Source organism: Natrix helvetica (genome assembly GCF_964273705.1).
Source record: "Natrix helvetica genome assembly, chromosome: 3".
NCBI classification, from domain to species: domain Eukaryota; kingdom Metazoa; phylum Chordata; class Lepidosauria; order Squamata; family Natricidae; genus Natrix; species Natrix helvetica.
In genome coordinates, this window is record NC_138549.1 from 88,853,339 (window position 1) to 88,989,185 (window position 135,847).

General features: G+C 40.7%; 1 protein-coding gene across 5 annotated transcripts; it reads left to right on the top strand.

Annotated features, from left to right (window-relative positions):
• The first annotated feature begins 10,092 nt into the window (after positions 1-10,092).
• ZNF644 (zinc finger protein 644) lies at positions 10,093-83,737 on the top strand. Of its 5 annotated transcripts, none has more exons than XR_014174985.1 (9): positions 10,093-10,181; positions 38,117-38,172; positions 55,951-57,990; positions 58,420-58,966; positions 59,151-59,756; positions 68,169-68,242; positions 79,300-79,413; positions 81,332-81,434; positions 83,137-83,169. XR_014174985.1 is itself a non-coding variant. In XM_081948266.1 (9 exons), exons 3-9 carry the CDS (start codon positions 55,987-55,989, stop codon positions 83,327-83,329), a joined length of 3,621 nt encoding a protein of 1,206 aa, XP_081804392.1. In that variant the 5' UTR covers positions 10,093-10,181; positions 38,117-38,172; positions 55,951-55,986; the 3' UTR covers positions 83,330-83,737. The 5 variants fall into 5 exon arrangements, 4 of the variants coding, with proteins under 4 accessions (XP_081804392.1, XP_081804393.1, XP_081804394.1 ...); XM_081948266.1 differs by lacking the exon at positions 68,169-68,242 and adding an exon at positions 80,549-80,602 and having other exon boundaries at positions 83,137-83,737; XM_081948267.1 differs by lacking the exons at positions 68,169-68,242; positions 79,300-79,413 and adding an exon at positions 62,241-62,363 and having other exon boundaries at positions 83,137-83,737.
• The last annotated feature ends 52,110 nt before the right edge of the window (positions 83,738-135,847 follow it).

The following is a 135,847-nucleotide window of genomic DNA, read 5'->3' on the forward strand; positions in this document are numbered from 1 at the left end:
GATATATTGTCAAGTGTTGGTTTACTCTGAAGCAGGGAATCAGAGAGGAAAGGCTCAGCAGAATAGAGACCAGAGACCAGGGCTTAGCTAGTTCAGAACTCCGCAATCGCATATTTCTTCAGTGTCAACCAGAGCGTAATCCAAGAACATCTGAAATAATAATATAAAATAAAGTATATTTACCTTGCCACTGAGGATCATTATGGAGTTATGTCAGTTGGGAAAAGATGGAGCTTATGCTTAAGTCTATAATTCTATTCCATCACACACACATTGACATCCCCTAGTGTTTTTTCTTCTTCAGGATTTAAGTCTGGCTTTCTTGAAACGGGCTTGAACAGTAGGAAAAAGACCTGACAATTTGTCAATCAAAACAAAACTCCTTACAGCTTGAAGAAAGTAAGGATCTCAAGAGTGATGTTGTAGCTAAAGGATCTACAATATCTTTAGATCGTAGAAATCCTGCTGATCTCAAACTGAAATTCCACGAGGCCTCTGAATAATAGTGATCACAAAATCACCCTAGATTCAGCTGAATAGTAATGAGAAGATCCCCTCTGTCTTGTCAGAAAGTGAACGAGTCCATTCAAAAAATGCTTTCATTGACAAATGCTGTACAATCTTCTAACTTCCTTTTTCACATTTTAAAATTAAAGATACATAAATAAATGGGAACCTGGAAACCAAACTGCCCAGTCTCCTGCGCTATCTATTTCTAAAAATTGCATTTTGTGAGATTGCCCACAACATGCTTTTAAAATGCCAGATGCATTCACCAACCTAAACCACTGCCGTAAATGGCTATTAGTCTCTGTCTTGAAGAATTCTTCACTTTAAGGAATACCTACAGCTGCTTTTTAGGTTGATGAATGCATTTACCATTTTGGAAGCATAATGTAATATGGGTAATATCACAAACTGCAGTTCTTAGAAATATTACAGTCTCTTGGTTTTATTAATGTACAATAAAAGTGGGGAATGGACAGATTTGGTACAACGTAAAAGATATAAAACAGATCAGGAAAATAACAGATAAGGGGCATGCACTTATAAGCAGTGAATGCCATCTGCCACAGGGAGACTCACTATGCAATTAATACTTAGAGCCAGCATGATTTTCCCAAAGAAACAGAATCTCTTGACCTTTTGCACAGTATTAGTATTTTGCCCTGAGACTTATAGATTTAATGTCCTTTTTGGACTAGAGACAAAAAACAAAAACAAAAAACCCATCACTGTATCAGAAAAAAAGATATTTTTCCAAGGTCTGGGCAAATGGTGTTTTAAATGACAGTGATTATTTATTTATTTATTATTTATTAAGAAAATTTATATGGCTGCCAAACTCACACTGATTCCAGGCAGCTTATAGAAATAAAACCCCAATACAAAACATAATAAATCCCCATGATATTATTGTGTAGTGTGTGGGTGATTGATCACTGTACTTTTGTATGGTTTTTATTATAATTTATTTCATGACTAGAAATCACACAAAGTTAATGAAAGGGTAGTGTGTAATACTGAATTGTTTATTTCCAATGTTTCTAGCCCACCCAATTCCCAAAGGACTTGGAGCAGTAGGCAGGATAATAATAATACAGTATTCTCAGAGGATGAGCAGCGTTTGAAACAATTAATAGGAAAAGGCCTAAATTCTAGGTATTTGTCAAAATGAAACTTCATGAATGACTAATACCTAATCAATTTGGCAGCATATGTAAAGCAGCTTCTGAATCTTATTCTGCTGGCTGATTCGTCCAGGAAGATGTGAGACGATTAGTCTATGAGGATCATCTCCCTCCCTTTCTGAAAATTAATGTTCCTGTTGGAAAGCAGTTCATTAAAGCATAGAAAATTTGAATTTAAGTGTGAAGGACAGTACAGAAATATTCTCCACACATCCTATGCTTGAGCCTTTCAGATTAGAAAATTAAAATAGGGGAAGATGTCAGTTGTGTGGTAACACGGATTCTGTGTTTTATCTTATTTTTAAAGTCAGACCTGTCAGGAATTATTTAGACTAATGCAGACAAGGGAGGATTCAGTTTATATGTGTCAGGAACTTGTGAGGGAATACAGTAAAAATAAAAGACTATTAATATATTAGTTTCTGGTGGGGATAATGTTAATGCCATTGGAGCATGTACCTCTTTGGGACATATAGTTATGGACAAATCAAAGCTGGTCTTATTCTTTTTTAATTAGTGCAACAGCTGCTTCTAATTGATAAAATTTCATTCTAAAAGACTTTAAAGAACTATAGGTAACGTAAGTACTTACTTCATAAGCTAGTCAAACAACTATCAAATAAACCAAACTCAGGATACCAGTTCAGGGGCTTATAGGAAAATTATAATGCTGGAGATTTAGTCCAGAACTTGAGGAACAGAGATATTAATAAAGAAATGTTGGACATCAGAATATCCAGATTGGAAGGAGGAGCCAATGTCGCGACAATACGGATGTGCGGTCTCAATGCTCTGAGACTGCAGCCGATACTTTTGCCACTGGGTGGTCCAATCGGACCTAAACCATCCCGCAGAGACGGTGAACAGGAAGAATATGTCTTGCTGATCTCAGGGACATGGCAAAGTCCCTGATCGATCCAAGAGAAGTTCTTCAAGCCAGCGACAAAAAGTCCAGCCACCAGGCTGATGAAGTCGTGGTGGCTCCAAAATGGAAGGATACGGAAAAAGAAAGTGTTTCCAGCTGGTGAGGAATTTTTACCGTTTTAAAAGAGACTGCCTATAAAAAACTTAAAGTTAATTTAATTTTGAGAACAGAAGAAATTAGTGGTGGAATTAAGCTTTGAATGGTTTTGGACAGTGGGTTATCTTACTTTTTAAATGTTATTTTCATTGATGGAATTTATGCAAGCTTTTTAAATCGAATGGATTCAGTTTTCGTCTTCTTTTTTATTATTATTTTTTGCAACCTATGGACTAAAATTCTCCTTCTGCATTACTGCATGTGTTTTCCCCTTTTTCTTCTTTATTTCATTCAAGAATTTGACTTTTTTTTAAACTTGGAATAAAAAAAGATACAAAAAGCAACAAAGAGGGTTGTAACAACAGAGGGGAAGACGACACTGCTACACGAGGGCTGGAGGTTTGTGTATTGGAAACAAAACACTTTTACTTTCCTCACTGATTATTCTGGTTTGGCACTTCAAGGTCTTACTGTTTGTTTATAGAAAGTGATAAGAAGAAAAGCATACAGATGTCTCTTTGAAGTTTATCTTTAACCAGAGAAAGGTGAAAATAAGACCTTATTGTGAATTTATGCTTAATCTTGTAAAAACCTTCCAAGCCAGAGCAGCAGTGTTTGTCAGCTGGAGATAATGGCACAATCTCAACAGCAGAAAGAAACTTTAAATTTGCAAAAGATATTGTTAGAAATTCAGAAATTATCAAACACATTTGAGAGGATGGAGAAGAAGTTGGAAAATCTAGAGCATCTAACAGTAAAATATGATGAAGAAGTTGGAGATGTTTATCAAGAGGAAAAAGTGGAGGTTAGAGTCCTAAAAACCGAAGAGAAAAATAACTACAAAGAAATTAAATTTGCTGATATCTATGGTGATTGGTTTGTGTCTGGAAATGGAAAGAGTGGAATACAGAAAGAGGAATTAAATGGAGGGGAACTCTACCCCAGATGGCAAGATACAGAAGAAGAAAAAATAAAATAATTTATGGATTTAAACAGAGAATTTTTGTTAGCAACATCGTTGAAAACACCACTGACAATTAAAGATAAACTGATTAAGAAAACAGAAGAAGGGCATAGAAATTACATGAGAGACTTAATAAGCAATGAGTTGCAAAGAGGAGTCCATACAAATTTGATTAAAGAGATGATTAGAGGACTGATACCACAAATAGCAGAAGACATGCGATTGTTTTGCTTCTGGAAAGATACAGGTTGATAGATGAAAGGGTATAATCTAAAACTAGTTAAACAGTGAAATTTAGTGACAGATATAGTTAAATAAATAATTGATAATGATAATAATGTATATATATGTATTGCTATGATAAGTAATAATTGGATATGAATATTGAATGGTACCTTTGAAAGGAAGATTATAAATGTTTATGGTTATATATAAAGGTTAATAAAAAAGAACTAAGTTAAATTTAGTTTAGTTTTGTTTACTAGGGGGAAAATGTTATGATAAAGAACAGAGTCAAATAAAGGAGGGATAATGATAACAACGTATATATATGCATGGGTACAACATAAGGAAAGTGGATGTAAATTGTAAACAGTGATTTGGAAAGGAGGATTAGAAATTTTTGTTACTAAATATTATGGTTGTTTAGCCAGAACAGGTCATAAGGATTCAGTGTTATTGGAGGATATTAGAAATAGCAAATGAAATGCCAGTATGTAGTTATGTTTTAAATCTTGATATATTTTATGATGAAGGACGTTTAAACAATTATAGTCAAATGAAAATGGAGGTATGATGATGGTAATATGTATAAACATATCTGAGTTAAAATACTTGAGTTAATATGAATTATGGTTGATGACTGTGGAAGAGATGCACGAAAGTCTTTTGTAACCAACTGATACACTTTCTGCAGTATGTAAAGAAGGAGGATTTTTGTGTTGTGTCTGTTTTGAAAATTAAAAATAATTCCCCCCCCCCCCAAAAATAAAAGAATATCCAGATTGAAACACTATTGTATCTAGGTTAAGACTTCCCAACTTTGGCATGTTGGCTGGGGAATTCTGGGAGTTGTAGTGCCAGAGCTGAAAAACCTTGATTTAGGTGCTTCAAGGCATAAGGTGTTCACCAGTATATTACTTAAACACTCTTGCAGCCTTGACTTTAAGAACTACTTTAAGAACTGTCCAGTGTTACAGAATTGTGGGATGGCAGAATCCAGAGCTATGTCCTGGGCCCTCACGATTAGTTTCATTAAATTAATCTTCCAGCTCCTGCTTTTGCTCTGAAGCAGACTTATCTCACTTGAAATGTTCACAATTGTAGTTTCCTTCACATGAATAGGTGATCTTTCTTTCAGGCAATTTGATATGGAATATGCAGAACTCCCAACAGTCGTTCATCCAGGCATGGTCCAAACCCATACGCGCTTAATGTCAGGAAGTGAAGGAAAAGTTAGAAAGAATAGAATAAAACTGGTGAATCCTGAAGTCCATCTTCAGCCCTGGAAACTCACTAACTCCAGGCCAATCATAATCTCTCAGGCTCACACAAGGAGGAAAGGTGGGATATAAATCTAATAAATACATAAATAAATTTGAAATGGTTGCTGCTCATTTAATTAAATTAAACTGTTTCAACGGAAGTGTGTTTATATTAATAGAACATTAGAATATCCTACAATATTCCCTACGTTAATGTGTTTGGGGGCAACTTTAAAATTAAGGTCATAAAGATGACCAATCAATTCTATATTTTTATATCTAATACTTCTTATTTCAAGAAAATATGAATACATTTTGATGTATAGAAAAATGCAGCAGCATGGAGGTGATCTATGGAAATTAACAGTGCATTTCTTTGAATGCTTCAAAGCTCCCATAAGAAAGTTCCCATACTTTTATAAAGTCATGGGGACTAGAGCCTTTAGTATTCATAATAACAAGCAGCAACACTTGCAAGATGTTGATACTGTTATGAGGAAGGCTCTACTTTATGCTATAATTTCACCAGAAGTCTTATTTTCTACCTTTTTCCATTGAATCAACATGATCCAAATGTGGAAGTGGTAAAGTGGTTTGTCATTTCAAAGAAATTGAATCACTAAATGGGAACATGGAACATTTAAACTGACCACTTCTACATTTAGTTTGGGCTAAAAAAGCAATAGTGGATGGAACATAATTCCAAATGGAATACGTACAAAGACTGAAAATTGTACATGCTTATGGTTAGGGGTATTTAAATGTTATCATCTACTTTGAGTATGAAATGTTTTAAAAAAGTATTATCTACATAAAAATGTAGGAACAGAATTTTTAGGGAAACCATGCACATAGGAAACATGGCTGGATTATACCACCATTTACAACAGGGGTATCAAACTTGATTTCATTGAGGGCTGTATCAGTTGTGTTTGACCTCAGGGGGTCAGGGTGGGAGTGGCTGGGTAGGCACAGCTGGGGTGGGCGTGGCTAGCTCAACATCACTCGTGTCGGGGGCACCTGTGGTGGCCAAGTGCTAAGGTAGGATTTCCTTCAGACCCTCCCTCACTCTCATTATAATCTTCCTTCCTTCCCTCCCTCCCTCCCCTTCTTTTTCCTTCCCTCTTCATTCTTTCTTCCCCTCTTTCCTTAATTTTCCTTCCTTGCTCTCTTCCCATCTTCCCTTCTTTTTCTTTGTCTTTCCTCTTTCCCTTTCTCCTTTCCTGTCCCTTCTTGCATGTTCAAATGCAAAAGGAGAAACATTCTCCTTTTGTTTTGCTTTTAGTTTGTTTTTATTAGCTCTGCCAATAAAAACAGAACTCAGGGGGGAGCAGGTGCAGCCCACCCCCCCAGTCTCATTTTTGGCCACAACAGCCTCCTGTTCTCCCCGCACCTCGCGAGCTGTTTCTGCGGGCTGGTCCTTTGCTGTTTCCAGGGCACCCTGTGGGCCAGATCTGGCCTTCCGGACCTTGAGTTTGACACCCACATTACAACATATTTTCATTTCTATTTATTCAGTTGATTATGCATCCTTTTTTGGGAGTCCACTTTGTTTGAAGAAAGAAATTTCAGAACGAATTCTTTGCAAGTTTTGTTGAGAATTTTAGTTTTACATATCAATTATTGTACATAATGTATTGTGAGATTACAAAATGTTTTAATGAAACATGTTCACATTTACCACACGAGAAAGGTTTAATTTATGCTGGTTGTTGCATGATATAATGTACACGAAATGGGATATATATCTGTCGCTTAAACTTTTACTGAATATAATATTTATTTATATGAAGAACCAAATACTAACTTAAATAGACATCAGTAGAAGTCTAATATGTTCGATTTGTAGATAATACATTTTTTTGTGTTAGCTCTTTTGACGTTATGGGATGTGATACCATGTTATCTGAAAATTAAATAAGATGTGGATACTTTTACAATAACCAAATGCCATCTTGCATATCTATAAACTACTGTAGAATGAAACAGTATTAGATATCAGTGGCTGGAAAATGTAATGTCCTACTTCCTCATCTGAGAATAAAATTACAAGTAATACATCTTTGATTCTGTGAATATTATTGCCATGAACTGGCAATTGGCACGCTGGAGTGGGGATGTTTTCTATTGACATCATAGCAAGTGAGTATTCAAAAGACATAGGACTAATTATTGCAACTATATGACTGCAACAGCTTCTGACCTGAGTCTGAATCCAACCAATGATGTTAAATATTACCTTTAGTCTCTAAATGCCTTAGAATCTAACACTTAAACATTGCTTTCTCCAATACAAATTGTCTTTAACTTATAATCGGTCATGTTAGATTGGGTAATGGATAGGCACACACAGGCTTAACGATAACAACAGCTCTTTATTATTACACAGCAAGTAAGAACAATCCAGCAAAGGTTGAGTCTGACAGCAGCCCTTTTATAGGGAGCTGTCAGACCCTTCGACCAATAGAATTAAACCTCTGTTCCCGTTGGAACAGAGGACCTTGGTGGAAACCAGTGTAGTTGGTATGAGTATCTAACACCCCTCCCCTCTTAGATGGAACAATCCTACTGGTAACGTAGTCAGGCAGGTAGGTGGGCTTTTGGGTAGCACTGCCTGACCTGTGCAGTTCAGTAGGAGGGGTTTCCTTGGACAGGTCGGATGGACCTGTTTGCTCCACAGCTCTGCTTGGTGGAAGCTCCGGGAACCTTTCACAGGCCGCGGCTGGAGCTTCTGGAGCCGGTTCGCTCGGAGCTCGCTGTGGGCCTGCAACAAAACCAGATAAGTTTCCCGGTACTCTCAGGCTTGAGCTGACTGTGGAAGGAGTGAGTGTTTGCTGTGTTTGGGTAGGACTTTGGCTAACTTGTGCAGGAGTTACCTCTGGTTGTCTAAGATTGGAGCTGGAGAGGCAGCCACGGAGTTGGTCAATATGCCTTCTCCAATTCCTACCGTCCTCGAGCTCTAGGAGGTAAGAGCGAGGGCCGGTGATGCCTATCACTGTGGCAGGAACAGAGGACCTTGGTAGAAACCACTGTAGTTGGTATGAGTATCTAACAGGTCACTTAGTGTTATTACATACCAAAAAAAAAAGGAAGTTATGACATTCCCCCCCACCCCCACCCCCCGTGCTCAGCAAATGGCCGCTTTTACAGTCATGTGAGTTATAGCCCTGCTTTAGACACAAAGCCATCTGAGTGACTTTGGGCCAGACGCTTGCTCTCAGCCCTAGAAAGGAGACAATGGAAAAGCCACTTTGGAAAAACCTTTTCAAGAAAATGTGTATGGAGATTCTCAGTCATCCAGGTCATAGTTGTCCGAAAAATGCTTTTTCAAGAGGCAATTGGACTTTCTGGTTTTTCTTTGAAGACATTTCGTTTCTCATCCAAAAAGCTTCTTCAGCTTGTTGGAAGAAATGTCCTTCTGGGTTCCATTCCAACTGGGGAAAAAGATACTGGAAACATGGAGGTTGCTTGGAAAGATGGTTTAATGGTGGACAGGATCACATGGCTTGAGTTCCTGAACAGAAAAGGGGGATCACATGCTTCAAGATGTTGGAAAGTAAAGAAGAGAGAGCGAAATGGTGAAAGTTCCTGGTTTTATGCCCTCTCTGGCCTTTGATCTTGATCTTGTATTCTGATTGGTTGTCAAACTCCCATGGGGCCATGCAGAGGCAACTCTGTAGGCTGCCTTGAGTCCAAGTAAGGTTGAGCATTACTTTTTCCCAGGTGCCCTGTAGTGAGATGGGTAAAGGGCCAATACTATCATGCCTTAATCCCATCACCCTGGAGCTGAAGGGGGGAGATCTTTGTTAGGTAGAATAGACTGGCCCAGGCTTTTTTAATGGCCCATTGACATAGGTTGGGGCTATTAAGAGTGAGTCTGCTTCCTGCCTAAAAACATGTTTCTCCATTTCTGATCCAGGGGAATATAATATTCTGCCTTTTCCATATTTCCCAGGATATTTCTTTTTTCTAGGAGGAGGAGGGGGGGCTTAACTTCCTACAAGCTCTTTCCAAGAAAACCGCAGGGACTTGTTCAGGCAGTTTCCAGGAGTCAAAATTGATTCAAAGGCACCAAAAATAAACAAACTAGTGCACAGGCACAGGGGCCAGATATTCTCAGGCATCACATCGCTTGCACAAGGAACCTAATACATTGCATTTTTTTTTATAAGAGCAAAAACTCAAGAGACATTTACCCCACATTGAAATGAAAGAAAACAAAGCATCTGGAACCACACTGTTTAATTTGTGATGTGGATGGTGTGTGTGTGTGTGTGTGTGTGTGTGTGATTTTGAAAAAAATCCACCCACCATTCTAGAGCACCATTAATATACCGCCTTCCTAAAACTTTTTAAGGGAAAACCTCATGGAAGATGGGGGCAGATGAGCCACCAGCTAGGCCAACGACCCCAAACTTAACTATCCCAGAACAGAAGAGCCAAGACACGTCATGGATCCAACTGCCTGGTTCTAGCTCAGCCAGTGGAAAGAATAAAGGCGAGCGCCTCTTTTGCGGCCGAGGTGAACAGGGAAGCCTCCCTCCAACCGTTCAGGGAAGGAACATTTTTTTGGGAGCTGAGAGGCTCCGCACATGCGTCCTGCCGGCCAAAGTAGGGCGGAGGATGTGCTTGATGAGGGGGGAATCCAAGGCGAGGCGGCGTGATGTCGTCATGACGCTTCACGCAACTCCCCCATTCCGTCTGACGCACGCCCTGTTCGAGCCCGTGAGTTTTCCGTTATGGTTATTATTATTATTGTTGTTGTTATTTTCAACGGGGGCGGGGGAGTGGGGGGAAACAGGGAGAGGGGCGGGGAGGGGGGGCAGGCGGAGGGAGGGAACCTCGCGCGGGTAGCCAGGACCGAGAAGAGGTTGGAATGGAATGCGCGCGCGAAAGGGAGGAGGCAGAGCGGGGAGAAGAGGGGGGGGGGGTCTTGACTCCATCCTGTCGCATCAGAGAACATGGCGGCTGCCGCTGGTGCGGCAAAGGGGCTCGACCAGGCCGGGCTTGGGCCGTTGGAGGTAAGTAGCGGAGAGCCGGGGGAAACGGCGCCTTGGCAGGAGTGGCTTAGGAACTAGGCCGGCCTTTTGAAGACTTCGGGGTGTGGAAAGGCGAGGGAGTCCCCGGGCCCCGGTTTGCTTTCCTCCACAAATCTGCTTGCGGGTCGGACTGGGCCGGGCACAAAGAGCTGCTGCGCTGAGGAGGGTTTTGTTCGGCGGTCACATGAAACGGCGTAGCCAGTCAAGGCGGAGTTGGGAGACGCCGCTGGCCCCCCGAAAAGGAGCCTCGGCTGGAGTTCGAGAGGGAAGCCCCGAGCAGGAATGACTTGGGCGACCCGAAGAAGGCCGCGGAGGGAATGAGGTCACCCTGGCAGCGCCTGGTTTGGGAGGGGGAGGGGGGAGAGGAATCTCGTTCATGTAAAGCAGGATACTGTAGTGGGGAAGAAGTCCCGGGCCATCGTTGGCCTCCAGCTCCTCCCCACCCCCTGGGAGATAGCCTGATCTCTTTGATATCATTTCATAATTATGGTTAACATTAAACCTGAGCCGGCGTTACCTGAGTGTTGAAGCTGAAGCATACACTTCACAGCCATGCTTTTTTTTAAAAAGAAACAAACAAACTTCATATTGGTACCAGACCTTTCGACCCTCTGTGGGTTTTCTCGGTACACAGTGGCCATTCTTGCTGCCCTATGGTGCCCACTAGCCAATTTTAAGAAGTTCAGGTGATCCTGAAATTGTCTAACTTATTGGACATAAGGTATGGATGGAATGTACTTTGTCTCCTCCTGTTCCCTTTCCTCTGGTTTCTGAACTTTCTGTTGCACCAGTGTTCTCCACGAAAGACCCAGGCAAGGCATGTGTGATTTTGCCTTGCTTTTCCAGTTTCCAAAGCAGGGTACTGTAGTACATTTATTTTAATGCATGGAAAAAGTAAATAATACCTATAATCTGATGTAGGAGTAAGTAATACAGGGGAGAACTATACTTTTCAAATCGTGGAAGAAGACAATTTACTGGGTACTAATACACACACACACACACACACACACACGCCACACACATATTGTTGCCCTTCTAAATTTCGGTATTTTATTTTAAATTTTATATATTTTCTCTTTACGGTATCATTGATGAGGTAACTTACAGTGTAGGGATTCAGGCAAACATTTAAATTTGGATGGGTACACTAATGTTTGGAATTCTTTACTGCATATTTCTCCATGATACATGAAAGATTCAAAATGTGAAAATATGGGGGCAGAAGAATTCTGCTGCTATAGCATAGGTAAGATTTCAACTGACCATACATTGCCTGATATGAAAACTATTCTCAACAGAGCAAATACTCCTAAATAAAACAATTTGATTTTTAGGACATTGTAACAATTTTTAGACCAATAGACATTATCAATGGCTCTAAAGAGGTTTTGATTTAGGAGTTAAGTTTATTCTGGATGTTTTCATGGATCTGAGAGCATTTGGGATAGCTGTCTTCAAATATTTATAAGGATAACTAGAAGGGAGCAACCAAACCTAGGGCAAAGAGATGTAATTGTGGCTCACTTGTGGATTACACTATTTTGCAAGTAGAATTTTAGAATACTATCATGATTTTCTTGTAAAAATATTTTTAAAGAAAAGAGAAGAAAATACATAGAATATAGATATTATATGGAAAAATCTGCAGAGTAGTATAAGATAAACTATTCCATTGGGGGAAAAACACATTAATTCTTATATATCACCTCAGATTGAAATCAAGATAAAGATAGTTTCACAACAGTTTAACATTTTAGCACTTTCAAAACTGTTATATTTAACTGTTATTAAAGTCAAACTTTAGATTAGCTGAGAAATTTATACAATATAAATAAAAATCACAGTTAAAACATCAAGAACTCTTATTTTTAAGACGATTGAAACCTTGGGTGTGATGGCAAGCAATGTACATATTTGTTCTACATCAACAGTTTCCAGGTTAAATTGAAATTAGTAAACTTCTCATGTATGACTATGGAGATTCTCAGTCATCCAGGTCATGGTTGTCCCAAAGGTGCTTTTTCAAGAGACAACTGGACTTTCTGGTTTTTCTTTGAAGACATTTCACTTCTCATCCAAGAAGGTCTCTGCTGAAGAAACCTCTTGGATGAGAAGTGAAATGTCTTCAAAGAAAAACCAGCAAGTCTAGTTGCCTCTTGAAAAAGCACCTTTGAGATTCTCATGTAGGAATATTTTGGACATTGACGTGTATTTCTAGAGATTAAACGGTCATTCTTCTAATCAGAGTATTGCATATCATTTCCAGGAAGATGCATACGTTATCCTGGTAGCAGTTACATTATGCCAGCTCAGTGTGTCTAATCATTTCTTTAGGATGGCTATGAAATGGTTGCCATTCCTATTTATTTTTACAACGTTCTTGTACCTGGAGTCTTAAGTTCCTGTAAGATCTGTATTCAACAGACAAAATATTTTTCAATATTGTAGTGCACAATATACATTATTATATATTTAACAGATTCATTTGAGCTTAACTGGTAAAAGTGATTTGAGTAGGCTTCATGTCTTGATGTCAACTGAAATAAATGGGAGGTGTTCATGAGCAGCATAGGTAGAGTATGTGACACTTAAGATAAAACATAGATGGACTGCAGGGTCATTACTAGAAACAGTTAACCCAATCTGTATAGCTGGAGTTGTCTCCAGTTACATTTGTTTTCATGTAGCTCTCCAAAATATAATAGGAATCTGAAATTTGACCTATCTCACTCAGTTACATAGTTTACTGAATATTCCAAGGCAATCATTCTCTCAGTTGACTCTCTCTTACAGTTATGTGAGGATAAAATGAGACCAAGCATTTATTTTGCCCTGAGCTCTTTCATGGAACAGCTATACAAATATGATGTCCAACATTCACGAACAGATTCCCCATTACTTGCATTTTCTTTGTATATACTCTGTGTCTTGTTTTAGAGAGTCCCTCAGCTTGAAAAATTTCCTGGGAGAAATACAGAGGAACAATATACCACTGTTGGCTTCAAATGATGAAGGGAGCTTCTATTAATGGCAGTATTGATGTTGTCCCTGAAATGTAACTGAAGTAGTTCAAACATTATTAATTAGCAGAGATATATCCTCCTGTGTATAATAGTGCAGTAATCCATATTATAATTTGAAGAATGAAATAGGTTTGCAGTAGAAGGAAGAATTATTTAAGATTTAGCATATTTAAAATATTTTATGTTTTAATATGCTTATATCCCTAATATTATATATTCTTTGAAATACAGACACAAGTCTCTGTTTTATTATCCTGTGTGAATCACTTCAGCAATGTTGAAGTAAATAAAGTTCTGTGGAAGATGAGTGGGTATGTATTCAGCACTTGCTGGCAACTCCGTAAACCAACTGCATCTTTTCCTTATGTAATTGTAGAGGACAGATGTGATCCTGGGAAAAGGTGTGGCTATTTTGAAAAAGTTTCTGACAGATTCTGTGTGAATGGTCCTGTTTGTTTTAATTTTTTTTAAAGCATAGCCCAAATGAAAAAAATATTTTTCCTTTACATTTAAGAAATGTGAATCAAAACCTGAACATAAATTTTGCATTCACACAGTTTCTTTAAAACAACAACTAAGTTGTAAGGTTAATTATTTAGTGCAGACCTTCAGATTATTAGAGCTGATCTTGATCATTATATATCCTGTTTTGAGAATATCTTGCACTTTGCAAATGTAATTTTCTCTATCTGCTGATTAATGTTACCTGACTAAGAGGGAGCAAGTTGGATGTGAAAAGGTACATGTTTGAGTTTGAGTTAAGGCTCAAACACCAAAGGCATAAACGTAGAATATAAAACAATGCATTTTCATATAATCTCCAGAAAGACCTCTTTACCTAGCAGAGGGTAAGAGGAAGACCTATGAACCAGATACTCAATAATGTTTCCTAACTCAGAAAAAAGGTAGTGCCTGGATAGTTGTTACATTCTGTGTTTCTGTGCCTTTACTAATAACTTTTATAATGTTGTATTTTACTTCCTGGAAAAATGAAAATGAACACCTGTACAAGTCTTCAGAATGTAGCTTTATTTAAAAAGAGGGATAGAAGGCCAGTTTGGTGTAGTAGTTAAGTCATCAGGTTATAAGCTGGGAGGCTGAGTTCTAGTCTGCCTTGGGCACCAAGCGAGTTGGGCCAATCACCTTTCAGCTCTAGGAAGGAGGCAGTGGCAAATCATTTATGATACTTGCCAAGAAAAGTGCAGGGACTTGGTGGTTGCCAGGAGTCAAGCTTGACTCAAACACACATGAAAAAAAGGATATGTTCTGAAATTTGAATTCAGAACTTTGCTGTTCCTTAAAGTGTGAGAGGCTATTTGTACAGTAATTCAGACTTCTGTCCCTGTACCAATAGTTCTTCAAACCTAGAAAGAAGAATGAGGGTTCAGTTGATTGTTACAGGAAAGTTGTCTGCAAGGTTGTGGTAAGCCGATAGTCGGAATATGTCTACCAAAAGTGCATTTGTGTCATCATAGCAGATTTAGCGGGGGGAAATGCAGCATTTGAAGTTGTTTGTATATGAATTTCATTTGGTTCAGTAGTTGCCTATATTACCCAAAAAAGCACTCTCAGAGACTCTTTTTCACATTGTTCTATGACCTGTTCTGTAAAGAAAAAATAACAATGGTATATGCGCCTGTGGAACTTGCTTAATTATAGCTAAATGGTGCTAAAGACTTTCTTATATATATAGATATATATAGATGTGTGTGTGTGTGTGTGTGTGTGTGTGTGTGTGTGTGAATAAACAGTAGAACATACCACTAGTTTAATTTTTAATTGTTTTACAGTGTTTAGCTGTTTAATGAAAAAATATGTATATTTTCAGGATCCAAGTCTGGATTGCAAACTGTTTTAAATACTTGGGATTTCTTGGTAACAAGTGCCAAATTTAATATTCTTCCTATATAGAAGAAATAAAAGCTAAGGAAGTGGAATCCAAGCTTGGTATCTATATTCCAACAAGTTTCCTATCTGGGAACCATAAGACAGTTTTCCATCCTTTTTCCATCACCAACTAAAAGATGACATACATTTACATACACATTTCTGCTTCATGTGTACATATCTTTTATTCTTATATAGTTGTGCATATTTCTTCTAGTATTGTAGTTTCTATATGTATTGTAGTTGCCTGCTGTAAACTACTGGAGTAATCAACTGTAGCAATGACTTGTAACAGCTTTCTGAAACTGTAACAGTTTTTTTAACTGTGTATCTGCACTTTAAACCACAAAGTGACTTACAAATATCTTCTCTTAGCTTTTGAATATGATAGCATTTTTAAAACAGGCTAAAATGAGAGTTGCATTCTGCTTAAAGAGGCATGTCAGCTCAGATAAAGGTATCTGCTATTGATGCTTGTAACTTTATTCCTGAATTATCATTGCTTATAATGGTTAAGGGAAGATTTTAGGTTGCCCGGTTCAGTTTTAGTAGATCGAGATATCCCCAAGGTGTTTTTTCAAAAGGCAACTGGACTTTCTTTGTTTTTCTTTGAAGACATTTTGCTTCTCATCCAAGAAGGTTCTTCAATTCTGACTGAAAGGTGGAGAATGGAAGGATTTTATTTCTTGATTTATATTCTTTGACCCCCCTCTTTCAAACCAAACAAAGCAAAGTCCACATTTTGGGCAGAGAGGACCTCTGGTTTGAAAAAAGAGTCAAAGAGGCCATCTACATTAAGATTGAACAGCCAGTTGCCTTTTGAAAAAGCACCTTTGGGACAACCATGACATGGATGACTGGGAATCTCCCTAGAACAGATAGAAATACATTTTTGCTTTAGTTTTCAAAAGATGTTTATTCAAGATATATCAACTTGGAGATGACAACAGCAGCTATTGAATTCATGTTAAATGTGTATGTGTGGCAGATCTGAGTATTTCATTTTTCCATTGGCGGGATTTGGCAGTGGGCATGTCACTAAAATTGGTGTGTTGAACCTTATGATGCTTATTATGTATATGTTTCTTTTTATTTTTCTTCCAAATAAGAAAAAATATATATCCACATCTTTGTAGTTTTCTAAGAGTGATGCGGTCTTCTATGAAATAGGTGCTGCAGTTTTTGTGACTTATAATGGGCTGCGTACCTCAGATTTAGCCCAATGTTGGTACAGGCATCAGTGGTATATGTTTGCTAGGTAAATATCCAGTTTTTGATACCATGAAGCTTTGTCTTCATGGTTTATAACTATGAAACAGAAACATTATGCAATAATAATACAATAGTAGAGTTGGAAGGGACCTTGGAGGTCTTCTAGTCCAACCCCCTGCCAAGGCAGGAAACCCTATACCGTTTCAGACAAATAGCGATCCAACATCTTCTTAAAGACTTCCAGTGTTGGGGCATTCACAACTTCTGGAGGCAAGCTGTTCCACTGATTAATTGTTCTAACTGTCAGGAAATTTCTCCTCAGTTCTAAGTTGCTTCTCTCCTTGATTGGTTTCCACCCATTGCTTCTTGTTCTACCCTCAAGAAGCAATGGGTGGAAACTAATCAAGGAGAGAAGCAACTTAGAACTGAGGAGAAATTTCCTGACAGTTAGAACAATTAATCAGTGGAACAGCTTGCCTCCAGAAGTTCTACATTAATTCTGTAGAAATAGAAAAACTCTGATGCTTGAATAATTTCACCTGGCTAGTATTATTTATACTATCTTGGACATGCAAGCATCAACTGATATAGATTGACAGGAAAACTTATGAAGTATCTTAAATGTGAAACTTTATGAAATTTCAAATGTAAAAACTGTTGTCTAGAATGGAAAATGGAAAATTTGGATCACTCTGAAAGGATTTTGTACTCAAAATGAGAAACCTTTTCAAAGTTTCACACTTGAAGGTGATTTAGAACAAAATTTTTGCACACTTGTAATTAAAAATGGCATGCAAGCATCATCTGATATAGATTGATGGGAAAACTTTTTTGTTGATGTGAACTGCGTATGGCTGATCTAACACAATAATTTAATTTGTCTCTGGGGGAAGAACAATAGATAAGAATTAGAATAGAATTAGGAAGTTGTGGCCCACATATGTTACCCAGATTCTTGTTTTATGATTCCCAGAACACCTTTAAATCATATGATTGAAATTTGTCTTTTTAAAACGTTTTTGGTGGTAAAAAAGGTGCAAAATAGTTGCATAAACTCTGTAAAGACTAATGCATCAGGTTTATCACTTCCTATCCTTTCAAAAGAAAAAAAAATCAGAATGGAAGAGTTGTCCTGTGTTTTTTGGTAATGTTTAACTCACAACCCCCCTCCAATTTTCATTGACCAGAAATCTCCTTCTGCCCTATATTATTTCTCATGGCTCAGATTGGTAGTAATTGGTATAATATATAGTAAACTAACTTAAAATGAGTTTACAGAATCTTTGTGGTTATGCTGGACTTGAAGTATTGCTAGCTCTTCAGAGTAGATGGTACTATGATGATATTGTAACATAAATTTGGACAGTCTGGATGAGACTTTAGCTTACCAAACGTATTTTAGTGGTCAAAATTTTCAGTTTTTACATTAAGGCCAATACCCTTATCAAGATATTGCAGTAAAGAGGTGAAGTCTAAAGAAGGATGAAAGTCTGGATTAGACACAAAAAAGAGGTTAGCAGAAATACTTGTGAAAATTAGAATAGGCCCAAGCATGGTGAGATGGAAAGATGGCAGGAAAGGTTGCAACAAGGTATTGCAAATAGTAACTATGAAATCCATCCTATATAGGAAGATGTGGCTAAAATGAAGATTCTGTAAAAAAAAAACTTGGCAAGGCTAGTTATTCCCGATAGGACATTTTATGATAAAACAGCCTGCATATGCAAGGATTTCATAAGTTTTTCACTTGAAATATATTGGGTAGGGTACAAAGAGAAAACTAGAAAAACATAGTGGTTTCCAATTGTTTTAAGTGCAATAGAATACAAAGAAAAAGAATTAACAATTACAACCTCAACTTTTTGCCTTATATTTCTAAACATTTCAAGCCATTTCTCTAACCACATAAAAAGGTAAAGTTTCCCCTCACACATATGTGGTAGTTGTGCCCAACTCTAGAGGGTGGTGGTCATGTCCGTTTCAAAGCCAAAGAGCCAGCGTTTTGCGAAGACATCTCCATGGTCATGTGGCTGGCATGACTAAATGCCGAAGGCACACAGAACGCTGTTACCTTCCCATCAAAGTGGTCTCTATTTTTCTACTTGCATTTTTACATGCTTTTGAACTGCTAAGTTGGCAGAAGCTGGAACACGTAACAGGAGCTCACTCCATTATCTGGCAGTAGGGATTTGAACTGCCGACCTTTCTGATTGACAAGCTCAGCATCTTAGCCACTGAGCCACTGCGTAACCACATAACCATTCTAATCAAAACCAAAAATCATTTAATTGCTTTTAGTTTTGAGCAAAAACTGAACTTCTTTCTCTTAGCTTTTTAATTTTTGTTTCTTTTTGTATTTTCATTTTACAATGAATTGTAATGAAATCTTTTTTAAAAAATGAAATGTATTTGGAGTGAGATTATTGTATCTTATCAATATTTGAAAATATAGAATAAGATGAAGCAAAATTAAGTATGTCAAGATTTGTACTGGACTACAAAAAAGGTTGAATTAGTTTTAAAATAGGAATACATTGGGGTTGTGGTTTTTTTGCAGTGATACAGTATGAGATACATACATACTGTATACTTACTGTATAATTGATACATACTGTATAATTGCAAAAAACCCAGTGTATTAATTTTTTAAAATTGATTCAGCCATTTTGTAGTCAGTACAAATATAGATGGAACTTTATTAGACAGAATTCATTTTCAAAATAGGATACAATATTGGAAAATGGAAATGAGCAGAAGTTTATCATTGCCACCTTCAGGTTTAAAGGGAGAGTGCAGTAAGAAATATAGCCTGGTCAACGTTTGATAGAATACGGAAATGACCATGCAGCATAATTACTAAACTGGTAGTAATGCTTTTAATTTTATTTATGATAGAATATGGAATTATTATATTTCTACTTTATTATTTCTAAAAGTATAATTATGTAAAATATTTTTGGAATATTTATGATGATAATATGTGTTAAATGCAAAGGCTTAATCTACAGGAATTTCTACAATTTACAACTTTTCTACAAGAAGTTGGATAGAAGAGTAATTTGTTGTGAAAAATAAGAGATGAGTCTTGTTTTATTGGACAACCCTAACACTCGAAATCTACTTGGAACTTTATTACATTTATCAATGTTTTCAAATTATTGTTAAATGGCAGTGGCAAAAATAAAGCTAATGTGAGCCAGTTTGGTCTAGTGGTTAAGGCACCAGGCTAGAAACCAGGAGACTGTGAGTTCTAGTCTTGCTTTAGACATGATAGCCAGCCAGGTGACCTTGAGCCAGTTCACACACACTCAGCCTAACTCAACTCATAGGGTAGTAGTTGTGAAAAATAGGAGGAAGGTGTGCTGGTTATTTGTAAAATAATAAAGGCAAGATTTAAATAAATATTGTAAATACATACATTTCAATATGTATGTATTTGATTATCAATTCTGTTCAAAATTTTAAAACCCAAGAGCATAAAATAATTAAACTTAGATTAATTGAAATAATTATTTATATATATATGTGTGGTACGTATGTGTATACACACACCACACACACACTACACACACACACACACACACACACACACACAGAAAAAGTGAGTCTTCCCATATCAGTTGGGGACACATCCCAGTGACCCATTTCAGCTACGGAGAAGTCTTGATCTTGAATTGCTGTGAGATAAGGCCATGGCAATTGTAAGCAACTGGATTAAATGAAGAGTGAGTATATATATAGCGTTGTAAAATTATACCAATAGACATCTTACAGAAGTGCATGCATGGGCTATTCTGTTTTCCTGTTCTAGCTGATTGCTTATTTTGGGGGGCAGGAGGAACTCAGTAGAATGAGCAATATGCAGGAAGCAGCTTTTATTCGGCTCTCAAAGAGAATGCAAAGCTACAACTAGGATAAATTGGAAGAAGATAGTCCTAGACACTGTGTATCTGCTCAGGCACAACAACCAGGCACAATCAGGCACAACAAGCTAGTTTGCTTGTTCATATAATTGCTTAGGTTTAAACGCTACTTCAATCCAAAAAAACTAAGCAGGTAACAGTTTACTTTGATTGGATTTATATACTGCTTCTATCCAGATTCTAAGCAGTCAATAATCCCTCACATTACAAGAATTAGATTTAAAATTGCAACTTCAATTTATTCCACATTTGCTGTTTAGATCTTGCCCTCAGCAAAAGTCAATTTATTATCTTTCATTTGGCACATTCCTGATAGCAACATGAATTTTGGGGACCCACTTTGTTACCTAGATATGTTGAAAAAAAAACCACACTAATAATTTCCAACCTTCAATCTGATAATCTTTCTTAGTAATGAATTGTTTCAAGAAACAAATGTCTCCTGGTGATGTGATCTGACGCCACCTTAAGAAATAGGACCATAATAATGCCTCTTTGTAAATCTCCCAGGTATTCTAGAAGGAACTCTATAATAACATAAGGTCATATACATATGACATAATAACATGATACACATATATCACTGTTCCTGTTTTGCCTGTAGAACTTTCCCTAAACAGACACCTTTCAGATGTGTTAGATATAATTGCAAGGCTCCTCACCCAATACGATCATCATGGTCATGATTGTTGTATATGCTGTAAATTGTAATATGGCACACAAATAGATTCCTATTCGGGGAAGATGATTTATAATTTCAGTCTGTTCTGAATTATGTTATCAGAAAATTTTTATTCTGGTGCAAAGATATTTGAGCTGCTTAGATTTTGACTGATTATACTTTATAGTAATAGTAAATGTGAGGGAAAAATGTTGAAAATCTACCCTTTCTCCTAGGCGCTGCTTGGAGTGTCCAAGCACGGGTTAACTTCAGCTTGCTGCCCAAGGACTGAGTTCAAATTCTTGTAGCTCCGCCTCTTGCTCCCCTCAGAGGCTCAGTTTTAAAAAACTCAGTCGCCCTACAGGACACAATTTGGGGAGATCCAGTCCTTGAGCAGCAGACTGGACCCTCTAGTTAGTGTAGTTGCTCCATTTAAGTAAAATTCCCAGTTTAGTTAGCTCCTAGATAGAAGTTTGTTGGTTTTTTGTTTTTTCTGTATTTTTTTCGGCTTTCAGAGTTTGAATTTTGCGCGCGAGCCAGGCTGCCTGGAGCACGACTCGCTTCTCGCAGCGACGAGAGCGACCGCACCGTGGGGGTGTTCGTTTGGCGGCTGCCGACGAACAGCTGGGGAGCAGGTAGGAGTCTAGGACCCCAGAGCACAGCATTAGGCTGTAGCCTTTTCCCCCGGTGCCGCTCCAGGCGCGAAGACGCGAACGGCCACCATTTTTGTTTCAAACTTTTGGCGCACTTTTTTCCCCGGGCTTTTAGCCTCATCGCGTAGCCTGCGCTCTCTGCAGATCGCCGCAGTAGGAATTGAAGAGGACTAGCGCAGGGTCTCCTGACTGGTTCTCTTCCCTCCAGACCTACAAAGAGGCCGCAGGGGTTCTTTTGGTCAACCCAGACCATTCACCCTTGCCTTTCTTCAGCGCGGATCTGCTGGCTTCCAGCCTCATCTCAGCCGGAGCCGTTATCCAGCCACCACTTGCCTACAGCTACGAGGTTCCCAGCGATGCAAGCCTCAGATTCTCCTTCAACTCAGCCATCGGGAAGAATCCCCAACGCTATGGAGAAGCAAGTGGATCAGCAGGCTGGCCCACCAGCCGCTAAACGCAGCAGGACCAACCCTGCTGCTAAAGGTGAAGGGGTGGGATGCCCAGCTAAGGGGAAGGCTCCTAAAGCAAAGCAGCCTTCTAAGGCTGAGGAGAGACTAGCTGCAAGGAGGCAGAAGGCCCTTGAAAAGCAATTCCAGAAGGCCCAGTCTGCCCAGCAGGCCCTTCCTTCAGCCCCTACACCTGGGGAGGAAGGGATTCCTGCTCCATCCACCTCCCAGCAAGGGGTATCTCCCTCCCTTCCAGGGGAAAGGGAGGAATTTGATTTTTCCCCCAACCCTTCCAGGGCCTCAATGGGTTCCCCAGGCCATTCCCTGGCAGCAGATTCCCTTGATGAGGCAGATTCCCTGGTAGAGGAGGGTTCCTTTATCTATTCAGTGACTGGGCCAGACACCCCTCAGGCCCACGAATTTCCTTTGCCCAAAAACATGCAGGATGTGGTGGCAGAGGCCATTTCTCGGGGTATCACTGATGGGATGATGCAGTTGGCATCTAAATTCCCTCTTGCCTCTGCTAATCCCAGTAAGGAAAAACCGGCTAGGGCACAGGGGCCTCCAGCTAGGGAGGCCTCACCTGCCCCCTCGGGCATCAGTGAGGTCTCTGATTCAGAGGAGGTGGAGTGTGATGCTCCAGACCTCTCTGAGGACGAAAATTCAGCACCAGAACCCCCCCCCCCCCTCTCTGGGTCATTTCAACCCTTCCATGTTTCGGGCTATCCTGACCAAGGCCCGGGCTGCAGGCCCCCAAATGGGCCTTCCAGCCCCTACGCCCAAACCCGCCTCGTATCAGGCATCCATGGAGACCATCGGTCCCCAGGACCCAGGGGCAAGGCTTTTTAACGAGGTTTCTCCTCCCCTAGACCTGGTTCCAGCTCCTCAGCTGTTCCTTGATATTATTCAATGCCAATGGGCCCAGCCTGGTTCCTTGGCAAACCCCAGTGGGAATGACAAGAAGTTATATACCATGGAGGGACCTCTGGAGGAGCTCCTAAAGCTCCCCCAGGTTGATGACCCTATTATGTCCCTTACCTCTAATTCGGCCCTTCCTGCTGATCTACTGGAGGGGCTCAAGGCAGAGGACAAAAGATCTGAGTCGTCTTCCCTCAAGACGCATATGGCCACTGCTTGGGCCATGAGAGCATCTTCCGCCTCTTCCTATTTCGGAAGGGCAGCTCTCTTCTGGCTCCGCAAACTGTTGTCCGGCCTACCGGCTGGGGACACTAAAATGAGACAGAACATGAATAAGATCATAGCGTCCATTGAATACTCTGCGGATGCCTCGCTTAGTGCCACCAAGTTTTCCTTCAGGGCACTAGCCGCCAATGTGACCTCACGCCGCCTGCTGTGGCTCCGCCACTGGCAGGCAGATGTCAAGGCAAAGTGGAAGCTGGCTTCCGCCCCCTTTAAAGGTGGGAAATTATTTGGGGAGGCTTTGGATTCCTACCTGATTGAATCCAAGGATAAACGCAAAGTACTCCCGGCCATGACCAAGAAACCTGAACGTAAGGGCCAGCCCTTTCGTAGGGGTTCCTTTCGGGGTTCTGAGCCGTCCACCTCCTCAGGTGGTCCCGGCCGTCCCTTTTCCCAGTCATAGGAACGTTCCCAGGACAGATCCTCCTACAGGGATAGGAATAGGCAACAGGGCTACCGTAAACCATTCCGAGGGGGGTACTCCAACCGCCCCTTCCGGAAATCCAAGTGACCGTCACAGGGATCCTCCCATAGGCGGCCGTCTCCAACTCTATGCCGCCCAGTGGGAGGAGACCACGACGGACGCCTGGATCATCAACACGGTCCGTCACGGCCTGACCCTGGACTTCCTTTCCCCCCCTCTGAGATCCCTGGTTCGCTGCCCCACTCCCAGGTCACCTCACAAGCTCCAACTCATGAGGGCGGAGATAGACCACCTATTAGAGATAGCAGCCATAGAAAGGGTGCCCGAGGGTCAGGAAGGCACAGGCTTCTATTCCATCCTGTTCCTAGTCCCCAAGCCATCGGGAGGGGCGCGGGCAATACTGGACCTCAAGCGACTCAACAAGCATCTAGAGTACAAATGCTTCAAGATGCAGTCCCTGCAGACCATCCTGGGTTGCATCAGACAGAGAGACCTCTTGACTTCAATAGACCTGAAGGAGGCATACCTGCACGTACCAATTCATCCGGCGCATTGCAGGTTCCTGAGGTTCCAGTTTGCCAACCAGGATTTCCAGTACAGAGCCCTTCCCTTCGGACTCTCGTCGGCCCCGCGCACCTTCACCAAGCTGCTGGCAGCCATCGCAGCTCACCTGCGCTCAATTCCAGTGAGGCTGGAGTGTTACCTGGACGACATCCTTATCCACTCGTCGTCCAGGGAGCAGGCCCAGCAGGACCTCAACACCACCATTCGAGTCTTGCAACAGCACGGCTTCTCGGTCAACCTGGCCAAGAGCCATCTCAACCCGACCCACAGGATCCAGCATCTCGGCACGACCATCGACTCGGAATCCTGCAAGGTCTTCCTCACGCAAGAGAGAGTGGACAGCATCAGATCCCTCGTGCGGAAAATCCGTTCCACCAGGTCAGCAACGATTGTTTCCCTCTCCCAACTGCTAGGGAAACTGGTGTCCTGCATTTCGGTGGTCCCGTGGGCACGCCTCCACTCGAGGGACCTCCAGTGGTTCCTGCTGCCGCTCCAGAGACGCATGGCCAGCAACTCCAAGAGGGTGATACGTCTCCCTCCCAAGGTAATTCGCTCCCTCCGGTGGTGGCAGTCGGACGCTCTCCTGAAGGGTTCCTACTTCAAGGAACCGGAGTGCCTGGTCATCACGACGGATGCCAGCCTCTTCGGGTGGGGGGCGCACCTTCAGAACCAGGTGATCCAGGGCAGAAGGTCGCCAGCGGAGCTCGCCCACAATATAAACTGGCTGGAGCTCCGGGCTGCCAGACTGGCCCTGCGGCATTTCCTCCGGCTGGTCAGGGACAAAGATGTGCTGGTCCTGACCGACAACATCGCCACGAAAGCGTACATCAATCATCAGGGCGGCACGAGATCCCTTGCTCTGATGACGGAGGCGGAGTCCCTGGGTCGGTGGGCGGAACGACACCTCAGGTCCCTGCGGGCGGACCACATCTCGGGGGAGGACAACGCGACTGCAGACTGGCTCAGCAGGTCCACCATCCAGAACACAGAGTGGCGCCTTCACCCAGAACTGTTCCGTCAGCTGTCTCTGCGATTCGGCCTTCCAGTCGTCGACCTCTTCGCGTCTCAGGCCAACGCCCAGCTGCCCAGGTACTTCACGAGGTTTCAGTGCCCCGGGGCGGAAGGCACGGACGCTCTTCGCTCTCGCTGGCCCCCGGGCCTGCTGTACGCCTTCCCGCCTCTGCCGCTAATCCCACAGGTCATCGGGAAGATTCTGGCAGAGGGAGCGGAAGTACTGCTGGTAGCTCCTCACTGGCCGAGGAGATCCTGGTTTGCCGACCTGATCAGTCTTTCAGTGTCTCGTCCCTGGCGCATCCCTCAGGACCGCATATCCCTCAGCCAAGGGGCCATCCAACACCCGGAACCCCAGTGGCTGAAACTTGCCGTGTGGCACTTGAAGGGGACATCCTGAGGCTCAGCGCATATTCGGAAAAGGTGATCCGCACCATCCAGGCATCCAGACGTCCATCAACAGTCAGAATTTATGAAGCCACCTGGTCGGCCTTCTCTCGCTGGTGCCTTCGACACCAGATCCTTGCCACATCTGCCACCGTCCCCCAAGTTCTGGACTTCTTGCAGGACGGTCTTGACAGGGGTCTGGCACCCAATACTCTCAAACGCCAGACTGCCGCCTTGGCCTCCATCCTGTCGACAGGGTCGCACCTGCCCCTCAGCAAACACCCGCAGGTGCGTAACTTCCTTAAAGGAGCCACCAATCTGTCTCCTCCTACCATCCACAGGTATCCAACCTGGGACTTGTCCGTGGTGCTGCGTTCTCTGTCCGGGCCACCATTTGAACCTCTTCGGACAGTTGGACTACGCCACCTGACCCTCAAGATGACATTCCTCATTGCCATCACTTCGGCGCGCCAGATCTCTGAACTGGCAGCCTTGTCAGTCAGAGAGGACCTTTGCGTCATCCACTCCGACAGAGTGATTTTACGACTGGACCCGGCATTCGTACCTAAAATCAACAGCGTTTTCCACCGCTCGCAGGAGGTGATCCTCCCTGACTTTTGTCCGCATCCCAAACACTCCAGGGAACGTGAGTGGCATAAGCTGGACGTTCGCCGCACCCTGCGGATCTACATGAAGAGGACAGCTCCCTTCCGCAAGTCGGAGGCCCTCTTTGTGTCCTTTCAACCTGCCACCATGGGCAAGAAGGTCACCTCCGCTACCGTAGGGCGCTGGATAAGGGCGTGTATCCAGCTGGCCTACGAGCATCAGGGCAGGCTGGCGCCTCCTCGTATCACTGCACACTCGACAAGAAGTGCTGCCACCTCGGCTGCATGGGCCACCCAAGCATCCATTGAGGACATCTGCCGGGCTGCTACGTGGTCAGGCCCGTCGCCTTTTGTCAAGCATTATAGACTGGACATCTTTGCCTCGCCTGAGGCAGCCTTTGGGAGGAGAGTTCTGCAGAGGGTTGTCGCTAGCCCCGTGCCCATGAACACTTCTTCCCTCCCTGGGGGATCATAGCTTTGGCATGTCCCGTGCTTGGACACTCCAAGCAGCGCCTAGGAGAATGACCGTTGGCTTACTTGAATGGTCTTTCTCTAGGCGCTGCGGGAGTGTCCAACCCCACCCTATTAGGGGCCGCGGGGTATGATTTCTCCATTGGACTTGGACTATCGCATTGGCAGTTCCTTTGGACCACTTTCGTTTTTTAAAACTGAGCCTCTGAGGGGAGCAAGAGGCGGAGCTACAAGAATTTGAACTCAGTCCTTGGGCAGCAAGCTGAAGTTAACCCGTGCTTGGACACTCCCGCAGCGCCTAGAGAAAGATCATTCAGGTAAGCCAACGGTCAGTTTCTTCAAAAATAAGACCTCACTGGATAATAAGCCCAATCGGGTTTTTCAGCATGTGCTAAAATAAGCCCTCCCCAAAAATATTGCAACACTCCAGCAGCCATGAGGTGACCATGCTCGCTGCCTCCTGCACCTCAAAAATAATAAGACCTCCCTGAAAATAAAGCCAAGCGCTTATTTCAGGGTTCAAAAGAAAATAAGACCCTGTCTTATTTTTGGGAAAACATGGTAGTTATAAATCAACTTGTAAATACCTTCAGAGGATATGAGACTGGTAGTTCCTTGGAATATATGAAACTGATTTATTAAAATGAATACAATAGTTAATTGAAATGATCCCCACAAAATACAATTAGACATGAAAAAATTCTCCATAGTTGGTGGAGATAGCATCGAGGAATGGGTTAACTCCGTTCAGCATCCAATGCCTCACCCCAACTCCACTGAGCCACCAATTAAGTCGGTGAGCTATGGGGGCCCATTCTCCAGGCAAGGCAGCTGCCACGTGGCAACCCGCAATGGCGACTTCCACGACAGGGGACTCAGCCTTGGCAACTGAAACCCCTCGCAGCTCTTCCCCTCAGAGCAGACCATCAGCAGGGTCCTCGGGATCAAGGCCTGCTCACAAGCAGGCGGCCCCAGAACCCGAACCTAAGGGGCGTGCTTCAAAGCCTCCAAAGCCACTAAATGGACTGAAAGTTGACTTCAAAAGGCCCTGGACAGGGAGTTTGAGAAGGCCCAGAGAGAGGCAGCCAGAGTCAGCGTCATTGGAGCAGGGCAGCCCTCATCTGTTTGTGGATGCTCAGGAATCTTACCTTAGCCCCGAGTGAGCAGATCTATCCCCTGACAGTGAGGAGGAATTTCCTTCCCCAGCCCTATCTGATCCTCCAGGAACCCGGGGTTTTCTCCAATATTCCCCCAAGTAGGGATATATTATTGGGCTTCAGAAGCCCCGCTCCAGGAGCCTCCTGCTTGTATGCAGCCACAGGTTCCAGGCCTCAGCAACGATCAGGTATCAATCCACCCCAGACACGGCAGCCATTATTTCCCAGTTGGGAATAGAGGCTGGGCTTCAGCATAGGGCCAGCCCTGGATCATCTGAGAGATACAGGCCCAGGGATCACAGAGAGCCATGGCATTCTTGGGAGACCAGACCATCCCAAGATCCCCTTCCTTCCATTTCCCCTAGTTAGCCCTCCCTCTTTGGGGAGGAGGAGGAACCCCACAGAGATTCAGACTTGTCTGAGGACAAGGGTCTAGCCCCTGACCTACTGGCCTTTATGGGTCTCTTTAAGCCATCCTTGTTCCGTTCCCTCCTTAAGGCCAGGAAAGCAGCCAATATGGGAACTTCTCAACTTAGACAGGAATCCTCGGCTAGGGAGGGAGAACAAATGGACCCTCTATTTTCCAAACTAGCTGTGGGAAAAAGAGGTGGTTCCAAGTTATTCCTATTCCTTGTCCAACGATAGTGGGCTTCCCCGAGATCTGGCCTCTTCCCTAACAATCAGGATAAACATTTTTACAACATTGGTCCTGATTTAGCCAAGGCTCTTGAGGGTCCCACCATGGATGCACCTGTTGCAGCCCTGTCATTGACAATGGTGATTACTGGCTCCTCTGAGGAAGCCCTCCGCCCTGAGGACAAGAGGTCCAAGCAGACCCTGGTCAAGTGTCACCAGGCTGCTGCCTGGGTGGTCAGATCCTCCACACCGGCATCCTTTTTTACCAGAGCTTCCTTACTCTGGTTGAAGCAACTGCAGGGTAGAATTCCCCTCACTGATACCAGAGTCTATCAAGACCTCAATAAATTAAAGGCAGCTATGGAGCTTTCGGCAGATGCATCCTTGAACGCAGCTCGGTTTGTGTCCAAGTCTATTGCCTCAGCGGTAGCGACGACGCACCTCCTTTAGCTTATACAATGGCAGGTGGACTCCAGGCACAAGTGGAGACTAGTGCCTTCCTCCTTTGTGGAGAGTCAGCTTTGCAGGAGCATTTTAGAACGTTTCCAGTCGAGTCTAAGGACAAGCGCAAGGTTCTGCCATTGCTTTATAGACAATCAGAGACTTGCACTTCTCCTTACTATCGGCACTCACCCTTTTGGGGGTTGGACGGCGGATTTAACCTCCCCCTTTCATAACATCAACTTCCCCCCAGACAGGGTCAGCAGCAGGATGGAACCAGCAGAAGTGTCCAGAGATTCCCACCCCAGAGATTTTTCAGGGGTGGGAGAGGTTGTCTCTTCCAGCAGCAAAAGTGACTGAAGAATCTTCCCATTGGGGGCCGATTGGCATTCCTTGCCAACTGATGGGAGGAGATAACCACGGAGGCCTGGGTAAAGGAGACGGTGAAATTTGGGCTCTCTCTGGAGTTTCTATCCAACCCCTAGAGGTGCTTCATCAAGTGCCCCATATCCCAGGACTGGGACAAGCGGTTTCTCATAGAACAGGCTATCCAGCATCTCCTGGAGATTCGAGCGATCCAACCTATTCCTTAGGAGCTACAAGGATAGGGGTTTTACTCCCTCTTGTTCATCGTTCCAAAGACCTCTGGGGGCTGGAGAGCAATTTTTGTCTCAAGTGCTCAAATCGCCATATTGTCTACTGGCGGTTCAAGATGCATTCACTCCAGACATTCTGGAAGGTGTCTGAGGGGATGATTTTCTCACGTCAATAGATCTGACGGAGGCCTACCTCCATGAGCTCATTCACCCCGGCCACAGACAGTTTCTCTGCTTCACGCGGGGAAACATTTCCAATACATGGCCCTCCTTTGGTCTGTCCTCGGCCCCCAGGGTGCTTACCAATCTGCTAGCAACATTGCCAGCTCACCTCAGCTCCAGATCAATCAGAGTCCAGTGCTGTCTGGATGACATCCTTCTTCAGTCCAGATCAGCAGTCCTAGCAACAAGAGACCCGAACGTTACCATCCAGATCCTGCGGAATCACGGGTTCTCAATAAACCTAGAAAAAAGCCACTTACGCCCGATGACATATCATCCGTCCTGAATTGCAGGTCCTCTGTTTCTCTCGCCAACCACACTCTGGTTCGATGATTTCTCAGGGGCGCTACTAACCTCAGGCCCCCGGTCATCCATAGGTACCCAACTTGGGACTTGACCAAGGTATTGGACGCCCCTACCAGATCACCATTTGAGCCCTTGTCTTTCTCTCAAGATAATGTTCCTGGTGGCCATAACATCGGCCAGGCGGGTGTCTGAACTTGTGGCCCGTCCGTGAGGCAGGACTTCTGTGTATTCCATTCAGACAAGGTGGTGCTAAGGCTGAACCCATCCTTCATCCCAAAGGTGAACACTAGGTTTCATAGAGCTCAAGAGCTGCTATTACCAAACTTCTGTCCCACACCAGCTCATCAGTTAGAACGTAAATGGCACATGTTAGATGTTTGCAGAGCCCTCCGTATTTACATCGGGAGGATCTCTGATCTAAGATGCTCAGAGGCCTTGTTTGTTTCCTTCCAACTAGCCACAATAGGAAACATGGCTACTTCATCTTCCCTGGGTCATTTTATCAGAGCCTGCATTGCAAAATCCGATGATGTGCAGTCGTTACCTCCACCAAGACACATCACGTCTCATTCCACCAGGAGTGTGGCCACGACCGCAGTCTGGGCTAACAAGCTTTAAGTGAGTTGTCTGTCAGACCGCCACTTGCACCTCTCTGTCTCCATTTATTCACCATTAGAAATTAGACCAATATGTATCGGTGGAGGCCACAGGTGGCACACGGAGCCATTTGTCAGGGCACGCGAGGCGCTGCCCTGTCAGCTGGCCAGTGCACATGCGCGTGCTGGCCAGCTGAGTTCACCCTTTTTTAAAGCCGTTTTTCGCCCTCCCCAGGCTCCAGAGGCTTTATGAGCTTCCCTGAAGCCTCCGGAGCGCAAGAAACTGGCCCTACGGGCAAACCGGAAGTTCGGGAACGGACTTCCCGTTTGCTCAGAGGGTCATTTTGACTGCCCCGGAGGCTTCAGGGAAGCCTCTTGAAGGTCCCTGAAGCCTTCAGAGCGCTTAAAACGACCCTCCGAAGGCTTCGGGGAAGCCTCTTGACGGTCCCTAAAGCCTTCAGAGCACTTAAAACGACCCTCCGAGCAAACCGGAAGTGACTTGTGGTTTGCTCGGAGGGTCGTTTTGAGCCCTCCAAAGGCTTCGGGGAAGCCTCCTGAAGGTCCCTGAAGCCTCTGGAGGGTTTCCGGGGCGGTGTGGAGGCTGTTTTCGCCCTCCCCATTCTCCTATAAAGCCTCTGGAGCCTGGGGAGGGTGAAAAAAGCATGCAAAAATGGGGTCGTGCCTGTAGTGCGCTCATGCGCACTGGGGGGGTCGTGCATTGCATTATGGGTGCGGCACGCCCGCACACGACCCCCCTGCGCTCCCCCCACTTATGGCACACGAGCCAAAAAAAGTTCGCCATCGCTGTGCTATCTCCACTGCTAAGAGAACGGTGGAGGTGGTATCCAGGTAAGACCAATGCCCATTCTGTATGCTGCCCAGATTTCCTACTTGTTAGACTTGTGTGCGCACATACACGCATATGCACAGAGAATTGTGTGCATATGAACTATTTACATATTTTTGTACATCTGCGTATGTACTGGCCATAAGCTGTATCCAGATAAATGCCGTAAAAATATATTAATCTTAATTAAATTAATAACTACTGATTAAAATTGCTTATAGCAAAGAATGACCCATCTGCAAAATTTATGTTCCAATCTGTTGACAAAAAGCCTGTGGAAATGTGGCTAAGCAAATATAAACTTGTACAGTATGCGTTTACTCTATAAGACCATTCCCTAGGCTTTTACTGTTATCAGGGCGAGACCTTTTCAGTCTTGGTTACAGAATGGAATAGGAATAGTATACTTTATTGGCCAAGTTTGATTGGACACTAGAAATTTGTCTCCAGTTCATAAGTTCTTAATGTACATATAAACAACAAGGTAATATAATCCAGGTGTCACCAACCTTTTGGACCCCAAGGACCACTACATTCATAATTTTAAATCCCGCAGACCACTAATATGAGTCCAGCACACTGCTCACTGAAGTGACGGGATGGGGTCCTTCAGGCACTTAGCTTGGCCGCCTGTTTCTGCAATCTTAATCAAATTGGAGCCGTTTCCCACAGAAAACAAAACACCAGGATCTTTCTCCTCTCTCTTCTCTCTTCTCTGTATCTCTCCTCTCTCTATCTCTTTTTCTTGCTCTCTCTCCTCTCTCCCCCTATCTCTTTGTCTCTCTCTCTCTCTGTCTCTCATCTCTTTCTGTATCTCATCTTTCTCTCTTTCTGTCTGTCTCTCATTTCTCTCCCTCCTTTCTCTTTGTCTGTCTCCTCATTTCTCTCCCCCTTTCTCTTCGTCTGTCTCTGTATCTCTCATCCCTCTCTGTATCTCTCTCTCATCTCTCTGTATCTCTGTATCTCTCTCATCTCCCCCCTCTCTTTGTCTTTCTCTGTCTCTCATCTTTCTCATCGCTCTTCCCCCTCTTTGTCTGTCTCTCTGTCTCATCTTTCTCATCTCTGTCTCTCTTCTCTCTCTCTCTTTCTGTGTCTCTGTTTCTCTCATCCCCCTCCTCTCTCTCTCTCATTCTGATTCTCCGATGCTCTCTGGGTCTCACGGGTGCTTCTTCAGCCTTTATTGGTGCTGGATGCACCTCAGTTGCTCGGGGAGATACACAACCTGCTCTCCACCCTGAGACACTGGCTTGACCTGGCTGTAGCCGATGCTCTGCATTGTAATGGGCTCCAGGAGGAGGAGGGGACGTTGTTTCACCCACTGTGAAGTGCGCTAAATTGAACTGTTACATAAGCAGCAGGCAGGCCATGGAGGTACCAACAGCAGCGGCAAAGAGAAATGCCTGTGTCGCGCCAGTGTCTTGGGGCTGAGAGGAAATCATGTGTCTCCCAGTGCGACTGAAGTGTGTGGAACACCAACAAGGGTTGGAAGAAACAGCCGCAAGAACCAGGCAGATATGAAGCTTTGCTTCCGCTCTGGAATATGGAGTGAATCTCCATCCCCTGCCCTTCTCTTCTCAGACCAGTTGAGGAGTGATTGGGAGGGGAAGGTGAGGGGTAGGGTCAGCTGACAGGAAGCCACAGCAGGGGGACGAAAGAACTGTGGGTTGCCAGCACTTGTTGCTTTTGCCCGCCTGCGCCACCCTCCCCACCCCCCTTGCCGTAACAGCACCATTACCTCATTCTGGTTGGCAAGGGATGCTACTCCTTGCACATTCACCACCTGCAATGTTGCAAGTTGCATATACCTCCCTCTATGATGGAGATTTCCAGCCCCACCACAAGCTGCCTGGCTGGTCCCATATTTCAGACTTCTAGTCACAGGACTGGCCCATTGGAATAGCTCCTCCACCTGAGTGCACTGTGGACCACCAATTGGTGACCTCTGATATAATCAGTATACATACATACAAGCATATAAGCAACATACCCAGGGCCTGAGGCTGTTGTTATGCAATGCGAGGTCCGTTGTCAACAAGGCCCCTCTCATCAATGATTTGATTTTGGAGGGGGAGCCGGACCTCGCAGGAATAACAGAGACCTGGTTGGGCCATGAGGGAGGTCTACCCCTCGTGGAAATGTGCCCACCAGGTTATCGAGCATTCCACCAGCCACGGACCCAGGGAAGGGGCGGTGGAGTAGCGGTGATTATCCGGGAAGACTTAGAGCCGAGAGAGTTCACTGTGCCGCAGACATCTGGGTGTGAGTCCCTTGTCGTGAGATGGGGTCCAGGGAGACAGTTGGGCCTGCTGATAGTATACCTGGCTCCTCGCTATACATCAGCGGCCCTGCCTGAACTCCTCGAGCTGATCGCATCGGTGGCGGTTGAGACCCCCAAACTTTTAGTGATGGGGGATTTCAACCTGCCGTCGATGGGAGAAGCGTCCGAGGGGGTTCGGGAGTTCATGGCTTCCATGACAGCCATGGACCTGACTCAATTAATTCAGGGCCCCACGCACGAGGGAGGCCACATGCTGGATCTTGTTTTTGTCTCTGGCCAGTGGATGAGTGATCTGGGAATAGGGGATTTAGCTATCACTCCCCTGTCATGGTCAGATCACTCACTTCTCCGACTTGACTTCCCTGGCACTACCCCCCGCTGCGGGGAGGTGGAACCGGAAAGCCCTAGATGGTTCCGCCCCAGGCGCCTGATGGAACCGGATAAGTTCCAGACGGAGCTTGGGCCACCTCCTGTAGACCTGACCTGCCCCCGGATAGAGGACCTGGTAGCCGCATGGAATAGTGCGGCTGCCGGGGCCCTAGACCGGGTGGCACCTTTGCGGCCTCTCCTGCGGCAACGAACCACCCTGGCCCCTTGGTTTACTGAGGAGCTAAGGGTGATGAAATGCCACAAGAGACGCCTAGAGAGTCGTTGGAGATCCTCCCGCTCCGAACTTGACCGAGCACAGGTACGAACCTACTTAAGGACATACCTTGTGGCGTTAAGAGCGGCCAAACGTCGACATTGTGCCGCTCTTATTGCGTCCGCAGATAACCGCCCTGCTGCCCTGTTCCGGGTGACCCGCTCCCTTCTGTCACAGAGGCCGCGGGAAGCCCCTCTACAGGGCAGGGCAGAGGAATTTGGGAAATATCTGCAGGATAAAATCGCTCAGATCCGGAGGGAATGGGTCCCTTTCAGTGGTCTAGGGAAGACGCCCGAGGCGAGTCTTGAGAGACCACTCTGGGAGGAGTTTGACTCGGTTGCCATCGAGGATTTGGACGGGTTACGTGGGCGACTGCGGCCTACCACATGTTTATTGGACCCGTGTCCCTCCTGGCTTGTACTGGCATTCTGGGAGGTTACACGTGACTGGCTCCTGGGACTAGTGAATGCTTCATTGGGCTCTTCCGGCCGCCTTGAAAGAGGCGGTTGTGAGACCCCTACTCAAGAAGCCTTCCCTGGACCCAACGGAGCTAGCCAATTATCGTCCTGTCTCCAACCTTCCCTTTTTAGCGAAGGTTGTAGAGAGTGTGGTGGCCCAACAGTTCCCACGTCACCTGGAGGAAAATGATTATCTAGACCCGCGCCAGTCCGGCTTCCGACCCGGGCACAGCACGGAGACGACCTTGGTCGCGTTGGTTGATGATCTCTGGAGGGCCAGAGATAGGGGTTGTTCCTCTATCCTGGTCCTATTAGATCTCTCAGCGGCTTTTGATACCATCGACCATGGTATCCTTTTGCACCGGCTGGAGGGGTTGGGGGTTGGGGGCACCGTTTTACGGTGGTTCGGCTCCTACCTCTCCGGCCGGACGCAACGTGTGTTGGCAGGGGAGCAGTGGTCGACCCTGAGCCCCCTCACTTGTGGGGTGCCACAGGGGTCGGTCCTCTCGCCTCTCCTATTCAACACATATATGAAGCCGCTGGGCGAGATCATTCGTGGTTTTGGGGTGGGATATCATCTGTACGCTGATGATACGCAGCTGTACATTTCCACCCCGAACCACCCCAACGAGGCCGTCGAACTGATGTCCCGGTGTTTGGAAGCCGTACGGGTCTGGATGGGTGACAACAGACTCAAACTCAACCCCTCCAAGACGGAGTGGCTGTGGCTTCCGGTCCCCCGGTTCAACCAGTTGCTTCCATCTCTGGCCATCGGGGGCGAGCAACTGGCCCCCATGGAGCGGGCGCGCAATTTGGGCGTCCTCCTGGATGCCCGGCTGTCCATGGAGGACCATGTAACAGCCGTGGCAAGGGGGGCGTTCCACCAGGTTCGCCTGGTGCGCCAATTGCGCCCCCTATTGGACCGGGATGCCTTACGCACAGTCACCCATGCGCTGGTGACGTCCCGCCTAGACTACTACAATGCTCTCTACATGGGGCTTCCCTTGAGATGCACTCGAAGACTACAGTTGGTCCAGAATGCAGCTGCGCGGGTGATTATGGGGAGTACTAGATACTCCCATATAACACCTCTCCTGCGCGAGCTGCATTGGCTTCCTGTGGTCTATCGGGTGCGTTTCAAGGTTTTGATTACCATCTTCAAAGCGCTCCATGGCACAGGACCTAGCTACTTGCGGGATCGCATCCTGCCCCATACATCCCTACGGCCAATCCGCTCTCACAGAGAGGGATTTCTCCGGGTGCCGTCCACTAAACAATGCCAGAGGGCGACACCCAGGAGTAGGGCCTTCTCTGTGATGGGCCCAGCCCTTTGGAATGACCTCCCTCTCGATATTAGGATTACCTCCGATCTCCGCTCCTTCCGTTCAAAACTCAAGACCCACCTTTTCCAATTATCTGGCCTGGCTCAAGCATAGTTTCATCTTATTCCTCCCGACAGTCTTTTTAAATCAGTAATTTTAAACTGGGGTATTTTAATTTTCTAATTTAATTACTATTATTTTATGTATTGTAATTGTTGTTACCTCCTCCGTGTAATTTATATGTGCTTTTATTTATTGTACGCCGCCCTGAGTCCCTTGTGGAGAGGGAGCAGCTAACAAATCAAATAAATAAATAAATAAATAAATATAGATACAAACAACAAGTTAACATACAAACAAGGATAAGGTGTATCAATAGGAAAAAGTAGTATAAAAGATGAGAAAGATATTAATACAGTCATACTATGTGGGTAGATATGCTTAGACGTGGTCATTAGGCGTCAGCAGAGTGATGGCCCCAGGGGAAAAATTGCATTTGTGTCTAGTTGTTTGGGCAACTAGATGATGCAATGCTCTATAGTGGTGTCTTGGGGAGATGATTTGAAACAATTTATGTCCAGGATGCAAGGGATTTTTAGATACTTTCTCAGCCCTTTTCTGATCTATGCAATATATAGGCCCTCAGTGGAAAGTAGGTTGGTTGCAGTTGTTTTTTTCTGCAGTCCTAACAATTGAAGTCTGAACCCCGTCCTGTTTGGTTGCTGTACTTATAGAAGTATAAATGACAGCCTCAATTCCTCAGTAGAACTATATCAGCAGCTCCTGGGGCAGTCTGAACTTTCTACTGTGACACAGGAAGGACATTCTTGGTTGTGCCTTTTTAATGATGGTTCTAATGTTAGGTGTCCATTTCAAATCCTGGGAGATTAGAGAGTGCAGAAACTTGAAGGTCTCTATTGTTGATACTGTGTGGTGTAATATTGAAAGAGGTGGTGGAATAGGAGGAGGACTCCTAAAATCCAGTTTCATCTCTACAGTTTTACATTGTTCAGCTCCAGATTGTTCTGGCTGCACCACTGGGCCAGTTCAAGATCCAGTCTGTATGCAGACTCATCACCGTCTTGAATGAGACCAATGACTGTTGTATCATTTAAAAACTTCAGTATTTTAACCAAGTGATCATTGGAGATGTAGTCATTGGTATAAAGTGAAAAGAGTACAGGTAGTCCTCAATTTAATAACAGTTCATTTAGTGTTCAAAATTACAATAGCAATGAAAAAAGTGACTTACGATAGTTTTTCACAGTTACAACCTTTGCAACATCCCTATAATCATGTGATCAAAATTCAAATGCTTGGCAACTGGTTGCTGTGTCCCAAGATCATGTGATCACCTTTTGCTACCTTATGAGAAACAAAATTAATGGAGAAGCCAGATTCACTTAACAACCGGGTTACTAATTTATCTACTGAGATTCACTTAACAACTGTGGCAAGAAAGGTCGTAGAATGGGACAAAACTCACCAAATGTTTTATTTAACAACAAAAATGTTAGGCTCAATTGTCATAAGTCGAGGACTACCTGTAATGAAGAGAGCACACAGCCTTGGGGGGTACCTGTGCTATTTGAATGGGTATTTGATGTGATTTTACCTATCTTCTGTAAGTCAGAATGGTGGCTAAGATAGAATGCTAACTTTATTCTCGTTCTTCATGTATACAGCATGGGCGTCTAATGTAAATAAAGTAATGGTAGCATTTCTTTTTAAAACTTAAAGAAGGAACACATCAGAAAACTTGAAAGTAAATTGAATCATTAATAGATTCAGTAAAAATTTAGGGGCAGGTATTAGCATGACATACTGAATATTTGTTATAAGAAGAAATTAGTAATTGACTACTTATATAGTTTGGCTCTCAATAATGAATATGGTATAATGGCTTTGAAAAAATATTATAGATAACATTAATTTACTATTATAGGCTTGTCTGAGTTTTGAATCCAGATTGAAGCTTAAAAACGGACAAAACAAGCATTGGTGAGTAATGAAAAGTTCACTAAATATCTAATATTTAAATATCTATTTTAATTTGAGTGTTAAGGAGTTATTGATTTTGTGGAACTCTAATGGCTCTCCTTCCAAATGAATATGGGAAATAAAAGTGTTTTATTCTCATACCAGCCTGTCTGGGTCTATTTTCCAGTAAGAAAACTTATTACAGAAAGGCCCATGGGGCATGTAATTTGGGGAGGAGGTAAAATTAAGGAAGATAGATAGGATCTGCAACACAATGCACATCTCTGTCTCTTATACATGCATTTATGTCACATTCCTCTTTTTTAGAAATGGTATTTGGCTTTGAAGTGCTATTTATTGCATGTTTATGACTGGCTTTGATTTCATTTAAATAAAAAATGTGTTCTACTTTCTACAGTGTGGCTTTATTTCTTCAAACATAACTTTATCTCCTATTATGCTTAAGGGTAAATGAAAAACATTTTTCTATCCTGCACTTTCCCTGTGCGTTATTATCACTTCAACTATGGTTTATTTAAGCCATAGATTTCTCTATGCGAGAATGAATTTGAGTATCTTAATCCTGGGGCATAGGTAATTTATTTATTAATCAAATTTATATAGTTACCCATCTCATGAAAATGACTCTGGGCAGTATACAATAATTAATAATTAAATGTAGTTTAAAAATAAAAATCAACATTAAAAATAGAGATTAATTAAAACTAAAATATATACAAATCCCAAGTAGAGATAGGATGAATACATCCACCTCAGTAGTGGAGCCATCTAAACAAGTCACTGGCATAACCAGATTTTGAGAGAGAGAATGTTTTGTAAAGGAGGGCATTGCTGCTAAAAATGGCCTTATTTCTATGTGAAATTAGATTGCTGAGTGATTCAAATGCTGAAAAAGTGTGCTGTGACTAAAGAGTAGCTCCAATTACCATATAATACAATTTTATGGGGTGGTAATTCTTTTTTCAGTGTTGACTCCTAGCAATTGCCTCAACAAGTCCCTGTGATTTTCATAGCAAGATTTTGGAAGTGGTCTGCCATTGCCTCCTTCCTAAGGTTTAGAGAGAGTGACCCAGCTGGCTTTGTGCTTAAGGTGGGACTTAATATAGTTTGTAAGTTGGTATCTTAACCACTGCACAAACTGGCTCTCACAAGGCTGTTATTTTACTATTACTGCTTACAGTAATAGTAAGCAGTACTAGTATTTTAAGACTATTTGAATCCAGAGATGAAAAGATGCTTCAAAGGGGATGTGAACATGATCATTGTATCTGTCAAGCCTCTTTAATGAAGCTTCAGTTTTACCTGGATGCACAGCAGTTGCTGTATGCAAGAAAAACACTTGTTTGTGTTAAGAAACCATCAAGATGCTGCAAACAAATTGTGCCATGTCATCACCACAAGGTCATTGTGGTAGCTTTTTAATTAAAATGTATATTTTTCTGGCATCTTTATTGTCAACCCTTAAAGCAAGCATATTCCATTCAATACAACCTACAACATTTTTTTTGCTTCAAATCCATTTTCAATGTAAATTCCTAGATCATTTATTTCAGCATTATAAATAGGGGTAAGTAAAATAATAGCCACAGTGGTTTAAATTAAAAACGTTAAAATTAATATTGAATTAAATATGATTTTTGTAATGTCTGAATCTTATCCACCTACTTTTAAGTATTTGCATTCCTAATAACATTTGCTAATACTAAATTCAGTTTATTTCATGATTGATAGTGAAACACTTTCAGTCTGCAGAAGTGAGTTTTGATTTTAGTGATATTGTCTGTTGAACACAGATTATGACTACCACTTGGTGGCACTACCTAGTTTCAAGTAAAACAAGAAGTATTTTGGTTCTGGAAACTGAACAGTAAATTATACAAGAAGAATCGCTGGAGCTGATGCAAAATAAAAATATGTGTAATTATCTGAATTAAAAGGTGAAGTTTAATTTTTCATTACACGTGCATCCATCGATTTTACATATAACTTGAGGTGCAAACTTTTAGTGTCTGCTGTTTTGGTCATTTATCTCTTCCAGGCAGCTCAGTATAACTTCTGAATTAGTTGAGGTGTCCCAGTTCCTTCTTAGGTGAAGTTGTCATGGGAATCAGTAGGTTCCTATTCCCAGAACACTTGACAATCTTACCTTGGTTTTAATAGGGGAGAGTAGAGAATAGATTCCATATCTATACAGATTTTGATTATCTGTATCTCTATACAGGTTTTTTGTTAAACTTCAGTTTCTTGGAATAAAAGAATATTTAAGTATCCCTGAGAAATCAAATTTAAAATTTCCCCAAATGCTAATCCTTTATTTTTATACTCATCTTCCTTTAAAAAAAATCTCTAGAGATTGAATTACTTATAGGTTGTTTTAACTGAAATTCTATACTTCAAATTTACTGTATATTTCTGTTTTTTGAGATAAATTATTGTACATTTGATAGACTTTTAGAAAGAAACATCAAGAATTGGAAATGGTAGGACTATTTTAAAAGGACTATTCTTTTTACTGTTTTAATGGGAGAAAATTCCTTTTATTTTGAAATCCTTCATGTTTGTCTAATAGGGAAGATAAACTTCAGATATTGTTTGATAGTTACAATATTAGATGATGATTTTAAAATGTATTTTTCAGAGTATAAGACGCACCGGAGTATAAGATGCACCAAGATTTTGAAGAGGCAAATTAAAAAAAAGTTTTTGCACTCTGCAGACCTCCCAAAAATATTTTTTTTTCAAAAAAGAGCATGAATAGCCTTTAGGAGGCTTGTAGAGTGCTGGGCGGGGGGGAAGCAAAAGTGAGCAAAAAACAGCCCATTTTTTGTCCAAAAAAAGGGACACGCATAGCTTTTAGGAGGCTTATAGAGTGGTCCTGGTGGCGGGGGGGGGGGGGCAAAATTGAGCAGAAAACGGCTCATTGTTTTGCTCATTTCTGCCCTCCCCAGTCCCCAGGAGCACTCTGAAAGCCTCCTAAAGGCTATGCATGGTCATTTTGGTGAAGGGGTGGGGTTTCAGGAGGCAAAAAATGCTGTATTCAGTGTATGATGCTCCCAATTTTTAGCCTCTCTTTTGAGGGAAAAAGGTGCGTCTTATACTCCGAAAAATACAGTATATAACATTTGTCTCCATAAGAGTTTTCATACATGGTAGCAATGCTTTTTAGTGGAAACATTGTGAGGTGGGCTAAAAGGTGTGTGTTGCTTGGAGAGTCCAAGCCTGGGTTATCTTCTGTCTATTTGGCCAGAGACTGAGAAGTGAAAATCTTTGGCCACACCTCTTCCTCTCGGCTGATCTCAGTTTTTCTTTTCAGTCTGGCTAGAGAGACAGGTTTTATTCATTATCCATACTTGGATTCTTCTAATTAGTGCTTTAAATAGCTAAGGAGAGCAACAAAATGACTAATTTGAGCGGGAAGCTTCTCCCCCCACTAAGATTCAGCATGGCGGCGTTTGAAGTTATTGCTTCACCGGGATTGAATTTGGAGGCTTCAAAGCCTCCACTTGGAGTGCTCACTACGCTTTTTAGCGCTGCGTGGGAGTGGCAGCTTAATTTAGCTGCACTTCACTCTGTTAGAGTTTTCAAGCATCCGCAGCCTGCCTCTTTAGTTGTAGGCATCTCTGTGCTAACTAGGATCGTTGTTTCAGTGTGCTGCTTAGACATGGGATCCTGCAGTCTACTGATTGCTGAGGTGATTGCAAACCGTGTTACCGGTTTCGCGCCTTTTTTCCTGTTGCTGGTATTCGCAGTGAGTTTTTTGCAGTCCCTTCGTGTTGTGAAGGTGCAGGCAAAATTAGATTCTGATTAATGGCCGGCATTGCTTTGAAGGGGGTTCTTTCCAGGCTTGGTTTTTGCCCCATTTTGAATTGCTGCTAGAGCGGAAAAAGTTTCAAGAGCACTAACAGTCGTTTTCAAAATGGCATTCCTAACCTGCAAGCAGCAGCCCAATTAAATCTTCCTCCAAGCAGCAGATGTCTTCTTCTTCAAGGGGGCCTTCAGACAATTTTCAAGCCCCATATTTCAAGAAGGGCCTCAGCAGCTTCTGAAATGGATGCCAAGAGGAGGCAAAGGGCATTGGAAAAACAATTCTCCAAGGCCCAGAGACAAGCAGAAGCAGCTAGGGCCTCCACTGAGCAGGCCTGAGATCTCCCACCCTTTGGAGACAGAACTGCCCTCCCAGATTCTGGAAGATAGTCAACTGAATTGGTCACCTAATGATCCCAATGAGATGCATCCCTTTCAGGCAGCTTCTTATGAGGAGGATTTTGCTCTTCTCTCTTGATTACCATCTGCAACTTTGGAATCCGCTTCTGCTACTAGGCCTTCTGCCCCATCAGCAACCTTTACTCCCACAGCAGCGGACCTCCGCTCTGGGGAGGATCCAGGCCCTGGTCTCTCTCAGAAATGGTGTACCATTATCGCTAAGACCATTACGCAGGGCATAGAGTCAGTACTGCTCCAAAGAGGCTTTCCAAGCCATCCTCCACCATGGCTCCCTCGCTTATCAGGCCTGCAATTACAGCCTCCAATTGGTTTGACTTATATGCATGATACCCATTCCCCTCTCCCTTCCATTTGTAATGAGGTTTCGATCATGGGGGACAAGGAGCCAGTGGAGCAGGATCTATTGGAGGATGAAGCCTCATCCCAGACAAGCCTTCGTTCACAGAGCTGTTTCGTCCCGCCCTATTTAATGGCCTTCCACAAACTGCATCTACAATGAGAACTGGACCACATTCTGTCGATGGTGCGCCAAAGGAAAGATAGTTCCATCCTTGGCATCGGTCCCGTAAATATTGGACTTCCTTCAGAAGGGTCTCGACAGGAGGCCATTGTCTTACCTGAACGGTCATTCTGTGTGTGCCGTGAGAGTCCAACCCTGCCCTGTAGCCTTCTGGTCCAGGGTACGGAGATGGTCAATTTATCTGAGACAACACACCTTCATTGAAAAACTCAGATCAGCCAAGAGCAAGAGGCGTGGCCAAAGCTTTTCACTTCTCTGTGTCTGGCTAAATAGACAGAAGATAACCCATGCTTGGACTCTCCCACAGCGCACATAGAATGAGTGTTCAGGTAAGACAATGGTCTTTCTCCTGTGCGCTGCTTGGAGAGTCCAAGCATAAGACATACCCAAGCAAAATGTCCCAAGGCAGGAGAACTTTCTCTTAGCCTTAGGAAGAAAACAAGGACAAATCATTTCTAAAAAACCTTGCCAACAAATCTGCCAGGCAGTCTCTGGGAGTCAATGCTATCTCAAAAAATACTATATATAGCCACAGTGGTATATATATAGTATTTGTGAGACAGCATTGACTCCCAGAGAGAAAATATTGATCAAGATATTTGAACAAAATACTGGATTATGTAAAGAAGGATCTCCATTAAAAAAAACTCATGTGATTGTGATTTATAAGTAACAAGTTTTATCTTCTTTCAACATAAGATTACATCAAATCCGATAAAAGGGGAGAGAGTCAATTTTAAAGTACATTGTGTGAATGGTGTATAAATCTCCTGTATTAATGTAATACCGATTAAAAATGTAGTTTCTGTTCTAGATGTTTTTCTGATTAACATAAATAATGGTTGTTAGAGCAACATCTATGGGTATGGTCTTAAATTATTGAAATTTATACTAAACGGATCTCTCAGCAATCACAAGTGAAACAAAAATTGCGTATGTAATAAGCAAAAACTTGTTAGCAGCTTTAATGAGTGTTGAATCGTAGCTAGAGGAAACTGCTAGTTATTTACCACTGAAAAAATACTCATTTTAAAGATAGTCATGTGACAAAGGTGCATGCTATGCAAATTCTTAATACACAAAACAGTAACATTTCACTATTCTAAATTGAGAAGACTATGGGATTAATTTATTTCAGGTAATTGTTTTTCCCTTTTCAGATAGGTAAGGTTTCTTAATAGAACATAATGTGTGTTATTAATGTTCAAAGAGAATAACCCACTTTGAATAGATAACAGGTTTGGGTTATTTATTGGAATGTAGATATGGCAACGTCTAATTTAGTTTAGTTAAGGTTAGGACAGTACTTGGATTGGAGACTAGTACATTTTAGAATGTATCAGATTTGGATTGTGAAAAAATCTTGGACAAAAGAAGAAAGAAGTGGCATAATACTTCTATATTGTTGCAATGTTGTGTCCATAAAGGCACCAGAAGTTAAGCTCAGTTCAAGAGGTGATACCTAAATGTAGCCAATTTTACTGATCATGAAAAATGAAGCAATAATCCTTTGCTCTGTGCAATTTAACAGATTTCCATTCCTTTCCATTCATAATACTTATGAAGACACTGCCTAAATAATAGCCGCAGCGCTTAGACTTACATACTGCTTCACAGTGCTTTACAGCCATCTCTAAGTGATTTACAGAGTCAGCATATTGCCCCCAACAATCTGGGTCCTCATTTTACCAACCTCGGAAGGAAAGAAGGCTGTGTCAACCTTGAACTGGTCAGGATCGAACTCATGTCAGTGGGCAGATTTAGATTGCAATATTGCATTCTAGTCACTGCGCCATTACAGCTCCTAAATAAGACGCACGTATAATTATTAATATGGCTGAATTGTGACTCAGTGCTGAAATTGGGAGTATTATTTAAATTATTCACACAACAGGGAAAGAAGGTAACCATCTCCATCCAAAAGATTCAGATTTATTATTGTAATAGAGAAATGGTAGTGCAATGACAGTGTATGTATATCAGATATTCTTCTGTGCTCTTGTTATTTAATCAGAAGTTTAAAATGGTTGCAAGGATCCCAGTTATTTGATGATGGATCTGTTATTCCTTAAATTCCTTTTACCTTCAGCATGCAGGCTTCTACACATGAATGGATAGAACAGCTGTTTATTTTTTTAATAGAATGAAACTGCTGGTAATCTTATTTTACTCTGTCTGCTTCCTTACATAAACATTCTTCTCCGTGAACAAAGTTTCATGAAGCTCTCCCAAGTATAATGGAAATAAGGGAGAGAGGCTTGTGAGAGAACAGTGAGATGAGTGAGCCTAGAGAATTCAGCAGTCAGACTTACTATTTTGTCTAGAGGATTTTTGCAGTTACGAGAATCAGAGAGGATATCTATCTCTCTTGATTAAATTGCTGGGGAACTCTTTCGAAAGGTGTGGTGAATGATTTCAGATAAAAAGAAGGAAATTGACCATCGTGTTTTCAAAAGATGTACCATTTCCCTATTTTTTCTTTCTTTCTTTCTTTAGAACTAAATCTTAATCTTGAATGTGATAGAGGCTACAGCAGGAGCCTGATGATTCTTGTTAATGTTTTCTTTTTTTAAAGCCAACCTTCCATCTGAAATGAGGAAAAAATGTTTCAGAAAAGGGGAGTTATATAGCCTTAGCCAAGCTCTCTTTTACATTCTTAAACTTGAGGTTACTCTGTCAATCATTAGTTTACCCATTAGAAACCCTCACATTAACTATATGTGACAACACCATCTGCCCAGTGAACATCTGCTTTTTATATGGTTCATATTGAAATTTCTTGTTGATTGAAGTTTATTGTCTAGTATTGGTTCCTCATATCATGATTTCTGCTTCCACGTGGACTTAGATCCACTTAGTCATAACCATCTTATTCTCTCCATTATCATCCCTAATGAACAACTGCTATATCTTCTTATGTATAATACATATATTAAAGTTATAAAGCATAAGGTAGGATCTTTATATCCTTTCAACGTGAAGTTAACACCCCCCCCCCCAAAAAAAAAGTATTGTATAAGAAAACAGAGAAAGCAATTATCTATTTAGGGTTCTTTTGTTTTATTTGGAAAGAAAAGAAGTAGGTATTTTGCATGACTGTGAGTATGTATATATGTATTTTCATTGCTAATCAGTTATTTTATACCACACAATGCTAGAATCTATTTTTTCTCTGCTCATGACTCTTGAAATCCAATTTATGATAATTTCTAATTGAATCTGACAATCTTTAACTTTACCTGTATTAGTGGGCATCAGCATAGCATTTAATTTGGTTATATGGTTAAATGAGCTAGCATTTGAATGAGGGCACCGTTATAGCGTGTGTAATAATAATACCTTAGAAAAGGTTGTCACTACGCAGTAAGTATTCAGTGAATATTAACCTACTTGTAATAAATACAATTAATAATGTACATAGAAGAAAAATGATATGCATTTTATTTTTAAAAATTCTTCATCAAAAGAAAGTGGGCAGCATGGATATGACAGGAAGGTTGAATCTAACCTGAATTATAGAATGACCTAGGAAGTTTGCTCAGAGGGGATTACCGAATAATTATGTTAATATGCAATTATCACCTCATTTCTTTTGTAGTAACTTCAAGATGTAGTGTAGTAAGGGTGTTATAGCAAGTGCTGATAGTTTGCAAAAATAGTGATGTTTGTGATTTCCTAGACAATAAGACTAGCCTGGGGCATTTAAGTGATAATCTGTCATCCTGAAGATGGATCTGACCTTTGTGCTTCATTTCATAAAGCTTACATGATATGGCTATAGGCAGCTCTAACTGCAGAACTCATTAATATTTTCTATAAAAATAAAATCATTTTTAAAAGAACCACTTAAAAAGTTTATTTTCAGTTTTGAAGGGAAAGGGAAAGAATATCTCAAGACGATTCTTTATAGAGCTGTCTATTTGAACTAATTTGAGCTGCAGTTCAATAGCTATCAGTAAATGAAGATTTAATATATCACTTGGGTAAAGAAGATGTCCCTTCAACCCAAATAGCTGTTAAATCTGATTTTATGTTATTTGTTCTATTATGTGGTTCTTAAAAATAAGATTATTTGCAGACAAATCTTAATGGGAAAACTCACAATTTAAACAGTTTGAATGAAATATTTGTCCGTTACATATCAAGAGTTTTATGTAAAGATATAACACTGACTGGCCTTGTCTGGACTTAAAACTTAAGGAGAGCCATATATGAATGGGAGATCACTAGGGACTACTAGACATATAAGCTAAACTGAAAAGAAGGCAATGTCAACCCATTGCAATTTCTATATTGTTGCCAAGAAAACTATATTGATTTATCAACACAGTCACCAGGAGTTGAGCTTGACTCAGTGCAACTTAATCTATAGTAGTCTTTCCCAAAAGTAGAGATATACCTTTCTAGACTAGGTGCAGAGCTCAGAGGAGGCGTGGATAAGCCTTTAATTATCTTGTTGCAATAAATCCACATTTCCCAAAGTTTTATGGTATTATTTTCATTGTTCATTTATGTTCATTTTGGTATTTGGATTTTTAGGACAGGTCTGTATATTAAAATTGTACAAAAATGTGATAGGATGGCAAAATGTTTTAAGAACTGGCCCCTTATCTGGAAGCAAGCTATATTGAAAACAATGTGACTTACTTCTAAGTAGATACCTACAAAACTAATTTCAAAAAGTAATCTTAATAAACCAGCTATATGTCAGTGTTATTGCATATTTATGTTGGAAGAAATGTCCATCTGGGTTCAGTTCCAAGTGGGAAGAAAGACACTGGAAACATGGAAGCTGCTTGAAAGATGGTTTAATGGTGGACAGGACCCCATGGTTTGAGATCCTGGGCAAAAAAAAAAAAAAGCAGATGGGTGCGCGCGCGAGAGATTTATACGTTCTCTTGGGCCCCGCCTTGGAGAAAGAAATGTATTCTGATTGGTTGTCAGTCTCCCATGGGACCACGCAAGGGTAACTTTGTAGTGTCTTGAGTCCCAAGCTTGGTTGAATCTTGCTGGGTGATGTAGCAACCCCAGGTGCCATGTGGTGAGTTCTGTTGCTAGATGGGTAGAGGGCTAATCCTATCTTTGTTGGATCTTGGGTGAATACATTTGCATATGAATAGACCTAACTCTCTCTTTATTTCTTATTGGCTGACATCTGCTGTGGGCTATTGAGGAGGGTGGGGGCTATTAAGAGTGAGTCTGCTTCCTGCCTAAAAAAACATATTTTCCATTTCTCATCCAGGGAAATATAATATTCTGCCTTTTTAATATTTCCTAGAATATTTCATTTTTTCTAGGAGAGGGATGGGTGCTAACTTCCTACATTTAGAATGTGAAGGAAGTATGATATCAGTATGCATATATGATGTCATAACTGGATTTGAATGCATAATTTATAATTCAGTGACTAAAAAAGAGACCATAATTAAATGAATTTTAATACTTGTGTCATCTTATTTTAGAAGTATATAAAGAGAAATGCATTTCAAAGTGCTTTAATGGAAGGGAAATAAATTATTTGTTTTAATGTACTTATTTGTCATGCTTTATCCATTTGTCATCAGTGTTTTGCAATTTTTTTTAAACAGGAAGGAAAAATACTTTCAATGATGGTATAGATGGATGGGTCTTTTACAGTTAATAAAACTTTAAGGAGATATTGTAGCTTGTTTTATATCTCATCTGCACAACTTGATTTTCTTAATGCTACACCTGTATAAAAGGATTATTCAAAGATTAAATTTGAAGATTCAACTCAAGGTTTCTACATTTACTTACCCATTACCCAATCACATTTGAATCAAAGCATCTGCTTAATTTTCTAAATTAGCAGTAATTCAAATTAGGGTGGAACTAATTTAAATGCTTTCACTATGTAATTAAATCTTATGGTATTTATTAAATTTCTTAAATGTAGCGCTTTTTGTATCCAGATTTTCTAAATTCTAATCTAAACTAGTATGTTGAAAACATGCTAGTTTACACATAAACTCTGTCTATGGAATTAATTGCTTTGTATTTGTTAGCATTGAACTGAAAAGTACACAAATGCATTGTAGTCTCTACTATGGTTAATCTTAGAAACTTAAATCTACATTTACTATGGAATAAACAAAGTCAGAATTTTTAATTGTGAGAATCTGCATCTCAATTTTCCAGGGTATTTCAGAGCACTATCAGAAGTGTTGAAATGTCCTGTAAAAGGGATTAAATTGCTGAAATCAACAATTTGAAATGGATGATGTTACATTATCTCTGTATAAATTAACAATTTTGTATTTTTCAATTTTGTACTCAAAACAAGTTAGTAGTGCAGCTTGGTGTCTTCATGTAGAGTTAGGAAAGTTTTTCTCGAAGTCATTCTGAAAATGATAATTGTATTTTTGAAGTAAATATAATATTCTTAGTTTATCACCCTGCTGTTCAGGGGGCACCAATAAAATTGTTTTAAATGGGAAGCGTCTGTTCTTTTTTTGAACCCCTAACACCAGAACAGATGGGTGGAACATGGAACATGAAAGGTTTTACCTCAGAGGTGGCAACAGTGAAGCCACTCATTAACACTGAATTTACCACTTCGTTAACAACGTTGCTTCCTGTTGAGAAAAGCTAATATAGTTTCTCAAATTGACTGAGCATATATTTGTCTAGGTCTGTGAATGTCATGAGCTGGAGAAAATAAAAATATTTTTACAGCATAAGTATCCTAGAAATTGAAATAATTTCTCTACTTGCATTTTGAAGAATAGAAATGTGATGCTTCAGATTTCATTTTTTATTTTACTTGCAATATTTTACTGCTGCCTGAGCTTGTTCTTATTTTTAAATTTCTATGCATATGATTTACTAATTAGAATTCTGATTTATTGTCATTTTTGTACGGATTACACAATACATACTTTGTTAGGAATAGATGTTTATTCTTTTGTAGACTTAGAAAATTGCAGGGAATTCTAAAAGTGAAAATATTAAGCAATTTTATCTAATGGAGCCGTATCCATTAATCTAATGGATATTTCATACTTGCATATGTATTGCTTTATTTTATATGGAAATTGGATAAGTTTTAGACTAGATTTAAAGCATATTTCTGACCTTGCTTATGTACTGTTAATATATTGGATTTAAAATCTATTTACAACCTCTTCTAAATTTGGGCACGCGCACTGTCGTCTCAGCCCAGCTCCATCGCGTTTCTCCATCTTGTTTCTCACCGTTGTTTGCATGGAAACAAATGTTTGTGGGACCAAAAAAAGTCCACTCAATTCCAACTTTTCATGAAAGAAAAAGATCTTGCGAAGTTTGTTTTGTTTCCCTGCACACGATGGCAAGAAATGCGACAGAGAAATTCGATGAAGCTGGAAATCAGCTAAGCAAAGAAATGATTGGGGGAAGCGAGGGTCTGGGCGGTAGTGGGTGGGGCAAGCTGCATGACGTGGCGCTGCAATGGTGAAAAAAGCAATGGAACAACCTTCTCTTCTCCCTGCTGCTCCTGCTGCTTGGGGGAAGTGAAGGCATCTGGACGGTAGTGGTGGGTGGGGAAAGGTCCATGGCATGGCGAAGACTGCAGCTAGTCCAGAACGCAGCCGCGCGGGTAGTCATGGGGAGTACTAGGTACTCCCACGTAACACCTCTCCTGCGCGAGCTGCACTGGCTACCTGTGGTCTTTCGGGTGCGTTTCAAGGTTCTGATCACCATTTTTAAAGCGCTCCATGGCATAGGGCCTAGTTACCTGCGGGATCGCATCCTCCCACATACATCCCTGCGGCCAATCCGCTCTCACAGGGAGGGCCTTCTCCTGGTGCCGTCCACGAGGCAATGCCAACGGGCGACACCGAGGAGTAGGGCCTTCTCTGTGATGGGCCCAACCCTCTGGAACGACCTCCCCCCGACATTAGAACCACTACTGACCTCTGCTCCTTCCGACAGAAACTGAAGACACACCTGTTCCGACTGGCTGGTTTGGCATAATTTATAACGTCTACCTCCTGGCATACACATTCTTACTGGTTTTTAGAGGGATAGTGTTTTAAATTTAATCTGATATTTTAAACTTTTGTATTGACTTATTTATTAGCAGTACAGTTTGGCATATTTTATCCTCCTCATATACATGTATTTCTGTAGTTATTTCTATGTTTTAATCTGTTGCATTTTAATGTGGACTGTACACCGCCCTGAGTCCCTTTCGGGAGAGGGGGCGGTATATAAACGCTAATAATAATAATAATAATAATGGCGCTGCAATGTTGAAAAGGGCAACTGAGTGGCTGCTACGAGGTAAGGAAGAGACTCCTTTCCCTCTCTTCTCCCTACTCCTCCTCCTTCCCTTGTGCTAGCCCCTCCATTTCCCGTTTCTACATTGCAGCGCAGTGCCCAGGATCCACTTTGATAGCGTGGGTGGATAATTTGCTTGGCCAAACTAACCCCGTAGTCTCCCCTACATTGGGCTCAGCTTCAATAGGCTGATGGCTCCGTTGGCAATGAACAAAGGAGTCACGCCCTGCCTCTCCTACCACCAAGTGCACTCAGCCGTGTATGGCCTTTCCTCTGCTTTTCTTTCCCTCGCGGATTGTGGTGGACAAAAAATCTCCATACCATGGATTCAAAGCATTCCTAACCTCGTCTTTTCCTGCAAGATACAGGCCATGTACCAATAGCTTTGCCCTCCCCCATTTCTTGTTTTGATTTTCCTTTCCAAAGGTAATTGGTTTTTTGTTTGTTTGTTTGTAACCAAAGGTATCTAGGCTTAGATTGTCCTGGACAAGAACATTTTATAGTGATACAGTTTTCTTCCAGATAAATAATTGATGGGTATTTAGTTATGAGGGAGGTAGTGTCTCTTTCAATAATAGAAATTAAAACTGTTTTATTTTAACAAGAAAAGAAGTAAAGAGTTGGGGTGTTGCAGTGGTTAGAATGCAGTACTCCAGGCTACTTCAGCTGACTGCTAAGTGCAGTTCAGCAGTTCAAAACTCAATGGCTCAAAGTTGACTCAGCCTTCCATCCTTCCGAGGTGGGTAAAATGTGGACCCAGATTGTTGGGGGCAATATGCTGACTCTGTAAACCAGCTGTAAAAGCACTATGAAGCTGTCTAAGTGCTATTGCTATTATTAAAAATATACAGAGAAAATTGGGATAAGAAAATGAAGAGAAAAACCAAGAAAGGATATTACAAAGGTTTTTCTTTTTTATTGTTGCAAACGTAATACCGTGTTTCCCCGAAAATAAGACAGGGTCTTATTATATTTTGACCCACGAAATATGGCCTTGGTCTTATTATCGGGGGGGCGTGTCTTATTTGCGCCAGCCGAGTGGCTGGCCGGCACTGCTCTGATGTGTCCTGTCACCGCCCTGCGTCGGGTTGGGCTTTCTTTGCGAGGGGGACAATCTGGGGAGTGAGAGAGTTAGGAAGCCTGGGTTGGTGTGAGGCAGTTTCTCCAGTGAAGTTTCTGATTCATCCCCAGGGGTGAGCGTTTTGCCTCCTCTCTGCCCCAGCTTGGAAGCTGCAGAGGAAATCGGCAAGGGGGGGAGAAGAGACGACAAGAGAAGCCACGTCTCGCTCCACACCTCTCACTTCTCCTCCATCCCACCTGCCACCCCTCTCGCTAAAGAGATGGTGGGAAAGGGAAGCAGCCTGGATTCTGTTAGCATTGGGGCGGGGTGGGAGGAATTCAGCTGCGAGACACGCGTCATACCCAAGACTTGCAGCTCTGTCGTGTTTCTCGCTGTTTTGTCCAGGAAAGCACCCTGTAAAAAAAAATCTCGTGAGTTCAACTTCCCTGGACAAAACAGCGAGGAACACGACGGAGCTGTAAGTCTCTGGTAGGACGCATGTCTTGCAGCCCAATTCCTCTCACCCCGCCCCAATGCTAACAGAATCCAGGCTGCTTCCCTTCCCTACCATCTTTTTAGCGAGACGGGTGGCAGGTGAGGTGGGGGGAGAAGCGAGAGGTGTGGAGCGAGATGTGGCTCCTCTTGCTTGTCCTCCCCGGGCACAGTAGGCTTCCTCTGCAACTTCCAAGCCAGGGCAGAGAGATGACGAAGGGTGAAACGTTCACCTCTGGGGATAAATCAGATGCTTCACTGGAGAAACAGACCCATGCCAGCCCAAATCTCTTCCTAAATCTCTTGCTCCCCAGATTGTCCGCCTTGTAAAGAAAGCCCAACCCGATGCAAACGCCATCTCCAGCCACCTCTTCATCCTGGTGAAACTATGTTTTGAAAGGATGATCTGTGGGGGGAGGGGGATTTCCTGCACATTGGCAGCGGCGTCTCCTCACAGGGCTTCTCCCGATATCCCAGGTGCGAAGCAACATCCCATAAAGGAAGGCATGGAAATCCATACAACTGGGGATGTCAGAAGAAGCCTTGTGAGAAGACGCCGCGGCCAATGTGCAGGAAATCTTCTCCCCCTCCCCCTTCAGATAGTCTTGTGGGCTGGCCAAAGAAGTCTTCAATGAACTTCGCTCTGTGTCTCTGCAGGCAGCAGTGTCGGCAGCATCTCCTCGCAGATCTCATTCTTCCTTCTCTTTGGCTGATTCTCAAATATTTTCAAGCCAAGAGAGGGAAGTATCTCTTCTCCCTTCCTTGCCAAACTTTGCGTGTAGGCATAACATTTCACAAAGCTCCTTAATCCGCGGCTGCTGGCTCCCTCGCTTTGTGTTTTTTATACACATACCGACATACCCATCCTTCCTGGGAATGCTGTTTCCCACTCCCAAGATTCCGTTTCCAAGGAAAGAAGAGCGCTGGCGCCACACTGGACATTCCCCCCTGCCCTGACTCCTGTCAGCCTCAACTTTGCTCCTGAAACCCTGCGGGCCACTTCTCTGCTTGAGTTCAGCCAAAGGGGGGGGGGGCTGAGGGCAAGGGCGAGATGAAGCTGATTGCTTCCCCTTTGCCTCCTCTCCCAAAAGCAGTCTCGGGCGCACCCACTTTTGCAGCAGGAGACTCAAGCCGGCCTTCCGAAGGGTACTGTAGCAGCAGCTATCCATATTTTTTTTACCCTTATTTTGTCCCGACCAACATGGCCCAGTGAGCCCCGTGGATCGGGACAAAATAAGGGTAAAAAAATTGTGGATAACTGCTGCTACAGTATCCTTCGAAAGGCCGGTGCAAGGCGTGTGGGGTGCATCATTTGGCCTCCTGCTGCTTTTGTGGCCGTAATCGATGGCAAAAGCAGCCGCACTTGCTGGACGCCATGGCCTGAGCAGCACCCGCAAATCAGCTGTTTTTTGAATGGCAGCTGGATCGGCTCAACTGATCCGATTAAGGAGCCGAGAAGTGCTGAGGTGACCAGGGAAGGGAAGGGATTCCTCCTGTACTTGCCACAGCACCCTTTCACTAGGGCTAATTTTCGGGGGAGGGCGTATATTTACACCCACCTCAAAAACCAGGCAAAAACTAGGCCTGGGCTTATTAGCAGGACATGTCGTATTTTCAGGGAAACACGGTATTTCAAAAGCAGAAAAAAATGAAGGGGCATAAAAGTGCATTTCTCACATTTTTCTTAGAACAATTAGCTGAACTCTGCCTTGTTTATCATTATTTTAGGTACTAAAACCTCAGTATTCAGGTTAAATTGCCGTGTTGGCACTTTGCGATAAATAAATGGGTTTTGGGTTGCAGTTTGGGCACTCTGTCTCTAAAAGGTTCACCGTCACTGGACTAGAACCTGATTTTATAAGCTTTTTGCCACAGTTGTTGAGCAAACTTGCTTTCCCATTGATTTTACTTTTCTGTATGTTCTCCAAATATAATTTTAAATTGAAATTGAGAATCCTCTAGACCAGTGGGTCTCAACCTTCCCAATGCCGTGACCCTTTAATACAGTTCCTCATGTTGTGGTGACCCCCAACCATAAAATTGATGTCTCTGTTCCTAAGACCATCGAAAATATGTGTTTTCCGATGGTCTTAGGCAACCCCTGTGAAAGGGTCGTTCGACCCCCAAAGGGGTCGCGACCCACAGGTTGAGAACCGCTGCTCTAGACATTTTTTCTCAATAACCTTATGAACATTTGTCCTTGGTACATTAATAATGGAGCAATAACTGGAAGCTTGCAGGTTTTTCACTCTGTATTAGTAATTATTTTTTTTTACATGTGTACAGTAGCCCTGAATGGGAAAATAAATCCATAATTTAGCATTGATAGAACATACAGTGTAAATCCTTTATATTCCTTTTAATTTTCTTATGTCCTGATTTTTCCAATGTGTTCATTGTGCCTACAATATTAAATTGGACAACGTTTCTTGACTTACTGCATATGCAGTAACAATTATAATTTAAGAGTCTACAACGTAGCATTTAAAATCTCAACTCTTTTTATTACATGCATTTCTCATATACTGTTGCTTGGGGAAAATTTTTGTAAGTGGTAAGCACTTTAGCTGATTTTATAGTTTTTTTAAAAAAATCTAATTTCTCATGTTACATAATGGATGTACAAATATGATTACATACATGAGTACTGGGATGAATGTATGGTAGACTGTTGACTAGAAATGATCATCTTACTTATGTAGAAGTGTTTGTCGAATTTCATGTTTATTTGTAAACTTTATTTTTACAGGTTGTTAAAAGTATTGTTTTGATGAAAATGTATGGTGCATTCATTATATAAAATGAATGAATTGCTTCTCAACTATGTATATTATAATGTGGTGTTTTATTCTGCTAAACATAAAATCTTTGATTTTAATTTGTGGAATGTTTGTAAGAAGACTGAAATCCACTTGAAGAAATACTTCCATACAAAGTGCATACGTACTACATGAAGCTTTGTTTACATCTCAATGCATTTTTCTTGAATGATTTGTGCATGTCTGCTCTATAATTCTACATTGAATTTGAATTTTGGAACTAGGTACACTTCTGAAATTATTAATCTCTTTGTTAATATGGTAGTATGTTTTTGTATGTGTGATTTTCAGTGACAAGAATATTTTTGAACTATCATGTTTAATCTTAAAACCATTGTTATGCTAATGCGCATTCTAATATGATCTTTTTAATTTTTTTACTTTAGAGTAAAAGTGCTTAATGGACAGAGAATGTCAGCAGTATGGCTGAGGCAGAAATCAACACTGAGATCATTGGTGCTAAAGGACTGCTAGATGACAGTAATTTCATCTCTGAGAAGAGTGGCATTCCCAAATTAGAAGAGAGTGAAACATCATTTCAGAATAATACATTGGCTTTGCCTGAAGATCTATCAACAGACAAGTCTGAAAACGCCTTAAGTGGGGGCCAAACATCTATATTTATACATACTGGGGCTTCTGCTGTTTCTAGTGAAAATTTTGTTCTGTCTACAGAAACTTCTGTTAATGGACCAGTTCCACACTCCAGTTTAAATAAGATTTCCATTATGAAACAAGGCAGCATTTCATTAACTAATGCACAAGCTTTGGGCCATCAAACAGATTCTTCATCATCTGTCACAGTGGTACCTGATCTTCAACTTCCTACAAAACCATCAACCCAAAATTCAAGTCCGGTTTTGTTCTTGTTACCTGAAGCAGCACATGCTAAGAACCTATCACATTCCATGAAAAATCTACCTCCCTCTGCTTCAGTTGCTTGTGACGTAGAGCCATCAATAGGAAAAAGCATAAAATCAGATAGCACTTTAGTAAGCCAAGTAGATGTGAGTGAGGATAGCAGAAATTCATTAGGAAAAGATGATGGTAGCAAATCACTAACGGGGATTTCCTCAGCTGCAGGTGACTTCAGATCAGAAAGTGATGTAAGCTGGGATCCACAGAAAGAATACATAGAATTCCTTATGACAAATGAAGAAACCGTAGAAGAGCCACCAATTCAACCTAAAGTTGGCATACAGAAAAGGAGAAAAAGAAAGATGGACGTTAGCAAAATAACTCGCTATACTGAGGACTGTTTTAACGAATCCAATTATATTCCTGACAATTCTGAATCAGTAGATATTGAGTTTTTGGAGCAGAGTGAGAATGTACAAATAATAGAATCACAAAAATATTCATTAGCAAGAGTAAAGCCTGAATCTACAGATGAGGAATTGGAAGTTGTGGATGCCATCCAGCAACTGATTTATAATCCAAGTAATAAGTGTGCAGATGATATTTCCCCTGTTCACAGTAGCACTTTTCTTTCTAATACTTTATTGAACAAATGTGAACAAGATGGCTTGGAATCACCATCTAACTTCATTTCTGATGAGCCATCTTTTTATCCCTGTACAAAGTGCAATGTGAATTTTAGGGAAAAAAAACATCTGCACAGGCACATGATGTATCACTTGGATGGCAACAGGCACTTTCGTCATTTAAATGTTTCGAGGCCTTATGCATGTAGGGAATGTGGCCGGACCTTTAGAGATCGCAATTCCCTTCTTAAACATATGATAATTCATCAGGAAAGAAGACAGAAATTGATGGAGGAAATTCGTGAATTAAAAGAACTTCAGGATGAGGGTAGGAGTGCAAGGTTACAGTGTCCACAATGTGTATTTGGTACTAATTGTCCCAAAACCTTTGTGCAGCATGCTAAAACCCATGAAAAAGATAAAAGATACTACTGTTGTGAAGAATGTAACTTTATGGCTGTGACAGAGAATGAACTTGAATGCCATCGAGGGCTTGCTCATGGGGCAGTAGTGAAATGTGCAATGATCACTACAGATATTACCCAGAGAAAAACACACAAAAAGGCATTAGTGAAAGATTCCTATATGGAATCCTCAAAAAAGACAGTTGACTATATGTGTAAAATGTGTCCTTTTACTACATCAGCCCGAAGCATTTTAAAAAAACATGTGGAATATTTGCACCCATCAGCTTGCATAGATCCCTTTGGTAGTCGTCTTAGACTAGATAAAAGAAAAAGGCTCGGTATAGAAGAAGCTTTACATTTCGGTAGCAGGACTAAACATTTAATCAAGCAAGCATCTGCCTTTCCAAAGACTTCTGTTTTAAAACAAGATCTGAAACGACCATTTGGCTCTGCATTCCAGACGAGTCATTTTGCAAAACTCCACAAGAGACCCTCCAGGATACAGAAGGCTCGGAAAAGCGTTGCACAGTCAGCTGTAAGTGTATAGTCAAAGCTCTGCAGACAGGTTTATTTTGAATAGAAATAGCACTGACCCAAATCCTAAAGATTTACATCATACAGGAAATCTAAAAACTATGCATGTATGTGTTTGTGTTTATATACATACACACACATAGGCATATCTAGGATTGTGAAATATAGTGGTCCCTTTTTTTTTACACTTAAAAGGGGATACTGCAAGATCTGTCAGGTTGTTACCTTTATTGTCTTCAAATAATTCTCTTAATAAGGTTTATTGTGGATTCTCTTAACTGTGATGAAAAAAGACCAGGAGTCTATAAAAAATAAGCATGTAACTTATTTTTTTTTTATTAAAAGACCCAAAAGGGGAGGATCTGTAGCAGGAGATGATTTGGACAGTTTTCCAGACATTCTACATAAAATGACTGTTGTTGTTTTGCAGAAACTTGCTGGGAAAAAAGACAGCTATGAAACGGACGATGAAAGTTCATGGGATAATGTTGAACTGTGTGATTACACTACACGGTCTGTGGAGGATGGCTCTTACAGTGATATTAATCAGGACCATGTAAACCTGTTCCCTTTATTTAAAGGTAAAATGGAAGAAGAAGGTGGTGGTAAATCGTCTCTTAGATATGAACAAAATGATGGATTTTATTTTGAATATTATGAAGATGGCGAAGGTAACAATTATCTGCATGATTTCCAAGATCATCATCATTTGGAAAACATAGGTACAACATTGCCAAAGCATAATTCCGTTTTTCACTGGACTGATTTATCACTTGAGAAAAAAAACTGTCCATACTGTCCAGCAACTTTTGAAACTGGTGTTGGATTATCTAATCATGTCCGTGGACATCTTCACAGAGCTGGGTTAAGTTATGAGGCACGGCATGTTGTCTCACCTGAGCAAATAGCTACAAGTGACAAAATGCAGCATTTCAAAAGAACTGTGACGGGAACTCCAGTGAAACGAGTTAGAAAAGGTAAGCTTTTTCTTCAGGTTTTCAGCATACAAGAAATATAGACTAACATGAATATTACCTCATGTTATAGTATCCTGACTAGTATTTTATTTGTTCTCTTATTTGAATGTTTTAATGTGTATGTTTTAAATAAGCTACATCCTAATGTCTGGCAAATGGATAAATCACTCATTTTTCTTTGTAGCAATTGAGAAATCTGAAAGTACTACAGAACACACATGCCAGCTCTGCGGAGGTTGGTTTGACACTAAAATTGGATTATCTAATCATGTGCGAGGACACCTAAAAAGGCTTGGTAAAACCAAATGGGATGCGCATAAATCTCCAATCTGTGTTCTAAATGAAATGATGCAAAATGAAGAAAAATATGAAAAAATCCTTAAGGCATTGAACAGTCGTCGTGTTATTCCCAGACCATTTGTTGCTCAGAAAATTTCATCAAATGATGACTTTTTGTCTCAAAATGTTTTACCTCTTGAAGCATACCGCAATGGCCTAAAGACTGAAGATATATCGGTGTCTGCATCAGAGGAAGAAAGGCTGAATTGCCTCAATGAATGTGATGAAGCAAAATCATTATTGCATGATGAAAAAAAAAACCAGTCACTTACACTGATAGAACTCTTGAAAAATAAAAGAATGGGAGAAGAAAGAAATTTTGATATCTCCCCTCAAAAGATTCATAATCAAACTGCAAGAAAGAGGTTTGTTCAAAAATGTGTTCTTCCATTAGATGAAGATGGTCCTTTGATGTATCACCCACAAAAAATGGATTTGACTATGCAGTCAGGTAAGAGATTGTTTTTGTAACTGCTGTTCTATTCGATTATAATTGGAATCGTGTTGATACATGTGTTTGTGTCTATATGTATTTCTTTATTCCAAAATCAATTCTTATTTAAACTTTTTGTTTGAAAAGTTCTTATCAGGAAAAAAAATACTTTCTTATCCTAAATTACCTATATTTTGAACGTGCAGGCCAGGTTCTGAATAGAAAACGATTTTGCTTTGTAATTGCTGAGGGGTAATTGAAATAAATATATGTGAACATCTTCTTAATTCTTTGTTTTATGTTTATTGTTATGTTTGATATAAAAAGAATACATGATAATTAATAACTAATACTTGATAAAATGTATTGATAGTCAAATAACCGAAAATAGCTGAGACATCGTTATTTCTTTATCTGTAGTAAAAAATGTCAGCATTTCCGATGTTGATATATGTCTGATTGGTTAAATGGATGATGTGTGGTTATATGTGAGCTATTGTTAGATTATATGTGTCCTAGGAAGGCATCTTTGGTAGCCATAGCTCATCAGGGTTCTGATACAGAATCTCTTTTGAATGAAGGTTCTCTAGAAATTCAGTCAGTAATTTCAGTCTTTATTTCAGGGTCCTTAGTATAGTTTTAGAATGCTCTTCTTAAATATGTCTTTCCATCATAGTTCTCAGAGATTATGCTGGAGTTCTTTCCCAAGATCTCTGCATAATGTGTATTCCAGCTACTATAATATCTTGCTCTAGTTTGAGTAATTATTTTGTAATTGCGGCGAAAATGCAGGGTGTTGTTTTATGGGTCTTTCAATAGCAGTATGATGCAACAATCAGACTGTCGCTGGAAGACATTACATGATCAGTAGAGTCATGTGATTTGCTTGTTGTACCACTACAGATTGCAGGTAGTGAAAACAAATGTTTATTAGGCCTGTGCAGATCTTTCAGTGAACAAACTGCCTCTCTGGATTTGTGGCATGAAATTACGAAAAGCTACATCGCTCAAAGGCTGAAGTCAGCAGCTTGACACTCTTGGGGTTTTACGAGCTTGTGGGTACTGTCATATTCTGGTCCAGTAGAGTATGTTGGAAGAGTGACGTGAAGAGTCCTGTTGAAGGATCTGCTTATGTCTAATGTTTATATGAATTAAATGCATCCTCATATAAAACTTGTTGCAATTAAAATGATGTGTCTTAAATGGGTAAGCATTAAAGTGTTTGATTCTCTACTTGCAGTCTGAAATTATATAGTAAGTCACCAGGTACAGTACATGAGACTGCTGATTATGCTTTTACTTTCACCTAGGTAAGATAACCTAGCTTTACAGGAAAACCTCTATCATAACTATAATGGACTGAAAAGATGAGTTAATATGAAATACATGAATAATGCAATGAATTGCTTTAAAATAGGAGGTAGGAGTTCAATTAAGCCTGTCAATTAGACAATAGTTAGCTAAAAATGAAGTATTTGATATTTTTGTTATGCTGCCTAATACTGATTAGCGCTATTTTCTAGACTTCAATCAAAAATAATAAAAGAAATTTCATAATAGCAACTTTTAATTCTAATTAATATAGGATTTGATTGTTAATTTATACTGCTACTTAGTTATTAAAACTTTTGTAATCCTGCTTTTGAGCAGTAATGTTTAAAATACATGAGAATTAGTTTTTGTGTTGTGTACATCTAAAAATAAAATCTTAACAGCATCAATTTTTTTTAACATACTGAAATGTGAATAATGTGAAAAAAAAAATTGACAGTGTTGTCCAAGACTATTTTTTTATATGTGCATGGAAATACAGTTAAGAAATCATTGGTAGTATTTTTTCTGGTATTGCTTCACTGTGTGTTTTTTTCTGTGATAACTAAGATGTTAGTTGATCATTTATTTAGCACAGATTTTAGCAAAAACTACAAATCATTAAGTTTCATTATTGATTGCGCATTCAGAGTAATGAAGATAAAATGCACCGAACAAAATGTTTTGTCTAACAGCTGTGCAATGGTGTGTTTTACCACCTTTTTCTCCAAGCCCTCATCAGCAACCTAATTTAGTATTGAGCCTTTTACAGTCTTGTGGGTAAAACACTTTAATTACCACTTTGTCAACTAGACTTTCTAATTCTCTTTATTGGGAACATTGCAAGCTTTCAAACTTCTTAACAGAACTGTGCCTATTCAAATTGCAGAATTGTATTTTGGAGTTAGGAAAGGAATCTGTGTAATGCGAAAATCAGCAGCAAAGTGATAATAGTTGTTAAATTCAGCAAAGCTTGGGGATTCAAATCATGCATTTCATTTTTCTTACCCCAAAGGATATTTTGTGCCAGATAAGAAAATAATAACCATAAGCTAGATCCTTCCTTGTGAAACAATTGCACCGATGCACTGAACATACTTAAAACAACTTTTAATTCAGGGTTTTTCAAAACGAGTTGAGAGTTTCATTTTTAAAGAGAGAACTGGATTATAGTTTTCTTTTGAATGATAGGTATGCCTATGAAGCTTAGAACGTGTGTGCATTGCAATGCGGCGTTTACAAGTGCTGTTAGCCTGTCCAACCACTTACGCGCTTATGCACGAAAGAAGAGTGCTGGACTTTTGACTGGGACAGGTATGTTTGTTACAGATGTAAATTCAAGTCTGTCTATCTACATTTTCCTCATCAGACTTGAAAGAATTCATATAATTCAGTTGACATTTAAAATTCTCTGAAGAAATTGAATTTAAAATTAATAGCAACGTATAAAAGTATGTTGCTATCCCATTTTTTCATGAATTATTTTATTTTATTTTTTTTATCAAACATTTTCATGTATATGAACAGTTCAAAAGTGAATGCTCTGTTTTCTGGCTAAATGCAAAAGGAGCTGAATTTTGAATTAAAAGAATTTGCCAAGTTTTGATCAAGAATTTTTACCAATTATCACATCTCATTCTTTAAATAAATTAATATCAGAGTAAACACAGGCATTTATGTGGTTTCTACAATTGTCAATACATCATGTTCAATCAAAACTCCATTGCTTTCTCATATATGTATATATTTAAATGTTGGACAGGCAGGTAAGAGTAACAACACAGTTATATCTGGTGTGTGGATTTGTTTACTTTATACTATGCATTGGATTTTAAATGATGTGGGATTTCCTGTGAACCCAACTATTAGACTGTTACAATAAAAGTAAACAAAATTCACAAAGTACAGATAGTCCTCAACTTACAACCACAAGTGGGACCAGAATTTTGATTGCTAAGCGATACAAACATAACACTGGATGTCATGTGATTCTATCTCTTAGTGACCAAAATCCCAGTAATTATACCAGTCATTAGCCGAGGACTCATCCCAATTCAAGCCATTATGCATTATAAACTTGGTCCATCCCAGCCCCAAGCCTCAGTAAGGTAAGGGATTGCTTCCAACTCCCCACCCACCCATCTGTCTCCACCCCATCTCTGCTCTTTTGGCTGCCCTGCCCTTCGTCTTGCAAGGTAGTAAGGAACCTCAGAAATATGGCTCCACAGTTGTTGCCACAGCCTGGAAACTGCAGCTGCCCTAGCTCAGTCCCAGACATCTTTGCCACTCTGCATTCTGAGACGCCTGCCATCTTGCGTTTTACCACCTCACCTCACTTTCACCATTTTCTTGCTCCTGATGATGATGAGGTGTACCTGTCTGGGTCTGGCTTCACGCTATGAAAAGGGGTGGGGAAAGGTTGCTTTTGGCTTTTCTTTCCTTTTTCTCAGCACAAGGCCAACCCCAAGCCCACCCAGTACCTCTTTACATGTGGCAGTTTCTTTGCCAACAACTCCTGGATGGACTGGGACTGGCCTCCCATTGTGAAAAAGAAAAGAAAAGGCTGTTTTCAGCTCCCTGCCCCCTTTTGGAGCCCTAACTTATCCAGGAGTTGTTTGCAAAGAAACGTCCCTTTCAGAGATTCCTGGGTGGGGCAGTTGCTTTTCCCTAAATAAAGAGCCCAATGCAGCCTTTTAGCCCCTTTTTCAGAGTGAAGACGGACCCAGACCTACCCTCGAACTCTTTGCAAAGGGATGCTATGGCTCAAGGACTGCTTTAGTCTCTTCCCCCTCTAGCCAGCCTCAGACTGGATACGCCTCGTTAGCAGTAGGAGCAAGAAGATAGCAAAGGTGAGCTGGGACAGCAGAGTGCAGGGCAACAGGTGGCCAAAAGAGCATAGATGTGGCAGATAAGTAGATGGCTTATCCCATTCAGTTGTAAGTGCAGATGGGCTTGCAAGTGGCTATGTTTTGACCACCTGATTACAGAGGCACTGCCACAGCTTCAAGTATAGGTCATAAGTGCCTTCATTCAGTACTGTCATAATTTCAAACAGTCTCTGAACAATTGGTTGTAAGTCAAGGACTGTCTGTATTGGAATTAGCAGATGTGCAGTATATGAACACTTTTTTCTGTAAGAAAGAGGACCAGCAGTGCCACGTAGAAATTAATAGCGTTGTTCACAGGAACTAAGTTGCTTGGCAAGGAACATAGTTTAAAAACTGCTACTAGTTCCTATCTGTATCCTTGGTCATAGGGGATTAGCTGATTGTTGGGAAGTCATGGATACTACCGTGTTTCCCCGAAAATACGACATGTCCTGCTAATAAGCCCAGGCCTGGTTTTTGCCTGGTTTTTGAGGTGGGTGTAAATATACGCCCTGCCCCGAAAATAAGCCCAAGTGAAAGGGTGCCATGGCAAGTACAGGAGGAAGCCCTTCCCTTCCCTAGTCACCTCAGCGCTTCTCGGCTCCTTAATCGGATCAGTTGAGCTGATCCGACTTCCATTCAAAAAACAGCTGATTTGCGGGTGCTGCTCAGGCCGTGGCCTCCGGCAAGTGCGGCTGCCTTTGTCATCGATTACGGCCACAAAAGCAGCAGGAGGCCAAGTGATGCACCCCATGCGCCTCGCCCCGGCCTTCTGAAGGGTACTGTAGCAGCAGCTATCCACAATTTTTTTAATCATTATTTCGTCCCGACCCACGTGGCCCAGTGAGCCACGTGGATTGGGACAAAATAAGGGTAAAAAAATTGTGGATAGCTGCTGCTACAGTACCCTTCAGAAGGCCGGCTTGAGTCTCCTGCTGCAAAAGTGGCTCCGCCTGAGACTGCTTTTGGGAGAGGAGGCAAAGGGGAAGCAATCAGCTTCATCTCGCCCTTGCCCTCAACCCCCCCTTCGGCTGAGCTCAAGCAGAGAAGTGGGCCGCAGGGTTTCAGGAGCAAAGTTGAGGCTGACAGGAGTCAGGGCAGGGGGGAAAGTCCAGTGCGGCCCCAGCGCTTTTCTTTCCTTGGAAACGGAATCTTGGGAATGGGAAACGGCATTCCCAGGAAGGGTGGGTATGTCGGTATGTGTATAAAAAACACAAAGCAAGGGAGCCAACAGCCGCGGATTAAGGAGCTTTGTGAAACGTTACGTCTACACTCAAAGTTTGGCAAGGAAGGGAGAAGAGATACTTCCCTCTCTTGGCAGTGTTTTGCTTGATATGAGAATCGGCCAAAGAGAAGGAAGAATGAGACCTGCGAGGAGATACTGCTGCCTGCAGAGGCACAGACAGAGCGAATTTCATTGAAGACTCCGGCCAGCCGACAAGACTATCTGAAGGGGGAGGGGGAGGAGATTTCCTGCACGTTGGCAGCAGCATCTTCTCACAAGGCTTCTTCTGACATCCCCAGTTGTATGGATTTCCATGCCTTCCTTTACGGGATGTTGCTTCGCCCCTGGGACATCGGGAGAAGCCCTGTGAGGAGACGTGCAGGAAATCTCCTCCCCCTCCCCCTTCAGATAGTCTTGTGGGCTGGCCGGAGTCTTCAATGAAATTCGAGTTGAACTCGCGAGATTTTTTTTTACAGGGTGCTTCCCTGGACAAAACAGCGAGAAACACGACGGAGCTGCAAGTCTTGGGTAGGACGCGTATGTCGCAGCCCAACTCCTCCCACCCCGCCCCAATGCTAACAGAATCCAGGCTGCTTCCCTTCCCCACCATCTCTTTAGCGAGAGGGGTGGCAGGTGGGGTGGAGGAGAAGTGAGAGGTGTGGAGCGAGACCTGCCTTCTCTTGTTGTCTCTTCTCCCCCCCTCGCCGGGCATGGCAGGCTTCCTCTGCAGCTTCCAAGCCGGGGCAGAGAGGAGGCAAAACGCTCACCCCTGGGGATGAATCACACGCTTCACTGGAGAAACAGCCCCACACCAGCCCCGCCTTCCTAACTCTCTCACTTCCCAGATTGTCCCCCTCACAAAGAAAGCCCAGCCCGACGCAGGGCGGTAACAGGACACATCAGAGCAGTGCCGGCCACTCGCTCGGCTGGCGCAAATAAGACCCCCACCCCACCCACCCCCGATAATAAACCCAAGGTCATATTTCGTGGGTCAAAATAAAATAAGCCCCTGTCTTATTTTCGGGGAAACACGGTACTTTGGGAGTAAGGTGAAGTTCTTGAAATTCATTCTCTCAGCCCTTTTAACTTGGAACATAGTTAACCTTAATTTCACCAATGTATTATCTTCTCTGAGAAAGTCTTAGAGTGTTTTAGATGCTTTTGATTTTGTTGATAACAGTATTCTAGATTATTTCCTAAATTGGAAATTATATCACTAATATAATTTCTGCTTGCAGCATACTGGCAGTTTTGGAATAGATACTTGTGCTTTGTTACTATTAGAGTTTAATATTTAATTGACGTTCTTGAGGGCAAATGACAATTTGAGAGAGGGAAAGATGTTTTTAATATACTGGTGATATTCAGCTCTGTAATGTCAGAGTCGGGAGAAGCAGTGCATATTCTGAACTAAAAATTAGTTGTCTAAACTAAATTATGGGGTGTAAAACTAATATATAAGTAATATTTATATATATATAATATACGTAATTTTATATTTATGTATATATTATATATGCAAATTTATAAAAATAATAAAGCTCAGCTAATAAATTGAAGAAGAACCGTAACAAGGTGGAAATACACATAGGTGATTGTGAAAACTAATAGGGATTCTTTGTTTAAAATGGGATATAACTTTAGCAGGAATATGTGCATAATTTTAGAGAGCTTGTAGAGTTAACTTTCTCAACTGAAACTCGGGATTGTATCAGTGATAAATACTGTATCTGGCTGAATAGGATTGCTTTTTTATTTTTCTTCTTTTCCCATCGTTTAATGAATATAGCTCATGTAAAGTATTTCAGTGTATTACTTGTTTATGTGAGATGACACAGAAATATATTAATGGATACATTAATAATTGGAAGATTTTGAACAATGATCGTAGTAGCATTGAAGAGTAGGGCTTAAAGACTAATGATAATGCACGTCTTGAGGAAGATTTCATTTCACTGCAATACTTGAGCAAAAAACCCTTTCTAGAGCAGGGTAAAACAGCTCTTAACTGGTTTCCCTCAAAGTTAAAATACTTTTCTCAATTCTCCATTAGTGGATCTCTTCTTTAATTATAATCTTTAGTTTTTTTCTGGTTGCCTCTAGTGTCCAACCTTCAAAGTCCTTTTGTAGCGTTTTTCTCTAATCAATTTCTTATACTTAGATCCAAAATCTTCATATATTTTTAATAGGATTTTAAACAACCCTGGAAGGATTCTTATAATTAATTTCAGAATCTTATTTCCCATCTATCTGGCTCCTTAGTACATTTTTAACTTTCCAAAATCAATATTCCAAGAATACTTTTTGCTGTTTTATTTCAAAATGATTTTTTTAGTCTTTGAACTTCACTCAGGATTGAAGGAGAATCACCCGGGGTAAGAAAACTTGTCATTCTGAAGGTTCATAATATCCAAAAAGTAGTTAAGCAATTTCCAAAAGTGATTAAGAAAAGAAATAAATGAACCTGATGTTGTTTGAAAACTCTAAACTGAGGCTTGGGCAAAGCTAACCTCCCCTCTGCTCCCAGAACTGTAAAACCTACCAAAGACCACTGTTTTATGGTCTCCCCAGGGAAGCCTTATATGGAGTCTGTGTGGTGGTCCCAACTCCTTCCCTTTATTTAGAGAAGAGTTATGAGGCACCAATCTGCTTGCCAGCTCCTCTTTGCTGTTGTCATTAGTTCCGCTGATAGCAGAGCTATCCTTCCTCCAGCACAATATATTTTGAGACTATTCCATACTTTCAATGTGATCTGCAAATTCAGTTGCAATTTAAGAAAAAAAAAGATTGTGATGAAAATATAATGCTTTTGGCATCAAAGGTCATACTGGGTTTTCTGCCTTTTATAATTTCTTCAATTTGTACTACTTTTTGATTTCTTTGCACATTTTTAACGAAAATACCATGGCCATAAGTCCCTTTGAGCATTTTGTTACTTTGTGCCCCAGTTAAATATTTGTATGCATAAATGACCTTTATTTTATGTTTGACAGTTGCTATAGGAGCTTTTTATATTTTGTGTTTCAGCAGAAGAAGAGCTATCAACTATCAAAGTCATTGATGCTGAATGGAATGTCTTCCCAGGGCTACAATTGCTTCTGGCAAGACACTGACTTTTTTTTTCTGTCTGTTTATTTTGTGGCTTGTTAAGAATATCAGTATACCCCCTTTTTTTCTTAATGGGTAGTACACCAGTAGCAGATAGAGATGCTACAGTTGGATGAGCTTTTAAAATAAGGATTGTCAGTGTCAGTATCAAACATTGCACTGTCCCTGGCCAGCTGCTTAGAGAATTGGCCTCTCCAGTCACAATGGCATCACTTTTGCTAGCTTGATGTTGAGAGAACTAGCAGACTGAAAGCTCTTGCTCTTTTGCTTATAATTTCAGTCTGGGACCGAATGAATGCGTACCTAAATTTTCTTAATTCATGCTGACTAAAACTCAATATTAGAACTGTCTTTTTAAGGGGGAAAAAGTAGTTCTTATAGATTTCAAGTAAGCTACTTTTTAAAACATGAAATCGGAATGTAATATAAATAAAAAAGATTAAAGTGGAACTCATGGCCCATTGAAGAACTGGATCAATCTTACATTTCTTTCTTTTTTTAAAGGGAGCGGGTGATTTTCTTAAACAAAATACAGTGCAGTTGTACTTATAATTTGCTACTACAGACAAATAGCTTATAATTAATCACAAATGCTAAATACGAAATGATACCATGTTATATTTCATCACAACTGTTCATAAAATTAAAATATTTACTTCTATTTTATACTTGAGTATATTCATCAGGATATTGAATTCCAAAATAACTATGATTCTACAAAAGTTTCATTTGGTGGATTTTGGAGCACTTGGTATCAGATATAATTTCTATTTTATCATAGTTGTATTTCTAACACTAACATGCCATAATCTATCTCCAAATTTCATCTGCTTTGGAAAGTGGTATAACATTAGTGATGCTTTGTACTTTTCCCAGGTTCATTTTATCATCATTAGTATAGGATGATTACACCTATATTACATATCCCCAATATTATATGAGTATGATATTCGTTGTTTATTTAGTGAATCATTAATATTATGTTGAAGATTATACAACAAAACTGCATTGGCGACAGGAAGGGCATCTGGCCATTAAAGCACTCTGTTAGTTCCATTCATTTGCCCAGAGTCCACCCCGCAAGGGATTATGGGTTTGTTAAAAGAAGAAGATGATGATATCAATGTCATTTGTGTTTTAGGACATAGTTCTTGGCACTATGATTCTAGGACTCATAGGATAGATTGAATTTTACATATCATTGCTGGGGAAGTCTCTGATCTTTGATTGACAAATAATTTTGATTTTTCTTTCTTTCTGGCATTTCATAAACTTCCAGAGTGGTCAGATTTCCAAGATCTGAAATCTCTGACCACAAACAGCTCCAAAACAAGATGTGGCGGACTGTGGCCCAGGTAAAAGCGAGGATCTGTTGGATCCCAAAGCTTCCCATTCCTTAAATACATACAGCATTTCTGCTAGCTCTCTGATTTCTGCCCTCTAAATCCCTAGAGATTTAGGGATTGCCCTCTAAATTCATACAGATTTAGGGATTGTTAGTGTTTCTGTAGGAGCTTAAATGCTTTGCCTATTAAATGTACAAATGTTCTGTACATTTGGACTATTCTGACACTGAAATAGTCTGTTTCCGGAGGAATTTTGCAGGATTAGCAAGGATTGGGTATTGTGATATCCAGTTGGCCTCGAGACAGAGTTAAGTTGAAGCCACACCTCTTTGCTCCTTGCTTCTGGTTCCTAGTTTCAACTCTGTCTGGCTGAAGAAAGACAAGTTGCTTTTGGTTCCTGATTCTTCCAAAAACAATCCAGTGCCATCCTGCAAATTCCTTCTCCCTGCCTTCTTCCACTTGCCTCCATCTGATACCTATCCCCTTGGTGTGGCTCACTCCCGGCCGCCAATAAGGGATTTGAAAGTTGCTTCTTGGGGCTATAGAGGCAGAACTCCATTATGGCACCATTTTGGGGCCCCAATTTCCTGCGGGCCGCATGGGCTGGGGCAGAGGCTACTACGAAGCCTCGTTTTCATCCCTGCCTTCCTGGGTCGTCATCCCTTCTGCAGCGGCGGTGGCAGCAAGGCCCTGTGGGCCCAGATTGACGCCAGGAGGCCCCGAGCGGGACAGCTACGCGGCTTGAAAAAGGAGCCGGAAAGGTCTACCAGAGGATGATTTCGTTGTGTGGAGGCCGTGAGTGATTGGGGGAAGCTGTTTTTTTTGTCGCTGCTGTTTCTGGTGGGCTGAACCTGGTGGAGCCCTAACCTGGTGCCATGGCAGATGTAGAGGAGAGGCCGGATTCCCTTCCATTGTCCCCTGGGTAGGGGACCACCAGTGGGGCCCGAGTGAGGCCCACAGCCTCTGTGAGACTGCGAAAAACTGCAGCAGCTGGAAAATCTTCCAAGGCCTTGCAGAGGGATGAGGAAAGGAGGCACACGGCCCGGGAAAAGCAGGTGTCCAGGGCTGAACAGAGGGGTAGGCCTAGTTCTCCCTTGAGGTCTAGATCGCCCATTAGATCCAGGTCTAGGTCTCCTCACGGGGGATTCCCCAGTGTATCTCAGGGATATTTCACCTTCCCCTCCCCCACTCTCCATGGTGGAACAGGGCCCCTATCTAAGGGATCCTTTTCAGTGCAGGGGGGCCAGGGGGGATAGTCCCATCAGGCCATCATTGGCTCCACAGTCTGAAAACTGCACAAGAGGAGGAGGAGGATTCCTTCGTTAGAGACATGGAGCAACTTCCAGCAAGCATTCAGAGGTTTATCTCCTCTGCAATTTCACATGGAATTTCTGCTGGGTTACAGAAGGGGTCTGTGCAACCCGCAATGGTGGCAAAGGTCCCTGGAGTGGGGAGTGCCACTGCTCAGGCCAGGCCGAGGCCTTCCCCCTGGGAGGTGCGCTGGCCTGTTTCTCCTTCTCTGGCTAGCAAAGGTTCCATGGCAGGGGATCAGGTTCAGAGAGAGGTAGACATGTCTGGTGATGAGGATCCCTCATACCTGAGGCACCAGCATTCTCTGGTTTGTTTCCTCCGGATTTGTTCAGGTCACTGTTGCGCAAGGCCAGGGCCACAATGCAACTGGGTGAGATGGAGGGCGCCAATGAGGGCCCCAAGGAGGGTGGTCTGGAGAAAAAGCTGGAGGATCGAGTTTACTCAGAGCCTCCTCCAGCGAAGGAAGACATCCCTGCCCCTAGGTTTTTCCTAGAGGCAGTTAAAAAGCAGTGGGAAAAGCCAGGAACATTACCTAACCCCAGCACCAGTGATAGGAGGTTCTTTAACATGGAACCTAGTTTCTCTGAGGTGTTGCAGATGCCCACAGTGGACACTCCAGTGGTGGCATTGGCTTCCACATCAACGGTGGTGTCCGGGGATGTGGCTGATTACTTGAAGGCCGAGGACAAGAAGGCGGAGTTGACTCTTCGTAAAACATTCCAGTCTTCCGCATAGGCCATCAAGGCAGCTGCCACTGCGTCGTTCTTCAGCCGCACGGCTATCCTTTGGCTACAACAGATGCAGGAAAGGATTCCGTCTGAGGAGGTGCATACTCATCAAGATCTCAACAAGCCGGTTGCTGTTGCACAATTCTCTGCGGACGCCACTCTGCATGCCATGAAGTATGCCTCACGGGCAATGGCGGCCTCGGTGACCTCCCGACATCTCCTGTGGCTGAAGGGGTGGCAAGCGGAGAACAAGGCAAAGTGGCACCTGGCATCATCGCCTTATTCCGGGGGATCCCTTTTCGGTACCCCGTTGGACCCAATCCTCGTTGAGGACAAGAACAAAAATAAAGTCATGCCCCGCCTGCAAAGAAGTCGGAGCAAAAATCTGCACCTTATTTTTGGAAGCAGTCCTATCGTCAGTCAGATCAGGATGCACAACACAGCAGGTATTTTCTGAGATCAGATAGGCAGTCGGATAGGCACTACACCAGGGATAGGCCTAGGTTCCAACCCCAGGGGAAGAGGCCCTTTCGGGGGGGAGGTGGCCGTCCCTACCGCCGAGGCATATAGGTCAATAGTGGCCCCACCCATAGGCGGCAGACTGCTTCTGTTTGCCGACGCCTTGGCTGAGATTACCGCTGATGCCTGGGTTCTGATTACCATCAGATTTGGCCTGCGCCTAGAGTTCCTCTCCATTCCACCGAACCATTTTCGGTCGCCAAGAGTAAAGATAAATGCTCTCTCATGAGGCAGGCGATCCAACACCTTCTAGAGATTAGGGCGGTGGAACTGGTTCCACTGGACCAAGTTGGATCAGGTTTCTATTCTAACCTCTTTGTCATTCCGAAGAGTTTGCGGGGATGGAGGGCGATACTGGATCTTAAACTGCTAAATTTTCACTCGGTCTATAGAAGATTCAAGATGGCATCCTTTAAATCCATTTTAGCGGGGATCAGGCGCAATGACTTCATGGTCTCTATCAACCTGATGGAGGCTTACCTCCATATCCCCATCTTCCCTGGCCATCGCAAGTACCTCAGGTTCTCTTATTTAGGTAGCCACTATCAGTATAGGGCCCTACCGTTTGGCTTGGCTTTGGCGCCTCGGACCTTCACTAAGATCCTAGCCGCGGTGGCGGCTTCCCTCCGTGAGCGCTTTGTCAGGGTCCAATTCTATCTCGATGACATCTTAGTCCAAGCAGCATCGTTTGAGCAGGCGAGGGAGGATATTTCGTTGGTGGTATCCACACTACAGCAGTTAGGTTTTTCGGTTAACTTAGATAAGAGTTCCCTTGTTCCCGCCACCAGGATTCCTCACCTGGGGACCATCATAGACACTAAGCTGGGGAAGGTGTTCCTGTCCCACAACTGTAAAGTTAGTTTGTTAGCCCTAGTTAGACAAGTTAGAAGTCAATGTTTTGTTCCTGTAGTAGTGCTCTCCAGCTTGCTGGGGAAATTCATTTCTTGCATAGACGTGGTACCTTGGGTTCGTCTATACGCGAGGCCACTCCAGTGGCGTCTCCTGCCGCATCAGAGGTCCAACTCCAGCAATTCCGAGGAAAAGTTCAAGAGACACCACAGGTGCAGCTGTCATTGAGGTGGTGGCTCTCCCCAGTGCTACACGAGGGCTGTGAGTTCAGGGAGCCGGAGCGCCTCATCCTGACAACGGACGCCAGCTTCTATGGGTGGGGAGCTCTCTTGGAGTCCCGGATGGTGCAGGGATGTTGGACCTGGTTGGACCTCCAACACAATATAAATTGGCTGGAACTGCGAGCAATTCACTTGGCATTGCGGCACTTCAAGGACCATGTTTGGGATCAAGACATCTTGGTGCTGACTGACGTGGCGGCGAAGGACCATGTCAACCGATAGGACGGCACACACTCCAGGGCTCTTCGAACCGAGGTGATGGCACTCGGCGCCTGGGTGGAGAGGCATCTTCAATCGCTCAGGGCGGAGCACATCACAGGAGCGAACAATCATCAAGCCAACTGGCTCGACCACGGGGAATGGAGCCTTTCTCCGAAACTGTTCCAGGCCATCTGCTCCAGGTTCGGCCATCCGGAGGTGGACCTGTTTGCCACACCGCAGAATGCTCAGGTGGATTGGTTCTTCTCTCAGTTCCTGGCTCAGGGGACGGAAGGAGTCGATGTGCTTGGGATTCCGTGGCCGGAGGGCCTGCTCTACGCTTTCCCTCCCCTTCCTCTTCTCCCTGGGGTAGTTCGGAAAGTGATATCAGAGAGGGCGGAGCTCATCTTAGTGGTGCCCTACTGGCCGCGCGGGGCGTGGTTTGCGGACCTAATGTGCCTGTCAGTGTCACACCCGGGGAGGATCCCGGGGAGGGATGTGGACCTCAAACAGGGGAACCTGGTGCATCCCGAGCCACAGTGGCTGCAGCTAGCCATGTGGAGATTGAGGGAGAGCGCCTGAGGGCCGTCCAGCTTTCACAGAGGGTGGTCTCCACAATTGAGGCTTCACGCAAGGGTTCCACCACTAGGATTTATGATTCCATCTGACGGGTCTTTGCAGAGTGGTGCCAGGTCTCGGGAGCGAATCCTCGTGAGGTCTCAGTACAACACGTCTTGGAGTTCCTCCAAGATGGATTGGATAGGGGGCTCTCACATGGCATCCTCATGAGACAGGTAGCGGCCCTCTTCACGATTATTCGGGTAGAGGGACTCCTTCCACTTTCCCAGGTCCCGTTAATTAAGAGGTTTCTGAAGGGTGCGAGGAATCTCCGTCCCCGGTAGTCCACAAGTTTCCGACATGGAGCCTCACTACGGTTCTCCAAGCAATGACAGGAGCACCATTCGAACATTTGAGGACTGTTGACCTGAAGTTCATAACCCTTAAGGTAGTGTTCCTTGTGGCGGTCACCTCAGCCCGTCGCATCTCCGAACTAGGGGTGTTGTCCCCCAGGTCAGATCTTTGTACATTCCACAATAATCAAGTCGTCCTGCTACTGGATCCGACTTTTGTTCCCAAGGTTAACTCCTTTTTCCACAGGTCACAGGAGGTGGTATTACCAGATTTTTGCCCGGAACCGTCTCATGATAGAGAGCGCCTTTGGCACCGGCTGGATGTCAAGCATGCCTTGCACATTTACCTGAGGCGCACGGAGGGCCTCAGGAAATCTGAGGCGCTCTTCGTTTCCTTTTATCCATCTTCCCTGGGGAAGAGAGTGTCCTTCTCGGCTATAGGGAGGTGGATCAAACTGGCCATCGCATTGGCCTAGGAGGTTCAGCACCTTCCGGTGCCCCAGGGCATCACGACATACTCCACCAGGAGTGCGGCTGCCTCGGCGGTCTGGGTCACACAGGCGCCTATCATGGAGATTTGCAGGGCGGCTACGTGGGCGTTCCCGTCTCCCTTTATCAAGCACTACAGGTTAGAAGCGTTTGCATCGGCTGATGCGGCGTTTGGTCATAAGGTGTTACAACAGGTGGTAGTGCATGAGGGGCCCAGGACCAATAGTGCCCCCCTGAGAAATGTTAACTTGGGTATGTCCCAATCCTGGCTAATCCTGCAAAATTCCTCCGGAAAATGACGGTCTTACCTGAACTGTTGTTTTGGGAGGTTTTGCAGGATTAGCCAGGTTCCCGCCCTAGCATTGGTCCAGGGGTTGGGGGAGTTCAAGGGGTAGGGTGTGTTCCCTTACGACTTGTTTTCAGGTGTTTTGCAGTGGTCTTGACTCGTTGAAACTGGGAACCAGAAGCAAGGAGCACAGAGGCATGGCTTCAAATTAACTCTGTCTCGAGGCCAATTGGACATCACAATACCCAATGCTGGCTAATCCTGCAAAACCTCCCAAAACAGTTCAGGTAAGACCGTCATTTCTGGGGAATCCAGAAATGTCTGGACCTGAATGATCTGCTTCAATGTCAATATATTTCCAGAATAATCCTATTCAGAAATATTTTGTCTAAAATGTTCCATGATGAGCAGAACTACTACCTATATTAAAAATTTATCCAGGAAATATTTGCCAAATCCGAAAGCTTTACATATTTCTAGAGTTCCTATAGCTTACTTTGCATGTCTTCTTGCAACGGTTTCATTATATCATCACTGAAATGAATTTTTGTCCAAGATGTAAGCAAATGCATTTTACACTTAATTAACGCAGTTTCTAATAGAAAATGCATGCACTTTGACATTAATAGTGGCAAGAACTACCTATAGATTACTTCAAGAAATTCTGGAGTTTTTAGAGACTTCTGAAAATACATCTGTTCTTGGACTGAACTTGCTGAGATGGTTTCCCCTGGCAGCTGTCTGCAATCTTTTCTACTTGTAGATGATCTTCCAGATAGCGGAATGATTGATGTCCAATTTCTTTGAGAATCTTTAAATCCCTTCCTGGATTCATAGGTATCTATAACCTCCTTTCGGAAAACCTCAAAAGAGCTCTTTTGATCTATGCATGGGAATACCACACACTTCTACAATAAAGAGCAAATCAAACAAAATGTCTGTGGTTTAAATAAGACAGTTCTTTCTCGATCCTATCTAGCCATGTTCTATTCATTTACACCTAATCTAATTCTAATTTTAGGTATTTGTAGTAGTGAAAACTGTAAGGATGCACTTATTTTCTTGCAAATGTTTCGTTATCCAAACTCGGTAACATTATTAGCTGGGGTAATGAAACATCTGCGCAAAAAACAACCAAGTTCAGAGAACATCAAGGACCCCTCATTTGAACCCTGAGCTGTAAATATTGGTACTCTAAGCCATATCTAGTGTTTCCCAGGCAGAAGTCCTAGTTTGGGAGATTCCTGTTAAATTGGCATAGAAGACTAAAATAGTACTTTGACCTCTACAAGTGCTCCAATGACAAAATAGGTTTTACTTAAGTTTTTGTTGATTTTATACATTTGTACAAGTCAAAAGTAGAAAATCAAAACTTTGTTTCAGAATAAGGAGAGATCCAAATCAGGAAGTTGTCAAAATATGATTACAAGTAATCAAATTAGTACTTCTAATTAAAAAATAACATGTTAGTAAGATGTAAGCTTATTCTGCTTCATCCTCTTTATAAGGTATTGTGCTGAATAGTAGATATTCATTTCAACACCTGTATTTGTTGGTAGAATTTTTTTTCATAATCATTTTAGTGCAGTGTTCCCCAATTTTTCCAGATTTGCGAGCTGGCAGCGGGTGGTGGGGAGGGGATGGTTCTTTGTGAGTGGTGGGCAAGCATACATGAGCGCAGCTCCTTTGCACCCGCCGCTCGCGCAAATGGAACACGCACGAGCTCTCGCCCACCACTTTGGGCGGCTCAATTCTCAACAGCAGTGGGCCATGGCTCATGGGTTGCGGACCCCTGTTCTAGTGGTTTATTCTCGTAAATCTTTTGCATTTTTCATAGAATAATTCTCAAAATTTATTTACAGCATTTTTAAAGAAATGGTGTTTACCTTCATTTGATCTCACTGAACCTTGTGGCTAGAATTCTCAGTTACCCAAGATAAATATGGATTATTTTAAAATATATTTATGCATTCTTACTGCCTAACAAAATATTTCTATTCTGGTATAGAAGAAAAAAATTAATTTGCGATAATTATTTTTCCCAAGTAAAAATATATTAATACTTCATTGTAGCTACTAATTGTCTACAGCAGATGGCAGCGCCTATCTGTCCTTAGTTGATTTTAAAAGTTAAAGAGGATCAGATTTGGATTGGGGCTACTAAATTGGAAAGTCAAAAATAACATCCCACAAGAAAGCATTGAAAAACCCCTATAGTACAGATACTGAAAATTCTCCTTCTGGAAATATCTGTGTGATCAGTATGGGTTGAAGTTGACTCAAGGAATCATATCTCTAGCAAGTAGTTATATGAAGGGAAAATATTTTTAATTGTAGCTAGTCCAGAATGCAGCAGAATGGACAGTTACAGACATGCCATGGTTTGCCCATGTAATACCTCTATTCCGGGAGCTACACTACTAGCAGAGTTTCAGATACAACTCAAGGTGCTCATTATCACCTACAAGACCTTTGGTTGCACAGGACCTGACTATATGAGGGACCTCCTGTCTCTGCTGTAGTGTCTGCCTGTTCCGTTAGATATTACATAATTAGCATGCTTTGGGGTCAGTCAATTAAACTGTGTTATCTGATGGGACCCAGGAAACGGGCCTTCTTGATTGTAGTGCCTATCCTCTGGTACAATGTCTCACCAGAGATTCGTATTGCCCGTAATTGACTCATTTAAAACCAGTTTTTGCCTTGGGCTCATTTGATTGGCCGGCCCCTTGTGAGAATGCTATTATGCTTGAAAAAGTACTTGTTTTGTTCTTTTATGGATGTTCACCATTTTTATTTGTTGTGTGCTTGTTTCCATCTGTTTTTTTATACTGTACATTGTCTCGAGTCATGGGGTTGAGTGGTCTTGCAGATTTGATAATGATGTTTAATAAATGTTTGACTTCATTCATGTTTAAAAGAAGTTAATATAACTTTTCAACTAGCATTACCTTGGGGAAGTTTACAGATGGAAGTATCTTTATTCAGTGGCAGAGATGTTGCCCCTTTTTTTTTAACTACAAAAAAGGTATACATATTTTCACGTGCAGGTAGTCCTCGACTTACAACCAGTTGCTTAGTGACCATTCAGAGTTATGATGGATCTTGAAAAAGATACTTATGATCCAGATTTGAAAATCTTCTAGCCATTGCCTTCCTACCTCAGGTTTTTTTGTTGGAAACCAGCATTTACCTACGGTTTCCAGTAAACATGCCCTTTATGGATAATGGATTCAGTTAATGACTGCAGATTCACTTAACAACCATGGTGATTGCTCAATGAGTGCTGCAAAAAAATATAAAATCTAGTTGTAAAATTGACCCGCTCAATGATTGGCATTTAAAACCATAATTCTGGTCTTAATTACAGTCATAAGTGAAAGAGTACTAAATATATAAAGAAAGAGAGGTTGTGTAGGCCTTAAGAAAACCCTAAAATCCACAAAGGAAATACTTTATTAAGTCAACTGAAAGATTATCAAAGCTTCATGGTTTCCAATTTCTTAAATTTCATAATTAGGTAGAAATATTTAAACTCAGATTTAAACACAGTGAGGACTCTTTGAATCTATACAAAGTATCTTCTTAAATGCATTGAGAGACAGCTTTCAGATACTAAATCTCCTCCCAGATTGCTCTTTCTGCCCAGTGACAAATACATCAAATTTTTTGGCAAGCAAGAAACAGAATAGAATTCAATATAGAAATTTTTATAGTAACAGACCTGGAGATAATTTAAGCTATTTCATGAATTAACAATAAAGTCAAAACTATATAGAATATGCTTATTTAATGGTGGAAAAGAATCCAACTCCGATAGAGGAGTCCCAGCAAAGATCATGTCAAGTCTTGGTTACTGTAATATGGCTCTATTCAGTTCCCATTATGTTGGCTTTTCTAAACTAAATTTCAAAATTGTGTAATGATGTTTCAGCCCATTTGTCAAATACTTACATTTATTCTTCAAGGAATATCTAATATATTGTTTCATTCTAATTTATCCTGCATAATTTATGTTAGTAAAGTTTGAACAGAATATCACCAATTATTAATGTCTCACCAAGTGAAAATAATATCTCAACAACTCTGCAAGCATAACGAAGTGACAGGGTCTCACTCTCCCTCACTGAAGGTCTGGCTGAAGACTTTCGTGAAACTTCTAAACATCAGCAGAATGGAGTCCATCTGGATTTTGTGGGGGGGACCTCATTCCAGAGGGCAGGCATTGCTACAGAAAATATGAAAGGTAGATATATGGCAGTCAGTATTAATCTTTATTTTGTAAACACAATGTATTAGATTCATATTTATAAGCTTTGCTGATCAAATGCAGATGCGAATTGGTTATCATATTTCCTGATAAGGTGGCAATACTACTTGATAATATGAATTTGAAATCAGATTCTAGTTTTTTGTGTTTGAGCCCTGTATAGACCAAGTGTTGGGAATCATTCCGATTCAGGGCTCTCTTTCTTGTAAGGCCTATAGAAACCTACGTTTTTGCCTTCAGGAGAATGTTTCACATCAGAGTCCCAGAACTATTTTAGCTCTCAGTAATCTGTGTAAAAGAAGCTAGCATTAGAACAGATAACTAGTGTAATCTTAAATCCCTAGAGTATTTGCTTTGGCAGAAATCTAATCATTTAGTGAGAGTTGGGAAGCAGGGTGGAAAATTTGCTTTGGAAGCTGGCTATCTTGGGAAATCAAGTTTAAGAAAAGGTAAGGAATAAATCAGTGCACAGTAGTGGGACTTGCCTCTGTGTTTTTCAAATAGCATTTTAAATGATACTTTAGCCTAGTTTTAATGTATTACCATTGTCATCCCTGAGACAAAATATACATATAGTTATGCTTCTTTACTTTTTTGTCAATGTCTGTCTTTTTAGCAATGTCCAAAAATACTATTTGTATACATAGTATGTTGTCCCTAGGAATCAATATAGTTCATATTTCATTTTGAGAAGAGAATCTGAATGTTCATATATCTGTATACAGATACAGGCCAATACATTTCTGCTTTTTTATATTGTATTTTTCCCCAATAACCTAGAAGGTAGTAGAAAAGACTTAATACTAGCAGTCAGCATTCACTTTCCTTTTTCTGTTTCCTTAAGACATCCTTAAGATTTTCAGGTATTTTTGCCACATTTGATTCTATCATATCTACTAATTTGACAAGGTGCCTGAAAGTTAGTATGTAATAGTAAGTACAGAGTTTAGTTTGAAATTACAAATGGTTCTGCTCATAGGTGTTTTGGCAGAAAAATCATGGTGTCCTGTGTTAAGACCAGTTTTTGTACCTATTGACATTTTTCCTGAAGATTTGCACATATATGTAGGAATCAGCAAGTAGTATTCTTGATTTGTTTACTGCATTTTAGATGTTGATACCTGGGGTGGAGCTGGAGATGAGGAAAAAAGAGAGAAGAGAATAGGCAAGTTATTTGGAGAGAAAGGAACTTAGGTATATTATGCATCTGAATTTAAATACAGTATATAGCTAAGAGTTTATTTTTCCAAACCAAAAAATTCCTTCCTCCTCTTCTTTTTCTTTTCCATGTGAGGCAATATTCTGTATTATTCTGGTACACTTAATTTAAGAAATATTGAGTAATGACTATAGATGATGGCTGAAGTCTTCAACAACTTCCAAGCTTTTAAACTATAGCCAATATACGAGACTCCTTTTAGCATGAAGAACAGAAAACACTTCAAACTAATATATACAAAAATTCTAGTTGCGAATTTTCTCAAAACATACTTTGCATTTAATCATTGATCCTTTTGCATTATGACTGCATGCTGAGAACAAATTATAACATTTCCAATACAGTAAATAACATTTCAAAATTGCCCTGTTCACAAGCAAAGCATGATGTTTGTGTGATCGGTTATAAAAGCTTAAAAGTATTAAGTGTTTTTTAAAATTATATATGTTAAGAAATGAAAGTTTAATAGCAAGTTCAAACATATATTTAAGTTGTGCATGAAGTTAGAAAACATACTGCAGCATTATGAAGAACTGTAACATGCATATTTTCTACAGCTTTGTAAAATTATAGAAAGTACAAAAAAATCTTAAATGTATTTTCAGCGGGAATAGTTTTGTCAAGAACAATATGTATATATTTATATCTATATATGGACTTTTTTTCTCTCAATAGCCATAGATTGTAAGCAAAAAAAATCAAGATCAAGATCTGGAAGCAAGAAAAAAATTCTACCATTACCTCATGGTGCTGATGAAGTTTACATACTCCGGTGCAGGTATATATAGACATATAATAAGTTAATTGTTAATAGTTGATTAGAGTTTTTGTTTAAGTAGATCTGCGTTCCGAGTATGTACCTGAGATGAATAACAGTATATTAACTAAATGACTTTCGCTATTTAATAATACAGATATAATCTTAACAAAAGAAGACTGGAATATGTTTTGAGTCTGTGGCATATTGCCACATGGTTCAAGATACAGACATGTCATTGAAAAACCTATAAAACCAGCAAACCTGAAGTTTTGCAATTTTCAGTTAATACATTGATGAGAGCCAAAGAGGATATAAAGAATTAATAATGCTGTGAGCAAGTACAGTAGTTAAGTACCGCCATATCTGCCAGAATCTTCCAAAATTTTAGTAACTTTGTATCAGTTTTCTGCACCATTATTTAACTATTGAGTGGAGCAGTACTTTTCTTATATTGGGTGAAAGCAGAATGTTTTGATCTCTGCTATTGTAGATTGCTACAGTGTATCAGGTTCATGTCAAAACAAAACTTTCCAACAAATCAACTAAATCATTGATTTTTAATTCCAATTCAAATACTAGTTATTAATTCTATAAAGTCCTGTTTCTGAATCTGGCATACGTCAGGAAACTACAACTTTATAATATCTCAGGTTATTGCTTTCTATTGCTCACTTCCTCTTCCATCAACAGTGAATGTTTATCCAACATAGGATAAACCTTTTAGTTTCTCTCAAAAGATGCACTTTTAAAAGCTTTTTATTTCTTACACTGTCAGTGACAACAGGTATGTATGTTGGACTTTCTCATTGGGAGAACAGAAATTTCTGACATGGGCTTTTACTGTCACAATGTCTGTCCTTTGAAAACCTCAAGTTTAGATTGGCATTGACCCTGGTGTCTTTTAGGAAAGCTTTAAAGACCTGGATGTTTTCCCAGGCAAGAGGTTAGGGAGATTATTTGAACACATGAGATGCTACCCTTGTTTTTGTTCTTCATTGCTATTAAACTTTTTTATATTGTTTATTCTGTATTTGGAATTTTTATGTTTATGTTATGGCCACTTAGGATTGCTTTTATTAAGATGGGCAGCCATATAAATCAAATGAATGAAGTGTGTAGTATTATCTCGGGAAAGATAATACTAAATGATTTATCATTAGAGACAAAGAATAGATGGTGAAGAACACTATATTACACTAAATGTGGTTTAACTTTGTACACTGGTTATTTTCTAGCTAGTTAGTAGAAATACCAAATATTCTGCTAAGTGTGATATTTTTTGTTGATCTTAAGGAAAAGAATTGATTCAGGGTACAGCTGCACCTTGGACATTTTAATGTACAGTACCCATACTCCAGTATGCCAGAACCTTCACTTATGAATATTTTACCTTGTTTCAAAGTTTACCTAGATCTATCATGTTTTTGATGTATCAAAAGATGAAATCCTTAGGGAAAAAAGCTTATCACTGCTAATGAGCCATTAACTATGGATTATGTACAGAGATAAAGTTTGGGTATAAAATTATAGCAATTTGTATATCAAGAACAATTTAAATCCAGAATAAAAATTCACTGTATTAATATACATAAAATCCATATTTGGACAATCTGTGCTAAAGCAAACCTTCCTTACGTTACTTTGTGCAATCGCTATACTGGATACAGAGCTGCTTAAAAACATTAATGTACTTTGTTTGGATCATTTAAAAACTATATAGGTTTTGTGGTCTAGTATTTCGAGGACCCTTATCTGTTCAAGAAGATTGGATAAAGCACCTTCAACGCCACATTGTCAACGCAAATCTTCCTCGGACTGGGGCAGGCATGGTGGAAGTGACATCACTGCTTAAAAAACCTGCCTCAATCACTGAAACTTCATTTTCTTTCCTGATGGCTGAAGCAGCTTCATAGAATGTGGAAACACTTCATATTGCATTGGATGTACATTTGAAATAATTTTGTTAATTTTTTTAAAGTTAAATTATCTGTTTATAAAATTTGAAGCAAGAAAATGGGAGTGGGAGGAGAATGACAGTTAACATCCAAACAATTGAGTACTTAAGACAGTTACCGTAAGTAGTCTTTATATTTTATATAGGGTGGAAGATGTATTTTTAAAGTTTACTATGTTTTTGGGTCAATTACTGTGTTCACTATTGATACAAACACATCACATGTAAGAAGATGTTTTTAAATTGTTGCACATGGGATCTTAAGATACGTTTTATGAAATGAAAGCATTCTTTACAGTGTTACCAGAATCAATGCTTTGTTTTAAAAAAAAAAACTTGCTTAGTAAAATATTTTATTTTCTTTGTATGTATGTAGTGTTTTGTACAATACCAAGAAATGCTAATGCAATTTATTAAATTTAGGGCATTAAAAATCATGTACTTCATAGATCAGGAGACTGTTCCATTCAAATAGGGCAATTAGTACTATTTAGCTGTGTATGTGTTTTTTAATCACATAAGACTTTTTTACTAAAAGTGGAGGGAAACTTGTTAAACAAATTTCTAAAACCTATGTACATAATACTGGAAATTATTTGTGGTAAGGAAAGATTCTTTACTTCACTTGCATTTCTCACTGACAATAAAATGGTGCATCCATGCTACCTCCAACTTTGTCAGCAGTAATGGTATTTACCCTTTCCATTTGTAGCATCACATACTTACTCATGGTTTTCTTTATTGTAGAACATGCTAATGACATTGTTCCTTTATGCTTTGCTTAAAAGTATGTTGCTTATACAAATCCTTTTGTTGCCTTTATTTAATACTATAGAAATGTATTAAAAGCATTGCTCACTACATGGCTTAGGTTAAACTAGCCTTTTTGCAGTTGTTTTTAAATAAATCATAATATCATTGACACAAATAGAAAAGTTTCCACATATGAAGAGAATGTTTACAATTTGAATTTTAGAATTTGTTTTGGGTGTAATTATATGTATGAAAACTGTAACACTATGCTCATGCTAAGGACCTATTTACAGAATTATTAAAATAAATGTGCTGTGAGGATAGAAAAATATGGTGCAAGTGTCTTGATCAAAATTAATATTGGCTGTTGACAAAAATGTCACTTTTCAGCAGATAAGCAAATTCCTCTTTGAAAACTGGTTCTGTAATGCAAGTAATGTTTCCTTTTATTCATGTAGGGTGATTAATACTGTAGTTAAGCCAAGGAAATGCATTGATATTGTTTTGCGTGTAAATAAAATTATAAAACAGTTGAGATGTGAGGAGTATTTTGGTGGAGAATATACATACCTCACAGCCAGTGAAATTGCGTTCCTCATGGTATATCTCCATACCAAGACTATATCTCTCTAAATAAAAGGTTAAAAGAAAATGTGATATTTGTCTGTAATGTGAAGTAATTCTTGTTCTGTATTACGTACATGTTCTGAAGTTGATTAATCTCTGCTATAGAAAGTTTTCACGTGAAATATGTTCAAAATATATCATTCGCAGGGGAACTAATATCTGGACAGAATCCACTGTTGTATACATTGCTTTTTCCCCACATTCTTTTATAGAATTGTATGTCACCAAAAATTCCACTTTGCCAGAGGAGTTTTGAAACCACCGGAATAAAACTCCACCAATGCAGTGACGTTAAGATGGCAGGAGGAATAGATACTGTTCCATTTGATTTCTTGAAGTGATTAGAATAAATCAACCCTTTCAGCCTGGACAATTTTCAGTCAGGTAGACATCAGCTTCCAGAATCCTCAGCAACAGCCATGTCGAAGTTCACATCTAGAAGGAATCCAGGTTGGGGAATAACTGTAACAGATCTATCAAAATGAATATCATGTATTTTAATCAAATTGTTTTTTTAATTTGATAATGGTTTTTAAGACCAGGCAATGAAGATAAGAAAGAAAGTATTTCACATGACTGAGGCATGAAAAATCGCAGTACAGACAAATCATATACTGTGTATGGATTAGAGAGAAGTGGGTGGGACAACTACAAAGTTCTTCATTGTCCATTGTATAAACTACAAAGCAGAAAATTGCTAGTTATGGGTGCTTTAGCAAATTAAATTTTAAATGGAAGAAAAATTGTTTTCTCTCTCTTATATTTCAGAAATACCAAATACATTTAAAAGCAACATATGTGCTTCTCTGTATTATCAATTACTATATGCTACATAGTCTATTCAGAGCAACAATTCATATATTTTGTTATGTTACTACAGCAAGGGTGTCAAACTCACCACGTCACATTGCCATCACATGTTGCGATGGGCCGCCATTTTGACACCCCTGTACTACAGCTTTGAACTGGTAAGTTCAGGCAGTTTTCCAATTCTGATCAAAAGCTAGAACTGAGAAGAACTAATCAACTGGTTCCCTTTTATCACTATATCAGTTTCTAAAAATTTCAGTGTGAATGTTGGCATGGGCTTGTTTTATTTTTGGCTGGACCTAGGTAACTTTTTCTCTGGTCCAGTTCTGCTTTCATTTCTCTCTTAACATTGTTGTTGACCACACTATTCTGGAGCCAGCTCCAGAGTCTCCATTTTATGACGGTGCTCTTCCTTTCTCCAGTTCTAGTCAGTGGTGGTTGTGGGGGAGAGATCACTCCCTAAGCCCTCCTGTGTGAGATGGTGCCACAGGGTTCTACACACACTCCCCTCCTTTCCAACATCTACATGAAATCACTGAGTGACATTATGCATCATTTTGTTGTTTGGTATCATCAGTATGCTGATGGTACCCTATTCTGTCTTTCATCACGGGCCCGATAAGTGAGGCTGTCAGGTGTGCCCCAGTGCATGGAAGTTGGATGGGGAAGAACCATCTCTGATGTAATCCTAACAGACTGAGTGAATGTAAGTGTCTGAGCTGCCCAGATCTGGAGATACACCATCTTTTACTTTGGATGGGGTTGCATTTCTCTTTTCAAGGTCGGTATGAAACTTGGGGGTCTTCCTGAACTTGCAGCTTCTGCTTGAAGAGCAGATGTTAGCTGTGGCTACGAAGGCCTTTGCACAACTCTGATGTGTACATCTGTACATCTGATGTGGCAGTTATGCCCTTTCCTAGATCAGAGTGCTCTTTGGCTCATCAACTAATCAACTTGTAGCTTGATGACTACAATGCTCTCTGCATGGGGCTGCTCTTCAAAACCACCTAGAAGCCTCAACTACAGGTAGTCTCGACTTATAACAGTTCATTTGGTGACCAAAGTTATAATGGCACTGAAAAAAGTGACTTATGACCATTTTTTGCTGTTCCAACCTTTGCAGCAGCATCTAAGAGCATGAGATCAAAATGTATATGCTTGGCAACTGGTTCATACTTACAACCATTGCTATGTCCCAGGGTCATGTCATCCCCTTTTGCGATCTTCTGAGAAGCAAAGTCAATGGGGAATCCTGATTCTGTTAACAACCGAGTTAATAACTTATCGACTGCAGTGATTCATTTAACAGCTGTGGCAAGGAAGATCGTAAAGTGGGACAAAACTCACTTGACAAATGTATCACTTAACATAAATTTTTGGCTCAATTGTGGTTGTAAATCGAGGACTACCTATAGTCCAAACTGGCAGCATGGGAGAGAGGCTCTGTACTTCATTTTGCTTGTCATCTTTTTTTCCTTCCTTTTTTAATGTTTTATTCTAATTTCCTTGTTTCTTATGAGCCGAACAGTTACTTAGGAGTCGGGCAGCATACAAGTTTAATTGATGATGGTGATTAGATTTCACTTCATAATTATTCAATGCATTCAATATTTTATATACTGCGGATATTAGAGCTTTTCTTGTCCTAATATGGTTGGGTGTGTGTGTGAATACACTAGTGTTTCAGGGGAATTTAGTAACATTTTTCAAATGGTTGATTTTTACATTATATTTTAACTCTCCCAAAGGGGCATAGGTAGTATCTAGTTTTATCTTCTCAACATAATCACAATCCCATTTTGTCTGTAGGGATTCATTCTTTCCATCTTATTAGGCCATTCAAAGTAATGACAAATTTGTAGTTCCTAAATTCTAACCTTCTTCATCTGCATCTCTAAAGTACTCTCAGCATATTGAAAGGTGGAGAATTCATTCCTGTAGACATAACTTGGTAATACAAAATAATTACCGTATATACTTGAGTATAAGCCGAATTTTTCAGCCCACTTTTTGGGCTGAAAAATCCACTTCGGCTTATACTCCAGTGAACAAAAAATCCGTGCGACCACCGGCTGCCCCACTCCTCGGCTCCCCCGAACCGTCTCACTAAAGCTTCGCAAAACGAACCGGAAACCGATGGACGCACATGACCCCGCTAGAGTGAAACGCCGCCCACGCTTTCCCTTCCTAGCGTTTTTCCCCCCTCCCGTAGCTCTCGCAATCCGTGACGGAACTGATCGCCGAAACCAGGTTTTGCAAGCGGAGGAGGAGGAGTGCCTCGGGAGCGGGTGTCCTGGTCAGTGGGGGAGGATCCTACAGCCTTGGTGCGATAGTTTGTAAATCTGGAAAACGGGTTAATTCCAAGAAGGAAAAAGGGATGCATTCCCCTTCATCCCCTACAGACATAAACCTTGCAATTTGGCTAGTTTTCGGCAACCAAGGTGTGTGTATATGGTGGGGGGAAGGCATATTTTGGTTTTCTCCCTCAGGGCTACTGAGAATTACGGCTGGAGGGGAGGGGGGGCAGCAACGAGAATCTCAATCTTCTGGTGTGTTTTTTTCCTTTTAGTAAAATAGCTTGCCAACGACTCAAGGAGATGGTTCGGCGCAATTATTTTTTTTACTGCTTTTACAACCTGGTTGGAAATAGGTGTTTCTATTCGTGTTTATGTGTATACAGTCCCATCACACTCCTCTTTTCCACATGCCTCAATTAAAGCAATTTTATTGTTATTTAGCTGATGCATTTCCCAGCCTCGGCTTATACTCGAGTCAATAACTTTTTCCAGTTTTTTGGGGTAAAATTAGGGGTCTCGGCTTATACTCGAGTCGGCTTATACTCAAGTATATACGGTAGTTATACAGCTAAGTATTTATTTGTACTCTAAAAATAACCTTTGTAAGTGGTAGATTTTGAGTAAATAGAATTTCTTTCTGCATTCTCTAGGTAACAATATCTAACAGGTTAATTAATGGAAAATTGATTTATTTCAGTCAAATGACTGGTATTGCTGAGTTTATAAAATGTAGAATTCTGGCCACATTTTAATTCCTGACCTGTGTTCTTGATTAATGTTAAGTGTACAATTAATTAAATGGCTTTGGTGATGTGTGGTAGGAATGAGGAATCTTGTCCTCCAGATGTTATAGAAATATAATTGTCAATAGCCTCAACGGGTATGGTCATTGATGAGAGATGCTAGGAAATATAATCTCGAGACTCAAGACTTTGGTTCTTCTAGTGCCTAAGGATTGCACTGTGTAGAAAGTTCCCATGTGACTTAAGTCTTTAATGAACTGATAATATCCATAAATGAATGGATGCTCAATTATAAATGCCCTCATATAAGTGCAGGTGTGCATGCCTTATTCTAGGCTCATTAAAAACACCTATTTTCTTTCTGGTTCAATTTCATAAACTGAAAAGAATTTGTTTCTTTTTAAATAAATCAGTTTATTGTAATATGATTACTAAAGACCAACTGTAACTTACATTGTATTTGGAAATTTTGAAACTCTCTTAAGAGACTACAAAGATTCTATTAGCAGTAAATGCATTGTGTGCACATGTGCATGGTTTTAGGTTTTAATTTTTACCGTTGGCATATCTATGGGTGGCCCATTTTTCTTGGTATTTTGGCTAAAAATGTAAGAGTCTGTTTATTTACAGATAGGCCTATGTGCCAATATGTAGGGAATAAGCGGGATTTTAACAAAACCAAGTGGAAAGCTGGATGTATATACTTTTGGATAAGCCCATCTGCAGTATAATTTGAACCCAATTGGGGGTGAGGGTGGAATTTGGCACCTAAAATTCTCAGCTTACCTACAAGTAGACACTAGTTCCAGTGTAAAGGGAGGTTAAATTTTGAATGATTCAGGTGAACTTTCCATCAATGCTGTACTGGTAGTCCTTGACTTAAGATCATTTGCTTAACAACTTTTCAAAGTTATGACAAAATTTAGAGTGGGTACATAGGAGCCTTTTCTGATGTTCAACCCCCCCTGTGGTCATGTGACCACATTTCAGGCACTTATTACAACTGACCTGCATTATAGCCATTTCTTTGCAACTTATAGCAAAACTAGTCCATAACTGATAATTGGTTTGCTTAACAATCACAGAGTTTGCTTAATGACCATCACAAAAAACGTTTATAAAATTGCGACAGGCATGTGGGTGACATGGCTTATGACAATCACAACTTCCAATCTGTCAATTTTGGAAAGTGATCTTGGGTCAGTAAGGATAGATGCCCAGGTGAACCCTCAACAGAAGAAAAAAATCGAACTGATGCCAGAAATCATGAGAGACAAGACACTTTTAGTAATTTTGGGGGGCCATTCTGAGAATGGTCTTAAAATGAGTTGCAACTTCGATGGTGTTAGCAACTGAGCAATAAATTGATATGAGACACAAACCTTTATCAAGCATTTGCCTCCATTAAATATTCCTTTGGATACATGATGTACTGTAGTTATAAAGCCTTGGCCCACATTGCACCTTTGTTCTGCTTTAATTTGTTTTAATATATCTTCATTCCTGGCTCCCTCTTCAGGGCCTGAGAACAACAGTTAATGTGAGGTGTGATCTTGGGTACCAGAATATGGACCCAGGGTAAAAAGCTTGCTTAGAGCATGCAGAATTGTCTTCGGTATGCGATATAAATGTGTGATTTTTATAATTCATTTTCTTCGTTGCAGTTCTGTGTTACTGGCTAATATATAATTGTGTGTGTGTGTGTGTGTATAATTATATATATATAATTATATATAATATATATTGTTATTTTTGTAGATGAAGTTAATAGGCTACTGAATTGGGTGGGGCTATTTCCACAGGATATGGAAATTTAAGCCCTGCCTTCTGACTAGAAGAATTAGCTCTTTCCTGTCTGATGCATTTTCTTGAGAACAACAGCTTCTATAAGGTAAGCCAAGTGCTCTTTTATAATTAAATGCCAGTTTATTCTTAACTTACATGAAGCTTATTTTTTAGAGAAATGTTGTAGTTGACAGTAAGGCATTATGAAATTAGACATTAAAAATGTGTAATTGATGTTAAGATGTGTGTTTGTTGGGCGTGTGTGTGTGTGTGTGTGTGCATGTGTGAATGTGCCTTCAAGTCAGTATTGATTCCTGGTGACTGACTGACTATGGCATTGCAGTTTTCAGGCAAGATTTCAGAAGTGGCTTCTCATTGTCTGCTTGTCAGGGCTGGGAGAGAATGGCTGGCCCAAAGATTAGAACTCACCATCTCCTAGTTTCTATCCTGATGCCTTAACCATTATACCAGACTGGCTCTCTTAAAACATAAGTAGCTGTATAAATATACCATGTTTATCAGTTTTATTTTAGAAAACAAATCTATCTTCCGATATGGTGCTGTAGGATATAAACTAAATATAGTTCTTGGATCTGGTTGAAATCCAATTGCCAGTGCAGAATGTCAATTAATTTAAGCAATCACACATGTTTGCAGTTATTGTCACCTTTTATGGATTTGGTGTCAGGAAACTCACATTCAGATGGAGAGACATTTACTTCCTCTTTATACATGTGTAGCAGCCAAGGGAAGTAACAAGACACAGTACTGATTAGCTGTTCAGATGGAAAAAGGACAGAATTAATGTTTTTTTATTAAAAAAAATGAAATGGTAATGAATGCAATGGCTAGTTCTTTGCATACATAAGCATCTAGAAGTATATTATTTAATTACCAATAGGGATTGGAGCTGACATCATATAATGATGACTGACTATCGTCACCTGAAAGGATTTCAATTCTAACTCCTTCCAAGAGCTAGAGATTTGTTCCTAGGCTTCACCTTTCTTACCAGCCTTATTTCTCAGTTGTCCCTATTGTTCATATTTTCTTATATGTTCTGTAGATTGTGGTTAGAGCTGTACTTTCCCCTTGGGCTTCTTGCCTGAAACCTTACTCTCTTCAATCTACTTGTCATTACTGCACTTCTGTCCTGCTTTTTTTTGGGGGGGGGGGGGAGCAAGGATTTGGCATTTGCCTATTCACTAGAAAAAGAATTTACTTGAACTTCTAGCTTATAAAATGTAGCATGTGACTCCAGTTTGTATAGTATGACCCAATATTAATAATCACCGTTGATATTTGGCACAGTTCAGTTAAATTGTGTGATGTGTGGATTGCTTGAAGAGTAGACAGCTAATGCCCATTTTGCATTTTCCATATTCTAATTTCTACAGCTTCTTCTCTTGGTGAGCTAAGTTGACAAAGTGGAGCAATTAACTGGGTTTTGGGGTTTCCGTTATTGGCTGATGAGGTTGAGATAGCTTAACTCTATGCAAGACTGGTTGTATTTTGGGCTCAGTCCTGCTCTGGAGGAAGATTTGAAAGTTGACTGGCTCAATGAATGCTCCTTTTCTTTTTTTTTTCTTCTTTTCTTTTTAAAAACTTTTTAGTTTGTTTATGCAAACTTCACATCTTTGCACACATTACACTTCTTTTACATATCTCTTGTGATTCTTTATCCATATATATAAGTCCTGTATAGCTATAACTTTATATATATGTGAATTTATATCATTTCATACATCTTTTTTATTCATTCTATATATAACATTCTATATATTCTATGTATAACAACCTTTATTACATTTGAATCGTTTTGCCTCTTTTCAATGATACACTAACTATCCTTCTCTTCTTCCAGTGATATAGTTAAACATGATGAGAGAACCGGATCTGTAAGAGGTTACCAAGTGCTTATAGCAATGTATAATTTCTAGCAGCTGATCCATCTTACAGTTAAGCATAATGAACTATTTTTTTAATCATACGAAATTAGAAAAATGTTTGCATTATACATTTTTCTAATATATGGTGGATACAGAACATTCTGTTAAAAGAGCTGTGGTGGCGCAGTGGTTAGTGGTTAGAATGCAGTATTGCAGGGTAATTCTGCTGATTGCCAGCAGTTCGATTCTCACCAGTTCAAGATTGACTCATCCTACTTTCCTTCCAAGGTCGGTAAAATGAGGACCCAGATTGTTGGGGACAATATGCTGACTCTTTAAACCGCTTAGAGAGAGCTGTAAAGCACTATGAAGCAGTATATATAAGTGCTATTGCTATTGTATGGAATCTCCTTTCAAATTGTAAAGCATCATGGTGTGTGTGTGTGTGTGTGTGTGTGTGTGTGTGAGAGAGAGAGAGAGAGAGAGAGAGAGAGAGACTACTATTACTACTGAGATGCCATTCACAGGATCTGGATTATTAATATCTGACACTCAAAAGCTTTAATAGCAATAGCATGTATACTTATATACTGCTTTACAGTGCTTTACAGCTCTCTTTAAGCGGTTTACAGATTCAGCATATTGCCCCCAACAGTCGGGTCCTCATTTTACCCACCTCGGAAGGATGGAAGGCTGAGTCAACCTTGAGCCTGGTGAGATTTGAACTGCTGGCAGCTGAAATAAAAGAAAGCTAGTAGATATCTAGTTATAGTTTTTATTGCTGATTCAAGATAAGTATAATCTTTATTGTCATTGTACAAAATAAATACAACGAAATTGGTTTTAACCTCACTGGTGCAAAATTATAGCAGAAACGAAAAAAGAAAGAAAAAGAAAAAAACTAGTGTGTGCATGGAGTGATTGTGGTTGCATTTAAAAGTCTGACAGCCGAAGGATAGAAACTATCTTTAAACCTATTTGTTCGGCTGGCTATACTTTGATGTCTTCTGGTAGAAGTGCAAAGACACTGACCAGGGTGTGAATCATTTCTGAGTATCTTCCTTACTCTGCTAAAGCAGCGAGATCTGGCGATGTCATCCAGTGGTGTCAGAGGGCAACCAATGGTTTCTTGTGCCGAATTGATCACTCTCTGTAGTGCCTTCCTGTCCGCAGCTGTTAAACCAGCATACCATACTGTAATGCAATATGTGAGGACACTTTCTATGGTGGACCGATAGAAAGAGGTCATCAGCCGTTGTTCCACCTGATTTTTTCACAGGACTCTAAGGAAATGAAGTCTCTGTTGGGCCTTTCCAATCATCACATTTTATTGGAGGAACAGGATGCAAAAAATAAATTTTGAGAGAATTGTTTTTCTAGAGTTTTGTTATAAGCACAATTTTGAGACATTTTAAAGTAAGCACCGTTGTTAACTGTATCTCTTAATTATCTATTACTGTATCTATTGTTGCTGTTTCTCTTAATTAACAAAAACAAATTATTATGTTCTCTGAAGTACAACCCAATACAGCTTGTTTAGCCTATTTATTCTAGGGCGGAAAAGCCTACAATTTTCATTTTTGCTTATTCTGACTGGAATGTGAAAAGGAAAGACCGATAAAGCAAGGTATGAACTGAAAGGATTAAAGTGATTGTGCCAACATACTGTAGTGTAGCGCCACTTACTCAAACTCCCTTTGTTATGCCTTTTTCCATGAAGAAGCCAATAATATGTAAAAATAGAGCTGACTACTTGGTTGTAGAAGCTGTAAGAAACACAATTAAAACTCAAGTAGAAACAACTAGACAACAACAACACAAAATCAAGTTCACTGTCTACCTTGTTACTGTCTTAATTTGCTGTTCATCCCTCAGTTAAGCAGCTATATCCAGGATGGTAAATCTATGGCACGCGTGCGCTGGCAAGCTGAGTTCAGCCTTTTTAAAAGCCATTTTTCGCCCTCCCCACACTCCAGAGGCTTTATAGGAGCCTGGGGAGGATGAAAACAGCCTCCCCCTCGGCCCCTACAGAGGCTTCAGGTAAACTCCTCCGGAGCACAAAAAACTGACCCTATGGGCAAACCGGAAGTTCAGGAACAGACTTCCAGTTTGCTCGTAGGGCCGGTTTAAGCCCTTCGGAGCCTTCAGGGGCCTTCCGGAGGCTTCCCTGAAGGCTCTGGAGGACAAAAAACGACCCTACGAGCAAACCGGAAGTCTGAGGGTCCCTGAAGGCTCCTGGAGGGCTCCTCAAGGCTCCGAGGACTAAAAACGCCACTACGAGCAAACTGGAAGCTCGTGAAGCAAACTGGAAACTCCTGAAGCCTCCGGAGGGCCTCGGAGGCTGTTTTTGCCCTCCCCAGGCTTCTATAAAGCCTCTGGAGCCTGGGGAGGGCGAAAAAAGCATGCAAAAAATGGGGGGAAGCGCCTGTCATGCACGCTGGGGGGGGGGTGTCTCGCATTATGTGTGCGGCACGCCCGCAAACGACTTCCCTGTGCTCCCCTCGCTTATGGCACGTGAACCAAAAAAGGTTCGCCATATAGATCATAACCTTCACAATTATATCCTTGAAATTTAATACAGCTGAAAGTTATTAGAAAATATTGGCTGGAAACACTAGTGTCAATTTTTAAAAAGCTGCAGTGCAACTTTAATATTGAATGGCCAGCATTTCTTGCATACTGATATATATTTATGTGTGCTTTCATGCAAGACCACTCTTTATGAAGACTCGTGTCATTCTTTGCTGGCATAGCCAAATTAATAGTTAACATGGTTAATCATGGAAGATCCAAGGAAGTAAAGTTCTTCTTCCCACTACCTTGTCATGGAAAGGTTTTGATTCCTACTAAGCTAGCTAGATGTCCTCTAATCCTATCCTTACTGGGAAACCTTAAATAAAAACACTTCAGTATAAAGGCCCAAACAGTGAGGTTCTACTTAATAACGAATGTTTAAGACATCACTAAAATATTCATTAAAAATTCAAGGCAATTTCTGACTTCTTTTTTCTGGAAATATGCCAGATAAGCTCATACTATCACCACCAGAAGCAAACAAATTAAGATACCTACAGGCTAACATAATTTCTTTGCAATATGGAGCAGATGGCAAATGATTTAATTAGGGGTGGAAAAAAAATTGCTGGCTTTACAATTCCACTTGCTCAAGGTGTTGTTTTATAAAATAGAGTATGAACACTGTGGTGTCAATCTAATACACTTTGAGATCTTGGCAGTTACTAAAACGAAATTACAGCCATATTAAAAAAAAAGAAAAAGAAACAAGAAAACAAATCCCAAAAGATGGGTTAAATTTAAGCCTGGTCTATCTGTCCTCTGAATAACCCTTCTGCTACTACATGCGCATTGCCTGAAGCTTCACAAATAGCTGTTGCCACAACTTTTCAGCCTTGACTTTTTTAAAATTCTAAAGCGATGCACTTTTGAGGATCAAATCTTTTGCATTTCCACTTTTCACTATGATGTGTTTATGAAAAGTCATATGTAGGAGCAACCCATTCATCGTTTCGCTCATTATGGAGTTAATAGTAGTGTACCAGCACTACTATTACAGTAAATAGCATCCTGGAAGACTGAAATTCATCCCCCCTGCTATAAGCAGTCAGCACTGTTCAGGATTCATGAATACATAGGGCATCTTTTAGGACACAAGTGAACATCCTCCCTCCAGTCAGGAGCTGGTCCTTTTTGCCAACCTGTTTTAGGCCTCTGGGTTGCAGAGGGCATGGCAGTGACATCACCGGAAGCTGTGTCATTATATTTTTTTGGCCTTTTTAAAATGCTTTTAATAGAGGCTGTTTTAAAGCAAAATACAAGGGATTAAGCCTACCAGAGGCTTATCTTTTTGTTTTCATAACCTGAAAAATCATCCTGCTGAAAATCAAATGATTTGCTGCCAAATTTCACAAGCATCATTTTTGGAGGCTCTGAGGATCACAAAGAACGTTTGGGGCCATGGATGAGCTACAGGCTACAACTTACCCTCTGTTTCAGTTGGCATGCTTCAGATCTAACAATGGCTTTGCGCCAGATGTGAGGAGATAACTCTTTGCATAGTTCCATTTGCACTATGTGAATCCAGCAAGGAAAAGCCTCCCTCGGTTAAGGCTGTGAATCCCCAGGTGGTCTCATAATGGTTTGTAATGCTAAAGAGTGTCCGCATATCTTCATCCTGGAATTCCTATCTGAGTTGCATGAGGTCACAAAGTCAGCCTCTTGGAAGTTCTGGGTCTTGGGAAAAGACTTACAGGCTGCTGGTTTAGAGAAATATTTTCTGCTTTTAAAGGAAAAGCCACAGGTAATGATGGGGCTTATGCCTTGTGTTCAACTTCTTAGTGGGAATGGGGAGGGGGGGAGTACATTGGAGAAACTGAAAGTTGCAATTGAAGATAGGTAGCCTGCCCAGAATGCTCAGGATTTGAAGGTTTGTCAGATGTGGTATTTTTATTTCTTCAACTGTATTATGTTTATTTTAGAGGTTTACAATTTTGTGGACAGAAGAAGAATTGGCCCTCTTTCGTCTGTATTTTTTTTTCTAATTTCCCCTTTGCGACTAAATGTTATCAGAACTTCCTCACTCTGAGTGAGTCCTAGTAATGAGTAAATGAGACCACATTTCCTTTATTTTATATGAGTCCTCATGGCGCAGTGGTCAGAGTGCAGCATTACGGGCTAACTCTGCCCACAGCCAGGAATTCCATTCTGACAGACTCAAGGTTGGCTTCACCTTCCATCCTTCCCACGTTGGTAAAATGAGGACCCAGATCTTTGGGGACAATAGGCTGATGTTGTAATCTGCCCAGATAATGCTGTAAAGGACTGTAGGGCATTTCAGATGTCTTAAGTGTTATTGCTATTGTTATTTTCTAAACGAATTATCAATTTACAACCTGCCGTTGTAATTCCTCTATGGCTATTTGGAGAATAAATGTCAATCACACTTCCGGTTCCTGTAGGTGACGGACATGTTGTTCGCTGGTCGTCTCCCCGGTGGGATCCTTTTAGGAGCACAGGGGGCCCTGGAGGGATCTCCTGCCACAGGGTGGCTTGCTGGAATCCCCCAGACTCGGCGGCAGCCGGCGGGGGTGTTTCCAGCCTCGCCCCAGGAGCCGGGGAGCGGAGGGGGGGCATGAAACAGCTGCTGGCTGTCTGCCCTTTCGCCAAATGGGCTCTGGGAGGAAAGAGTTAAGGGAAAGAAGAGCAGCTGAAGTGCCGGTGGGGAGAGATCTGCCCTAATCTCCTTAATCATCGTTAACAGATAAGCAGCAGACTATTGTAAGTTTTTGTTCAATCCATTTGAAACTGGAAGATTAGAGGAGGGTGTTTCTTTCTTTTTACCCCCTTCTCAGACAAAGCGGCATTTGAACTATCTCTGTATCGGAATGGAGAGAGAATAAAGGCTGACTTGCCACTTGTACCAACTATGTGAGAAAGATTGATATCACAGCTGCAAGAGGTGATCGCTGAGCTGTTTTCTTAAAAGGAAAAAACTTTATGGAACTCCTTGGCTCCTCCTGTGAAAGGAGGAGCCAAGATGGTGCCCCTCTGTCTTTGTACTTATAAATGAAGCCTGCCTTTTGAAACTACCTTTGGGGGGGGAAATCTGGTAATCGTCTTAATACCCCCTCTGAAGGTGCTCTGGACCTCTCCTGTTACGTGAGCTTCCTGATTAATTTTGACTATTTGACTTTTCCTCTTTCTGGTGTATCTCCGTGCCTTGGAACTGTCAAGGAGAACTAACTTTTCACTTTTGGATTTGCCTGCCGCCTTGGACCAGCACAGCTGCGTGCTCCTTTGACGCCATTTTCTTTGTAAAAGACTTATCATCCCTGAACACAGATAAATGGGGCCCAAAAAACCACCAACGGGCAAGTCATTCTCGGCTCCTACTTCTGTCACCTCCAGTCCAAGCATGCAGCAGACGAAAAATTACTTCATTGTTACAACAAGAAGGGACTGGAGAGAGCTCAAAAGAACTATCTGTTAACCAAATGTTTCAGGAAATTATATGGGGTCAAAATGAGTTGAAAAAAGAGGTGACAGATCTCAGAGATGAACTCAGAGGTGTACAACATCATATAACAGAAAATAAACAAAGAATTGGGGTGTTGGAGGAGGGAGCAGCTGGATTGGGGGAGGAGGTTAAGGCAGTCCAGAAGGGAAATTTAGAACTGGAAAATTTTATGGCAAAAATAGAACTTGAAAGAATGTCCTTTTTTCTCAGATTCCAGAACCTACCAGAGACAGAAAATGAAGATCTTAAGGATATTATGAGTACAATTTTAGCAGAATATATTAAGAGAAATAAAGAACAGTTGTCGTGGGATATGGATCTGGTTTACAGGATTAATTCAGCATATGCTAGAACACACAATGTTCCAAGGGAAGTACATGTTAAGTTTCTTAGGAGGACCACGAGGGATGAGGTGCTAGGGGCCCAAAGGGAGGGACCATTAAAATATAAAGATAAAGAAATTACCATTCTTAAGCAAATTCTGAAAAAAATAAGGGAAAAAAGGAGGAAGTATTCCTCATCAAAGAAATTATACAATAAAAGAGTTTGGTTTAGATGGTTATTGCCAGAGCGAATGTTGATTTTTTGGGAGGGAAATAGAATTAGAATTAATATAGTGGAGGAGGCAGAAGCCTTCATTAAAAAACAGTTCTCTCCTAGAGGACGAAAATAGGGGAGGTGGTGAAAAAGGTAGTAATTTGCAAGATATGAAGGAGGGAGGGGCTGTGGCTCCATCTGGGGACAGGGAGGAGGGAGCAATATCGAAAAGGCTCAGGTCACAAAAATAAATGTATTTGAAATACTATGGTAATTGTTGATATACTAGAAAGTGACAAAGAAAGAGATGATTGAACATATGGTTGACATAATGTAAAACAAGGTTCTTTTTATGCTTATCTTTTATGTTATTTTTAACATTGTAAAAATTGTGAGATTTGGGGGGATTTCTACCACTAACACGGGAACTGCCAAAATTTTCTATGTACCTTTTTTTACCTTTCCCTATAAATGTTTCCCTATAAATGTTTAAAAACAATAAGATTCTTTTAAAAAGAGAGAGAGAATAAAAGTCACCCAAGTCCATCTAATGGAAGTTCACTGGCACGGTTATTTTTGTTCTTAATCAGTTCTAAGAGCCACAAAGGTCAAAAACGTGATTATTATAGTCCACAGAATGGACTCTAGATAAGAAGAACATCTGATATTCCCTACTGTGAAAAACTGCTAATGTTATCCTGAAAAAATCAGGAGAAAGATGGTAGTGTTGTCTATAGACAATGCACATTATTAAGAGGCAATGGAGTGGACACTTTAACAATTTCTATATTCTTTTACTACAGTATTCATAGCTGTTCACCTAAATAGTTACTTTAAAATAGCAAAAAATAATTATAGCAACAACCTACATTTGAAAAGTTTGTTTCTGTTTAGAATGATTTGTGAATAAGGTCATTCATTTATTTGATGTTTATCCCATCTTTATTATTTGTAAGTAATGCAAGACAGCGAATGTACATAAGACTCCTCCCTCCTCCTATTTTCCCCACAACAACTCTATCTGGGGTAGGATCAAACCTATTGTTATGTCCAATGACTATAAAGCAAGGTTCAGCACTGGCCCATTTGTTACGGTTAAAAGGAACTTCATGGGCTGTAAATTGTCTTACCAAGTGTTCCTGTTCAAATTTATCCAGTTTACCACTTCTAGTCAATTTCAGTACCATGTCTGCGCTAGATTGATTGTTCCAAACAGTTGTTTTATGCATGTTCTAACCAATATTCACGTTTTGCCTAAGGTAACACAGGAGAAAACTTCCATTTCATTGCTTACCCTTTACAAAAAGTAATGTGTTTCTTTATCGTTCAACTGAGAACTTATTGTTGCTAGTTAATTTCTGAGGCGAAGCTGATAAAGTCCAGTTTGTGTTTTTCACCAGCAAACTGTCAAGCCAAGAAGATCTTTGATCCTCTGTCTGTCAGACTCCAAGGCAATTGATGGCATTACATGGACCACACATTCCGGATCTGCTGAGCCCCATAAAAATCAATACTTTTCCATTATCGGGTCTGGCTGGGTCACTAGCCTGTCAATGAGCTGTTACAATTACCGTCCAAGGGTGAACCTAACCAGTCAATTGCTGCTGACAAGAAGAAAACATGCTGACAGGCCAACATCAACAGAGCAAGTTAGAAGACAGATTTGCACTTCATAAAAAGAGGTTGTGGGAGTAAGGCAATTGACAAGATGTAGGGCGTGTACCAGGGTGACTCTGGAATTAAACCTCAATCTGATACACACTCCACACACCTGAAGGCTGTTCTCTGGGTATTTCCTCTCCTGACCAGGTTCATTGTGACATCCCAGAGATGTGATCCTTTTGAAAATCCTGACTTAAAATGGGCCCTGAGGGAGCTTCCTTTAAGATCAAACATTGGCTGAAGAGCCAAGAGGTTTGCCATCTAATTTTGCCTGACTCCTTGTCTAATAATGACTTCCAGGTTAATCAGCTGCAATAAAAGGAAGGGAATTATCCTAATCTGATATTTAAACTTTTAATAAACTTCTTAAAATGTTACCTCCATATTTTTCACATTTTATGACTCCGCTTCTGTGTCTTTCAACATTCAGGTTTCATTGGCTTTCTCTCAGCAATTAACAGTGGAAGAGAGGGAAGGAAGGAAAAAAAATGGAGGGAGAAGGTAATAAAAACGAAAGTTCTAAGTCGAAGAGAGGAAAGAAATGAAAAAAAGAAAATTGGGGAAGGGAGAAGGAAATAAAAATGGAAGTCTAGAGCTATAAAGCACTTTGCTCATAAGTTAAATGAGAAGTAGTCCTGTGACTTTCTTCCGTGGTTCACACCTCATATCAGGTTTCTTATACTATTAATTAAAAAACTTTTTAAAATAAAATGATACATGGTTTATCCCCCCTCCCATGTGAGTCTTTGGGCTGAAGGGAATTCAGGTTAATATGTTGACACGTGTAACAACGCGGGGTCATGTTGCACCGTATGCTCGGCTGCTTTGCTTGAGCACCGCCTCTGACAGGTTCCTAATCAGCCACTGCCCTTAAGGCAGAGGCAAAAGAGAGGGATTTTAATTACTGCTGCAGCGGCAGGATTTGCCAGCATTAAATAGAGACATAATTAGGCCTCTGAATTTTAATAATTGTCCTAGCTAATTGGGCAGACAAGTGCGTTTCAGCAGCATGGCGTGATTAGATAATTAGTACTTCCAAATGACAAAATTGGGCTCTTGATTACAGAGTTGAGAAAAATGAGTTGGGGGTAGGATCACTCTGGGGGAGTGGTTGGCAGGAAGAGCAAGCAGTGTCTCTTGATAAGTCCATTAGAGGAACATTTAGGAAAGTGGGCAATTTGGTGCGAGCATTGAAAGAGGCTTGATGGTTGAGCCCGCTTTGCAGGAATGCCTTTCGAATGCCCAGGTCAACTGCCTGAAGAACACCTATACCTACTACAAACAATGCTATCGCTTCAGAGCATCTCCGTGTCCCTTCAGCATCCACGAGTATGTTAATTGATACTCCTTTAAGAGGTCCTTTCCCAGAGCTCTTGATGATACCACTACATGCTTTGAGACATAATGAGGAAGGTGGTGTTTGCCCTGCCTATACTATCACCAGCCCGGCCATTTTCTCTTTTTCACACTAACCTTTCTATGACTGGCAGGCCTCAAAACGTTTAGGCAGCAGATAAAGGATATATGGTAAAAAGTGAAATAATAAGATACTTAGGTGGACCAAGAAATGGAAATGTGGGCAAATGGATATTGCAACTGACCTAACTAATCCTTCACAAGGGCGAGCAAATGTTGCATCATCTGCCTGTCTACTTGGCCCTTATATGGTCCACGAGCATGCTCACTTTTCACTGAATTGGTTTTGACTTCCTCTTTTATTCAGGTTATTAAAATACACTTGTGAGCCATGAGCATCCCAAAATTTGTTGACCCCCCTCTATCTCATGCATGGAAAGACTCTAGAAGATTGATGCCAACATCAAGAGGAGGGAGATTCAACTTGTAGCCTATCTACAATCAATGAAGCTCTCTGCATGACTTTGGCCCAATCATCCCGGTTTACCTTGTCAGCTGGTGGTTCTGGGGAGAAATGGGGAAAGGTCATATTCATTGTTCCCTGAGCTGCTGATGGATAGACTGTTACAAGTATCTAACTAATTAATGAAAAATAACCAGAGCTGTAAACCAAAGAGCCCATCTTTCTCTTCTTCCCATTCAACAAATGACAGTGCTGATATACTGAGGGTATAATATAAAAACTTAATAATTTAATAACAGTTTGGTGGCATATGATGTCCACATTTTATGTAAATTTGGGTATGTCTGCCTGACATATGGAAGTATTAAGCAATTGGGAGTGGAAGAACTACCTGGGTTTTCCATCAGATTGATCAGGGAGCACAACTAAAGCTTTGCTTAGTGTTTCAAAAGAAAACATGTGAACTGGAATTGGCGCTAATTAAGGAAACACATCTCAAATTCAAAGTGGAAAATAATATTAGGGGCAACTTGATTGGGATTACTTCAATAAAACCAATCTTCTGATGATTGCATGCAATCTAATTGATTTGAGAATTAGTTTAGGTTCCTCTAAATAGATTTTTAGGTTTCAGCTCCAAAAATAGTTAACACAGAGCTGGAAAGATTAGAGAAAAAGGCAACCAAAACAAGCTTGAGAAGAAGCAAAGATGTTGAAGACTTCTTTACTTTATGAAAAAAGAATGGACGAGATAGTATTTGATAAAAACAGAATATCTATAAATGCATGTATGTATCCATCATATATTATAACTTGGGATCTTCTAGAGAAATTAGTTGGCAATATATAATAGACAGATGCAAAATACAATTAATTTGGAGTTAACTATCAAAAGATATGGTGGTAGCTATTAATTTAGTTCACCAAGGACAGTTCTACAATTAAATAGCTATGTGAAACTTACATATTTTGAGGCAGTTCACCCTAAATATTAGTGATGCAAAGAATAAGAAGGAGAAGATGATGATGATGAATGAATGAAAGTGTCCACAGAAGCTTCATCAGGAAAAATGTTCAGTTGCCTTTTGAAAAGAAAGCACCTTTGAGAAAACTATGACCTGGATTACTCTGAATCTTCACAGAAGTTCTCATATATCTATTCCATGAATTCCTTGTTCATCTCTCCTAAGACACTTTTGATATGCATGTTATTACTTCTATAGGTAAATACCGGTATTAGTTGTCTTGGTTGCATGTATAAAGCCAGCTGTGAAAAAAACTGTTGGAAAGTTACAGGAACTTCATATATGTAGATTGCATGTATATGCAACCTACAATTTTCAATATTTCATCCGCATGTGCAAATGATACAATATTGTTGACAAGTGATTAAGAAGTATATAAGTTAATCCTCCAGAAACTTAGTTTACTGTACAATAGATCTACATGTTAAGGCTCATATAATTGAGATATCATTTAATGCATTTTCCCCTGGCTTGGTGACTTCTAGCTGTGTTAGAGCTACACTACCAAAATGGCCAGCCAACATGATCGATAACTGTTGCAGTATGCAATCCCACAAAAGCATTTAATGCTTTTCAAGCAGAGGGCACTGGCTCCCTAGGTTTTTATTTAAGAAAAAAAAATAGCTGTAGAAACATGAAGACCTCACAAGTGGGAGACAAATGTCTCTCCTCCCCCATGCCAATAAACATCTGTTAATAAAGTATCGTAATGATTTAAAAAAAATCTTGAAATATCCATTATGTGCAAAGAAAATGGATGCTAGAAGGAGCTGCAAATAGATAGAAACTAATTTTCTTCTGCAAGTGTTACCAAAAGCATACAAATAGGGCACCAGGACACACAAGCAAAGCACTCCATAAAAGCAATCATATATTTTCTGTACTTGGGGAGGGAAAGTATTTGTTTTTAGGTTGATGTTTTATACTGCTGCCAGTGATTAAGGTGGCATTTTTACATTGGTGCCAGCAACATATAGTCACCTATATGTTTTGCCATGGTTTTCGTCAAAGGCTTTCCCCCAACCATTCTTTTATGGTCACAGAAGGTTTAGGATTACCCCTATGGCAAGTGGAGCATGGTAGAAAAAACAGCAAAGCCACCTATCTGAATAATTGCTAGATCTTGTTCCCTAAGGCAGTTAGGGAGGTAGAAGAGAGAGAGATGATAGGTAGATTACATGAGAGAGAGAGAGAGAGAGTGAGAGAGAGAGAGAGAGAGAGAGAGAGAGAGAGAGGTATAGATGATAGGATGATAGGTAGGTAGGTAGGTAGGTAGATGATAGATGATAGATAGATAGATAGATAGATAGATAGATAGATAGATAGATAGAGAGAGAGAGAGAGAGAGAGAGAGAGATGATAGATAGAATATGACTAGTATTGATGATGTTACATAGTTTGGGTAATGAAACGTCTTCAAGAATACAACCAAACTCAGAGAGCACCCAGGGCCCTTCATACCTAGATACGGATAGATACTTGATAGATAGCTAGATAAACAAACAGCTACTTATAATATGTTTCTCTTTGAGAGAATCTCTAGAATTGCTTTCTACTTGCTTTCCACATGAAGCAAAACGTACCTTGTTTTAAGGGAGATGCTTCAGAGTTTTCAGTTAGGTCTTTTTGTCTGGCCATGAATGGATTTGACCACTTGGCCAAACTAGTAGCCATGTTTGGATTCCTTCCAAAGACCACATACATTTATGCACCATGAATCTAAATAGACTAATTAGCACAGAGGTGGGGAACTGGTGTCTCTTGACAACTAGCTGAACAATAACCAAGCATCCTTCATCCTATTGCTACTTGTGAAAGTTGTGGAAGTACAATGCGCCAACATCTGGAAGGACACAGGTTCCCTAATTTGGATGTAGTGAAATTTGTAAATGTTTTAGCTGAATACCAGACCACATGCCTCTATTTCAATACAAATGCTTCTATTTCAAACATTGGTTTCCAGGCCACAAATTAGGCACTCTGCTGCTAAAGCCACAGAACTCCTTTAGATACACAGAACTGGAAATATGAGTCTCTGAATTCCAGGCCATGGAAGTTGCACATTAAACACAACTTGAAGCAAGAATCAAACTTAAAATCAAATAACAATTGTGGAGTCGTCAATTCTGGGGAAAAGAAATCATGGACACCTGAGAGGAATGGGGGTAAGGATCTAAATTTGTAGCTGTTTTTTTTAATGGAGAGGGAGGGGCTTGTATAATTTTTTCCTACTGTGCTGGGATTCTTTTAGAAGGAATTGAACTACAGAACCGTTCAGAAAATTGTTGCTATTCTAATCAGCATTAGTATTGCTCCGCATTCTTCAAATAAAGGCGTGCTTTGCAATTTGACCAGCACTTGACTGGTTTAGCTGACTTGTAGATGTCCATGTATTATAAACTGGGAAAAAAGCTAACATTAAAAAATATGCAATAATTTCCAAGATCTTCATACTGATACTGGTGTCTTTCAGATATGTGGGATTTCAAAGCCCATCATCTGTAGCTAACACAAGTTTGGAAAGATTAGATGGAACACCACAATTTTTTTTTCTAGAGGTATGTGTTGTCTCAAACAAAAATCAGATTTTTTCGCCAAGAATTTCACCTGTTGAAATATCTTAACATTTCTTCTTGGCAAGAAGTTAGGCTGCCATTTTAACTTTCCTTTTGAATCCTAAATATAAAATGTAGCATCCGTAGAAAGAAGGTGCAACATCAGACTGTCATAAACATTTCATCTTCCTCTACAAGGCCAGGATTCTCCCATCCACCCCCCTCTCCTTTCCCCAAGAACTGATTTTATCACTCAACACCTTGTTGGCTCTGATTGCAGAAAATGCACCTTATAAATATATGATAACCATCCTGTAATAGGGAGTGTGACAATTTAATTCACAGTGCATTTCAGGCTGCTAATTGATCGTTTCAGTCCGTAGACTATGCAGAATAAATTACAGCCATCAAAAGGATATCACAGTTCATTCTTGTAGAATGCCGGCTGTGTCTTTTCTTGCTCGTCTTTTGTTATAAAATCAACCACTTTGCTGTAACTGGATGGACCGCTGAGCAATTATCAGCTACCTATGATGGCCACAGGAGGGCGCTCTATTTGCATCCTTTTGGAAACACAGGATTGGGTTTTGCCAGTTAACTGCCTGGGTAAAGCTGAAACTGATTTAGTAATATTCTGGATTATTTCTAAACAGCCAGGATTGTACGAGATAGTGACTATCGCAAATTAGTAAGAGAAAAATTCTAATGAGATTACTCCCACTATCACCACTCTTCAATTTTTAAGTCCTCCTTTTAGAATAGAATTGAATAGAATAGAATACAGAATATAGAATTCTTTATTGGCCAAGTGTGATTGGACATACAAGGAATTTGTCTTTGGTGCATATGCTCTCAATGTACATAAAGAAAAATAAAACAGAATACATACATCAAGAATCACAAGATACAACACTTAGTGATAGTCATAGGTTACTAATAAGCAATCAAATCATACTAGGAAACAAATAAAACAATATAAATTGTAAAGATGCAAGCAACATGGTTAGAGTCGTAAGTGGGAAAAGATAGATACTAGGAAGGATGAGAAGAAGAATAGTAATACAGTCTTAGTAAATAATCTGACAATATTATGGGAATTAGTTGTTTAGCAGAGTGATGGAATTCAGGAAAAAACTGTCCTTGTGTCTTGTTGCTCTGGTGTGCAGTGCCCTGTTGTGTCATTTTGAGGGTAGAAGTTGAAACAATTTATGTCCAGGATGTGAGGGTCTGTGGATCAATTTTTTATAGATCATTTTTAGAATGGTCGAAGAGGAAACAAACAAACAGAGCTAATTGTGGGTTGGTAAGCTCCTTAAACACTTAGAAAGAAATTGTTTTGGTTTCTTTCCAGATCTTATTGCTTTATAAGTAATATTTTTAAAAGTACACCTAAGGATGCTAGTTCATATCAACGACAAACAATTTAATAAAACCCATGCATGTAATCTAATAGTAAAATGAAAAGCCAAGAAAGGTAATTAATTCTTCCATTATGTAAAGTAAAAAAATATTTTGACTGAATATTTATACTAGGTAAACTAGTATATTTAATATATTTATAATACAGAAGAATTAAGATTATTTATTTAATTAAATGCATCAATTTTTTTATCTCCAAAGACTTGATGAGAAATCAATGATTTTCTTAAATAAAAAGGTACAACGCATAGTATATTGCTTCACGTTATACACAAATTCACAGAGAAATATACCTGTCTATAATATATATAACTATATACTTGCGTATAAGTTATACAAAGATTTTCAGGTAAACTTAGTTCACCATGTTTATAGTAGAAAAATATGGCAGATGTGTTTGGCTTTAGAAAGTTTTGTCTGATGAAGAATTGCCTAAAGTATTTGAAAGTTCGAGGTGAATAAATAAATCTTTCAGGTATTTCTTTGGGCAGTCTTGCAAAGAGCTGAAAGGACTATAGTCTTGTATTATGGGAAAAAATAGGTATGCAAGAACTTTCTGTAGAAATTATCACTGTTGAAACACAACAGCTTTTCTTAATTAGCACTTCCTTCCTTTTTATTCAAGCTTGTACCTCTTTTTTCCACAACACACCTGATGAATCTAACAGCCTATCAGTAACAGAGTTGGAAGAGACCTTGAAGGTCATCTAGTCCAACCCCCTGCTCACACAGGAGACCTGTACTAGGGATTTGAACCGCCAAACTGCCGACTTTTCTGATTGACAAGCTCAGTGCCTTAGCCACTGAGCCACCTAGTCAGAATCTGTTGTGAAGGTCAACTATGAGAGAATGGTAGGCTTACACAGTTTCCTAATCCAAAATCAAACAAACTGAATCATGGCTCAGAAGGCATGAGCCAAACCATTGTGGATTATAAACCTGGTTTATGGATGGATTCAATCAATTGTGGCTTATTTAACAAATCATAGTTTGCCATTGTATCATGGGTGTTGCCATGGGTTATGTGTTATTACCAAGGTGATACAAAGAAAGACTTCGTATCATGTGACAGGCTGCTCTGACTATAATTGGAATAACAAGATATTCATAATTAACCTAAATCCACACTGTTTTCAGTGGAGCGATTCTAAACATGACTGTCCCAAAGATGCTTTTTCAAAAGGCAACTGGACTTTGCTTTTCCTTGAAGATATTTTGCTTCCCATCCAAGAAGCTTCAAGTTTTTTCAAGGAAAAATAGAGGCTAGTTTGAAAAAGTATTTGGGGGCCACCATGACCCAAATGACTGCGAATCTCCATAGACCTATAAACACGACTAAATCAGAATTTACCCCATTAAAATACTGTAGTACCTAAATGTAAGAATGCCTGAACCGGTAAAGATAATTCATAGCATAACATCAGCACTTACCTTCATTTTTTATTCAGGCAAACTCTTGTTGAGTTACTGTTAACATTTACTTCAGTCAAAAGACTGCTGTTATGAGTATGAATTGCCAAAACACATAATTCCACTTCTGATTATTCATGCTGTGCTAATGAGAAATTATCCTTCTCTAAAATGCAAGAACTCCAGGGCAATGATTTCAGGATTTTTTCTCTCTTCTTCTTCTTTTTAGGAAAATGCCCTTAAGGTTAAAGGAGATATATATATATATCTCCCTCTTTCTAAGACTCCTGCCTAAGATATAATACAGCCCAGGTTCAAATCCCAGTAAGGGTATGGCTAGCTGATGAGAGCTAATTAGCTCGAAATAGATCTATACTAGTCTCCCTTTATTTATTTATCAGTACAAATACAACACAAATATAAAAAAGGCAACATTAAAAATAAAAATATGGTTTTCTGCCTGCATGGTCTTCTGTGATGAGCCGAAGGACAGAAAGAGGGAGTAGTGACCTTCCTCCCATATTTAGGCATACCAGGGGTTGTTACACACACACATCCATCCATCCATCCATACATACATACATACATACGTGTGTGTGTGTGTGTGTGTGTGTGTGTGTGTGTGTGTGTACAGTCTACCTAGAATTCCGCACTCATAAAATCTGCCACAGTGAAATGCAAACCTTGTTGCACAATTTTTGTACAGGCATAATGAAATGTATTTGAAGAAAGGAAAGCCAGGACATCTGAGTGAAGTTTCTGAAGTTCCTTCTGCCGGAAGAAGAGGGGAAAAAAAACACTGTTGTAGTAAACACGGATGTATACTTTAAAGGTTTGTTGCATGACATGCACATCACACGAAATATATCTTGTCTCAATTTCATCTTCAAACTAATTCACTGACTTTTTTTTATCGGCATAGTTTTATATTACCTGCTTGCATCTAGGTGATAATACAGATAAAGTGTTTGCAAACTTAGCATAAATGTATAGGCGAGCAAATCGGAATAAATGAAGGAGAAGGGAGGGCACACTTATTTTCTCTTATTACATGAATTAATTAGTGGAAATATACATTCAGTGAGTAAAATTAGCAAAACTGTGGATATTATTTCTTAAATACTGTTGTGTATACAGAAAAAGAAATTTGTCAACATTGTTTTCCTTCCTTCCTCCCTTCCTCCTTCCCTCCCTTAATAATGTTAAGAGCTAGGCTAGCATTCTGTATGTCCCATAAAAATCAAATTTAACCCTACTCTTACAAAAGGAAAATATCAGCTAGCCTGCACATCAAGGGCCTGTTTTCCAGGAAAGGGGCAAAAGGGAGATAATGTTTTTTAATTCTCCTCAGAAAAATCTATTGAGAAAATACGTAAATTCATGTGGCCTTGAACTTATCAACAATTATAGGATCCTGTTCATCCAGTTATGACAATCCTAGGCATATAGGTAGCTGCCTTTACCAACCTTATATCAAAGACAATGTTGTCTGGGAATGATAGGCTTTGCAATCTTACTGTATTGGGAGGGGGTCAAATAGGGGAAGGCAGCCATATGCCCAAATTTGCCCCTTAAAAGTGAATATTATTTTCCCCTTTTGTTCTGAATCTTCTTTCTTCTATACTTTTGTTGCATGACTGAATATAGATGTGGTTAAAAGATCTCCCCCATGTTTAATACAAAAATTCCATCCACTGGAATTTTAAAGCACAGCTTTTGGGTCTTTCTGCTTCTCAAGAAAAGAAATGGAATTAAATAGAATTTTATTTAATTTGGGAGACTATAAAGTTTCCGACGTCTCTTCTGTCTTGCTTTTGTTTAAAAAAAATATTACAGGGAACTCTGTAGAGAGTTTTGGGTACATCTCAAAAAAATAATAATAACCATCTGAAATTCAGATAATTTGGATATGCCATAATTATAAGATGTCATACTGACATGATATGTAAAGGAGATGCTATTATATCATCCTGGGAAACAAGGTCTGTACATCTGCTAAGGGTTTTAACAAATAATTCTCTGCCTTCTCAAAAAACTGCAACTCCTTGTTTCCTCCAAGGAAACCTATGACAATGAAAACTATCATTTAAATTGCTAGTGCAGATCCACTTAACATTACATTCCTCCAAGGACTTGCTAGACCCAAACTTAACATTTTTTTTAAAGATCATTAAAAAAACAATACCCTGGTCTTCTGTTTAGTAGCTGGCAGTGCATTATTAACATTCTAAAATATATTTCAAAATGAATAAAAAATGTATGGTGGTTTTTTTTCACTGTACAGTTGGAACTGTAATTACACTTAGCACCCAAATTATCTGGGCTTTTTAAAACAGATGACTAAAGATCTAACAATGAAAACCAAAAGGCGATACCTGTTAATATTACTAGCCTGTTTTGCTAGAGTTTTAGTGCTGATAATAGCCTCTCATTGCTCTTTATCAGCTGCAGAAATGAAACATTTTATTCAAAAAGGTTTGCTAATGTACAGTTTTTAGAATTTGGCTTATTGTTCCAGTACTCGGGAAGCAAAGCGTAGGATAAAAAGGATGCTCTCTGCCTTGCAGTATCTGCTGTACATGGAAAGGAAAAGAGCCCCTCCCTGTCATTTTGTCTTCCTTTCCATCTCATTCACGGGGGTGGCTGGCTGGTGTTATCCAATGTCCATGGAAGACTGTTTAAAACTTCTTTCGGAAAGTTGCTTAAGAAGCCAGGATGTAAGAAAACTCGGTTGATGGGAGTTAATTGATTTAATTGGATGCTGCTGTATAAAAATTCCTTTCTGTAATTACTCTTCTTCTTTTTTAAAAAAAGTGCTTTTTACATTGTGAGTGAGCAATTTCATTTCTCCTCCCTTTGGAGCAAAGATGGAGAGATGATTCAGGCTCTTCTAAATAAATAATTCAGCCTTTCTCCTCACTCCACTCTCTGATCTCTTGCATATGTAAATTCCCCTCCGGCTTCCATATTCAAGGATCATCCGGATTCTTCTTCTCCACACTCTCCCTCCCACCCGCCCACCCCCTCGCTGCAGAGGATGGTCTCCAGAAGAGGAGGAGTTTGGCTGCTGATGACAAGATAAGATTCCCATGCTGACACACCATGGAGTCAGTCTCCGGATGCGAAGACACCTTGGTCTGGCCCAGAATTCTTCTGTACTTCCAGTTTTCCTAACAAAGAGCCCCCACCTCTCTTTTTTAATGTCTTGGTTATGCACTACATCAGGGGTATCCAACCATGGAAACTTTCAGATCTGTGGACTTCAATTCCCAGAATTCCCCATGCCTGGCTGAGGAATTCTGGGAGTTGAAGTCCACAAGTCTTAAAGTTGCCAAGGTTGGACACTTCTGCACTACAATGTGGTTGACTAACTCTGGACGTTCCTCCTCTCTCACATGGTTGTTGCATTCAACCCAGACCAATAGGGATTTTCCCAGATCAGGAAGTGGATGTGGCTCACCAGGGTAAGGGAGAATCAGGATTCATTCAACCAGTGGAGTGCAAAAAACATAATATTGAACCTGAAATGTCCCTGTGCTAAAATAAGTCATGGAAATGCCAGCAGAAGCTTTGCAAATTAAGAACTGATGGAATACGGAAAATCAACACAAGGGTCAAATAATCTCCTCTGCCATCTTTTGAAGCAACACATGGTACTCTTCAATCAAAAATTGTATGTTGCACTTAGATCCATTTAGGTTGGAATTTGGTAGCAAGCCAGTTAAAAAAAAATGTTCCTCTCTTATGTCCAGTTCTAGAGATTAATTGAGTTTATATCTCTTTCTATATGCCAGTTGTTTTTCATGTTGTATACTCTGGTGAAAAATAGCGATACCCAAGACTGCCAATGAATCCTGCTGTCTTTCCTCCCATCTGGGTGCACTTCTATGCGCCCCTCCCTTCCAAGTTGTGCTGCTTTTGAAAAGAAAAAGAAAAAGAAATATTTACGAAGAAAGAAAAGACTCCCAGGAAGTTGAATGACGTTTTTTATTTGCAAAGGGTAAGAAACGGAAGACGGAGAATAAAGTATAACTTGCGTTGCAGAAGAAGGCCGTAGCAAAGGGAGGCTGAAAAGCAACTGAATATCAAAGGGGGCGTTTGAATTCTCCTTTAAGCTCATCCACCCCTTCAGCTGTCCCTCTGAATGGAATGCAAGGGTGACATCTTGCTAACAACACCCAAATGTGTATATTTAATTGTGACCTGCTTGCGCGTTCCCGTTGAGGGAGGATGCAGATGACAAGACACACACACACACACAAACACACACACCCCTACACACATCAAGAAGGGAATAATAACTGAATACAGCCAGTTCTGAGTTCACAGGCAAACATATCAGTACAAAGTCAGCAGCTTTTCTGTGGAGTTTGTTTTCTTTTGCAGCTCCCGTGTTTTATTGACTGTTTGTGTGATGCGGCACAGGAGAGAGAAAAAAGAAAGAAAAGCTTAAAGTGGCCCAGTTTACGATACAAACATACAGATGAGATCAGAGATCTGACACGGTGTTTCGCTCAGGACTTTAAAGGGGAGAATAAGACAGGGCCTCTCCTGCTGTGGGGGAAAAAAAAAAGAAAACAAAAAGGAGAAAAGATGATGTCATTTCCCCCCCCCTTTTTTTTTAAAAGAGAGAGTGCAGCGTGATCTTTTCAATCACTCAAGCGTTTGCTAGTAGGATCAGCCCCGTGCCCCATGCAGCTCCCTATCACCCCCTCCCCAAATAAGAAGGACGGATCCTTGAGCATCTTTTGCAGATTTGATGATCAACCAACCCACGTCTCATTTAAAAAATATTAGATGCAAATCCTGCACAGCCTCATTGGTCATACAATGCACACATGCATAGCTAGGAACCCTGGCTCTGATTTTTGGCTGCTAATGAAATTGGCAGTGGAAGATGGTTGCCAGAAAGCCCGGCCAAGTGATACGAGGCTGGTGGTTAGTGAAAAGAGACCCTTTGCTCCCTCTGCGTTCTTCTCCCACTAAGTAAAATTCTACCCTTGGGAACGTCTGCACAGTCCCCTTCTGTGTGTTTTTTCCAGCATAAGATAAAGGGTGTTATTTTGTTTTAATTTCTCCGTGCCTTTTAGCTTTCCAGATTCTTTATTTTTATTTTTTATTTAGCTTTTAAAATTTCTGATGGCTCATGTATATATTGGTTGTTTGATTTATAGTTTGTGTTTGCATTTTTTTTGGGGGGGGTGTAAATACAAGGTGCCTTGGGAATTTCTGCGGAAGAGCAGTATAGATATTTCTGTAATAAATAATAAATAATAGCTAAAGTTAGTAGAGTTATAGCATTGCACTGATTTTATTGTGCACTCCATCTTGAAGGCATGAGGCAGTTAAGAGTAATTAAAAGTGTAAAATATAGCATTAAAATACAGTAAACCCTTTCCCTAAGCAAAAAATAAAATACAATATTCCACTTCCAATTACAGCCTTAATTAATGACTCCTAAAAGCTACTCCAGAAAGGAAAATATTCCGATGCTTCCAAAATATCTTCATTCCCAAAATACATTCCCCAACAACAGCTACATTTGGTCTCTGTATCTTCTCTTTGTAATGCGAAATATACATACCTCAGTAGTAAAGAAATCTACTATTCGCCATTCTTGTCTATCACCAAGAGAGCTCTACAACTGTATGGTGTGTGTGTGTGTGTGTGTGTGTGTGTGTGTCAAAATGTGCAATCTATAAGCATAAACTATGTCATTTCTCTTACTCAGGATTTATTCAGGATTTGAAATGCTATTTTAATGAAAATGACATCACTCATGCTAAGATGGAAACTGTTGTTGGCTTGAGGGAACCTCAACATTTGAGGAGGATTGAAATGTTTACTGAGCAGGGTTGGGGGTAAATTAAAGGGTGAATCCCAAAACACTTTGTTTCTGTGAAATGGCTATAAGATGGGAGATCCAAAATGAATGTTTGGAGCAGGAACATTCCATATCTCAATCTTTCTCTATAGAGTCCACCTACCACTATCAAAAGGAGGAAGTCAGAATCCTGAGTCAGAATTTGTCCATTTACTTACACTCAGCATCAAGGATACAGCTGTAGAGGTGGTCAACAGTATTACGTATCTGGGAGTGCAGATAACTAACAATCTAAACTAGTCTCTCCACACGTCATCCTTAGTGAAGTGTGCAAACCAGCATCTGCATTTCCTGCATCGGATGAGGAGAGCACATTTTTCTCCTCCTGTCCTGGCCAGTTTTTACAGAGGCACAATTGAGAGCGTTTGAACAAACTGCATCACTGTTTGGTTTGGTGGCAGCAGTGCCTTAGATAGAAAGTCCATACAGAGAGTGGTAAGGACAGCCGAGAAGATTACAAGAAGCTCGCTTCCTGTTATTCAGGATACTGCTTATAAGTGTTATGTGCTCAGAGCTCAAAACATTGTTAGAGTCCCCCACACAACCACTTCATTATCTCTCTCTCTTTTGCTCCCCTTTGGGAGGAGGTTTCGAGGTATTTCTAGCAGGACTACCAGATTCTGTAACAGCTTCGTTCCCTATGCCATCTGCCTGGTAAACTTGCAAGATTTGTTTTTTCTCACTATGTAAATGTATATGGATGTATACATCCGAAACTAGACTGTGTTGTTTCTCTGTGTCATATAATATATGTGGGCATATGCATAATTTTTATTTATTTATTTATTTAGTCAGGTTTATGTAGCGTATATTGGAGGTGGTGATCCTTTGAGAGCTGTATGCATCAAAATTTCATTTTAACTTATGCCGATCAGTGTACGTTCAAAGTGACAATAAAATTATTCTAAGTTTAATACTGTTAAAGTCTGTCTGAAGCTGGAAAGAGCTCACCTGTTTCGGGAGGAGCCTGATTCTTTCTGCATCAGTCTCTCGGGCAACTTTTGAACGCAGATTAGATTTCAACAGGGGAGGCACTTTCAGTTGAGGTGAGCCTTTACCCCGGAACCTGTCCCCTCTGCCCCTCCATCAGTCTCTTTCCTTGTTCACAAGACCATGAGTAGAATTAGGAGGCGTTTAACTTTTTGCCAGACGCTTTCACTGTGGCTTTGCATTTTGTCCCTGGGACTTTTAAAGGAACTAATAACATTCTCAGTGAGGGGCAAATCCTGTTAATGAACAAATTAAACTTCAACCTGTTATTCAAGTTCACAGCTATGGGCCTCCCTACAAGCTGCTCTTTTAATAAAGAGTTATACATGTTACTTTCTTTCTGCGCCCCCTGCCCCCCCCCCACCCCTTTGATTAACTTTCCTCAGGGCTTTCAGATCCAATGCCTCTGTTTAAAAGCAATGCCTTTCCCAAAGCCTGGATGAAGGGAGCCTTAATCCCACCTTAATTTAGCAACTTTTGTAAAACACATAAAAGCTCTGGCACAACTTTTGTGCGCTCAGATGACTCCATCACAGCCCAGAAGACCCACAAGACGGAACTTCACCTCCCACAAGTTCTTGCTGCTCTCTGCTCAGCTCTTTTTTTTTTTCCTTTGGGTGTGGAATTTCATTTATTTTCTAGAGATTTCCATGAGAAGCAGAGGTATGGGTGGGATCTCTATGAACAGACCGGAGCCAGTGGTGCGATTCAATTTTTTTTTACTACCAGTTCTGTGGGCGTGGCTTGGTGGGCGTGGCTTTGTGGGCATGGCGGGGAAAGGATATTGTAAAATCTCCATTCTCTCCCCAATCCAGGGGAAGGTTAGTGCAAAATCCCCATTTCCTCCCGATCAGCTGGGACTCGGGAGGCAGAGAATAGATGGGGGCGGGGCCAGTCACAGGTGGTATTTCCTGTTCTCCGAACTACTCAAAATTTCTTCTACCGGTTCTCTAGAACTGGTCAGAACCTGCTGAATACCCCCTCTGACCAGACCACAAAGGAATCCTAGCCTCAGCAAAACAGAGGGGGAAACATCCCTCCCAATGAATTGCCCAGGTTGTGACTTCATTTTACTCTAGGTTTCCCCGGTCTATCCACATCACAAGAACAGATTGGAGCACCAATTCTAGAATGACCCAGCCACTCTCAGAGTTTTAATCTAAGACAACTCTGGATTACAATTCTAGCTTCAGGGTACAAAGTTAGGGAAGATGTGGCATCTGAAAGTTGATCAAATGTGACATCAGTAAAAGAACAGCCTTTCTTCAGTGATGCTAATGTCCCTTCTGTAGAGCTAAGTCTTCGTGCGCCGTCTTTCCTTCTCTTTCTCTCAAGGAAATAGTTGACGATTGTGTATTCAGCCTGGCTGGTTTTCTGGCCCCATTCCTTTAAATCTGCTTTTAAAGCATGCAAAAACCACATTTTCCGTTGAAGATGTTGTAAGGGAGACCGGTTAGATTAAAGTTGGTCGTGGATTATATCCCAACATGATAGTTGGCGGATCAATGATAGAGCTAAAAAGATGATGCATATTAAGCTGAAGAAACATTGGTGAAGTTTCGAAGTCTTATTTACAGGCTTAGAATCCTGTCTACTTGGCTTTTCTGGAGTGGGTTCATAAACAGTCTTAATTTGGTGTGAAAGTTAATTTCAGGAGCTTTCTCATTCCAACTTCCACCCTCGCCCTTGAGCGGTACTTCTCTTTGCTGCAGCCATTTCTTCCAGTGATATTTAGACCATCTTTGTCCTCAGATGGAGTGGTCCCAGAGATGCCAATCTTGAGAAAACCACTTATCGGAAATGCCTGTAATTGGGATGCTGCCAGCATTACTGCAGGTTTGGTTTTGCATGCGTGCGCAATTGCCCATAAGTAGGTCTATGCATGTGCATAACATAAAAAATGGGGGGGGGGAACATGCCGCGCCAATCGGGGAACTGGTTTGGAGGCATGACAGGCCTGGGTTGCTGTCGGTTCTGGCAACCCAGACTGGCAAACCACTACCGGTTCGGCCGAACCAGTCCGAACTGGTAGGAACCCACCTCTGGACTGGGGGATTGCATGATATTTTTGCACCTAGGACAAAAGGTGACCATAAGGGCAAAAGGCAAAACGTTCAGAGTCTCTGTGTCTGGCCTGTTGTTGGTTTAGACCAGGGGTGTCCAAACTTGGGAACTTTAAGACTTGTGGACTTCAACTCCCAGAATTCCCCAGCCAGCCATGCTGGCTGGGGAATTCTGGGAGTTGAAGTCCACAAGTCTTAAAGTTCCCAAGTTTGGACACCCCTGGTTTAGACAATAGCTATAGCACTTAGACTTATATAATGCTTCACAGTGCTTTACAGCCTTCTCTAATTGGTTTATAGAGTCAGCATATTGTCCCCAACAATCTGGGTCCTCATTTTACTGACCATGGAAGAATGGAAGGCCTGAGTCAACCCTGAGCCACTCAGAGTCAAACTCCTGGGGTGAGCAGTGAGAAATGAACCCTCATCTTTCTTGGACTTCCCTCTCTTCAATATGTAGCTGAGGTAAAATTGAGGGTTTCCTATCTGACATACAGTATTTCTTAACGAATCTAAGTTCAAATATAAGGAATATCTGCTAGAATTAATTGATAGCTAAGTGCACACTCTGCACCCAAAACAACAGCGAACCTATGAGTTTTTTATTCTTTTTAGATGGGACTTGCTTCGTTATTCGGTGTTCTTTTAACACTCTTCACATGCCTAGGGATACCTTCGCTAACAAGATCTTATGCTGCATTCAAATCTCTAATCGGTGACACATTGAGTAGATGAACAAGCTGGGCCAATCAGTCGCTTTTAGCCCAACCCAGCTCACAGTGTTTGTTGTGAGGAAAAATAGGAGAAAGAAGGAGTATTAGGTATGATTGCTGCCTTGAGTTATTCATTAAAATAAAATCAGGATTTAAACAATCTTAAAAAATTGACTCAGTGAAGATTCCTTTCCTTTGTTACTCAGTCCAAATGAAAATATATGAAAATAACTTATGTTTTCATAACTGATTCTTGAGTGTGGGATGAGCTGTTGATTTAACACTTTCACTATTAAAATGTCACCCAGGATTTCTTGTGGCCCAAATATGGAGAACCAACCTATTTCCCTTTACCCCAGTCAAGGTACGCTGTACCTAAAACCAGCTGAATTATTTTAGCACCCAAGGCATCAGATTTCACAAGGACATTTTCCCCCTCGGTGACAGTAAAAAAAAAAAGGATACAATGATCATTAAGCAACAGAGAAACAGCAGGCTTTGAGTCAGCTGTCTTGCTACGTCTAATGGGAAAGCTGGATATGAACCTTTGAACAGTGTAGCACTGTCTCCTGACCTGCCCATCGTTAGAAATAGGGGTCCAAGAGGAAGCAGGCAGCATGGCCATCGCTTACCAAACAACAGTTACCATCTACCGTGTTTCCTTGAAAATAAGACAGGGTCTTATTTTCTTTTGTTCCCCCGAAATTAGCACTTGCTCTTATTTTCGGGGAGGTCTTATTATTTTTGAGGTGCAGGAGGCAGCGAGTGTGGTCAACCCATGGCTGCTGCTGGGTTGCAATATTTTCGTGGAGGGCTTATTTTAGCGCATGCGCCCAAAAGCCCGTTTGGGCTTATTATCCGGGGAGGTCTTATTTTCAGGGTAACAGGATACATATTCACACATTACATATTTTCCCATGGCCCTCAATCTTATGTTTAGCTATCCAAGATCTTTTGTCAGCCGTAAGGAACCAGATCCACATGTAAAGGGTTCAGGTTAACTACTTTAGTGTGTTCTGTCTATAGTACAAGAATCTCCCGAGACTGCTTGACTTCTCTTGGGAACAAACAGATAAGGTTCTGTGGAACTTGAGAGAGGTCAGGTCTAAGTCTCGCGTGGCTTTTCAAAGACTCAATGCAAGCTGCTCACTTGATCCCTTCCCTTTGCTTGGCTGGGTGTTGGCTTCCCAACACCTTTAAGTCAAAGGACGAGACCAGACCTTGGAATACTTAGAAGCCAGCTGCCTCCTGAGTCAGGATTTACTATACTCTGTCATATAAAGGTAGAGGTTTCCCTCGCACATATGTATTAGCCGTTGCTGACTCCAGGGGACGGTGTTTATCTCCGTTTCAAAGCCAAAGACCAGCGCTGTCTGAAGACGTCTCCATGGTCTTGTGGCAGCATGACTAAATGCTGAAGGTGCACAGAGCGCGGTTACCTTCCAACCAAAGGTGGTTCCTATTTTTCTACTTGCATTTTTATGTGCTTTCGAATGGCTAGGTCGGCAGAAGCTGGGACAAGTAACGGGAGCTCACTCCATTACACGGTGTTAGGGATTGGAACCGCCGAACTGCTGACCTTTCTGATCGACAAGCTCAACGTCTTAGCCACCGAGCCACTGTGTACCCTACTCTGTCATATAGGGAGGATGAAGAAGTAGGATCTCTGTGGGATGGTTCCTTCTAGCACACTGCCCTCCTTGAGGCAGTATGGGGAACAAGAGGGACTTATGAACGCAGTGCTTCTCCACCACCTCCAATCCCCCCAACCCCAACCTCACAGTACACACCCCACAGCTGATCTTGAGAGACTAGCCAGATGGGATGCTCTTGTTCCCTCCTGTGCTTCAGTTGCCTTTTTTAAAGGCCCCTGAGCTGCAGAGTACCTTGATATAATCACCATGACAACTTGCCATCTATGAGCATACAAATCATGGAGATGAAATAGACAAAAAGATTAGGCTGCCCTGAAAAGTACAATAAGTTTCTTATTTAGCATTTAGATAACTGCCTTGCCTTTCGGAGCAGGCTTCAAAGTTGAACCCAGTTTAGACCAAGAGGATTAATTCTTTCTCCCGCATGCTTCATTGAATCTCTCATTACCAAACTTTGTCTGTATTGATGTAAGATTTGATTGAAGATTAGAGCATTTAGCAAATCTTGCTTTTCTGCATGTATCAGGCCTTTTCAAGCACAGCCCGGCATTGCACCGCTGGTCAATACCCTTACTTTTATCCAGTGTCTGCTTCATTTAAACTTAATCAACTCCATCAATGAACTGGAACAGGGAAACATCCCTCTGGTAAGAATGCAGTGCTCTTCTTAGATCATTCCTTGCTCCCGTTCCCCAATCCATCTGCGTTAAACTCAAAACTGCACTCGGATGAACTTCATCAATATGATAATGGCAATTGGGGTGTTAGAGCTGTCCTCCCGCTCTGTATCCGTGTATATCGAGAAAGGCAGCAGGGAAGAGAAAAGGAGGACTGAAGTGAAACAGGTATAAGGGCTGGAATGTATTGTTCCTACTAAGTACCCCTTTGTTTTTATTGTATGCAAAGAGAGAGAGAGATTCTGTCCCAGGGCCAAGCCTTCCTCAGTCATTTTTGGATCTTCCTCAACGCAGAAAGCATGTTTTGATTAGTCTTGTTGAGGCTTGGAAGATACAATAAATCAAATCAAATCAAATGAAACCAACCCAACCCAACCCAACCCAACCCAACCCAAACCAAACCAAACCAAACCAAACCAAACCAAACCAAACCAATCAATCTCTCCAGCTTTTCATGTGTAATCAAATACCACTTATGGAAAATATATGCCTGGATGGATGGGATATGAGGCCTGGAACCAAGTTCTGAAGACTAGCACCAAAATTTGATTTAGGTTAGAAATGCACAACATGTTCTGTGCCTATAGGATCCTAAGCCTCAATTCAGGAAGCATCAAATAATCTGCACCCAAACCAAAGCATGCGGAGTTCTTTGGGGCTGAGATCCAGGGTTAATCTATGGATGGATTTGGCGTTCTTGAGATGTGTTTTGGGTTGGAAAACAGAGGGGAAGACAGAAAGCCAGATGTGTGTCGCAGCACTAAAACAGAATGGATGAGAGGTGCTTCAAGGCATGAGTGGTGGAAAGGCAGGACAGGGAGGTCAAACGGATGCATCGATTGAGTGAGGGTTGCAAGGAAGGAAGGGACAATGGGGCTAAAGAAGTGTAATGGGTTGGTGGGTAAGTGGGTGGGTGGATAGATGGATAGATAGAGAACAGTGGTAGTGGCAAAGTATCACTGAACACATACTCAGAACAATCCAGCCAAATGTCCAAGCCATCCCTGGTTTTCTCTATGCCCTAAGCAAAAATGCATTTTGTGCGTGTCCCTAAACTGGTTCACCTGATTTGGACTGCAAATATCTAGATGACTGGTAGATGGTAGAAAACAAATTCCCAAACTTCTAGCTGCTAGAGGCCATCGAGATTTTGTGTTAACCATACTAAACTGACTGTTTGCTTTTTCTTGCTCCCAGAATCCTTTCCCTCAAGACTCAGGTCCATTCAGCCAAAGTCAAACCTGCCCAGGAATTCTAGGAATGGCACGGCCATCAGATTTTCTAGGCTGACCTTGGCCTACGATTTGATTTGTTTGTTTTAAAGCCGACTAACTCCTTCACGAAAGGGGGAAGGAGGTTCTGAGAGTGATTACAGTAGATCAGGGGTCAGCAACCTGCAGCTCTGGAGATGCATGTGGCTTTTTCATCCTCCTGCTGTGGGCTTCCTCTCGCTGGTCGTCTCCACAATTGATAGGGTTTTCGGTTAGGACAGGTAGAGGGAAAAGGACGCTGCGCTAGGAAGAGACTCTTTGGTGGGGGAATCGGACTGCCAGTCGGCTCCAAAATTGAATGGGGGGGGGGGCTTCCAGTTAGGACCTTTGTAGCTCCTTGAGTGTTTAAGGTTGCTGACCCTGCAGTAGATCATGAGAGCCTCTGAGGGACTTACTGGTGAGAAAGAGTTGGAAGTACCCTCTGATCTGTTCTGCATCCAACAAGCTAGCATAAAGTAGTAGATGACACTGGCTTGTCTTGAAACGGATTTCTACCTGAAGTCCAGAAGTCTCCTGTGTCTGATAGGTGTCTCTTCACTAGGTCGCCAAATATCTTGGACTGCTCGGAGCACCTGAGTTTCAACTAACAACCCCACTTACTATTCAGAGAGCACCACCTCCCACATCATCTTTTTTTCCTTAGAACATGAACCCTGACCTTCTTGTCAGAGAAAAATTAGCCATAGCCTTTCACAAGGAAGGATTTGTAGCCAGGAGCCCCGATCTGGTGAGGCATGCAAAGCTTCTCCCTTTGAATTATTTGCCTGCTTTCTCCCCCACCTCAACAAGTTTCTCTGTTATAGAGGACAGATCAATCAAAGCTGACAGGGTGCCTGGGAAGGTTTTACTGTGTAAATCTGGACCTCTTGTCCCGTCCCGTGGCTGCTGCATCTGTATATCATTTTTATATGGCTACCAGTAGAGCAATTTCCAAAGTATTTGCAAGGAAAATGGATGTCCCCATCTGTTCCCAGCATCATAAATGTGCCACTTTTGGAGGCTTTTCCCTGGTAATCATATCTTTAATGATGAACAAACTTGTGATATATACCTTTCCATAAAATGGGTTTTTTTTTCCTCTCACTTTATTGTGATTGGCTGGAATAAATAGCTTTTCCATATGTTAGGGAAATAAAATATAAGGATTAGCAAGGCTTGTTTGCCAGATCATAAACAAAAGGGACGGTTCATTCCTAAGACTCCGTAAACAGCTACAACTACAGAATCAGATTGAGAGGCATTAGCAAGTGAGATTTCAGGTCCCCAGCAGCAAAGGAAAAAAAGGGCATCTGAAGAAGGACCTCTGTGAAGAATAACTCCAAAAAGCCGGCATTGTTTGTTACTTTCTGATGAAAGCATAATTCTAAAGACAGAATCATCATATCAAAATATGTTTAGTGTAGCTATTATAGTCCTTAACCTCGATCCTATCATGGGTCTTTTCTCTGCAGCTCTAAGTTGTAGTTTGTGGTGTTTTTTCAGGCCTGGTTTCTTAATTACAACATACTTTTCGATGTTTACACACATGGTAACAGCAGAGTTTGTGGTGCGATAACTCAATGGTAATTGACTGGATTCACTCAGCATCCTTAGGCATAAGCCATCATTTGAAAACATAAACCTTGGGACCAACGCAAAATACGTTAACCAGCTCAAATAAATTACATTCCCATTTAATACGACATCAGTGTTGCTTTCTGATAATGCACTGAAAATTAAAGTGGGAGATTTAGCTGAAAATCATAGATTATCAAAAAAACAACACCACTTAGTATTGGTAGGGGTAGGATGAAAAGATGGCAACGTGTTTAATAAATACAGTAAGAAGCTCATGGCTTCTGAAGTTCCTGTGAATTATTTTGGTGATGGTGTTATGTAGTTGTTTATTTTATTTATTTATTTTAAGCAGTTTGTGCGGATCTTGGGTGAACGGATATGACCTACTGCTGCTTCTGCTTCTTTGTACAATCTGCATTTGATGATTTGTATTTCTGTTATTAATTTATTATTAATATTACCAAATATTAAATCAATTAATATTAAAAATAACTAATTAAAAGTAATAGCATATTAGTACTGTTAATTGATTAATAATGTTAAAGTTTGATATTAATTTATTATTATTATGTTTTTTTTTTCATTGCGGTTTTTCCTGCAAGTGCGGGATCTGTTTTTTTGGGCAGGGGTGAGATCAACTGAGTGCTGATCCTTTGGTTGCAACAGAAATTGACTGACCGGCTTGTCACTCAGATTTGATGTTGTGGGTCAGGGAAAACAACACCCCCAATGTCACCCAGATGGCTTTGATGTCTAAGGCTAAACTAGAACTCATGGCCTTGTAATTACTAGCTGAATATATTGCACAAATTTACAATCTAACATTTATTACAGGCATCAGATTTTCATCAAATGTGAACTGATAAAAGAAAAAATAATGACCACTCAGGTGCTGTCAAGATGCTGCTTTATGATACTTCTTAGACTTAGACTTTTAATATTTCAAATAAACTATCAAAGATCAGGATTCTCACAAAAGTGGAAGACTTATTCTTTTTTCCTATTCTTGACCGAAGAATAGCCATGTCGGATAATTGGTTTTGAATAATTCAAGCTAATTGTGAAATACTTCTAATTAATTGCCGCAGCTATGATAACTAGCCTCAAGAGTTGCCAAAGACAATAACAACACATATACTACGATTTTAATTTTCTCCCCCGATTCTGTATGATATAATGATGAAGAACATGATAGGTTTATTTTTCTACCAAAATGTGACAAGATTTCGATGAAGGAAGACAGCCTTAAAACTATGATATTTCAGGGCAACGTTTTATGGTAAGAGTAAGTCCAAATGAAATCAGTGGACTTTACTTCTAACTGGAGGTATATAAAATGTAAAGACTCCCTTGAGTTGAACTCAGTTCCTGGTTACGATATGACAGTGTAGTTTTCTTGACAGCAATACACCACTACTTTTTCCTGGATTTTTTTTTTTTTAAACTTCCCAGGGTAGCCTCTCTCTGGATTTTCTGTTCACCTCCATTTAAAAGAGGCCAAATTCTGCTTAGCTTTTTTGAGATCCACCAAGAATGTGGAGGTGCTGATTGTATTATTAATATCCTTACTTTGCTGCTATTCATAATCTATGGATCACGTTGCTGGTGTTGTGGTCCGCCAGTGGCCGGCAGAGCTGACAGCATAGTTGGACAGTGAGGAGGTTGGGGAGGAACATGGGCCAGCCTTGGAGTCTGGGGAAGGCTCGGAGGAGGGCTCTGCGTCAGAGGCAGAGAGGGGGCCAGGGCCATCTGGGAGTTATGTGCTGCTTCCGGAGTCTTCAGAGTCGGACATCAGCAAGGCAGAGGAACAGTGGGAGCCTGTTCTCAGTGTGTGCATGCGTAGAGCTGCCAGAAGGCAAGAACAATTAAGAAAAAAGTGCAACTCAGGAGTCAGGCTTGGAAATGATTGGCTGCTCTCATAAGACATAAAAGAGGAGCAAACGGACATGAGCCTTTGCAGGAAGCAATTCGTTCAAATAGTCAGTTCAAGCTCTGCGAAATCCTGTTTGACTTTGTGTTATGTTTGGTCTTGCAAAACTAATTGGCAATTAGGTTTCTGGCGGAGTTTCAAGGGAGATAAAAGCGGGTGCTTATCAACATTACCCTGAAAGACTGTGTCAACTCGAGCAGACATCTGTCGGAATCTTCACAGAATGTTTGTGAATAATTATGGGCTGTGAATGACCATAATTCAAGCCATCTAAATAAAAGAGAGTTTTTGGGACAAAGGTTGTGCTTTATGCTTTCTCAGGAAGCCTAGCTCAGAACAGCTGGAGAAGGTATAATAGTAGGATTTCATCATATTACTGCAAAGGCTCTGCGTTTTCGTATCAGTCAGAAATATAGGAAGCTGCTTTACAACATGTAGTCTAATATTACCTAATTTGGAGGGTAGGAGCTCTCTAGAATCTCAAACAGATAAGAGATCCATTCTCAAACGGAATACCTTAAGGATCAAATCTGGCTTTTATTGCCTACAGATAGACCTCAACATACAACCGTAATTGAATTACAGTCATAAGTCATGTCTGTTGTTAAGTGGTTCATTATTGACCATGCCAGACGTTGCAACCATCTTTGCAGCAGATATTAAGTGAATCACTGCAGTCATTAAGTGAACGCCATGGTTATTAAGCAAATCCATATTCTGGCAAATTTTTTTTTGCCAGAAATGGGAAGTAAACATCAGCTCCCCTCCCCCCCCCAAATGTCGTAAATTGTGGTCACATGACTGTGGGACACTGCAAATGGCCATAAATGTAGAATACTTGCTTGAGTGCCCAAAATGCAATCATCTGACCATGGGGTCGGGGTGGCCATTGGAATTTCAAATCTCGGTTTTAAGTAGCATTTGGGGAGATTTTTCATAAGTCAAGGATCACCACCACCTGTATGAAACAAGTGTTCCACGACGGAACTTTGGGATTTTTTCCAAAATAAGTGAATGTTCTCACTCCAAACTTAGGGACAGATTTTGAGAGAGAATAAGAATGCTTCAAGGAGTCTGGGCTGAAAGGTCAACTCACTTATTGTTGCAGTACAGAGTTTGAAGTTTGTGGAATAGAGTACTGTGCAAACAACTCCCGCAACTCTAATAGAAGATTTGAGTAGAAGTCAACATTGTATACCTTACCTCCACTAGAATGACCTTCAAAAGCAACCATTTTCTCCATAGATTGAATAGCTTTATGTTTAGATGGGGGAAAGTTCAAGATGGTAGACAAGAAAACAAATTAGCTAGGGACTACCTTGACCCCTTTCGAGACGAAGAGGAGAGATAATGATACAGGCCATTTTTGTAATACCTTGGCCGATCAGATTTAATGAAAAGCATTAAAAATGTAGCTCCCTCAGGTAAGTTGAAATCTATGCAGAATCCGCGGCATTTAAAATATAATAATATTCAATAATACAATGCAATAATAACATACAAATACGCCATGGGATACCTGTCTACAAATGCACATGTTTTCAGATACTGTATTATAGCCCTTCTTTTTCTTTCTTGATGTAGCTTGTGGGTTATCCCAGCAAATACAAGACTACTGAAGCAACAATTTCAGTGTGTGATATAGAAAATAACAGAGATTAAATAAAATACCTCAATACCCTATTACAGTATCTACATACCGTGACAATCGTTTAATTAATAGTCAAATGGGAGTGCCACCTTTTATGTGAACGATTAATTGCAATCTTAATGCTTGGGAATACGTTGCAATGAATTGGTGTGAATTTCTCTTGATTAGTAGTCTTGCCAAGCCGCCAAGAACAGCCTCACAGCAAGATAAGCGGCAAATAAATTTAACAAACAAATAAAGCAGGCTTTGTTAAACTTTCAGAAATCTAGGCCCCAGTCCTAGAATTATTTCCCATATAGGTAGTAAGACTCAGCTTAAGATAAACGAGTTGAAGTTTGTGTACTAAATAGGAAATTCAAATTGTTCACAGACAACCCTGCCTGATTCACATATAGATATTTATTGCTTAACAATGCAATGTCAAAGGCTAATTTGCACGTGTCATTAATAAGACTATTAGAACAGATTATATGAAACTTTTTTTTTAATGTGGACTCAGATCACATACCTACTAGGCGGCAAAGGAATATATAAAAGAGCACGTAATGTAGGCCTATGTGTAAACAAGAAGTATTCTCTACTTCTGAATGGATTCAGACAGTTGGATTCAACATAATTGAGAGCAATTCTTCCTGCTGAAAGAAAAAAATCTGAAACAATGCCTTTGATCTATTGTTTCTTTTTCTCTCCTAGTGCTGGATCAGGCCTTAAATCTATGCCAGGAATGACATGATATAAATAAAACTGTTCTAGCTCTCTGGATGCAAAGAAATAATCAGCAAATGTGTGAAAGTGTGAAAATTGTTTTCCCCCCCCCCACTTTCCTGGCCCAATCCAATCACTGCTTAACTTCCACTCAATTCATTACAAAATCTATATTAAGAGGATTCACAAAGAAACCTACTTCTCCTTTTAAAAAAAGAAAGAGAGAGAGAGAGAGAGAGAGAGAGAGAGAGAGAGAGAGAGAGAGAGAGAGAGAGAGAGAGAGAGAGAGAGAGAGAGAGGGAGAGAAATAAGATATTTATTTTTGTCCATGCTGGCAACTATAAAAGAACACCTTTCGGCTGAGAAGTTGCCTGAGAAATATTAGCCCACAGAGCTTTTTCTCCCTTCTAAGAAGCTGCTGTAATTAAGCTTTCCTAATGAAAGCTTGTCGCCTATTTATCACCCAGAACTTAAAACCTTGTCCACAATCAACACACAATATTGGCTTTATTAAGAGTTTGGTTTGCAGAAATCTAGAGGGAGAAGAGGCGAGGAATTGCTAATTGTAGGCAAGTCTTAAATTTCTGGGTGTTAAATGGAGTAAAAGGGGTAAGCAGGGTGATAAATTATATATATATATATATATGTGTGTGTGTGTGTGTGTGTGTGTGTGTATACACACGCACACACACAAACAAACACACACACATGCTTTGTTTGTAAATTGAATATAAATACACTGCAAGTGTATGATCAATCTATATTTGATTAATTATAGATGGACCATAATGTAAACATTTGTGAAATTGTTTTCTATTATTTGTACCTCACCCTTTCAAAATAATAAAATAATAAAAATAGTAGCAGCAGTGTAGATAACCACAATAGAGAGCAGGGATCCCCAACCTTTGGGTCACAGCCCACTAGTGGGCCATGAGGGGTTTGCAAATGGGCTGTGGAAATGGGGCGGCAAGTGCATGTGCGCATGTATCACTTGTGTGAGCAGCAGGCGAGCGCATGCGTGCGTGCTCCATTTGTGTGAGCGGGACGCTGCTGAGCGGGACGCTGAGCAGGACGTTCACTCTGCTTGCGCAAATGAAGCTGCACGCACTTGCCATCTGCTCACGTGAAGCCAACCCCTCCCCCAGTCCGCAATGCCTGAAACATTGGGGGACTTTGATATAGAGCAATCAACTTTTTTTTTTGCAATTATTATAAATTTTATGGCTTCTATTACTGCAGCAGTACACATTTTTGTGAAAGAAGCAATTACTTGTTAAATGAACAAATATATGCAATCTCTAAAACTGCTATCGGGGAAAGGGGGAAAACCCACTCTCCACTTTTTACAGTGGGCACCAAAAATCACTAGTGGGATGACTTGTTTTTATTCACTTTGCCAAATATCAGTAGAATTGACACTTGTAACTTTACCTGGAGGATGACATTCTACATTTGAAAGATGCCTACAGCTATGGTTGCATCACACTTTGCCATATATATCTATATATCTACACACACACTCACGGTAAGACATGAAAATACTCCCTTGTGCCTCAGATGATAAAACAAAGGCAGGCTTAGATATAGGGATATAAACTAGTCCAAACCTGTTTAGTGTTTTATAAGTCACCATCAGTACTGAATTGATCCTGGAAATGAACAGAGACCTTTTTTTTCAGGATCAAAATTATATTGATTACTCCTGGCTACATCCTCGCAGTCACATTTTGTATTGACTATAATGTATGAATCGCAAGGTCAGCTTTAAGTAAAGTGCATTGCCCTGTAACAAAGCAAAAAGTACCCTATATAACTAATTTAATCATGCCTGCAGAATTGCATTTCAATTTTTAATAACCATACATCCTGGTCAAAAGGCTCTATCCGAATCATATCTAGTGAATGTGACAGATACATCTGGAGTTGTACAGCTTCTTCTGAGGTTATTGGGATGCAACCGAACTCAGCTAACGATGAATCAAGGCAATCATCTTTAATGCTGACTGCAATAATCTTTAATGCTAAATAGAAGCAAACACAGAATAAATAAATATTGTATACAGGATAGATCTTCCTGTATCAAAGACTCAGTCCTCACATCTGATATTTCTAGAACAATTGCTGAAGAAATTCTCATGAATGTTTCATTCAAGTAGATCACTTATCATATAAGCATATATTGGTAATATAATTACATCGCTAAACCATGGGCTTGTTAGCAACCTAACAATCGTATCTTATTTTCAACTTGGAAAAACCTCTAAGTCCACACATCACTCACAGGCCAAAAAAAAAAAAAAAAGCTATGGAATATATTGTACATGATTTAGAAAATTGCTGTTGTGCATACTTACTGTATATTTTAAGCTGAAAATTATTTGTTAATTTTTAAGCCAATATTTTCAAGGAATTACAGTTATGTGTTATATTTGTTACGGGAAGTACACATTCTATTGATAAAAAGAAAATGTATTTCTTAAATATAGCGATAAGATAGCAAAATTGACACAGATACTTCATGCAACTTAAGGAGGTCATCTGTCCTGGTGTAGAGACATACTCAATTTGATATGGAAATCCACTTTAATAAAAAAAAAGGAGCATGAGAGAGGAGATCCAGAGCTTTTAAAGTCCTTTACTGAAATATAATAGCATCTAGAAGCAGACACTGTACATATGTATTATCTGGCCATAATTTTCTCCATTATCATGAAACACATTTTTATTGCTTTGGCAATTCATAGCAGCTCTTGAAATTTCCTTTAATTGTATATGTCTATAGTACATTATTATGGTATTTTTAATGCTCTAGTGTTTTCTAATCCATTGAAAATTTCAAGTTTGATGGCTAACCTGTACCTCTGATGGAGGTCTCGTGGACAGCTGGGTCTGCGGCTGGATATGATAGCAGTATAAAGGTTCATTTACTTGACTAAGCGATGCTGAGGCTCTCTTTGTCTGGTTCTCTAGCATTTTTACTGCTTTCTTCCTTACTCAGTACACCAGAAGGCTGAGAAATCACAAAATGCATAGAAATGATGTTGCTTTTTTCTTTGGACTTGAACTGTAGCTTGTTTTTCAAAAGAGCATCCTTTGCTCTATACTTCCAAAATGACTCAATAGCCTAATCATTTTCTTTACTACTTTTCAGTAGTATTTATACTGCAGTGGACTACTTGGGGTATAGATATATAGACACACATGCAAATAAGGAGGAATCTTTAATATTATTTGGCACTATCCAGGTGTTTTCATTTTGAACATGCCCCATATACACTTTATTGCCAAAAGTATTCTCTCACCCATCCAAATAATCAGAATCAGGTGTTCCAATCACTTCCCTGGCCACAGATGTATAAAATCAAGTACCGAGTCATGCAGACTGTTTTTACAAACATTTGTGAAAGAATGGGTCGCTTTCAGGAGCTCAGTGAATTCCAGTGTGGAACTGTGATAGGATGACACCTGTGCAACAAATCCAGTCGTGAAATTTCCTCGCTCCTAAATATTCCACAGTCAACTGTCAGCTGTATTATAAGAACGTGGAAGTGTTTGGGAATGACAGCAACTCAGCCACGAAGTGGTAGGCCACGTAAACTCATCCATCATCAGTGTGTGACCTCACAAATGCGCTTCTGGAAGAATGGTCAAAAATTCCCATAAACACACTCCTAAACCTTGTGGACAGCCTTCCCAGAAGAGTTGAAGTTGTTATAGTGCAAAGGGTGGACCAACGCAGTGGTGGGTTCCTCCCGGATCGCGCGCGCTCCCTTTCAGCGCTCCACCTGGCTTGCGCGCTCCCTTTCAGCGCTCCACCTGGCTTGCGCGCTCCCTTTCAGCGCTCCACCTGGCTTGCGCGCTCCCTTTCAGCGCTCCACCTGGCTCTCGCGCTCCCTTCCGGCGCTGAAACCGGAAGTACAGTTTTGCCCGGCCCTGGCGAAGCAACGACGCCTGTCTGCGCTCCACCAGCTCGGCTGGGAACGGAGATGTTTCCTCAGCGGAGCGGAGCGCCTCAGGCGCTCCGCTCCGCTGAGGAAACATCTCCGTTCCCAGCCGAGCTGGTGGAGCGCAGACAGGCGTCGTTGCTTCGCCAGGGCCGGGCAAAACTGTACTTCCGGTTTCAGCGCCGGAAGGGAGCGCGAGAGCCAGGTGGAGCGCTGAAAGGGAGCGCGCAAGCCAGGTGGAGCGCTGAAAGGGAGCGCGCGCGATCCGGTGCGATCCAGCAGGAACCCACCACTGGACCAACGTCATATTGAACCTTATGGATTAGGAATGGGATGTCACTTACAATAAGTTCATATGCGAGTAAAGGCAGGTGAACGAATACTTTTGCCAATGTAATGAATATTGTTTAATTCTCTCTTCTCTGCCATTTCTGAGCTGTCTTTATTACCTTGCATTTGTTTTGTATTATTTGGATCTATTTTATCATTCTGATGTTTGGGCAGGAAAACATCCTATTTTCACTAAATTGTGTTTCTCTGAGTTCAGTGAATCTGGGGTTTATTATAATGTTTCTTCCCCAAGTTTCTGCAATACTAAGCTTGAGCTATATGAGAGTCTTTGGGGACACATCATAAATAACAATGATTATAATCTCTTAGTAGCAGTAAAAGGCTTTGTTTAGCCTGAACTTCATTAGGAATTGGGAGCACTTTAGGCCCTCTGAGTTAGCCACTCTGCACCAAATGCAAATAAATTTTCCTTCCATTGCTCTTAGAGCTGAATTCCCACAGGTGACAAATATCTCCCACTGGTTTGGTTTTCTTTGAGAATGCAGATCAAGCACCCTGATAGTTTAGTTGAGTGCCATCAAGACAATATTGACTCTTAGCAACAACATACATACAGCCTATCTGGGATGATCTGTCTCCAGTCTGTCCTTCTAGGCCAAGGGTCTCAAACTCGCGCTCAGTGGGCCAGATGCATCAAACGCTGGCCACGCTCAGACCCGGTTTAGCGAAGGGGGAAAAAGTCACGCTATGTCTCGTGAGGACTCCGTGATAACGCAGGTTTTTCACCCCTGTTCTACGGCTTCCAGTAGTGCATCTATCTCCGCTGTAATCAAGTCCTTCCACCTTGCTACTTTCCATCCCTTTCACTATTTGCAGCATCACGGACTTCTCAGGCGAGTCGAGTCTTTGTATAACATGTCTAAAATATGATACTTTGAGTCTAGTCATTTTCTGCCTCAAGTGAGAACTCTAGTTTATTTAATCTGTGATCCATTTGTTGATTCTGTTGGCTATCCATGATACTCTCAAGAGCCTTTCCAATGCCAAAGTTAAAAAATGCCAATATTGTACTGTTTTTATCATTTTTTTTAAAAAAAGAACACCTAACTTTTGCTTCCATAAGGAAAACCATTGCCTGAATGGTTGTGATCTTTGTAGGCGTTGGCACATCAAGGCCTTCATTCCTAGTCTACCAGATGTTACCTGCAGTGTATTTCCTAATTACTTATTCCTTTACTATTGATATTCAATCCTAAAAAGGAGCAGTTACCCATCATTTCAACATCTTCATTGTCAGTTGAAAGGTGGTTCTTGCAGCTGTTCTCATTAGTTTGGTCTTCCTTATATTTAATCTTGGTCCCATCTTGTTACCAAGTTCCTTCACTTTCCTTATGACGGCTTGCAGTTCATTTACATAATATCGGAATATAGACATCTTAAGCTTTGCATTTAATTATTGCTGTTTTGTCATTTTTCAGAAATCATGTCCTAATTGGTTACATGGCACAGTTCTCTCCCCTGCCTGAAGAATGTAATTTTAAATACATGTATATTAAAATCAATTCTCTTGAAATCCTTAGGGCTTACTCCCAAGAAAATTATAAGTGTGGTTACTCAGTATTACCATTAAAAAAGTGAGCATTATTTATCAACCCCAACTGGTTGATAAATAAAGTTGACAATCACAACTTAAAATAAGATTCAATTCTGTATTTTTTTTAAAAAAAATCTGGCTTGGAGATGCAATAACAAAGGGCATTTGGAACAAAGAGGTGTATATGTGGGAAACTTATGCTGGCTTTCTACCGTTCTTTTAAAAGACATATCTTTTGGAAGGAAAAAGTTGACAAACTATTTTCTTACTAGGATTCTTCTTAACAGATCATAATATTGAACTGTCCTGATTCCTTTTGCTCTTCTCTCTGTTTTGTGGCTGGTTGGATGATGCAGGATGAAGGTGTTATGATTTGAAGATAGAGCACCAAGATAAGAATAAGAAGTAAAATTGGGATGGGCAGCACCAAATTAATAGTATAAGAAATTATTACTTGTAAAACCTTTTCAGACTACCATAACTTGATTGTCTCAAGTCCATGTCTTTTACTTAGTGCAGCTGTCCCACAATCCATGGATTATGATTTATCTTTTCCACTTGAGCAAGACCTAAAATTCCCAGAAAGGAGGGACATCTTATGATACAAACAAGATTTAATAGTTACATGGCTCTCTGTTTTTTTTCATATTTGCTAATGGAGCATTTCCACCTACATTTTTAACCAAGGATGAAAGGAATGAGACTCATTAATTCATTCTTTTAAAGGAAAAAATATTGGACCGCAACATAGAAAGGAGAAAATACTTTACCAAGGATCTATTTTGTTAATACATTTTATTCTGGCTCTGTTTTAAAGAACGTTATAATCCGCCCAGAGAACCATGGTCATTGGGTGGATTAGAAACATGAAACCAGTTAAATTTTATTTTGTAATAGGAAAAGTAGGAGCGAAAGTCCATAATATGCTCAGATATCACCAAGGAAGGAAAGTGAGTGGTACTCCCTTTGAGTGATAAAATAAAGGAGCTGCATAATTCTAGAGATGGTAAGAATCTAAAAATAGACCAATTAATTAAAAAGACAAAAGATGGCAATGGAAAGAGTTGTTTTTATCACCCATAGACGTCCCTAACAAGCAACTGTATGTACAGTATGACAATGCTGCATAGCACTTATGATCAGAGGCAATACCCACCCATTGCCAACCCAATCCTGGTTTCTTCCAGGCAATTCATTCTCATGAGCAATACATGGATTTGGAATGATCTACAGACAACAGTCATTTCTCAGTTGCTTAGCTAGAGCAACTAGATCTGGCCTTCAGTTTTATCTCTTACTGCCACCTAGTGGTTGCCTGGATTTTTGCAGCCTAGATATTATTGACCTACGCTTAGTAGACGTTGAAAACGTTAGAATTGTTCTGAGATCTTATACCATTAACAAACATATAGCCCAAATTCAACAGCTATATAGAGCTTTTTCTATCATACCATCTATGCCATATAAATATGACAGCCAGGTACTTCTAAAACGCTCAGGAGCCAACCCAGAATCTTTGAGGGTGATGGTCAGTTTTATTTATTTACTAGTTGATAACCCGGTGTTGCCAGGGTATTTATTTATGGAGGGGAATATCCCCACCAAATGTAATTTCTAATGTTGGATTTTCCCCCTTACCAGAGGGAGCCCCATTGTGGAGTACTGTGAAACCGTTACCATAGCAACTCCACTGCGCTTTACAGTAGAAGCCATTTTACGGCAGTACAGTAGAAGCCATTTTAAGGCACAACAGGCTGTTTCTTAACAGAAAGCACACCTAGTACCAAGTTTGGTTGAAATTGCTTGAGGCGTTCCAGAGTTGTGCTGGAACATACACAAACACACAGCTAGGTAGATGATAGATAGATAGATAGATAGATAGATGATAGATAGATAGATAGATAGATAGATGATAGATAGATAGATAGATAGATAGATAGATAGATAGATAGATAGATAGATAGATAGATGATAGATAGATGATAGATAGATGATAGATAGATGATAGATAGAGAGAAAGATAGATAGATAGATAGTTTCACTGTATAAGGTTGTCCCCACTCAAAATATTAATATCTTTTAAAAAAAAATCATTCAACAGGGAGAAACATCCACCACAGTTAGAACAAACAAGGCACAACAACTTATCCCAGAAGCTGAAAATTTAAGGAAATTCAAAGGCTT

What these genes read in the sequence shown, in the direction of transcription:
- ZNF644 (XM_081948266.1), top strand. Translation starts at nt 55,987, where the DNA reads ATGGCTGAGGCAGAAATCAACACTGAGATCATTGGTGCTAAAGGACTG. An exon ending in AAAGCGTTGCACAGTCAGCT is followed by an intron (nt 57,991 to 58,419) that starts GTAAGTGTATAG and finishes GTTGTTTTGCAG; the next exon opens with AAACTTGCTGGGAAAAAAGA. An exon ending in TGCTACAGAAAATATGAAAG is followed by an intron (nt 79,414 to 80,548) that starts GTAGATATATGG and finishes ACTGCATTTTAG; the next exon opens with ATGTTGATACCTGGGGTGGA.